The following is a 144179-nucleotide window of genomic DNA, read 5'->3' as shown; positions in this document are numbered from 1 at the left end:
TCCCCCTTTTCTTTTTGCCACTGACCAATCACCGCAAATGAATGAGACACATGATTGCTAATTAGGAAAGAGAGTGCAACGTCTGCTATACGTCTGCAAGCAGTGCCGGCTGCAACCTTAGAAGCTATTTGTGAAAGAGCCTGCCGGTGGTCATTTGGTAGTGTAATCTGCGGCTCTGCACTCCTGCCCCGCAATAAAGGTAGTAATATAGCTAAGTCGTCAGTAATCCGTACAATGTGGCAACCCCACTGAATATTATCCAGGAACATTTGTACATTTATCAATTTATGTAACACCATAGTTATATCACCTATCTGGGGACGAATAGTAGAGTCTGATATTCTCCATCCCAAGTATAGCCATGGCTGTTTCTGTTGAACCTTCTCTGGGGCTATCTTCAACCCTTTTGCTTCCAAAGTATCCCAAATAAACTTTAAATCTGAATCCTGGAAGCATTCTGGCCTACCAAACCAAATGTTATCCATATAATGGTAAATAATTACGTCACACCACGCTGTCCGAATTGGTTGTAGTGCCCAGGCCACATACAATTGACATAATGTAGGGGAATTCCTCATCCCCTGTAGAAGCACTAGCCATTCATAGTGCCTTGCCGGGGCCTGTTTGTTAATGGAGGGTACCGTAAAAGCAATTCATTGACAGACCTGCACCACCACATCTGGTTGCCTGGACTGATCGATAAATTTAGCATATGGTTCCCCAGGGGCATGTTCAGGGACTTGTGCAGCATCCCCTGCAAGCTTTGTCTTTTAGTTGTTCTTCAGCTTTCCCCGTCTCCTTAATCTCCTGGCCAGATATCAGAGACTTGCAGGATTCCTGGGCGGTAAGGTTTTCCCATTCAAGACATCTATGTAATTAACGCTATCCACTTACTCCACGTAGCATCAGTCGCATGGTGTGTAGTGGGAATTTTCTCTTTGAACATCCAATGTAACACAGGTAGCCGCGTTGCCAAGAGGAGCTGTGCTTCTGTACCCACAACTTCTGAAGCAGCTCGAACACCCTCATATGCCGTGAGTATCTCTTTTTCAGTTGGGGTGTAATTGGCTTCTGATCCTCGATAGCACAAGCTCCAGAACCCCAGGGTTGACCCCGAGTTTCTTCTGGGGTTTTCTGCCAGAGGCTCCAGGTGAGCCCAAGCTCCCCAGCTGCAGTGCAAAGTATGTTTTGCACAGCTGGTCCGGTACGGACGGGCCCAAGGGCTACTGCACAAGCTATTTCTTATTTGAGTTGTTCAAAGGCCTGTTGTTGCTCGGGGCCCCACTCGAAACAGTTTCTCTTTCGAGTCACTCGATATAGAGGACTCACAAGTTGACTATAGCCTGGCACATGCATTCTCCAGAACCCCACAAGGCCTAGGAAAGCTTGCGTTTCTTTTTTGCCAGTTGGCGGAGACATTGCCGTTATTTTGTTGATCACATCCACCGGAATATGGCTACGTCCATCCTGCCATTTTACCCCCGAGAACTGGATTTCCTATGCAGGCCCCTTGACCTTACTCTGTTTAATGGCAAAACCAGCTTTCAGGAGAATTTGGATTATTTTCTTCCCTTTCTCAAAAACTTCTGCTGCTGTGTTGCCCCACATGATGCTGTCTTCAATGTACTTCAGGTGTTCAGGAGCTCCCCCTTGTTCCAGTGCAGACTGGATCAATCCGTGGCAAATGGTAGTGCTGTGTTTCCACCCCTGGGGCAGTTGATTCCAGGTGTATTGGATGCCCCTCCAAGTGAAAGCAAACTGCGGCCTGCATGCTGCTGATAAAGGGATGGAGAAAAATGCATTAGCGATATCAATTGTGGCGTACCACCTGGCTGCCTTTGACTCTAGTTCGTACTGAAGTTCTAGCGTGTCTGGCACTGCAGCATTCAACGGTGGCGTGACTTCATTCAGGCCCCGATAGTCCACCATTAGCCTCCACTCACCATTAGACTTTCGCACTGGCCATATAGGACTATTAAAGGGTGAGCGAGTCTTGCTCATCACTCCTTGACTATCCAGACGGTGAACCAGCTCATGGATGGGAATCAGGGAGTCTCGGTTGGTGCGATATTGCCGTCGGTGCACAGTTGTGGTAGCGATTGGTACCTGCTGTTCTGCATGTTCTATCCATGGGCGCCGTCTTTGCCATCCTAGCCAGATTCACCCACTGATTCCCCCGCCTCACTGGATTCACCTTACATCAAACATGAGCAAAAGCCCACTTTGGAGTAATATTCACAGGGGTAAGCCTAACATTCTTCCCCCAGCACTTCCTAGGCCTAGCGGGAATGCCCCGACGATACTTGGACTACCCTGACGCTTACACACTATGAAACACCGTTTCCTCCATCGGCTCCCTAATCTCAATAGTAGCCATAATCATACTGATATTTATTATCTGAGAAGCCTTCTCAGCCAAACGAAAAGTTCTACAACCAGAGCTAACCGCCACAAACACTGAATGAATCCACGGCTGCCCTCCCCCATATCACACTTTTGAGGAACCAGCTTTTGTCCAAGTACAAGAAAGGAAGGAATCGAACCCTCATACACTGGTTTCAAGCCAACTGCATTAACCATTTATGCTTCTTTCTCATGAGACGTTAGTAAAACAATTACATAGCCTTGTCAAGGCTAAATCACAGGTGAAAACCCTGTACATCTCATGTAGCCAATCACTCCCAACTAGGATTCCAAGACACCTCATCACCAATCATAGAAGAACTTGTTGAATTTCACGACCACGTTCTGATTGTTGCCCTAGCCATCTGCAGCCTAGTCCTGTACCTTCTAGCCCACATACTAATAGAAAAACTGTCATCCAATGTCGTAGACGCCCAAGAAGTAAAACTAATCTGAACATTCCTACCTGCCATTGTTCTAGTACTCCTTGCCCTCCCATCCTTACAAATCCTGTACATAATAGACAAAATCGACAAACAAGAACTTACACTAAAAGCCATCGGCCACCAGTGGTACTGGAGCTACGAATACACAGACTTCAAGGACCTCTCATTCTATTCCTACATAATTCCAACCACAGACCTGCCAAATGGCCACTTCTGGCTCCTAGAAGTTGACCATCGCGTAGTTGTGCCGATAGAGTCACCAATCCGCATGATTATCACTGCTGGAGACGTACTCCACTCATGAGCAGTCCCAACACTCGGAGTCAAAACAGATGCAATCCCAGGCTGACTGAACCAAACCTCATTTATTACCACCTGGCCCGGGATTTTTTACGGCCAGTGCTCAGAAATTTGTGGGGCCAACCACAGCTACATGCCCATTGTAGTGGAATGCACTCCACTCACATATTTCTAGGCCTGATTGTCCCTCCTATCATCATCCTAATCATTAAGAAGCTATGCAACAGCACTAGCTTTTTAAACTAGCCAAAGAGGGATTTTTCCCCTCCTTAATGATATGCCACAACTCAACCCCGCACCATGATTCCTGATCATAGTCATAACCTGACTAACCCTCTCACTCTTAATCCAACCAAAATTACTGACCTTCACCACAACCAATCCTCCATCAAGGAAAACTTCACTTACTACTAAACCCACACTATGAGCCTGACCATGAACCTAAGCTTTTTTGACCAATTTTCAAGTCCCCACCTGCTCAGCATCCCGCTAATCCTGCTATCCTTGCTCTTCCCAGCCCTACTGTTCCTGTCTCCAAATAACCGATGAATCAACAACCAACTGTCCACCATCCAACTGTGACTCCTGCACTTGATTACAAAACAACTGATAATCCCGCTCAACAAAAACGGCCACAAATGAGCCCTAATACTGACATCGCTAATAGTTATACTTCTCACAATTAACCTACTAGGACTCCTCCCATATACATTCACCCCAACCACCCAGCTATCTATAAATATAGCCCTAGCCTTCCCACTATGACTCGCCACACTACTAACAGGCCTACAAAATAAACCATCAGCCTCCTTATCTCACCTGCTACCTGAAGGCACCCCAACACCTCTAATCCCTGCACTAATCCTAATCGAAACAACCAGCCTACTAATCCAACCATTAGCACTAGGAGTCCGCCTCACAGCCAACCTCACAGCAGGACACCTGTTTATTCAACTAATCTCTACAGCCTCCATTGCACTTGTACCTATCCTTCCCACAGTATCAGTCCTAACAACAATCATTCTGCTACTCCTCACTATCCTAGAAGTAGCAGTAGCTATAATCCAAGCCTACGTCTTCGTCCTCCTTCTAAGCCTATACTTACAGGAAAACATCTAATGGCACACCAAGCACACTCCTACCACATAGTTGACCCCAGCCCGTGACCAATCTTTGGGGCAGCCGCCGTCCCACTCACAACCTCAGGATTAATCATGTGATTCCACTATAACTCGTCCACCCTCCTAGCCATTGGCCTCCTGTCGATACTCCTAGTAATGCTTCAGTGATGACAAGACATTGTTCGGGAAAGCACCTTCCAGGGCCACCACACCCCCACAGTCCAAAAAGGTCTATGGTATGGCATGATCCTCTTCATCACATCCGAAGCAATCTTCTTCTTAGGATTTTTCTGAGCATTCTTCCACTCAAGCCTGGTCCCAACCCCAGAGCTAGGGGGCCAATGGCCCCCAACAGGCATCAAACCACTCAACCCCATAGAAGTCCCACTACTAAACACAGCCATCCTCCTAGCTTCAGGCGTAACCGTGATGTGGGCCCATCACAGCATCACAGAAGGAAACCGAAAACATGCTATCCATGCCCTAACCTTAACAATCCTCCTAGGATTCTACTTCACGGCCCTACAAGCAATAGAATACCACGAAGCCCCGTTCTCAATGGCCGACATGCTCCACCTTCTTCGTCGCCACCGGATTCCACGGACTCCACGTAATCATTGGGTCCTCCTTCCTAACTGTCTGCCTCCTCTGATTAATCAAATTCCACTTCACATCAGATCACCACTTTGGATTTGAAGCCGCAGCCTGATACTGACACTTCGTAGACGTTATCTGATTATTCCTCTACATAACCATCTACTGATGAGGATCTTGCTCTTCTAGTATATTAATTACAATTGACTTCCAATCTCTAAAATCTGGTGCAAGCCCAGAGAAGACCAATGAATATACTCACATTCATATTTTCCCTATCACTAGCCCTGAGCGCCATCCTAACTATACTAAACTTCTGACTCTCCCAAATAAACCCTGACTCAGAAAAACTCTCGCCATACGAATGCGGATTTGACCCACTTGGATCCGCTCGCCTGCCATTCTCAATCCGATTCTTCCTCAGTAGCCACCCTCTTCCTCCTGTTCGACCTAGAAATTGCCCTCCTACTTCCTCTACCATGAGCCATTCAACTACAATTGCCCCTACTAACCCTCGCTTGAACCACAGCTATCCTACTTCTCCTGACACTAGGACTAGCCTACGAATGAGGCCAAGGGGGTCTAGAGTGGGCAGAATAACAGAAAGTTAGTCTAATCAAAAGACAGCTGGTTTCGGCCCAGCAGACTACAGTCAACCATGTAACTTTCTTATGTCACCCTTACACCTAAGCTTCTACTCAGCCTTTGTCCTTAGCGGACTGGGATTAGCCTTCCACCGAATTCTCCTAGTATCCGCCCTACTATGCCTTGAAAGCATAATACTCTCAATGTTTGTGGGCCTAACAATGTGACCCATTGAAAACCAAACCCCTCATTTACCATAGTACCAATTATTATACTGACCTTCTCGGCATGTCAAGCAGGCACTGGCCTAGCCATCCCAGTAGCCTCCACACGCACTCACGGTTCTGACCACCTGCACAACCTAAACCTACTACAATGCTAAAAATTATTCTACCAACAGTCATGCTCCTCCCAACAGCTCTGCTATCGCCACCAAAATTCCTATGGACTAACACTACCATATATAGCCTATTAATCGCTGCCCTTAGCCTCCAGTGATTAATCTCAACCTACTACCCCTACAAATTCCTGTCCAACTGAACAGGAATTGACCAGATCTCATCCCCCCTCCTAGTACTATCCTGCTGGCTACTCCTGCTCATAATCATGGCAAGCCAAAACCACCTCCAACAAGTAACCCTATCACAAAAACGAACCTTCATCTCAACCTTGATCATAGTCCAACCATTCATCCTACTAGCTTTCTCTACCACAGAACTGGCACTATTTTATATCGCATTTGAGGCAACATTCATCCCGACCCTAATCCTAATCACACGATGAGGAAGCCAGCCTGAACGCCTCAGCGCCAGCACCTACCTGTTATTCTACACACTAGTAAGCTCTCTACCCCTTCTAATCACGACCATACACCTGTACGTAAAAATCGGCACTCTACACCTACCAACCCTAGAACTAACCCACCCAACCCTGTCCACCTCATGAACAGGAATACTATCAGGACTAGCACTGCTCATAGCATTCATAGTAAAAGCCCCACTATACGGCCTACACCTCTGACTGCCAAAAGCCCACGTAGAAGCACCCATCGTGGGCTCAATACTCCTCGCCGCCCTACTATTAAAACTAGGGGGATACGGAATCATACGAGTTACCCTACTGATAGGCCCACTATCCAACCTTCTCCACTACCCTTTCCTAACCCTAGCCCTATGAGGCGCTTTAATGACCAGCTCAATCTGCCTCCGACAAACAGACCTGAAATCACTGATCGCCTACTCATCCGTCAGTCACATAGGACTGGTCATCGCCGCAGGAATAATCCAAACCCACTGATCATTCTCAGGGGCAATAATCCTAATAATCTCTCACAGACTAACCTCCTCCATACTATTCTGCCTAGCCAACACAAACTACGAACACACACACAGATGAATTCTACTGCTCACACGAGGCCTATTACCGCTCATAGCCACCTGATGATTACTGGCTAACTTAACAAACATAGCCCTTCCCCCAACAACAAACCTCATAGCAGAGTTGACCATCATAATTACCCTGTTCAACTGATCTGCCTTCACAATTATCCTGACAGGAATTGCCACCCTTCTAACCACCTCATATACCTTATTCATGCTACTAATCACCCAACGAGGCTCGATCCCCTCCCATATTACATCTATGCAAAACTCAACTACACTAGAGCACCTACTTGTAACACTCCACATTATCCCCATATTCCTCCTAATCCTCAAACCCGAACTAATCTCTGGAGTCCCCTTATGCAAGCATAGTTTAAACCAAACATTAGATTCTGATTCTAAGAATAGAAGTTCAAATCTTCTTGCCTGCCGAGAGGGGTTAAACCAGCAAGAACTGCTAATTCTTGCATCTGGGCTTTAAACCCCAGCCCCCCTACTTTTAAAGGATAACAGCAATCCACTGGTTTTAGGAACCATCCATCTTGGTGCAACTCCAAGTAAAAGTAGTGAATCCAACACTACTCATTAGCTCCCTTACATTGCTCAAACTAGCAATCCTCCTAACCCCGATTATCCTCCCACTTCTCTTTAAAAGCTTTAAAAATACCCCCCTAACTATCACTCGCACTGTCAAAGCCGCATTCCTAACAAGCCTAGTCCCAACAACTACATTTGTTTACTCTGGAGTAGAGTCCATCACCTGCCACTGAGAATGAAAATTCATCATAAACTTCAAAATTCCACTTGTTAGAAATGGTTCATTCTTCGAAATAAGATTAAATAAAAAAATAGGATTTATTAAAAGAATAGAGGTAAGCAAACAGCGCTGGGTGCACCGGGAGTCTCCACTCCACCAGGACGCACACCAGTTACATCAAGTAGCTGATTTTTATGCTTCTAGACTAATACATATTCATTACTACTTCTAAAAAAAATAGATTATTATAATTAGCTTCCGGGGTCCAGTCCCTCCTACTGGAGCATGCGCATCAGTCTCCGGTGGTCCCTCTGGGGGTCTCTAGGGGTCTTTCATGCTGAAGGCTCGTAGTCTTCCTCTCCAAGTTTTTTTCTCGTCCTTCCCCTTTGTACTCCTTTGGCACCGTATCAAGTTTATAGAACATCCCCTGCAGGTCTTGTCTCCCAGCCGTCCTTCAGCTTCTTTATTTCTTCTTCTTAATCTCTTGGCCACCTGGCCAGATACCAGAGGCCTGCATAGTATCCCATAACAGTCACTAGTTGTTATCAGTTGTTCTGAAACCCCCAGACATCAAAGACTTCATACAAACACAAATTCTTATTGACACTTCACCAGTAATTAAAACATTCTTCACCAGCCATTCACAGGGACAGTCACACCTATAGCAGTGTTAAGTTAATCTTGAAGAAGACAGAAAAAAGGCTGTAACTGTTAGAAATAGAAGTCCGGAATAACAAAAGCAAACAGGTTCATAAATTTGAGGAGTATTTTCTGAAGACTTGATAAATTGACTAGAATGAGGGGGAGACTGGGACACACTGCATCTGTGGTTCAAGAATTAAATTGCCAGTGCAGGGCCCAGAGGCAGACAGGACTGTTCTTTATGGACACGATTTGTTAAAACATTCCTAACACACTAAGCCTAAAAATAGACCAGTACTCAATAACATTCCTCCCCATCGCCTTATTTGTAACATGATCCATCCTACAATTCGCCATATGGTACATGGCCTCAGAGCCATATATGACAAAATTTTTCACCTACTTACTGACATTCCTAATTGCTATACTACTTCTAACAACTACAAACAACATATTCCTCCTATTAATCAGCTGAGAGGGAGTGGGGATCATATCCTTCCTCCTCATTGGCTGATGACAGGGTCGAGCAGAAGCTAACACGGCCGCCTACAGGCCGTAATCTACAACCGAATTGGGGACATCGGACTAATCCTAAGCATAGCGTGGCTAGCCTCAACTTTCAACACCTGAGAAATTCAACAAGCCATACACCCTCACCAAACCCCTATCCTCCCCCTCATAGGACTGATCCTTGCAGCCGCAGGAAAATCTGCGCAATTTGGCCTACACCCATGACTGCCCGCAGCAATAGAAGGCCCCACCCCCGTATCAGCCCTATTACACTCCAGCACCATGGCAGTAGCTGGAATCTTCCTACTCATTCTCATGCACCCGCTACTAGCTACAAACCAAACAGCCCTAACCACCTGCCTATGCTTGGGTGCCCTATCAACCCTATTTGCTGCCACATGCGCCCTAACTCAAAACAACATTAAAAAAATCATCGCCTTCTCAACATCCAGCCAACACGGACTGATAATAGTCGCCATCGGACTAAATCTCCCACAACTAGCATTCCTACACATCTCAACCCACGCTTTCTTCAAAGCCATACTATTCTTATGCTCCGGATCTATCATCCACAGCCTAAACAGAGAACAAGACATATGAAAAATGGGCGGCCTACAAAAAACACTCCCAGTCACTACCTCCTGCCTAACTATCGGCAACCTGGCACTAATGGGAACCCCATTCCTGGCCGGATTCTACTCAAAAGACCTCATCATCGAAAGCCTAAATACATCCTACCTGAACACCTGAGCCCTTCTAGCCACAGCATTTACCGCAACCTACAGCATCTGCATAACCCTCCTAGTCCAAGCTGGACAAACCCATGTTCCTCCAATAACACCGATAAACGAAAACAACCCACTAATCACTCGCCCTAGGCAGCGAGACTCGACTCGCCCTAGGCAGCATCATGGCAGGAATATTAATCACCTCCTTCATCACACCAGCCAAAACACCCCCAATAACCATGCCCCTCATCACTAAAACCGCTGCCATCCTAGTGACAGTCTTAGGGGTCATCATCCTAGCCCTTGAACTCTCAAACATAACACACACTCTCACTCACCCTAAACCGAACCCCCTCATAAAATTCTCCTCTTTAATAGGATACTTCAACCCCCTAGTCCCCAGCGGGCAGGCTGGGGGTGCAGCAAGAGCTGGGAGGGGACAGACCCAGGAGAGCTGACCCAAACTGGCCAAAGGGGTATTCCATACCATCTGACGTCATGGTAAACAATATATGGGGGTGGTTATCCAGGGGGGGGCAGCTGCTCGGGAATAGGCTGGGCATCAGTGAGCGGGTGGTGAGCAATTGCATTGTGCATCACTTGTTTTGTACACATTATTATTATTATTACTATTATTATTATTATTATTATTATTATTCTGTCTTAACAAACTGTCTATATCTCAATTACTTTCTCAAAAGAAAGTAATCCAAATTCTCCTGAAAGCTGGTTTTGCCATTAAACAGAGTAAGGTCAAGATTACTTTCTTCCCTTTCTCAAAATGGAAGGGGAAAAGGAGAAAAACAAAACAAAACAAAACAAAACAAAACAAAACAAAAAGAACAAATAAAGGCTATGTGGAAGTGTAGAGGAAAGAAATTACTCTCTACTTCCCACAAATGAGCGATGCTTGACCACATCCTTGAAGCAAGGCCTCAACGCACGTAGCCAGTGTTCGGGAGGAGGGCTGATGTTTTCCCAACGAGAGCCCACCCCTCCCCTATTCTTCCTGTTTCCACCTTTTATTGCTGAGTGTGTCATCATATGGCATGGAATATCCCTTTGGTTGGTTTAGGTCAGCTGCCCTGGTGATGTTTCTCTTCTCGCTTTTTTGCCCACCCCCTAGGAGGGTTAGAGAGAGAACGACAGCTTGCAGCATTGTTCTGGGTCCTGGCTTACTCCTATCAAACACTGTTTAACATCATCCAGCACCTTGAAGAGAGGGAGGAAGTCTCTGAGTCTGATGACCAAGTAACACATGCTGTGGCTGACCCAGAGGACCAACCGACTATGGTATCAGTCGCCCCCATAGTCAAGTCAAAACAATGGAAACGGAAGTCAGCTCGTTTAGTAAGGGAAGAAGCCTCTCCTAAGAAGGAGGGAGAAGGGGAAATGGCAGGCACCTCTAAAGCAGAGCCATCACAAAAACGGCAGGAAGAAGAGATGAAAATCATAAAGGAATCAGAAACCACTCGATCCCTATCCCTGAGTGAGTTGCGAGAAATACAAAAGGATTATGGTCGATGCCCAGGTGAACACATCCTCACCTGGCTGCTCCGATGCTGGGATGCTGGGGCAATTAGGCAACAATTAGAAGGCAATGAAGCCAAGCAGCTGGGATCCCTCTCTAGAGAAATGGTAATTGACAAAGGAACTGGGAGAGGGGCACAGGTTCTCAGCCTCTGGAGGCGACTCCTGGCAGCTGTGAAAGAAAGATATCCCAAAAAGGAAGATATTGTATATCAAGTAGGCAAGTGAACCACTATGGATAAAGGTCTCCAGCATCTGCGGGAATTAGCTGATCCTTCAAGATCCCGATGAAGTTCAGTGCGCAACATCCATGTGGCGTAAATTTGTGCGGAGTGCACCATCAGCACATGCCAGCAATGCGATCAGGCTACCAAGGGACAGAACTCATCTGTATCTCTGGAGTGACAGGGGGATCCCAACAGCTAACTGTATTGGAAGCTGAAGTGAGTCTAACTGGGAATGAGTGGCAAAAACATTCCATCGTGACTGGCCCAGAGGCTCCGTGTATCCTTGGCATAGACTACCTCAAGAGAGGGTACTTCAAGGATCCAAAAGGATACCGGTGGGCTTTTGACATAGCTGCTTTGAGCACAGAGAAGATTAGGCTGCTGTCTACCCTGCCTGGACTTTCAGAAGACCCTTCCGTTGTAGGATTGCTGAAGGCACTGGCCGTAAAAAATCCCGGGCCAGGTGGTAATAAATGAGGTTTGGTTCAGTCAGCCTGGGATTGCATCTGTTTTGACTCCGAGTGTTGGGACTGCTCATGAGTGGAGTACGTCTCCAGCAGTGATAATCATGCGGATTGGTGACTCTATCGGCACAACTACGCGATGGTCAACTTCTAGGAGCCAGAAGTGGCCATTTGGCAGGTCTGTGGTTGGAATTATGTAGGAATAGAATGAGAGGTCCTTGAAGTCTGTGTATTCGTAGCTCCAGTACCACTGGTGGCCGATGGCTTTTAGTGTAAGTTCTTGTTTGTCGATTTTGTCTATTATGTACAGGATTTGTAAGGATGGGAGGGCAAGGAGTACTAGAACAATGGCAGGTAGGAATGTTCAGATTAGTTTTACTTCTTGGGCGTCTACGACATTGGATGACAGTTTTTCTATTAGTATGTGGGCTAGAAGGTACAGGACTAGGCTGCAGATGGCTAGGGCAACAATCAGAACGTGGTCGTGAAATTCAACAAGTTCTTCTATGATTGGTGATGAGGTGTCTTGGAATCCTAGTTGGGAGTGATTGGCTACATGAGATGTACAGGGTTTTCACCTGTGATTTAGCCTTGACAAGGCTATGTAATTGTTTTACTAACGTCTCATGAGAAAGAAGCATAAATGGTTAATGCAGTTGGCTTGAAACCAGTGTATGAGGGTTCGATTCCTTCCTTTCTTGTACTTGGACAAAAGCTGGTTCCTCAAAAGTGTGATATGGGGGAGGGCAGCCGTGGATTCATTCAGTGTTTGTGGCGGTTAGCTCTGGTTGTAGAACTTTTCGTTTGGCTGAGAAGGCTTCTCAGATAATAAATATCAGTATGATTATGGCTACTATTGAGATTAGGGAGCCGATGGAGGAAACGGTGTTTCATAGTGTGTAAGCGTCAGGGTAGTCCAAGTATCGTCGGGGCATTCCCGCTAGGCCTAGGAAGTGCTGGGGGAAGAATGTTAGGCTTACCCCTGTGAATATTACTCCAAAGTGGGCTTTTGCTCATGTTTGATGTAAGGTGAATCCAGTGAGGCGGGGGAATCAGTGGGTGAATCTGGCTAGGATGGCAAAGACGGCGCCCATGGATAGAACATGCAGAACAGCAGGTACCAATCGCTACCACAACTGTGCACCGACGGCAATATCGCACCAACCGAGACTCCCTGATTCCCATCCATGAGCTGGTTCACCGTCTGGATAGTCAAGGAGTGATGAGCAAGACTCGCTCACCCTTTAATAGTCCTATATGGCCAGTGCGAAAGTCTAATGGTGAGTGGAGGCTAATGGTGGACTATCGGGGCCTGAATGAAGTCACGCCACCGTTGAATGCTGCAGTGCCAGACACGCTAGAACTTCAGTACGAACTAGAGTCAAAGGCAGCCAGGTGGTACGCCACAATTGATATCGCTAATGCATTTTTCTCCATCCCTTTATCAGCAGCATGCAGGCCGCAGTTTGCTTTCACTTGGAGGGGCATCCAATACACCTGGAATCAACTGCCCCAGGGGTGGAAACACAGCACTACCATTTGCCACGGATTGATCCAGTCTGCACTGGAACAAGGGGGAGCTCCTGAACACCTGAAGTACATTGAAGACAGCATCATGTGGGGCAACACAGCAGCAGAAGTTTTTGAGAAAGGGAAGAAAATAATCCAAATTCTCCTGAAAGCTGGTTTTGCCATTAAACAGAGTAAGGTCAAGGGGCCTGCATAGGAAATCCAGTTCTCGGGGGTAAAATGGCAGGATGGACGTAGCCATATTCCGGTGGATGTGATCAACAAAATAACGGCAATGTCTCCGCCAACTGGCAAAAAAGAAACGCAAGCTTTCCTAGGCCTTGTGGGGTTCTGGAGAATGCATGTGCCAGGCTATAGTCAACTTGTGAGTCCTCTATATCGAGTGACTCGAAAGAGAAACTGTTTCGAGTGGGGCCCCGAGCAACAACAGGCCTTTGAACAACTCAAATAAGAAATAGCTTGTGCAGTAGCCCTTGGGCCCGTCCGTACCGGACCAGCTGTGCAAAACATACTTTGCACTGCAGCTGGGGAGCTTGGGCTCACCTGGAGCCTCTGGCAGAAAACCCCAGAAGAAACTCGGGGTCAACCCTGGGGTTCTGGAGCTTGTGCTATCGAGGATCAGAAGCCAATTACACCCCAACTGAAAAAGAGATACTCACGGCATATGAGGGTGTTCGAGCTGCTTCAGAAGTTGTGGGTACAGAAGCACAGCTCCTCTTGGCACCGCGGCTACCTGTGTTACATTGGATGTTCAAAGAGAAAATTCCCACTACACACCATGCGACTGATGCTACGTGGAGTAAGTGGATAGCGTTAATTACATAGATGTCTTGAATGGGAAAACCTTACCGCCCAGGAATCCTGCAAGTCTCTGATATCTGGCCAGGAGATTAAGGAGACGGGGAAAGCTGAAGAACAACTAAAAGACAAAGCTTGCAGGGGATGCTGCACAAGTCCCTGAACATGCCCCTGGGGAACCATATGCTAAATTTATCGATCAGTCCAGGCAACCAGATGTGGTGGTGCAGGTCTGTCAATGAATTGCTTTTACGGTACCCTCCATTAACAAACAGGCCCCGGCAAGGCACTATGAATGGCTAGTGCTTCTACAGGGGATGAGGAATTCCCCTACATTATGTCAATTGTATGTGGCCTGGGCACTACAACCAATTCGGACAGCGTGGTGTGACGTAATTATTTACCATTATATGGATAACATTTGGTTTGGTAGGCCAGAATGCTTCCAGGATTCAGATTTAAAGTTTATTTGGGATACTTTGGAAGCAAAAGGGTTGAAGATAGCCCCAGAGAAGGTTCAACAGAAACAGCCATGGCTATACTTGGGATGGAGAATATCAGACTCTACTATTCGTCCCCAGATAGGTGATATAACTATGGTGTTACATAAATTGATAAATGTACAAATGTTCCTGGATAATATTCAGTGGGGTTGCCACATTGTACGGATTACTGACGACTTAGCTATATTACTACCTTTATTGCGGGGCAGGAGTGCAGAGCCGCAGATTACACTACCAAATGACCACCGGCAGGCTCTTTCACAAATAGCTTCTAAGGTTGCAGCCGGCACTGCTTGCAGACGTATAGCAGACGTTGCACTCTCTTTCCTAATTAGCAATCATGTGTCTCATTCATTTGCGGTGATTGGTCAGTGGCAAAAAGAAAAGGGGGAGAGTAAGGGGTGACAAAGACAGAAACGGTATCAGGAGGATGCCACTGACACTAACAGCACAGGTAATAGGAGTAGTATAAGTGACACGGGTGATGGCAAGGGTGGAATGATAGGGCAGCATTTTCAAGTTCTGGAATGGATTTTCCTACAGATTCAGCCAAAAACGAGTGTTCCATATTCTCCCACGGGCTAAGTGATGGTTGAACGATCACACCAGGTTTTAAAGGAACAATTAGTGAGATTAAAAGAGATCAAGAGCATCGATGAGCGATTGTCCGCGGCAGTGGTTGTCTTGAATCACTTATGTTTGACTAGAGACCGAGAAGACCCTCCTGCGAGTATTCATTTTCAAACAATAAATAGAGCAGCACCAAATGTGTTACCACAAATAAGAATGAATTACCGAGATCCTGCTACAGGAACTTGGAAAGGGCCATACGGGTACAGAAATACAAATAACACCTGTGGTTACAATGACACTGCTAGGCAGGGTTTAGGGGCTTATGGCACGGCGACAAGGGGTAACAACTACAGCGTTTGGAACAATCGTACAGCTATGGCCTTACCTCCTGATGTTTTTCTGATTTGCGGGGATAGGGCCTGGCAAGGTATCCCTGCAAATGCTATCGGAGGTCCATGTTACTTAGATAAACTTACTATATTTGCTCCTAGCTTGTCACAGTTGCGTGAGATCACCAGACATAAATGGGCATTGCTCGCACCAGATTGCAATGATAATGTTGAATTGTGTGGGGTTGCAGCTAGAGCGGCATTGGCAACTTTAGTGCCTGGAGTGGCATCTGCGGCCGCACTTAACAACTTAGAAAAATTGGCATGCTGGGCCAAGAAGCAAGCCCATGCCGTGACAGATATACTTGAGGAGATGTTACCAGATCAAAATAGTCTGCGACATGCGCTCTTACAGGATCGAGCTGCTATTGACTTCTTGCTCTTGGCTCAAGGGCATGGGTGTGAGGACTTTGAGGGAATGTGCTGTTTAAACCTTTTTGATCATAATGAGTCAATTCACAAATCCATTACTTTCCTGAAAGAGCACACGAGAAAGATTCAATATGATATCAATCCTTTCAATCAATGGCTCACTGATTTGTTTGAAATGATGCATAGATGGTTACTGGGATTAATCAAAGAGGGATTAAGGATTCTGTTTGTTGTGGTGTTAATCATCATTGCGTGTTGTATTGTAATAAATGTGGTTAAAGGGTTACTTGCAAAACTGTTACATCGGGCTTGGTTTGCTCAAAAAGAAAAAGGGGGAATTGTTGAGGGATTTTTGAAACAGCAAAGATCCCATGGCTTGCTGCAGCTGAGCAAACCAAGCTACCAGGACAACTATGAGAAGTTCCCATGACAGTGTTCCCACATCGTCCAATTGAGGAATTCAGGAAAATATTGTTGCCATCAGCTAGCTTCAAGGACAAGGTCTACGTGACTGCTAATCACAAGGGGGTTGTTTTCTTGCAGGTGGGGTTGTTTTTGTGCAGTTGTTTGTCTGAGTACTTTTGACCAGTAATCTTGTGTGAGACACTATCTGCCCCTGTTAAGTTCACTATAAAAGCTAGGCTATTCGGGTAATAAAATGGAGCATGATCTGACCATATGCCGTGGTTCCGCTCGAGTGGGCAGCCGAGCTCCACCACAGCCACTCTCTCACTCCCCCTCCTCAAAGAGGAATGGGGAGAAAATATGTGAAAAGGGCTCAAGGGTTGAGATAAGGACGAGAAAATCACGCAATAATTATTGTAACGGGCAAAACAGACTCAGCATAAGAAGATAGTAAGATTTATTGCTCATTACTAACAAGCTAGAGAAGTGAGAAACAAAGGAAAGAAACCAAAAGCACCTTCCCCCCCCATCCACCCTCTTCCACCTCCTCCCCTCGAGCGGCGCAGGGGAATGGGGGAATGGGGGTTATGGTCAGTCTACAGCACTTCTTCTCTGCCGCTCCTTCTTGGTCACTCTCGTCCCATGTGCTGTGGGGTCCCACCCACGGGATGCAGTCCTTGATGAACTGATCCGGCATGGGCTTCCCACAGGCAGCAGCTCTTCCAGAACTGCTCCAGATATGGGTCCGTACCACGGGGTCCATTCCTCAGGAGAAAACTGCTCCAACCTGGCTCCCCCAGGGGCAGCAGTTCCTGCCAGGTCACCTGCTCCTGCGTGGGCTCCTCTCCACGGGCTACGGGTCCGGCCCGGAATCTGTTCCGGCAGGGGTCTTCCACAGGCGGCAGCCTCCATCGGTGCAGGGCCACCTGCTCCACCGTGGTCTCCTCCACGGGCTGCAGCGTGGAACCCTGCTCCACCGTGGTACTCCATGGGCTGCAGGGGGACATCCTGCTTCACCATGGTCCTCACCACAGGCCGCAGGGGACTTCTGCTCCGGCGTCTGGAGCACCTCTCCCCCTCCTTCTACACTGACCTTGATGCCTGCAAGGCCGTTTCTCACTCCCTTCACTCTCCCAGCTGCTGTGTGGCACAGCGTTTTTTTCCCTGTCTTAAATATGCTCTCACAGAGGCACAAAACAACATCGCTTATTGGCTCAGCTCTGGAAAACAAAGGGGCCCTTCCCAAACATGGGGCAGCTTCTAGATCTTTCTCGTAGAAACCACCCCTATGGCCCCCTGCTACCAAAACCTTGCCACGTAAACCCACTACACCATACTAGTGTCTGTCGTGCTTTCGGCCGTTCTTCCTGCAACATGGGAACAAATTGGTGTCAAGGTGTGGGACTCTGCAACTAAAAACGACAAGGTTGCAGTGGGATTGCTCAGCACCTGGCGAGCAGTCTCTGAGGCCTTAAAGAGCCATGTGGGACCACAGTCAGAAACGTGTCGTTTGCCAGACACTGAGGGAGCTGCGGGCTCCTTTACTGATCCGACTGCTACGCCATGGGCCCCTCTGCTGCTACAGCCATCGAAGGCTTTTGCTGTTACGTCCCCTGCTGACCTGGACGTGCCTTTTGACCCAGGCCCTATTGGCCTTGAAAACGAGATATGCTTTTCTTTGATCCGGGAAGAACGGGATACATAAGGCCCTAAGACTGAGTTGCTTGACAACTTAAAGCAAGACATATTGTTCAAAAGGAATGGAAAATTGAGACTTGTTTGTAATTAAGAAAAGGAATGGAAAATGGAGAATGTTAAGTCATGGAACTTAAAGGATTGTTTGTTACCATTTCTGATTGTATAGGCATACTTGTATTTAGTATGTAAAAGCAATGTTCTGTATATTTAGAATGTCTGATGTTCGTGTGTGCGTGTTGGTGGAGCGTAGACTCCCCGTACACCCAGCGCTGTTTAGTTGCCTTTTATACCTTTTATAAATATTTCTTTTATAAATATTACTAAATTCAGATTGTGTTGAAACTTAATTTATAACAAAATGAAAACCTGTGGGTTGAGATAAAGACAGGTTATTAGGACAGGAAAGAAAGGATAATAATAGTAATAGTAATACGAATAATAATGTGTACAAAACAAGTGATGCACAATGCAATTGCTCACCACCCACTGACCGATGCCCAGCCTATCCCCGAGCAGCCGGCCCCCCCACCCCGGCAAGCCACCCTTATTTATTGTCACCCCATATTATTTGTTTAGCATGACGTCAGATGGTATGGAATACCCCTTTGGCCAGTTTGGGTCAGCTCTCCTGGGTCTGTCCCCTCCCAGCTCTTGCTGCACCCCCAGCCTGCCCGCTGGCAGGACAGTGTGAGAAGCTGAAAAGTCCCTGGCTTAGTGTAAGCACTACTCTGCAACAACTAAAACATCATTTTGTTATCAACATTATTCTCATTCTAAATCCCAAACACAGCACCATACCAGCTACTAGGAGGAAAATTAATTCTATCCTAGCCAAAACCAGGACAGTTCTTTCTTGCCCTTCTTGAAAACTGACACACCATTTGCCAGCTTCCAATCTACCGGGACCTCTCCAGATTCCCAAGATCATTGAAAAATAATTGAGAGAGGTCCCGCGATGACATCAGCCAGCTCTTTAAGCACCCTGGGATGAATCCCATCCGGACCCATGGACTTGTATGAATCCATGTGGAGTAACAAATCCCACACACGTTCAGGGTTGGCTGGGAGTCTATCATTTTCCCCATCATGGTCCTCCAGCTCAGGGCACCCAGGGTCCCAAAGCCCATCATCAGCATTGAAGACAGAGACAAAAAACGTATCTGCTTTGCCTATGTCCTTGTTTGTGAGGTAACCATCCCCATCAAGTAGTGGACCTATGTTTTCTCTGGTCCTCCTTTTTCTGTTCACATATTAAACAAAAGGCCTTTTAATTGTCTCCCACAGACCTGGCCAGCTTCAACTCTAATTAGGCTTTGGCCACACAATTTTTCTCCCTACAAATGCAAACAGCATCCCTGTGGTCCTTCCATGCTGCCTGACCCTGCTTCCAGCAACCATACACTTCCTTTTTATGCCTAAGCTTCAGTAGAAGATCCTAGGTAAGCCAAGCCAGCCTTCGGCCTTGCCTGCTGGACTTTCATTTTGGAATTGCCTGATCTTGTGGATTACTCCAGGCAATCATAGAATCAGACATTCATAGAATGGCTCAGGTTGGAATGGACGGAATCACAGAATCACAGAATTGTAGGGGTTGGAAGGGACCTCAAGAGATCATCGGGTCCAACCCCCCTGCCAAAGCAGGTTCCCTAGAGCAGGCTGCCCAGGTAGGCGTCCAGACGGGCCTTGAATATCTCCAGAGAAGGAGACTCCACAACCTCCCTGGGCAGCCTGTTCCAGTGCTCCGTCACCCTCACCGTGAAGAAGTTCTTTCGCATGTCGGTGCGGAACTTCCTGTGCTCAGTTTTTTGACCGTTGCCCCTTGTCCTGTCCCCACAAACCACAGAAAAGAGGCTGGCCAAATCCCACTGTCTCCCACACTTAAGATATTTGTAAGCATTGATAGGATCCCCTCTCAGCCTTCTTTTCTCCAGGCTGAACAGACCCAGGTCTCTCAGCCTTTCTTCATAGGGAAGATGCTCCAGGCCCTGTATCATCTTTGTGGCCCTTCGCTGGACTCTTTCCAGGCGATCCCTGTCTTTTTTGTACTGGGGAGCCCCGAACTGGACACAGTACTCCAGGTGAGGCCTGCCCAGGGCAGAGTAGAGAGGGAGGATCACCTCCCTTGACCTGCTGGCCATGCTCCTTTTAATGCATGCCAGGATCCCATTGGCCCTCTTGGCCACCAGGACACACTGCTGGCTCATGGTCAACCTGTCGTCCACCAGGATCCCCAGGTCCTTCTCTGCAGAGCTCCTCTCCAGCAGGTCATCCCCCAGCCTGTATTGATGCATGCAGTTGTTCCTTCCCAGGTGCAGGACTCTACACTTGCTCTTGTTAAACCTCATTTGGTTACTTCCAGCCCAGCTCTCCAGCCCGCCCAGGTCTCGCTGAATGGCAGCACAGCCTTCTGGCATGTCGGCCACTCCTCCCAGCTTTGTATCATCGGCGTACTTGCTGAGGGTGGACATTATTCTCTCATCAAGGTCGTCAATGAAGATGTTGAACAAAGACCTTAAAGATCATCTAGTTGAACAAAGATCACCTTGTTGATGATCATTTAAAAGATCATCTTGTTGAACAACGGAAATTAAAGATAATGTGGTTCTAATGCAACTGCCATGGGCAGAGATGCCACCCACTAGATCAGGTTGGCCAAGGCCCCATCCAACCTGGTTTTGAACACCTACAGGGATGGGGCATCAACAACTTCTCTTAGTAACCTTTTCCAGTGCCTCACTACTCTTACAGTGAAGAATTTCATCCTAACGTCTAGACTAAATCTATCCTCTTTTAGTTTAAGACCATTCTCCCTTGTCCTATCATTATTTACCCAAGTAAAGAGTCCTTCTCCATCTTTTTTAGAAGACCCCTATTAGTACTGAAAAGACTCAGTGAGGTCACCCCAGAGACTTCTCTTCTGTAGGCCAAACAGCCCCAGCTCTTTCAGAGTGCACTTGATCCCACTGTGCCCTGAGGGTGCACTTGATCCAACTGTCTATGTCGTTGATGAAGATATTAAACCGTACTGGTCTGAGGACAGACCCCTGAGGGACACCATTCATCACTGGCCTCCACTTGGACATAGATCCATTGATCACCACTCCCTGGGTGCGACCTTCAAGCCAATTCTTAATCCACTGAATGATTCACCCACCAAATCCATATCACTCCAATTTGGGACCGGGATGTTATGTGGGGCCATGTCAAAGGCCTTGCCTAAGTCCAGGTAGATGACATCAGACGGTCTTTCCTTGTCGACCGATGCAGTCACTCCATCATAGAAGCCCACTAGGTTGGTCAGGCACAATTTGCCCTTGGTGAAGCCATGCTGGTTGTCTCAGATCACCTCCTTGTGGCTAGCGGATGGTCACTAGTGGGGTCCCTCAAGGCTCCATTTTAGGGCCAGTCCTCTTCAATGTCTTTATAAATGGTTTGGATGTAGGAATAGAAGGTGTTTTGAGAAAATTTGCTGATGATACTAATCTGGGAGGAGTTGTGGACTCTGTTGAGGGTGGAAAGGCCTTGCAGAGAGATCTGGACAGATTGGAGAGCTGGGCGATCACCAACCACATGAAGTTTAACAAAGGCAAGTGCCACGTCCTGTACCTGGGACAGGGCAACCCTGGCGATACATACTGACTGGACATCGAAACAATGGAGAGCAGCCCCGCAGAGAGGGATCTGGGGGTTGTGCTTGATAGCAAGTTGAATATGAGCCAGCAGTGTGCCCTGGCAGCCAGGAGGGCCAACCGTATCCTGGGATGCATCAAGCACAGCATCGCTAGTCGGTTGAGGGAGGTGATTGTCCCGCTCTACTCTGCGCTGGTCCGGCCTCACCTCGAGTACTGTGTGCAATTCTGGGCACCACAGTACAAGAAGGACATTAAACTGTTGGAGAGTGTCCAGAGGAGGGCGACGAAGATGGTGAAGGGCCTAGAGGGGAAGACGTATGAGGAGCGGCTGAGGGCACTGGGCCTGTTCAGCCTGGAGAAGAAGAGGCTGAGGGGGGACCTCATCGTGGTCTACAACTTCCAAGCGAGGGGGAATGGAGAGGCAGGTGACCTATTCTCTGTAAACACCAGTGATAGGACCCATGGGAATGGTGTTAAGCTGAGGCAGGGGAAGTTTAGGCTGGACATCAGGAAGAGGTTCTTCACCGAGAGGGTGGATGCACACTGGAACAGGCTCCCCAGGGACGTAGTCACTGCACCAAGCCTGTCTGAATTTAAAAAGTGATTGGACTGTGCACTTAGTCACATGGTCTAAACTTTTGGGCAGACCTGCCCAACTCCTGCCAGGAGTTGGACTTGATGCTCCTTATGGGTCCCTTCCAACTCGAGATATTCTATGATTCTATGATTCTATGATCTCTCCAGCCTGTCCAGGTCTCGCTGAATGGCAGCACAGCCTTCTGGCATGTCAGCCACTCCTCGCAACTTTATGTCATCAGCGTACTTGTGGAGGGTGGACACTATTCCCTCATCAAGGTCGTCGATGAAGATGTTGAACAAGACCTGTTCCAACACCTTTCCAGGGAGAGAGGTGAGACTGAATGGCCTGTAGTTTCCTGGATCCTCCTTCTTGAAGACCGGAGTGACATTGGCTATCCTCCAGTCTTCAGGAACCTCTCCTGTTCTCCAGAACCTTTCAAAGATGATAGAGAGCGGTTCAGCGATCACCTCCGCTAACTCCCTCAGCATACATGGATGCATCCCATCAGGACCCGCGGATTTGTGTGCATTGATCCCACTCAGACGCTCCCGAACCACTCTCTCGTCAACCAGGAGGGAGATATCCGCTTTCCAGACTCTTTCTCCTCCCTCCAGGGTCCAGGAGTACTGGGGGGGGGGTGTCTTTGAAGCAAAGACCAAAGCAAAGAAGGCATTCAGTATCTCTGCCTTCTCAGCGTCACCTGTTACCAGGACACCCCCCTCGTTCATCAGGGGACCACATTATCTCTAGTCTTTCTTTTACTGTTTACATACTTAAAACCACACACACACACACAAAAAAAACAACCAACCAAACAAAAAAAAACCTTCTTATTATCCTTTATCTCTTTTGCCAGTTTCACCTCCAGGCGGGCTTTAGCATTCCTGCAGGCCCTGACAACGCTCCTATACTGCTCCCAAGAGGACAGGCCCTTTTTCCACATTTCATAGGCCTTCCTCTTCCTTTTGATCTTGTTGATGAGGTCCTTGCTCAACCCCGTAGGTCTCCTGCCCCTCTTCCCCAGTTTCCTACTCTTCGGGATGCACCGATCCTGAGCTTGGAAGAAGTGCTGTTTAAGTGAATAGACTAACCCTCACCTCGCTACAGCCTCCTTTAAGGTACCTATAGAAAGCGATAAGGCCTCTCCCCTGAGCCTCTTCTTCTCCAGGCTGAACAATCCCAGCTCCCTCAGACGTTCCTCGTAAGACTTGTTCTCCAGACCCCTCACCAGCTTCCTTGCCCTTCTCTGGACTCGCTAGAGCACCTCTATGTCCTTTTTGTAGCGAGGGGCCCAAAACTGAACACAGTACTCGAGGTGCGGCCTCACCAGAGCCGAGTACAGGGGGACGATTACTTCCCTAGACCTGCTGGCCACACTGCTTCTTATGCAAGCCAGGATGCTGTTGGCCTTCTTGGCCACCTGAGCACACTGCTGGCTCATATTCAGCCGACTATCAACCAATACTCCCAGGTCCTTCTCTGCCAGGCAGCTTTCCAGACACTCATCTCCCAGCCTGTAGCGCTGCTTGGGGTTGTTGTGCCCCAGGTGCAGGACCCAGCATTTGGCCTTGTTGAACTTCATACAGTTGGCCTCAGCCCAGGAGATCAGGTTTGTCAAGCAGGACCTGCCTTTCATAAACCCATGCCGACTGGGCCTGATCACCTGGTTGCCCTGCAAGTGCCGCGTGATGACACTCAAGATAATCTGCTCCATGAGCTTCCCTGGCACTGAAGTCAAAAATAATAATATAATAAGATAACTGACAAAACTATAATTTTCTAACACGTTTCTTTGAGAACTGAGACTAATAGCTAAATTCCTGTGCTCCGCTTACTTCATTCCTAAATCAATACAAAATAACCTTTCAAAGCTTCAGCATGAGTTTCAAGTGCCTTTTTGACAGTTTCAGTTTTACTACAGATGCTTCACGCAAGCATCTCTGTGCGAAGATGTGGTGGTTTTACCGTGCTGGGCAGCTAAACCCCACAACCGCTCTCTCACTCCCCCTCCTTTAGATGAGGAGGGGGAGAAGTAAAGCAAAGAACAACTCACGGGTTGAGATAAGGATAATTTAATTAAAGGGAAATAATAATAATAATTAAATAAAGACTACCATGAACTAAACAATTTAATTAAGGGGAAATAAAAGGGAAAGGAAATAAAAGGGAGGAAAACAAACAAACAAAATAAATGAAAGCTATATGGAAGTGCAGAGGAAAGAAATTACTCTCTACTTCCCACAAATGAGCGATGATTGACCACGTCCTTGAAGCAAGGCCTCAACGCACGCAGCCGGTGTTCGAGAGGAGGACCGACGTCTTCTCAACGAGAGCCCACCCCTCCCCTCTTCTTCCTGTTTCCACCTTTTATTGCTGAGTGTGACACCACATGGTATGGAATATACCTTTGATTGGTTTAGGTCAGCTGCCCTAGTGATGTTTCTCTCCTCACTTTTTGCCCACCCCCTAGGAGGGTTAGAGAAAGGCCCAATGCTGTGCCACTGCTGCTCAGCAGTAGACACAACACTGGTGTGATAACACTGCTGTTCCAGCTACAAGTACAGAGTACGGTGTTGAGGGATTTCTTGAAACAGCAAAAATCCCATGGCTTGCTGTAGCTGAGCAAACCAAGCTACCAGGGCAACTATGAGAAGTTCCCATGACAGTGTTCCCACATCGCCCAATTGAGGAATTCAGGAAAATATTGTTACCAGTAGCTGGCCTCAAGGACAAGGTCTATGTGACTGCTAATCACAAGGGGGTTTTTTTCTTGCAGGTGGGGTTGTTTTCTTGTAGCTGTTTGTCTGAGTGCTTTTGACCAATAATCTTGTGTGAAACACTGTCCACCCCTGTTAAGTTCTCTATAAAAGTTAGGCTATTCGGGCAATAAAATGGAGCATGATCTGACTCTACTGGTGTCTGTCGTGCTTTCGGCCGTGCTTCCTGCAACATATGGCGCCCGAACAGGCTGAGACCCGAACAGGCTGAGGCCGGGACATCGGAGCGGCGCCGGGACATCGGAGCGGCGCCGTGAGATCCGAGGCACACGGCAAGCCGACCACCGCACAGAGAGAAGCATTGAAACACCCTACTAACCGACCTGGGCAACGGCCTCGGGGTGAGAAACGGGACGTGGAGAGACGCGGAAAAAGGAATCGCGGTGAGACGCAGAATCGCGGGGGGACGCGGAAAAAGGAATCGCGGTGAGACGCGGAAAAGGGAATCGCGGAGAGACGCGGAATCGCGGAGAGACGCGGAAAAAGGAATCGCGGTGAGACGCGGAATCGCGGAGAGACATGGAAAAGGGAATCGCGGAGAGACGCGGAATCGCGGAGAGACGCGGAAAAAGGAATCGCGGTGAGACGCGGAATCGCGGAGAGATGCGGAATCGCGGAGAGACGCGGAAAAGGGAATCGCGGAGAGACGCGGAATCGCGGTGAGACGCGGAATCGCGGAGAGACGCGGAAAAGGGAATCGCGGTGAGACGCGGAATCGCGGAGAGACGCGGAATCGCGGTGAGACGCGGAATCGCGAAGAGACGCGGAAAAGGGAATCGCGGAGAGACGCGGAATCGCGGAGAGACGCGGAATCGCGGGGGGACGCGGGAAATTTGAAGTAATCGCATGAAATTGAAGTAATCGCGGTGCGATACGGGCCATCCGAGATCGAGTTGCTACGGGAGACCAGAGGCGTCAGTGGACAATGGCGGCCGACCCTCACCATGTGGCGAGTCGGCACAGAGCAGAGGGGCGGAGATCAGGACCCTGCAGCCTGTCTGACGTAACCATGGAGACAGCGGCAGCAGCGGCTGTGCTGCTTCTCTCTGGCATTCTTTTTATAAGAAGTTATCTTGCAATGCAAAAAAAGACTATTCGTCCCCAGATCGGTGTTATAACTATGTTTCTGGATAACATTCCGTGGGGTTGCCACATTCTACAGACTATTAATGACGATTTAGCTCTATTGCAGGACAGGAGAGCAGAGACGCAGATTACACCGCCAAATGACCACCGTCAGTCAGGCTCGTTCACAAACAGCTTCTAGGGTTGCAGCTGGCACGGCCTGCAGCCGTATAGCAGACGTTACATTCTCTTTCCTAACTAGTAATCATGTGTCTCACCCATTTGTGGTGAATGGTCAGTGGTAAAAAAGAAAAGGGGGAGAGTAAGGGGCGACAAAGACAGAAACGGTACCAGGAGGATGCCACTGACACTAACAGCACGGGTAATAGGAGTAGTATAAGTGACACAGGTGCAGGGCGGCGGTGGGTGCTGCCGCGCTGCGGGGCACTCTGCCTGCTGCTCGCCCTCGCCGGCCTGTGCACTGCTGCCGACGGTGCTAGAGCAAAATGTGAAGACTGCTCAGATGGCAGTGATGAGAGTGCTTGTGTGAAGAAGACGTGTGCTGAATCTGACTTTGTGTGCAACAGTGGTCAGTGTGTGCCAAATAGATGGCAGTGTGATGGGGATCCGGACTGTGAAAATGGGTCTGATGAGAGTGCTGAGCTGTGTCATACGAGAACATGCCGGGTAAATGAAATCAGCTGTGGTTCTCAGTCAACCCAGTGTATCCCAGTGTCCTGGAAATGTGATGGTGAAAAGGACTGCGACAGTGGAGAAGATGAAGAGAATTGTGGCATTGTGACTTGTAGTGCAGCAGAATTCACATGCAGTAGTGGGCAATGTATTTCCAAAAGCTTTGTCTGCAATGTTCAAGATGACTGCAGTGATGGTAGCGATGAGCTGGAGTGTGCACCTCCTACCTGTGGTGTTCATGAGTTTCAGTGCAAGAGTTCTACCTGCATCCCTATCAGCTGGGTGTGTGTTGATGATGCTGACTGCTCCGACCACTCGGATGAATCTTTGGAGCAGTGTGGCCGCCAGCCTGCACCTCCAGTGAAGTGTTCTACGAGTGAGGTGCAGTGCGGCTCAGGTGAATGTATCCACAAGAAGTGGTGATGTGATGGAGATCCTGATTGCAAGGATGGAAGTGATGAAATTAACTGCCCTTCTCGGACCTGCAGGCCAGACCAGTTCAGATGTGAAGATGGGAACTGTGTCCATGGGAGTAGGCAGTGCAGTGGTGTGAGAGACTGTCTGGATGGCACTGATGAAGCAAACTGTAACAATGTTATTCAGTGCTCTGGACCTGGCAAATTCAAGTGCAGAAGTGGAGAATGCATAGATATCAATAAAGTGTGTAACCAGCAGAGAGACTGCAAGGACTGGGGTGATGAGCCCTTGGAGGAATGCATCATAAATGAATGTGACTGTCCAGCTGGGTTTGAGTTTATAGACAAGAGAAACTGTGGAGACATTGATGAATGTCAAAACCTTGGTATCTGTAGTCAAATGTGTATCAACCTGAAAGGTGGCTACAAAAGTGAATGTAGCCGTGGATATCAGATGATTCCTGCTACAGGAACCTGGAAAAGGCCATACTGGTACAAAGACACAAATAACACCTGTGATTGCAATGACGCTGCTAAGCAGGGTTTAGGGGTTTATAGCATGGAGACAAGGGGTAACAACTACAGTGTTTGGAACAATTGTACAGCTTTGGCCTTACCTCCTGATGTGCTTCTGATTTGTGGGGATGGGGCCTGGCAAGGTATCCCTGCAAATGCTATCAGATGTCCATGTTACAAAGATAAACTCTTTGTATTTGCTCCTAGCTTGTTACAGTTGCGTGAGATCACCAGACATAAATGGACATTGCTTGCATTGGATTGCAATGATAATGTTGAATTGTGTGGGGTTGCAGCTAGAGCGGCATTAGCAATTTCAGTGCCTGGAGTGGCATCTGCGGCCACACGTAACAACTTAGAAAAATTGGTATGCTGGGCCGAGAGGCAAGCCTATGCCACGACAGAGATACTTGAGGAGATGTTACCAGATCAAAATAGTCTGCGACATCTGCTTTTACAGGATCTTGCTTTTGGCTCAAAGGAATGGGTGTGAGGACTTTAAGGGAATGTACTGTTTAAACCTTTCTGATCATAATGAGTCAATTCACAAATCCATTACTTTCCTGAAAGAGCACATGAGAAAGATTCAATATGGTATCAATCCTTTCAATCAATGGTTCACTGACTTGTTTGAAACAAAGTGTAGATGGTTGCTGGGTTTAATCACAAGGGGATTAAGGATTTGGTTTATGGTGGTGGTAATCATCGTTGTGTGTTGTAAGTATAGCTAAAGAGTTACTTGTAAAACTGCTGTGTCAAGCTTGGTTTGCTCAAAAGAAGAAGGGGGAATTGTTGAGGGATTTCTTGAAACAGCAAAAATCCCATGGCTTGCTGTAGCTGAGCAAACCAAGCTACCAGGGCAACTATGAGAAGTTCCCATGACAGTGTTCCCACATCGCCCAATTGAGGAATTCAGGAAAATATCGTTACCAGTAGCTGGCCTCAAGGACAAGGTCTATGTGACTGCTAATCACAAGGGGGTTTTTTTCTTGCAGGTGGGGTTGTTTTCTTGTAGCTGTTTGTCTGAGTGCTTTTGACCAATAATCTTGTGTGAAACACTGTCCACCCCTGTTAAGTTCTCTATAAAAGTTAGGCTATTCGGGCAATAAAATGGAGCATGATCTGACTCTACTGGTGTCTGTCGTGCTTTCGGCCGTGCTTCCTGCAACAGTACGGCACTGTATGGGCTGCTGCCGGGAAAGTTAACATTCCAGCCAGACCCAGTACAGAAGATAAAAGGGGAGTTTTATCTTCTTTATCTAAGAAGAGACAAGAAAGAAAACATAACTTTATCCAGGATTTCTTCTTAAGTTGTTTTATGATACAGTGTCAGAATCAGCGTATATATAACCTTGGTTTACAGTGCATAAAATGGATATTCTGTTTTTATGTACAGTTCTTTTTGAGAGCAGCTAACCCAGTAAAATTGGATGTGCTCCATGTTTTCCTACTCAGCTTATTTTCTTTGAACATACTTGTTCACTTTTCAGACTGAAATACTGATTGTGCCATTGTCATTTATAATCTGTATTTGTAATAATGTAACATTGAACTTGCTAATAAAACACTGAGTTTACTGAGCAAAGGGGAATATTTCAAAAGCATTGTTTTGATAAAAAGCAAGGTACTCAGTGGTTCTCAGTATTCAATGCCTTATTTGCCTCAGTCTTTACCAGTAAAACTGGCCTTCAGGAATACCAGGCTTCTGAGACCAGAGGGAAAGTCTGGAGCAAGGAAGACTTACCCTCAGTGGAGGAGGTCTAGGTTAAGAAGCACTTAAACAAACTGGAAATATATGGGACTGTGGGGCCTGACACTTCACACCAAAAAGTGCTGAGGGAGCTGTCTGATATCATTGAGAGACCACTTTCAATTATCTTTCAACAGCCATGGCAATTGGGAGAGGTTCCTGAAGACTGGAAGGGAGAAAATGTCACTCCTATCTTCAAGAAGAGCAAGACCAGGGAACTACAGGCCAACAGCCTCACCTCAGGCCTTGGTAAGGTGATGGAGAAAATCCTCCTGAAAAGCATTTCCAAACACATGAAGGACAAGAAGGTAATTGATAGCAGTCAGCATGGGTTTAGGAAATCATGCTTGACCTATCTGATAGTCTTCTATAATGGGGCAACTAGCTTGGTGGATGGGGGGAGAGCAGTTGATGTTCTTTATCTTGACTTTACTAAAAACTTTGACACTGTCTCACTATCATCACAGACAAGCTGACAAAGTATGGGCTATATTAGTTGACGTTGAAGTGGATTGAAAACTGTCTGAATGGCCAGGCCCAGAGGGTGGTGATCAGTGGCACAAAGTCCAATTGGACACTAAGTCACTAGTGGTGTACCCCAGTGGTTGATATGGGGTTCAGTCCTGTTAAACATCTTCATTAATGGCTTGGATTCTGGGACCGAGTGCATCCTCAGCAAGTTTGGAGATAATACAAAATTGGGAGGACTGACATACACCAGAGGGTTGTGCTGTCATCCAGAGGGACCTGGACAGGCTGGATAGATGAGCTGACCAGGACCTCATGAAGCTCAACAAGGAGAAGGCTCCCATCAAGGACTGATGTTTGGCCACGTCCTAGGAAGCAGGGCCTCAATACACCTAGCGGTTGTTTGGGAGGGCAGATGTCTTCATAATGAGAGCCCCCCACACACACACTTCCCCTTTCCCACCTTTTATTGCTGAGTGTGACATCATATGGTATAGAGTATCCCTTTTGGTTGGTTTAGGTCAGCTGCCCTGGTGGTATTCCCTCCCCACTTCTTGCCCACCCCCAGCCTACTGGCTTTGGGGAGTTTGGAGAGAGTTTTGATGCTGTCTCAGCCCTTCTCAGCAATAGATAATACACTGGTGTGATATCAGGGCTGTTCTAGCTACAAGTGCAGAGCACAACACTATATGGGTCACTGCAGGGAAAGTTAGCTCCATCTCAAACGGACCCAGTACAGAGTCCAGCACAGGGCCATGAAGATGATTAAGGGACTGGAACATCTCTTCTATAAGGAAAGGATGAGAGAGCTGGGACCCTTCAGCCTGGAGAAGAGACAGCCCAGGGGAAATCTTATCACAGTCTATAAATACCTGAAGGGAGGTAATGGAGAAGAGCGAGCTATACTCTTCTCAGTAGTGCCTGGTGACAGAAGAAGAGGCAACAAGCACAAACTGAAACACAGTAAATTCCATAAGGAAACACTTTTTTACTGTGAGGGTGGTCAAACACTGGAACAGGTTGCCTATAGAGAGGTTTCCATCCTAAAAACCTGTAGTGGGTTTACGTGGCAAGGTTTTGGTAGCAGGAGGGCCATAGGGGTGGCGTCTGTGAGAAGAATCCAGAAACTGCTCCATGTTAGATAAGGGTCCTGCCACCGGCCAGAGCCGGGTCAATAAGCAATGTTGTTTGCACCTCTGTGAGAGCATATTTAAGAAAGGGGAAAAAAAACTGCTGGGGAACAGCAGCTGGGAGAGAGCGAGGAGTGAGAAACAACTTTGCACATGCCAAAGTCAATGAAGAAGGAGGGGGAGAGGTGCTCCAGGCAATGGAGCAAAAGTTCCCCTGCGGCCTGTGGTGAGGACCATGGTGAAGCAGGTTGTTCCCCTGAAGCCCATGGAGTACAATGATGGAGCCAGGTTCCACGCTGCAGCCCGTGGAGGAGACCACGGTGGAGCAGGTGGACCTGCACGGATGGAGGCTGCGGCCTGTGGAGGACCCCCGCTGGAGCAGATTCCGGGCCAAACCTATAGCACGTGGAGAGGAGACCACGCAGGAGCCGCTGACCTGGCAGGAGCTGCTGCCCGTGGGGGACCCATGTTGGAGCAGTGTGCTCCTGATGGTTGGACCACGTGGTACGGACCCATATCTGGAGCAGTTCTTGAACAGCTGCTGCCTTGTGGGAAGCCCACACAGGATCAGTTCGGGAAGGACTGCATCCCATGGGAGGGACCCCATGTTGGAGCAGGGGAAGAGAGTGACCGAGAAGGAGCGGCAGAGATAAGTGCTGTAGAATGACTGCAAACCCCATGGCCCCGTTCCCCTTTGCCGCTCGAGGGGAGGAGGTGGAAGAGGGTGGATGGGAGGAAGGTGTTTTTGGTTTCTTTCCTCTGTTTCTCACTTCTCTAGCTTGTTAGTAATAGGCAGTAAATCTTACCATCTCCCTACTCTGAGTCTGTTTTGCCCATCACGATAATTGTTGAGTGATCTCCCCGTCCTTATCTCAACCCTTGAGCCCTTTGTGTCATATTTTCTCCCCCTTTCCCTTTGAGGAGGGGGAGTGAGAGAGTGGCTGTGGTGGAAAAAAAATCCTTTCAATTTGGTCTCAAGGCACTAAAGTAAATGCTTAAAACTAAGCTTAAAGTTAATTACTGATTATTTAAAAAAATGCTAACAGGCTTTGCTAACTAGCACTGATGTTAAGCATAGGCTTGAAATGAAATCTGATCTGTAGATGGGAATCTAATGAGGGATTCAGTGTTGCAATCTTTATCCAGGCTTAAAATCATCAAATTAAAGCCTGATTTCACTAAAATCATTAGAAAAACTCTCTCCAAAAGGATAGCCAAAAGGATCAAGATTTCAGCCACTGGCCTTAGTAGGAGTTTTGCCTAAACGGGACTACATAATGGACCCAAAAGCTTTTTATGGGAAAGCTAATATGAAGGAACTCAGACATATGTAGACATGGAGTTGGGTGAAGTGCAAGATTTTCAACATGGCTGAAAAACAGTCTTTTCCTACCGAGAAGCAGAGATAACAATCCCTACCTCTCCAGTTGAGGGAACTATGCTAATGTTCAGCACTTTCTAATATCCCACCTCCAATATGGAGATATTTTAGGACTCAGCCTTTGGAGGAAATCCCTTGGTCAGGTACAATAATAAAACTCTTTCCTCTTTACCTGCAATGGTGCCTGCACTGGTTGTGAACCCCTGCCTAATCAGGCCACCCATGGAGTTGAAAAGAAATACTTCAAATGAGTACAACAAAACATAACAGGCAAACACACAAAGAATGTTATGTAACTTCAAACAGATTGATCCAATACCCACTTCTGTTTTCCTCTAACTCCAGCAGTCCCACAGTCATTAAATTGTAATGTTTAATGTTACATATGGAAGATATTCGACTTTCAAGGACAAACAAAATATGCCGTATCTAACCTTTTATTTCCATACTTCCACAGCATATGAAAAAATAATTATATTTGGAAGTTGTGTCTAGTGTTCATTCATTTGAAAACTATATTTAGTTCAGTATCAGTTTGAAAAACAAAGGCTTATACACAGGATCGTGAGAGACTGAAAGTTCCTGTAAGCGAACATAACTCGGAGACTGTAATACATATTTTTATAACATCATTTTAATTTTCTTAGCTTTTCGTAGACATTCACAACAAGGATTTTTAATACTTCTCTTTGTGTCTGGAGATGTCAAACGGTTCTTTGAACCCTGTGTACTTAAGGGCATTGATGTTCCTTCAGCCAGTCAGATTGAATGAGCCTAACCCCCCTTTATCTTGTTCAGAGGTTATCCCTCATCATCACCAGCATCTATTGGTTGCCAATAGACACAACAATTTGCACTGCAGTCTCTGGGTTCTGCTTTGGAAGCTTCTGGACCTTCTGGGGGCAAGGTCCAACATCATTGGGGAATGCCTGGGAACCCTCTGAGACACTTGAGGATTCCTGCTGTTGTCAGGTTAGGACAAGGTAAGGGGAGCTGGAAGACTGCGGGCCTCGGGAAGCTCTAGCAGGTTCTAACAAGTGTAATCAGCTGCCTTTGACCTAGGGTTCCTGGAGCTGCTGTTGTAGATGCCCGCTGATTTGGGAGGGTCAAGCACCCCTTTAGCTGGTGCTTGGGAGAGGCCTGGAACAAAGCCAACAAACACAGAAGTTTGTACAGCAGAATGCAAAGAGGGCCTCACTTGAATTTATGTCACTGTAACAGTCCCAGATATGGTGCTGACGCACCACAGAACCGTTTCCCCATCAGGTGCTGAAGCAGCTGTCCCTGCTAGGGTAGAGGCTTCAGTGCAGCCCTCCAAGACCTAGGCTGTAGAGAATGCCTGGAGCATCTATCTCTCTGATGCCAGAAGAGATGGCTTTCTGTATCTTAGGAGGCGTGATGTCTTGGAGGAACTGTGCTGTCAAGTGGAAGATTTAGGAAGTGAGCGGTCTGTGCAACAGAGATCAGAGAAGATGACTGGGAGATAGACAGGCTCTTGTCTGAGATGCAGCAGCTTGAAAAGCTTCAGAAACCAACTGAAGGAGAGAAGCAGGTAGTGTCAACCTCACTGTTAAGGTAAGTGTAACCTCTGGGGAAGGGAAAGGATGGAAGGTGTTGACTTCAGGCACCAAGAAGGAGGCTCCTGCCCTACCTTAAGGACTTCTACAAAACAGATTCACTGCCCTCAAAGTTGAAAAGGAGTCAGATGTGCCTACAAGCAAAGGATGCAGTCCACTTAACCCTAAATCCTAAAGAGAAGGCTGCCAGGAAGAAATTGCAAATTATTGTATTGGGTAACTCCCTGCTGCAGAGGCAGAGGCAGCCTGATTTACCAACTAGAGAGGTTTGCTGCCTGCTGGGGGCCTGGATCCAGCATGTTGTGGAGGGGCTGTCGAAGTTCGTCTGACCCTTTGACTACTACACTCTTCTGTTATTCCATATGGGCACAAATGATACTGCCAGGGAATACCTGGACAGTACCAAAATGACTACAAAACTCTGGGAGCAGTAGTCAAGGACATGGTGAGTAGTCAACTCTACTGGTGAAGGGGGAGCATACATGGAGGAGGGCTCTAATAGTACTAGCCAATAACTGGCTGTGGAACTGGTGTTGGCGACAGGATTTGGGGTTCAGTGACTGTGGGACCCTGCCTGCAGATCAGTAAGAAGTACCTTTTATTTGATAGTCTTCCAAACACTGTGTATGTCTCTCTCTCTCTCTCTATATATATATATAGTTATCAGCTTTTTAATCACTTCTGAGAATAAGGCACCCTAGAAATATATGATGCTCAAATACATTATTTTTGCTACTCACCTGTCTGTTGCATTCATCCATAATCCTTCTAATCTCAATCTTTTTTCACCCCATAGTCCCATTTTTTTCTCTCCTTCTTCATTAAAATTGATTTCCCCTCTTTCCTTTCTCTTTCTTGTTTCCTCAAAACAAGTCTTCTTCTTCAGCACTTGAACTACTCAGTTCACAGTCTCTTCTAACCTTTTCTGCTAAACACAGAAAGAAAATCAAACGTTACTATAAAATTACTATAAATAATAGTATGGGGAATTGATCAAGTGTCAACTTGTCATCTTTGAAAGGTCCTGGACAACAGGAGAGGTGCCTGAAGATTGGAGGATAGCCAATGTCACTCTGGTCTTCAAGAAGGGCAAGAAGGAGGATCCGGGAAACTACAGGCCAGTCAGTCTCACCTCTGTCCCTGGAAAGGTGTTGGAACAGCTTGTTCTGGATGCCATCTCCAAGCAATTGGAAGAGAAGGTTATGAGGAGTAGTCAGCATGGATTCACCAAGGGGAAATCATGCTCAACCAGCCCTGTAGCCTTCTATGATGGCATCACCAGCTTGGTAGATGAGGGGAGAGCAGTGGATGTCATCTACCTTGACTTTTGCAAGGCTTTTGATACTGTCTCCCATGACAGCCTGCTAGCAAAGCTGAGTAAGTGTGGGATAGACAAGTGAACAGTGTGAGAAAAATCTCAAATAATTTTCTTCAGACAGGATCTTCTGTGAAGCTATTTTATTCACAATTGCTTTGGCCTTTCTAATTTTCTCCCTGCACAGCCTCACAACATCCTTATAGTCCTCCCGAGTGACCCGCCCTCTTTTCCAAAGGTCATAAACCCTCTCTTTCTTCCTAAGCTCTAGCCCTTCCAACCCAAGCCATTCTATGATTCTATGAATCTATGAAATAGACTTATGATAGGCTATACTTATCAATAGTATATTTATGACAGATTATATACATACATATTCATGGAATTACCAGTACTGAATGAATCAAACAGATCCCAGAAGGGGAAAAAGGAAGGGGGTGGGGGGGTGTCAAAAAGAAGTCTCCAAAGAGAGTGACCACCAAAAGGGTTAAAAATAAAACTATCCCCAAAATGACTAACCACTGACAGGAATGGGCTCAGAAGGGGAATAAAGTAATGGACAGAGCCCCACTTCAGAGTTTATCCACTTCACCAGGTGTGGAGTGTTACGGAGTTTAGGAGTCAATGTCATCACGTCATGGAGTTAACCCAATGTTCCGGTGAAGCTTCATCCTGTTTAAGGGAGGGGGGAAGGATAAAAAACAATTGTACAACACAGAAAGTTCCTCAAAGACAGAAAATCCATCTTGGGTAAAAAGTGAGCCCTTTTTATGTCATTGAGATGTAAGAGGGCGTAGGACACCACCCACCACCGCTTAGGTAACCAACAGGTGCTGTTAATTTCAGTCTTCTTCCTGAGACAGCTAATAGATGTTTTTTGTTTTCCATTAATTTCCCTTGAACAAGAGTTTTATTTCTCACATTGATTTCCATTTTCTCAGGCGATAAGTTGTTCCTCTTTTTCTGGTTTTGTTCTTATCAATGGAGAGGTATCTTCATAGCTCCCATATGAGGTATTTAGACACACTTCAAGGATGTCCTTGGTTTCCAGGCTAAGTTACTAGGCTGAGGGCCAAGTTCTCAGGCCTGGATCTCAGGCTGAGTTTTCAGGCTGGCAGACTTTTTATTTTGTCTGTGTTTAGCAGTCATTTTATGTCAGAACTTTTCTTATTACACTCAGGTTACCTCCATAACTGCTCCAATCCGCTTCCCAGAGGAGGGGGGATGTTCATGGTTACGGTGTTTATCTTCTCAAGCAAACATTTTATATGTTGAGGCCCTGCTTTCCAGGAAGTGGCTGGAAATCTGCCTGCCAATGGGAAGGAGTGAATTGATTCCTCTTTTTGCTTTGTTTATATGCACAGCTTTTGCTTTTCTTATTAAAATGACCTTACCTTGATCCATGAATCTTTTCATTTTCCTTCTGTTTTCTCCCTGTGTTATGGGAGAGGGAAATGAGCAAGTGGTTATGCAGGTGTTTGGCTGCTGGTTGGGGTCAACTCACCACAATGTGCTATCAAGAAACTCCAGGCACAACTTTGGAGAGGGCTGACTTGGACTCCATAACTGCTAGGAAGGTGAAAAGAAGTGGAACATGATGATTTGTGACATTCAGAGGTGTGGGGGGGTGCGTATGGTGTCTGTGGGACTATGCAAAACTTAGGAAGGTATATTTAGGGGAAGGGGATGAGGGAAGAACAAAGAGGGGAACATGCAGAATGGGATATAAAAGGGGCCAGTCATGTAAAAAACAAGGCCTGCCAGCATGCTTATCTGACTGAGACCTGCACCTGATCACTGCAGTCTGTCCTTTCTTCTCATTAAATCCTTTCTTATATCTCTCCTTCTGCAATCTCAGTTTTCATCCTGTGCATGTGTGAGTGCTGTAAGGACTAGGTGCCAGCCACTGCAGGGAGTGGTATGAGTGGACTTGGTACCAGTGTCGTGGTTTAACCCGGCTGGCAGCTAAATACCACGCAGCCGTTCGCTCACCCTCCCCCCTCCCTCTCTGGGACGGGGGAGAGAAATGGAAAGTGAAGCCCGTGAGTTGAGATAAAGACAGTTTAATAAGACAGGAAAATAATAATAACAAAATAATAATAACAATAATAACAATAATGTTACAATGGTGATAATAGGAAAGTAATAATAATATGTACAAACAAGTGATGCACAATGCAATTGCTCACCACCCGCTGACCGATGCCCAGCTTAACCCCGAGCAGTCCGGCCCCCTCCCCCTGGCTAGCCACCCCTATATATTGTTTAGCATGACGTCAGATGGTATGGAATACCCCTTTGGCCAGTTTGGGTCACCTGTCCTGGGTCTGTCCCCTCCCAGCTCTTACTGCACCCCCAGCCTGCCTGTTGGCAGGACAGAGCAAAAGGCTGAGATGTCCTTGGCTTGGTATAAGCACTGCTCTGCAACAATTAAAACATCGGGGTGTTATCAGCACTCTTCTCATCCTAAGCCAAAACACAGCATTCCACCAGCTACTAGGAAGAAAATTAATTCTGTTCTAACTGAAACCAGGACAACCAGATACTGAAGTCGGACAGGGGGTGTATGCACCCCGCGTCTGTGGTGTCAGCAACTGGAGCAAGTGGTATTTCAGTGCCAGCTACTGGAATGAGTGAGGGTCTTGGTTCCAGTCATTGGGATGGGACCAGTGTGTGTCCCAGACAAAGCTACTGGGAGGACTAGTGTGAGTGAGGAGCTCTGTTTCTCTAGCCACAGCTCTCTGTTCAGCCAGGCCGGTCTTCTTCCGCGACGGCTTGTCTTTGGGCATGTGGGGATGGTCTGCTCCTTAGCCTTTAAGATTTCCTTCTTGAAGAGTGCCCAGCCTTCTGGGGCTCCTCTGCACTTCATGACTGCCTCCCAAGGCACTCTGCCAACCAGCGTCCTGAACAGCTCAAAGTCTGCCCTCTGGAAGTCCAAGACAGCAGTTTTACCGATCATCCTCCTGACTTCGCCAAGAATAGAGAACTGTAGCTTTTCGTGGGCACTCTGCCCAAGGCAGCTCCCGACCACCACATCTCCCACCAGTCCTTCTCTGTTTGTGAAGAGAAGGTCTAGCGGGGCACCTCCCCTCGTAGGCTCACTAACCAGCTGCATCAGGAAGCTATCTTCCACGCTCTCCAGAAACTTCCTAGACTGCTTCCTCTGAGCTGTATTGCATTTCCAGGATATGTCAGGGAAGTTGAAGTCCCCCACGAGAACAAGTGCTGGCGATTGCGCGACTTCTGCCAGCAGCCTGTAGAATTCCTCATCTGTCTCCTCATCCTGATTTGGAGGTCTATAACAGACCCCCCACCAGGATGCCTGCCCCGTTGGCCTTCCCGCTGATCCTAACCCATAAGGACTCAACCTTATCATTCCCAGTTTCTAGTTCCACAACATCAAAACACTCTCTAATATAGAGAGCCACACCACCACCCCTTCTGTGCTGCCTGTCCCTTCTGAAAAGCCTATGAAGACCCTATGAAGAGTCATTGCAGCACTCGAGTCGTGGGAGTGGTCCCACCACGTTTCCATGATGGCAACCAAGTCATAGCCTGCCTGCCGCACAATGGCTTCCAGCTCCTCCTGTTTGTTACCCATGCTGCATGCATTAGTGTAGATGCACTTCAGTTGGGCTTCTGGACTTCTCCCCCAGCCCTGACATTGTTCCCCCTGGCACACCTCTAATGAGCCCTACTTCATCCCCGTCCCCCTTCTTACCTAGTTTAGAGCCCCCTCAAGGAGCCCTGCCAGCTCCTGGTCTAGGATCCAGAACAATGGATCCTACAGAGCATGGATCCTAGAGAGGTCCTAGTTAAAGAGCAATGGAAGCAGAGGAACTAGCAGCACAGAGGCAAACCCATCTAGGCTGCTGCATTGTAGCAAGATATTGCTGCCCGGGTAGAGAAGCTGGTTGTAAAAGTATGCCATGTAGATGCCCAAGAATCGTACCCAAGATTCAAGATACTGAAGAACATCGAAACAACCAGCAGGTGGATCAGGCTGCTTAGATTGAAGTGGCTCAGGTGGATCTGCACTGGCAACATAAGGGTGAATTTGCTGAGGCGATCGGCTCCAGGGCAGACATGTTCTGCAGCGGAGAGGGGGATTGTGGGAGGCAGTGATGAGGTGGCAAAGAGAAGCCCAAGAGCGATCAAAAGGAACTTCAGGGCTTTGGGGCGACTGGTTGAAGGATCAGGTGCACAGGTAGTGTTTTCCTCCATCCTTCTAGTTGTGGGGTCAATACTGAGAGAAACAGGCAAACCCAGATGATCAATACGTTGCTCCGGGGCTGGTGCCACCGACACAATTTTGGGTTTCTTGATCATGGGAAGGTCTACATGACACTGAGCCTATTGACTTCTGATGGGGAGCACCTTTCTCTGAGGGGGAAAAGGATTTTTGCCTGGGAGTTAGCAGGGCTGATTGACAGGGCTTGAAACTAGATTTGAAGGGGGAAAGGGACAAAACCATGACCACCAGTGTTAAGCTATGGGACTGCACGCCAGTTTTTGAGGAACTGCATGCTGGGGAGCCCCTTCAGTCTGCCCCATGAGGGGATGAGTTGAATGAAAGACATCTCAAGTGATTCTATACATACACACGCAGCATGAGAGAGAAGCATTTCAGCTCCCTGAAATGGTATACTAATACATGTAGTATGGGAAACAATCGGGAAGAAATGGAAATCTGCGTGCGGTCCCAAGGCTATGATCTCTTTGCAGTCACAGAGACATGGTGGGATAGCTTGCATGAGTCAGCAATGTGCCCTTGTGGCCAAGAAGGCCAACGGTATCCTGGGGTGCATTTGGAAGAGTGTTGCCAGCAGGTCAAGGGAGGTGAGCCTCCCCCTCTACTCAGCCTCGGTGAGGCCACACCTGGAGTATTGTGTCCAGTTCTGTCCCCAGTACAACAGGGACATAGAACTACTGGAATGAGTTCAGAGGAGGGCTACTAAGATGATTAGAGGACTGGAGCACCTGTAATACAAGGACAGACTGAGAGAGCTGGGCCTGTTTAGCCAAGAAAAGAGAAGACCGAGGGGAGACCTCATTAATGTATATAAATATCTGAAGGGAGGATGTCGAGAGGATGGAGCCGGTCTCTTTTCAGTTGTGCCCAGTGAGAGGATATAATAAATGGCTAAGTCCCAAATAGGGTTACAATCAAAGTTTACAATGTATTAAACAAATAGAGGTAAGCAAACAGCGCTGGGTGCGCCGGGAGTCTCTGCTCCACCAGAACGCACACCAGTTACATCAAGCAGCTGATTTTTATGCTCCTAGGCTGATACATATTCATTACTACTTCTAGAAAAAACAGGGTTATTATAATTAGTTTCCGGAATCCAAACCCTCCTACTGGAGCATGCGTATCAGTCTCCGGTGGTCCCTCTGAGGGTCTCTCGTGCTGAAGGCTCATAGTCTTCCTCCCTCTTGTCCTTCTCCTTTGTCAAACTTGGCTGTATGTCAGAGACTTGTGCAGCATCCCCTGCAAGCTTTGTCTTTTAGTTGTTCTTCAGCTCTCCCCGTCTCCTTAATCTCCTGGTCAGATAGCAGAGACTTGCATAGTGTCCCATGCAATAGTCATAATAGTTAGCAGTTATTCTGAACCCCCCCCAGATATCAGAGACATCAAGGAAAAGCCTACAAATACATTTCCCTTCAAGCTTTCTATTGACATGAAATGCTAAAACATTCCTTTGCAAGATACAAGAATTATATACATTAACCACTCTGTTTTTCTTAGACTTGTGGTTATACAAGGGTATGTAAGACAGAAGGTCACATTCAGCATACCATGCGGCCCTAGCTTTGTTCCATACTGACACGAATCAGATGAACATATCTCACAATCACCCTCTTATCTTCTGGGCTAGTTACGATAGTTCTCCAAGATGTTGAATATCCTTGGGATACCCAGACCAGCATGGTCTTGTTGTTATGCCTTGAAAAGGAGATGGATATGCTTTGATCCGGGAAGGACAGGATACATAAGGCCTGAAGACCGAGTTGCTTGACAACTTAAAGCGAGACATATTGTTCAGAAGCAATGGAAAATGGAGACTTGTTAGTAATCAAGAAAAGGAATGGAAAATGGAGACTGTTAAGTCATGGAACTTAAAGGATTGTTTGTTACCTTTTCTGATTTTACATATGTATAGGCGTACTTGGGTTTAGTATGAAAAGCAATGTTCTGTATATATAGAATGTTTGATGTTCGTGTGTGCATGTTGGTGGAGCGTAGACTCCCCGCACACCCAGCGCTGTTTACTTGCCTTTTATAAATTTTATACCTTTTATACCTTTTATACTTTTTAGAAATATTTGTTTTATAAATATTACAAAATTCAGATTGACTTGAGACCTCATTTATTACACCTACCTTCTTCCTTTCCCCACTACTTCACGGATCCTGCCTCTTTAACCAGTCTCAGGCCCTCTGTCAGCTTTCCACAGAACCGCCACCATCGATGCAAAGGACCGCTGATATCAGCGGGGCATGCTGTCCTGCTTCTGCAGCGGTGGGGCTCACCAGTAGGTGACTGGATCCCAGACGAGCCCCCATATTGTGAGAAACACTCTGTAGCCAATAACTTAGGCTCAGGCAAGGATCTCGGTGAAGTAGTAATTTATTCGCGATTGCAATGGCAGGCGCCCCACAAGCAGGAGAGCGCATCTACTAGTTCCAAAACGCCGTTTATATACTTTTTGATGACAGGACCCTCCCCTGTTCCCCACTGAGTGGGTAATCCAGGTTCACAATCTATCTGATGCTTCACAAACAATGCATGGCCTTCAGTAGCCGGCCTGTCAAATTTCAATTTCCTTTTGCCATTTTTACTGTTTGAAGTGGTAATGTTTCTTCACTTATCTGACTTGACTTAACACCGTGATTTTCACCTAATTGTCCTAAGGAGTCTGGTTGTCTGCATTTTACAAGGTTACCTGCTTAAGCTTTCTTATCACTGTAAGCATATCTCAGTACCACATTCCTTCCTTCTAAACAATGTAACTCTGCAAAAACAACATTTCTATTCCTACAACCCCTAAAACAACCTGAGTTTATGAGTGAGCTCAGATTGCCAATGGGACCGCTCAGGGAACTGTTGACAATTGCATTCCCCTGACCGACCCCACACTGAGACTATAGTCACCCCGGAAATAATGAACGGTAAATACCAAAATCTGGTTAAATTGGGAATGGAGAATCAGTTCCAACAAGGTCCAAAAGAAACCCCTATGGAATTTTTGGACCGACTATGAAATGCAATGGAAAACAAAACAAAACAAACAAACAAAACTGGAGAAAATAGGGGCTAAATTAGAACAAGGAAAATGGACACTGCCAGACAGGCGAGAGATATTGCCAAAAGCTTACGCGAAGCAAATATTGGGACGTTTGCATGCACAAACACATTGGGGTACAAAGGCGTTAAGTGATCTTTTTTTTTACAAAAACAATTTAGTTGCATTGTATTTTTTTGAAATAACAAAACAAATTACACAACATTGCATAACTTATCAGAAGATAAATAAGAAAGTGTTTCAACAAGCAGCCACAGGAGGGAAAAAACAAACAAACAAACAAACAAACAAAAACCAGCTTATAGGCCTTTTGAGAAAGTACAAGTTGATTTCACTGAATTGCCCAAAGTAGAGAGGATAAAATATCTATTGGTAATAGTAGATCATTTAACACAATGGGTAGAAGCTTATCCCGTAGCACAAGCTACAGCACAAATGGTGGTAAAAATTCTATTAGAACACCTGATACCTAGATATGGGATAATCCAGTACATTGATTCTGACCAGGGCACACACTTTACTTCTAAAATAATAAAATTATTATGTCAATCATTAGGTATTCAGTGGGAATACCATACTCCGTGGCACCCACAAAGCTCAGGGAAAGTAGAAAGAATGAATCAAACAATAAAACAACAATTGGCTAAATTAATGATCGAGACACAAATGCCCTGAACGAAATGCTTACCATTGGCACTTTTAAACATAAGAACTAAACCACACAGTGAGACTGGATTATCACCATATGAAATGTTATATGATATGCCTTATTCTCAAGGGATGCCTCTAGGGAACAATGTAGTTGAGGGTCGTAGCATCCAGAAATATATAATTACTATTGGAAGGAGATTACAAGAGCTAAGAGAAATTGGAATGATGGCTCAAACACCACCTTTAGGATTTGCTATTCATAAGATACAACCAGGAGACAAGGTCTTAATAAATAAACCTGGAGGGAAGAATCACTGAACCCCCGATGTGAGGGAGGGAAGAATCACTGAACCCCCGATGTGAGGGACTGTACCTTGTTTTACTTATTACTGAAACAGCTGTGAGAACCGCAGAAAGGGGTTGGACCCATGCATCCAGAATAAAAGGACCAGTAACTACCGAAACTTGGAGGGTTGAGTCCGCTCCTGGGGAGCTGAAATTAAAGCTAAAGAAGAACTAATATTCTGGCAAGGAGGCTGAAAGAATTAAGGATGCCAAATAAGGGGGACAAGCCTGAAGGGAGGAAAGGGAGAAGGCAAGACCGGGGCAGGACCCTCCACTGCGGTGTGTATGGTCTACCGAGGGAGGCAACCCCTATGGGTATTGACTGCCGAGTGAGAGGGCCTCGACCGGACTTCTCCCACACTAAGGTCAGGTTGTCCCGAGAAAATAACATAAGAACCTCTTTTTTTTTTTAAACCTATATAAAATTGTGATTTGTTTTTCAGGAGCTGGATCACCCTGACAGGCTGAACGGTAACACAAGCCTGAATCCACCCTGAAAGCGGGCCCAACCCCTTGATTGAAGGCGTTTGCCTGTTATGATCCAGCTATGTGGGCAGAAGACAGATCCTGGGGCTATAGGACCCCAATATATATGCTAAATAGAATAATTAGGTTACAAGCTGTAATAGAAATAGTTATAAATAAAACCGGAGATGCACTTGGATTAATTGCAAAGCAAAATACCAAGATGAGAACTGAATTGTATCAAAATCGCTTAGCTTTGGATTATTTACTAGCACAAGAAGGAGAAGTCTGTGGAAAATTTAACCTTAGTAATTGCTGTTTTATAGAGTGGTGATGAAGGTGTTTCTTCCTAGTAGCTGGTAGAATGCTATGTTCTGGTTTAGGATGAGAAGAGTGCTAATAATATACTGATGTTTTAATTGTTGCAGAGCAGTGCTTACACCAAGCCAAGGACGTTTCAGCTTCTCACTCTGTCCTGCCAGTGGGCAGGCTGGGGGTGCAAGAGCTGGGAGGAGGGCCGGACTGCTCGGGGTTAGGCTGGGCATCGGACAGCAGGTGGTGAGCAATTGCATTGTGCATCACTTGTTTCGTACACATTATTACTAGTAGTACTATTATCATCATTATTGTCATTATTGTCATTATTATTATTATTATTATTATTATTATTATTATTATTATTTTCTTGTCTTTATCTCAACTCACAGGCTTCACTTTCCCATTTCTCTCTCCCATCCTAGAGAAGGAGGGGGGGAGGTGAGCGAGCAGCTGTGTGTTGTTTAGCTACCCACTGGGTTAAACCACAACAGAAGGAAAAGCTGTAAATGAACTTGTAAAGGAAATGAAGAAAATTGCACATGTCCCAGTTCAAATTTAGAATGGAATTGCTTTAAGAGGATTATGGAAGGGGGTTTATGGGTGGTGATCGGTTTGCTAAAATAAGGGTGGTTGTACTGGGGATATGTGGAGGATTGTTAATAATTCCATGTTTAATGCCTTGTATTACCAGACTAATACACTCAGTTATACAAGGAATGCAAATATCTGCGGTACCTGTTGACCCAGCACCAGGGAAAGAGAAAACCCATTAAAAAAACAAAGATCCAAAATTGGTATCAATTGGTATCAATTCGTCAAATACTGGCTTGATTAGAAAGGAAAACACGAATCAGTGCCATGAAAAAGGAGATGGGGGATTGTGAGATATGTTCATCTGATTCGTGTCAGTATGGAACAATGCTAGGGCCGCGTGGTATGCTGAATGTGACCTTCTGTCTTACATACCCTTGTATAACCACAAGTCTAAGAAAAACAGTGGTTAATGTATATAATTCTTGTATCTTGCAAAGGAATGTTTTAGCATTTCATGTCAATAGAAAGCTTGAAGGGAAATGTATTTGTAGGCTTTTCTTTGAAGTCTCTGATATCTGGGGGGGGTTCAGAATAACTGCTAACTATTATGACTATTGCATGGGACACTATGCAAGTCTCTGCTATCTGACCAGGAGATTAAGGAGATGGGGAGAGCTGAAGAACAACTAAAAGACAAAGCTTGCAGGGGATGCTGCACAAGTCTCTGACATACAGCCAAGTTTGACAAAGGAGAAGGACAAGAGGGAGGAAGACTACGAGAGACCCCCAGAGGGACCACCGGAGACTGATACGCATGCTCCAGTAGGAGGGTTTGGATTCCGGAAACTAATTATAATAACCCTGTTTTTTTTAGAAGTAGTAATGAATATGTATCAGCCTAGGAGCATAAAAATCAGCTGCTTGATGTAACTGGTGTGCGTTCTGGTGGAGCAGAGACTCCCGGCGCACCCAGCGCTGTTTGCTTACCTCTATTCCTTTAATAAATTGTAAACTTTGATTATAGTCCTATTTTGAAGACTGAGTCATTTATAACAACTTGGGGCTCGTCCGGGATGGCTTTGGTTCCTGAATTCTGATTTGATTTAGGAGAGGCGCCCCACCATTTGGTGGCTCCTGTTCGAGTCAGGTCGGGACTAATGGCATCTTGAACCTGAATAAAGGTAAGCAAATAATTTGATTTTGTTATGAGCTCCCTTGCCGGCTGCAGCACTGTATTTTGCCCGTAATTCTGCGCGCGAAGATCCGAACGAAGACAACGGAGTCGTAAGCATTTAAGGCGTATACCGTTCGGTTGGGTGGGATTCGGTTGCCTGTGTAAGAGTGTGACTGAGACGGAACTTAGTTCCGAAGCGAGTGTGGAGGTCTTCTAACCGTGGTTCCAGTCTTCCATGAGGGATTTGGCCGGTGAAGGACCGAAGCGATTCCTATAGGATTCGTGGGTGGGTGATAGGTCCTAAACCCCCTGCAAGACACTCTTACTAAGGTAACCAAGGGCTGTGGGAATTGCCATAGTAAAATTCCTAGATGGGTCAGACAGAACTGAAGACCAAGGACCAGAAGAAAGGGAGCAAATTACCAGAAAGTCCATTAGGACTAATGATTAGAAATTGGAACAATAGGGGCCCCAGAAAATGAAAGAGTAAATTTAAAAATGGTCCAGTATTATATGATAGAATGACCAAAAGAACCCTTAAGACCCCATGTATTTTGGCCGATATTTGGGTCCACGGAGGACGGGGTCTGTCAGGCTTTGAACATTAATGTTAATAGTAGAATACCCGTGGATCCGGAAGAGAGCAAGTATGCTGTAGCTGAAACATTGGAATTAGAAATTAGAGAGCAGTTGATTAAGAATGAATATGTGCTACATTTGTGATGTACTGTGCCTGTGCTGCACTTATACCTCCAGATAACAGGAGCCTCTCGGACCCCAAGAACCAGATCAAAACAACCTCATGGTTCAGACTTTAATCAAGGGGTCTGAGATAAGGAGGACTGTCCACAAAGGGACAGATTATGCATATGTATAGGAGTGTTGGGAAACTTCATGTATATGTAACTCTTTACTAGATATAACCAGAGCAAGCTGCCACGTTAGGCGTGCACAACTTTGGTGGGACTACCCCCCCCCCCCCCCCCGTGCCGCCCAGAACTGAGTAAACATACTTACTTTACAATCTTACTGATTGTGGAGTCAGCTTTCTGTGAGTCATTTTGGTGAGCCAGGCAGGAGACACTCTGCTCGGCTGTGGGATCAGCTGCAGAGCGGACACCCCTAGGTGCATCCTGAGTGTTTTGCTCAGAGGGGACTCCACTCTCAGCCACTCACCGCAGGAGCAGACAAAGATCTCCTGAAGCTGCAGACAAACGGTATGTTTTCAGCTGCTGGAGGGATGCTAACTGGAGTGTTAATCATTGTATGTGTTATTCTGAAACGTCCAGGTATTTTGTGTTGAAAGCACTTGTGTAAGTGAAAGGGTTTGAAACCAAGTGGAGTCACACCATGAAGAACACAGTCAGAGACAATACTTGTTTGGTTGGTTATCATTCTAAATTATATTCTTGTGCTATGAATGAGATGTGCTAGAGGCCTCTCTGTGTGACTGCGCGATTGTGCTGTGTGAGTGAGACGCAGCGTCGCTGCGAAGCGAGTGCGGAGTTCCAATCCATGGTTCCGTATTCTCCGCGAGGGGAGTGGGCGGAGACGAACGAAGTGCGTGACAGACCGAAAAGAAGTGCTGTTTTATCCAAGTTTTGAGTGGTGGTGCCTAATATATGGGCCTGGCAGTGTATCTTGTGATCCTATTTTTGCTCTTAAATGCTTTGAGTGTGACAAGAAAAAGGCGGGAGCATTATCTAAGTAACTAACAGTTTAGAAGCCTTGGTGTATTTGCTGTGGTGTGTGGTCAGTTTCCCAAGTACTGGGGGGAGGGGGCTGACTGATTATCAAAGCGGTAGAACGGAGAGAGAGTCATTTCTTTGGTGGTTCGGGCTTGAGCCCTGGGAATTTGGTAAGAAGGGGGAGAGCGAGTTTATTTAGGCGTCAATACCTTTTAAACCCCCATATTGACGGATACACAGGAGTGATTCCTTGTTTTGTATGGGCTTACTAACAAAGTGCATGAGAAAAATCGGCATTCAGCTTGAAATTCGGTCCTGTTGAAATGTAAATTTTTGTGGAAAAGGTGGTAACGTTTGTCTAGAAGACTGAAGGCTGCTTGCTTCAGCTGTTTTCCTGAAGTTCCGTGGATTTATGATTGAAACGGGGCTCGTTAATAATTTGAAATAGTAAAGTTTGTATGTGGGAAGAAGAGTTTAATCCCAGAGAATTGGGACATTTGGGAAGAAGATTAGGAAAAGATAGTAAAAACCCACAGTAAAAAGGTTTGCATGGAAATTGAAACAAAGGACAGTAACTAGTAAGGAATAGTAATAAATAAATAAATAAACAAATAAAAGGGAATGGGAAATCAAGGAAATGGGTAATATCCAAAACAAAGACGTTTTAAAGAAAGCCTCCTTGGGTGCATATTGGCACATTGGAAGGATATTGTTAGAACTGGGGGCACAGAAAGCAAGAGGACTTTCACTAAGTATTGCAATCAGTGGTGGCCACTACATAAGCTAAATGGCCACTTTATGGATCAGTCGACTGTAACACTATCTTGCAATTAATGTTGTTTTTGAGGAGAGAAGGAAAACAGGATGAAATGTATTATACTGATATGTTGTTTCAGCATCTTAGAGGGAAAAGGAGTGGAATTAGAGTTGGCCCCTGACTTAGCCTTTGGTGTTGGCATGAGAAAAGTACAGGCTGGAGAAAGATAAAAGGAAGTGTTAAATGAGTTGTGGACGGTGTTAAAGGTGTGGCATGTAGTATTTACCAGAGCTGTTTGAAGTTGAATGAGCAGGGGAAGAGGATGTAGGAATGTTAATAGTTCTGCCTCAACAGGAGGCTGTGATCTCAAAATCACCGGTGTGAGCCCTTTGGGGCAGAGGGACCATGACGGTTCGAGAGTTGTCACGGAAACAGAAAAACAGTTAACTCTTAAAACAACCTGAGTTTATGAGAGAGTTCAGATTGCCAATGGGACCGCTCAGGGAACTGTTGACGATTGCATTCCCCTGACCGACCCCACACTGAGACTATAGTCACCCCGGAAATAATGAACGGTAAATACCAAAATCTGGTTAAATTGGGAATGGAGAATCAGTTCCAACAAGGTCCAAAAGAAACCCCTATGGAATTTTTGGACCGACTATGAAATGCAATGGAAAACAAAACAAAACAAACAAACAAAACTGGAGAAAATAGGGGCTAAATTAGAACAAGGAAAATGGACACTGCCAGACAGGCGAGAGATATTGCCAAAAGCTTACGCGAAGCAAATATTGGGACGTTTGCATGCACAAACACATTGGGGTACAAAGGCGTTAAGTGATCATTTACTAAAACAATTTGGTTGCATTGTTGTTTTTTTTTTTTGAAAGAGCAAAGCAAATTACATAACCGTTGCTTAACTTGTCAGAAGATTAATAAGAAAGTGTTTCAACAAGCAGCCACGGGAGGCAGAAACAAAACAAAACAGCTTATAGGCCTTTTGAGAAAGTACAAGTTGATTTCACTGAATTGCCCAAAGTAGAGAGGATAAAATATCTATTGGTAATAGTAGATCATTTAACACAATGGGTAGAAGCTTATCCCGTAGCACAAGCTACAGCACAAATGGTGGTAAAAATTCTATTAGAACACCTGATACCTAGATATGGGATAATCCAGTACATTGATTCTGACCAGGGCACACACTTTACTTCTAAAATAATAAAATTATTATGTCAATCATTAGGTATTCAGTGGGAATACCATACTCCGTGGCACCCACAAAGCTCAGGGAAAGTAGAAAGAATGAATCAAACAATAATTAGAATAATTAGTAGAAAGAATCAATCAAAAAACAATTGGCTAAATTAATGATCGAGACACAAATGCCCTGAACGAAATGCTTACCATTGGCACTTTTAAACATAAGAACTAAACCACACAGTGAGACTGGATTATCACCATATGAAATGTTATATGATATGCCTTATTCTCAAGGGATGCCTCTAGGGAACAATGTAGTTGAGGGTCGTAGCATCCAGAAATATATAATTACTATTGGAAGGAGATTACAAGAGCTAAGAGAAATTGGAATGATGGCTCAAACACCACCTTTAGGATTTGCTATTCATAAGATACAACCAGGAGACAAGGTCTTAATAAATAAACCTGGAGGGAAGAATCACTGAACCCCCGATGTGAGGGAGGGAAGAATCACTGAACCCCCGATGTGAGGGACTGTACCTTGTTTTACTTATTACTGAAACAGCTGTGAGAACCGCAGAAAGGGGTTGGACCCACGCATCCAGAATAAAAGGACCAGTAACTACCGAAACTTGGAGGGTTGAGTCCGCTCCTGGGGAACTGAAACTCAAGCTAAGGAAGAACTAATATTCTGGCAAGGAGGCTCTGCATGAATTAAGGATGCCAAATAAAGGGGACAAGCCTGAAGGGAGGAAAGGGAGAAGGCAAGATACAGATGCAGGACCCTCCTCTGAGGTGTGTATGGTCTACCGAGGGAGGCAACCCCTATGGGTATTGACTGCCGAGTGAGAGGGCCTCGACCGGACTTCTCCCACACTAAGGTCAGGTTGTCCCGAGAAAATAACATAAGAACCTCTTTTTTTTTTTAAACCTATATAAAATTGTGATTTGTTTTTCAGGAGCTGGATCACCCTGACAGGCTGAACGGTAACACAAGCCTGAATCCACCCTGAAAGCGGGCCCAACCCCTTGATTGAAGGCGTTTGCCTGTTATGATCCAGCTATGTGGGCAGAAGACAGATCCTGGGGCTATAGGACCCCAATATATATGCTAAATAGAATAATTAGGTTACAAGCTGTAATAGAAATAGTTATAAATAAAACCGGAGATGCACTTGGATTAATTGCAAAGCAAAATACCAAGATGAGAACTGAATTGTATCAAAATCGCTTAGCTTTGGATTATTTACTAGCACAAGAAGGAGAAGTCTGTGGAAAATTTAACCTTAGTAATTGCTGTTTTATAGAGTGGTGATGAAGGTGTTTCTTCCTAGTAGCTGGTGGAATGCTGTGTTTTGGCTTAGGATGAGAAGAGTGCTGATAACACCCCGATGTTTTAATTGTTGCAGAGCAGTGCTTATACCAAGCCAAGGACATCTCAGCCTTTCGCTCTGTCCTGCCAACAGGCAGGCTGGGGGTGCAGTAAGAGCTGGGAGGGGACAGACCCAGGACAGGTGACCCAAACTAGCCAAAGGGGTATTCCATACCATCTGACGTCATGCTAAACAATATATAGGGGTGGCTAGCCGGGGGGAGGGGGCCGGACTGCTCGGATTTGGCTGGGCATCGGTCAGCGGGTGGTGAGCAATTGCATTGTGCATCACTTGTTTGTACATATTATTATTACTTTCCTATTATCACCATTGTATCATTATTATTATTATTATTATTATTTTGTTATTATTATTTTCCTGTCTTATTAAACTGTCTTTATCTCAACTCACGGGCTTCACTTTCCATTTCTCTCCCCTGTCCCAGAGAGGGAGGGGGGAGGGTGAGCGAACGGCTGCGTGGTGTTTAGCTGCCGGCCGGGTTAAACCACGACAGTCTTTTTGGCGCCCAACGTGGGGCTCAAAAGGTTGAGATAACGGCAGATCTGACCAGAGTGTGTTAAACTAAAATTGGTATAAGTATTAGACCTGCTTAATAGTCACTTGTCATTATGCTGATCGCTTTAATCTCAACTCTGCTGCGCCTGTTTTCCAAATTGAGTATTATAGTACATTATTTTCCGTATGTGCTCTCTGTCATGTTGTTTATCCTCTCCGGGCCCTGGTTTCAGATCATTATGGTACTGAGTGTTGTAGCAATGGCTTCTGAGACGATGAGATATCTGGTCATGACTCTAACTTGGTATTTGTACTCAGTAACATCGTCGACTCTGTATTTTGGAAACTGTATCTTGGAAACTATTAGCAATTATACCTATTTTTTTTTTCCATTAGGGAGTCAGTCTGTGGAGGGGAAAGGGGAAGATATTTTTTCTTACTTGATTACTCTCCCTTTCTCCTTCACCACCCCTATATCCTCCTGGATCACTATGCCTTCCTCCTTCACCACCCTCTTATCCTCCGAGCTTGTTACAATAGCTCTCCAAGATATTGAATATCCTTGGGATACTCAGACCAGCATAGTCTTGTTGTTCTGCCTCCTGAATGCGCTTCAGGTTCTGCTTAAAGTTAAACAACTACTTAGGAAGCTCATCCGGAGATCTGCCCGGAGGCAGTATAGTTGTGGGTGGCAGGGAGTATGGGAGGATATGGGCAGGCATCTAGAGCAGTTGGCACCCCCAGTGTTTTGGAAATTCACCCCTGAACAACTGCAAAATCCTCAAAAACTGGCAGAACGCTTGAGAAAAAGGTGTCATGATTCTGGCAGTTCCAGAGTAACACAAATCATTGTAACATGCTGGGGCCTGGCTCATGCCTATCGAGCTGCCATTGATACTGCTATCAACTTAGTGACAGACCCTGCGGCCACTCCAAGCCCTGTGACAGATCCAACGGCCACTGTGACCCCTACGGTGGACTCTGCAGCCGCTCCAGTCCCAGCTCCTGCAGCCACTCCAGTTCCAGCTCCTGCAGCCACTCCAGTCCCAGCTCCTGCAGCCTCTCCAGTCCCAGCTCCTGCAGCCGCTCCAGTTCCAGCTCCTGCAGCCGCTCCAGTTCCAGCTCCTGCAGCCGCTCCAGTCCCAGCTCCTGCAGCCGCTTCAGTCCCAGCTCCTGCAGCCGCTCCAGTCCCAGCTCCTGCAGCCGCTCCAGTTCCAGCTCCTACAACTGCTCCAGCTCCGGTTCCTGCAGCCGCTCCAGTTCCAGCTCCTGCTGCTACTCCAGTCCCAGCTCCTGCAACTGCTCCAACTCCAGTTCCTTCAGCCACTCCAGCTCCGGTTCCTGCAGCTGCTCCAGCTCCTGCAGCCACTCCAGCTCCTGTGGCTGGGTCAGAGAAACGAGCTGTAGCAGTGCAAGTTGACCCTGCAGAGGGTATTCCAACCCCTGTGGCAGACCCTGTAACGGGGTCAGAGAAACGAGCTGTAGCAGTGCAAGTTGACCCTGCAGAGGGTATTCCAACCTGTGTGGCAGACCCTGTAACAAGGTCAGAGAAACGAGCTGTAGCAGTGCAAGTTGACCCTGCAGAGGGTATTCCAACCTGTGTGGCAGACCCTGTAACAAGGTCAGAGAAACGAGCTGTAGCAGTGCAAGTTGACCCTGCAGAGGGTATTCCAACCTCTGTGGCAGACCCTGTAACAAGGTCAGAGAAACGAACAGTAGCAGTGCAAGCTGCCCCTGTAGAGAAGGTGAAAAAATGGTATAGAGATTCAGGTCGTTTAGAACGCAGAGAGTCTTCTGCCAAATCTAGGTATAGAGACAACGGAGACGACGACGACGCTGGGCCATCAAGGGTTCAGGAGGAGGAAGATGAGGATGCCGAAAAATCAACAGTAACTACTCGAAGCCTAAACGAGCGTGAGTTACGAGATGTGCGAAAAGATTTTGGTCGCTGTATAGGTGAGCAGCTTGTCACCTGGCTGCTCTGATGCTGGGACACTGGAGCCAATTGTGTGGAATTAGACGGCAGGGAAGCCAAGCGACTGGGATCCCTTGCTAGAGACACAGGCATTGACAAAGCGATTGCAAATGGAGCACAATCTCACAGCCTCTGGAGGCGTCTCCTCTCAGCTGTGAGGGAAAGGTATCCCTTCAAGGAAGAACTTTTATGTCTACCAGGCAAGTGGACCACTATGGAGAAGGGAATCCAGTACCTGAGGTAATTAGCCGTACGGGAAGTGATTTATGAGGATCCAGACCTCAGACAAACATCCAAAGATCCAGACGAAGTCAGGTGTACACGACCCATGTGGCGGAAGTTTGTACGGAGTGCACCATCATCATATGCCAGCTCATTGGCAATAATGTCCTGGAAAGAGGATGAGGAACCCACAGTGGATGAAGCGGCTAAACAACTCCGGCAGTACGAAGAAAGTCTCTTCTCTTCCTTACAGGCCTGCGTCTCAGCTGTGGAGAAACTTTCTGAAAAGGTTCACCAACTTGAAGAGAATCTATCATCCTCCCCACCTGAACCAACCAGTGTCCACCGACCAAAAGAGAACACTTGGGAGAAACTTTCTGAAAAGGTTCACCAACTTGAAGAGAGATTATTCTCCTCCGCACCTGTACAAAGCAGTGTCTCAGCTATCAGGGGTAGGCGTTCATCCACACAAGGAAGACGATATGGTGGGTACTCACCCCGTGCCACCCTGTGGTTTTACTTACGAGACCATGGAGAGGACATGAGAAAATGGGATGGAAAATCTACTGCGACCCTAGAGGCACGGGTACGTGAGTTGCAAAAGAAAACAATCAGGAAAAAGGGATTCTCTGAAAAGTTTGCTGCTCCAACTTCCAGCGGGCAGTCCTTCAAACACAGAAATGAAGAAGATTCTGACCAGGATTAGGGGGGCCCTGCCTCCAGCCAGGGGGAGGAAAGGGACAATCGAGTTTATTGGACTGTGTGGATTCGATGGCCTGGCACGTCAGAAGCACAGAAGTATAAGGCTTTAGTAGACACCGGTGCACAATGTACTCTAATGCCATCGAGATACAAAGGACCAGAGCCCATCTATATTTGTGGAGTGACAGGGGGATCTCAGCAGTTGACTGTATTGGAGTCTGAAGTGAGTCTGACTGGGAATGAGTGGGAAAAGCACCGCATTGTGACTGGCCCGGATGCTCCATGTATCCTTGGCATAGACTATCTTAGAAGAGGATATTGCAAGGACCCAAAAGGGTTCTGGTGGGCTTTTGGTATAGCTGCCTTAGAGACAGAGGTCATTAAACAATTATCTACCTTGCCTGGTCTCTCAGAGGACCCCTCTGTTGTGGGGTTGCTGAGGGTCGAAGAACAGCAAGTGCCAATCGCTACCACAACTGTGCACCGGCGGCAATATCGCACTAACCAAGACTCCCTGATTCCCATCCATAAGCTAATTCGTCAATTGGAGAGCCAAGGAGTGATCAGCAAGACTCATTCACCTTTCAATAGTCCCATATGGAGGTGCTTGAGCGGGTGCAGAGAAGGGCGACGAAGCTGGTGAGGGGCCTGGAGAACAAGTCCTACGAGGAGCGGCTGAGGGAGCTGGGCTTGTTCAGCCTGGAGAAGAGGAGGCTCAGGGGTGACCTTATCGCTCTCTATAGGTACCTCAAGGGAGGCTGTAGCGAGGTGGGGGTTGGCCTGTTCTCCCACGTGCCTGGTGACAGGACGAGGGGGAATGGGCTTAAGTTGAGCCAGGGGAGTTTTAGGTTAGATGTTAGGAAGAATTTCTTCACTGAAAGGGTTGTTAGACATTGGAACAGGCTGCCCAGGGAAGTGGTGGAGTCACCATCCCTGGAAGTCTTCAAAAGACGTTTAGATGTAGAGCTTAGGGATATGGTTTAGTGGAGGGCTGTTAGCGTTAGGTTGGAGGTTGGACTCGATGACCTTGAGGTCTCTTCCAACCTAGAAATTCTGTGATTCTGTGATATGGCCAGTGCGAAAGTCTAATGGCGAGTGGAGACTAACAGTGGACTATCGTGGCCTGAACGAAGTGACGCCACCACTGAGTGCTGCAGTGCCGGACATGCTGGAACTTCAGTATGAACTTGAATCGAAGGCAGCCAAGTGGTACGCCACAATTGATATCGCTAATGCATTTTTCTCCATCCCTCTAGCAGCAGAGTGCAGGCCACAATTTGCCTTCACTTGGAGGGGAGTCCAATATACTTGGAATCGGCTGCCCCAGGGGTGGAAACACAGCCCTACCATTTGCCATGGGCTGATCCAGTCTGCGCTAGAGCAGGGGGAAGCTCCTGAACACCTGCAGTACATCGATGACATTATTGTGTGGGGTGACACAGCAGAGGAAGTTTTTGAGAAAGGGAAGAAAATAGTCCAAATCCTTCTGAAAGCCGGTTTTGCCATAAAACAAAATAAAGTCAAAGGACCTGCACGAGAGATCCAGTTTTTAGGAATAAAATGGCAAGATGGACGTCGTCAAATCCCAATGGATGTGATCAACAAAATAACAGCTATGTCTCCACCAACTAACAAAAAAGAAACACAGACTTTCCCAGGTGTTGTGGGGTTTTGGAGAATGCACATCCCAAATTACAGTCTGATTGTAAACCCGCTCTACCAAGTAACCCGTAAGAAGAATGAGTTTGAATGGGGCCCTGAACAACGACAAGCCTTTGATCAAATCAAGCAGGAAATAGTCCATGCAGTAGCCCTTGGGCCAGTTCGAACAGGACCAGATGTAAAGAATGTGCTCTACACTGCAGCCGGGGAGAACGGCCCCACCTGGAGCCTCTGGCAGAAAGAACCTGGGGAAACTCGAGGTCGGCCCCTGGGGTTTTGGAGTCGGGGATACAGAGGATCTGAGGCCCGCTATACTCCAACTGAAAAGGAGATATTGGCAGCATATGAAGGAGCTCGATCTGCTTCGGAGGTGGTCGGTACTGAAGCGCAGCTCCTCCTAGCGCCCCGATTGCCGGTACTAGGCTGGATGTTCAAGGGAAGGGTCTCTTCTACGCCTCATGCAACTGATGCTACATGGAGCAAGTGGGTTGCACTGATCACTCAGCGGGCTCGAATAGGAAACCCCAGTCGCCCAGGAATATTGGAAGTGATTATGGACTGGCCAGAAGGCAAATACTTTGGGATATCATCAGAGGAGGAGGTGGGTCATGCTGAAGAAGCCCCACTGTACAACCAGTTACCAGAGAATGAAAAGAAATATGCCCTGTTCACTGATGGGTCCTGTCGTATTGTGGGGAAGCATCGGAGATGGAAGGCTGCTGTATGGAGTCCTACACGACGAGTTGCAGAAGCTGCTGAGGGAGAAGGTGAATCGAGTCAGTTTGCAGAAGTGAAAGCCATTCAGCTGGCTTTAGACATTGCTGAACGAGAAAAATGGCCAGCTCTCTATCTCTACACCGATTCATGGATGGTAGCAAATGCCCTGTGGGGATGGTTACAGCAATGGAAGCAAAACAACTGGCAGCACAGGGGCAAACCCATCTGGGCTGCTGCTTTGTGGCAAGACATTGCTGCTCGGGTAGAGAACCTGGCTGTGAAAGTACGTCACGTAGATGCTCATGTGCCCAAGAATCGGGCTACTGAAGAACATCAAAACAACCAGCAGGTGGATCAGGCTGCTAAGATTGAAGTAGCTCAGGTGGACCTGGATTGGCAGCATAAAGGTGAATTATTTATAGCCCGATGGGCCCATGACACCTCAGGCCATCAAGGTAGAGATGCAACATACAGATGGGCTCGTGATCGAGGGGTGGACCTGACCATGGATGCTATAGCACAGGTTATTCATGACTGTGAAACATGTGCTGCAATCAAGCAAGCCAAACGGTCAAAGCCTCTTTGGTATGGAGGACGATGGCTGAAATATAAATATGGAGAGGCCTGGCAGATTGATTACATCACACTCCCTCAAACTCGCAACGGCAAGCGCCACGTACTTACAATGGTAGAAGCAACCACCGGATGGCTGGAAACATATCCTGTGCCTCATGCCACCGCCCGGAACACTATCCTGGGCCTTGAAAAGCAAGTCCTATGACGACATGGCACCCCAGAAAGAATAGAGTCAGACAATGGGACTCATTTCCGAAACAACCTTATAGACACTTGGGCCAAAGAACATGGTATTGAGTGGGTGTATCACATCCCCTATCATGCACCAGCCTCCGGGAAAGTTGAACGATACAATGGACTGTTAAAGACTACATTGAAAGCAATGGGCGCTGGGACATTCAAAAATTGGGATACGCATTTGGCAAAGGCCACCTGGTTAGTCAATACTAGGGGATCTGCCAACCGAGCTGGACCTGCCCAATCAAACCTGTTACGTACTGTAGATGGGGATAAAGTCCCTGTAGTGCATGTAAGAAATATGCTGGGTAAAACAGTCTGGGCTACTCCTGCCTCAGGAAAAGGCAAACCTATTCGTGGAATTGTTTTCGCTCAGGGACCTGGATACACTTGGTGGGTGATGCAAAAGAACGGAGAGGTCCGGTGTGTACCGCAAGGAGATTTAATACTGGGTGAGAATAGCCCATGAACTGAATTGTACCATGTTAATTACTATATAATACTGTATGTTATCACTACTATGACTACTATAGTTGACTAAGTAGAATGTATGGAAAAGAGTGTAACCTGAGCATGACATAAATGGTATGGAATAAGGGGTGGATAGATGTCCTGGTTTCAGTTAGAACAGAATTAATTTTCTTCCTAGTAGCTGGTGGAATACTGTGTTTTGGCTTAGGATGAGAAGAGTGCTGATAACACCCCGATGTTTTAATTGTTGCAGAGCAGTGCTTATACCAAGCCAAGGACATCTCAGCCTTTTGCTCTGTCCTGCCAACAGGCAGGCTGGGGGTGCAGTAAGAGCTGGGAGGGGACAGACCCAGGACAGGTGACCCAAACTAGCCAAAGGGGTATTCCATACCATCTGACGTCATGCTAAACAATATATAGGGGTGGCTAGCCGGGGGGAGGGGGCCGGACTGCTCGGGGTTAGGCTGGGCATCGGTCAGCGGGTGGTGAGCAATTGCACTGTGCATCACTTGTTTGTACATATTATTATTACTTTCCTATTATCACCATTGTATCATTATTATTATTATTATTATTATTTTGTTATTATTATTTTCCTGTCTTATTAAACTGTCTTTATCTCAACTCACGGGCTTCACTTTCCATTTCTCTCCCCCGTCCCAGAGAGGGAGGGGGGAGGGTGAGCGAACGACTGCGTGGTGTTTAGCTGCCGGACGGGTTAAACCACGACAACCAGTAACTAACCCTGCCCTGTCTCCTCTGGCTTTTTTGTCTGGGAGATGGTTCCAACTGTTTTTGTAAGAAAAATCACCTTGCAAAAGATTTAGAAAACTGTAATCTGTGGTTTGAATATCTTAATTGGGGAATCATGTTGAAAGTTAAAAAGCAGAGTTAGCATTAACTCAGGACTGTCAGGAGCTGCTCTGTGTGGCTGTAATCCCAGATTCAAGAGGTCAAAAGCATCTCTTGCTTTTCTTCCCAGAATAAAGTCATTGCTGCATTCCAGATCCAGGAAGCATTCTCTCTTTAAGGAATCAGATTAGGCGTGAAATTCAGATGTCTGCTGATTTGTAATGATTTATTATATTTCTGAATTTGAACAAGAATATGAACAGTATTCTGTATATAGCATAAGATAGCGTGGTGTCCTAATAAGCAAGAATGCACAGACAAAATAGAGTGAAATCCCTGTCTCACTGAAGTAAAGCATAAAATTTCTAAAGACTTCACTAGGAAAATAATTTTATCTAAAGAATCCAAGTTATTCTAAAGGAATACTTGTAATTGCTTGTAATAAAGTAAAATAAGTCAGTCTGTATTTAAGATCCTACTTACAAAGAAATAGTTTGTATGACTCAATTGTAAATATGTGAACTTAGGGATTTCTTACTTTCAATCCTTTCAAGTTTTTTATAAATACAGATATTGAGACCCTGCCAGAGACAGTGAGACAGCATAACTAAATAAATTACTAAGTCACACAGAATCACAGAATCACAGAATCACAGAATTGTAGGGGTTGGAAGGGACCTCAAGAGATCATCGGGTCCAACCCCCCTGCCAAAGCAGGTTCCCTAGAGCAGGCTGCCCAGGTAGGCGTCCAGACGGGCCTTGAATATCTCCAGAGAAGGAGACTCCACAACCTCCCTGGGCAGCCTGTTCCAGTGCTCCGTCACCCTCACCGTGAAGAAGTTCTTTCGCATGTCGGTGCGGAACTTCCTGTGCTCAGTTTTTTGACCGTTGCCCCTTGTCCTGTCCCCACAAACCACAGAAAAGAGGCTGGCCAAATCCCACTGTCTCCCACACTTAAGATATTTGTAAGCATTGATAGGATCCCCTCTCAGCCTTCTTTTCTCCAGGCTGAACAGACCCAGGTCTCTCAGCCTTTCTTCATAGGGAAGATGCTCCAGGCCCTGTATCATCTTTGTGGCCCTTCGCTGGACTCTTTCCAGGCGATCCCTGTCTTTTTTGTACTGGGGAGCCCCGAACTGGACACAGTACTCCAGGTGAGGCCTGCCCAGGGCAGAGTAGAGGGGGAGGATCACCTCCCTTGACCTGCTGGCCACGCTTCTTTTAATGCACGCCAGGATCCCATTGGCCTTCTTGGCCACCAGGACACACTGCTGGCTCATGGTCAACCTGTCGTCCACCAGGATCCCCAGGTCCTTCTCTGCAGAGCTCCTCTCCAGCAGGTCATCCCCCAGCCTGTATTGATGCATGCAGTTGTTCCTTCCCAGGTGCAGGACTCTACACTTGCTCTTGTTAAACCTCATTTGGTTACTTCCAGCCCAGCTCTCCAGCCCGCCCAGGTCTCGCTGAATGGCAGCACAGCCTTCTGGCATGTCGGCCACTCCTCCCAGCTTTGTATCATCGGCGTACTTGCTGAGGGTGGACACTATTCCCTTGTCAAGGTCGTTGATGAAGATGTTGAAAAAGACCAGATCAGCACCGACCCCTGGGGAATACCGCTAGTCACAGGCCTCCATCCGGACTCTGCACCGCCAGTCACCACCCTCTGAGCTCGGCCAGTCAGCCAGTTCTCAACCCACCTTACTTTTGTGAAAAACTAATTTGTGTCTTTGCAGTAGAAAACTAACCTTCTGTATTCAAAGGTAGTTCTGTAGTCATAACAAGGAGAAATGCTAAGTAGATAAGTGGACAATAGAAGGCCTCAATGATCCTAAATAAGGTAGAAGACTGAGAAAAACAGGATGAGCAGTGTGGGAACTGTTAGCTCAAACTCCACCCTTGGAAGCCCTGATCCACCCATTCCGAGCAGGAGATTGGGATCTGCTGCGGACATGGAGAGAATCAAAGCTGCAACCTGAGTGGGATGGACTGTTCTAAGTGCTCCTGACTACTGAGATAACAGTAAGAACGGCTTAGAAAGGGTGGATGCTTTTACCTGGGTAAAAGCATCAGTTAACCCTGATACCTGAGAGACTGCATTAACAAAGACTTTTAAGGTTAAAACTGTTGAAACTTTCTATTCTAAACCTTTAACTTCTCCTTAGAAGAATTCTTAATGAATTAATGAGTAAAAGGGATTGAATTACACCGAATCGGAGTGTTTCCAGGGAACATTCCCTGGAAGTATTTCCAGGGAATTCCCTCCCCTTCCGGCCCCGCCTTCCCAGGTGCCCTTACACAACAGGTTTGAGGCCCTGGCGCTTGAGAGACCGGTGGGTGAGGAAGAGGTAGCAAGTGTACCCAGGAGGATGCCTAGGGCGAGGAGGTCGACTCCACGCCTCAGGACTGCCTCCACCAAGAAAGACAGAAGGGTTATTGTTGTGGGAGACTCCCTTCTCAGGGGAACAGAGGGCCCTATTTGTCGGCCTGACCCTACCCGTAGGGAAGTCTGCTGCCTCCCTAGGGCCAGGGTCAGGGACGTTGCCAGGAAGCTTCCCAACCTGGTTCACCCCTCTGACTATTATCCTCTTTTGATAGTCCAGGCAGGTAGTGATGACATTGAAGAGAGAAGCCTGAAGGCTATCAAACGAGACTAGGGGACTGGGACGGTTAGTGGATGGAGTGGGAGTGCAGGTGGTGTATTCCACAACCCCTGCAGTGGCAGGGAGGGGTACAGAGAGGACACGGAAAGCCCACCTGTTAAACACGTGGCTCAGGGGCTGGTGCCAACACAGAAATCTTGGGTTTTTCAACCATGGGGCACTTTACTCAGCACCCGGCCTGATGGCTGCAGACGGGTCCCTATCTTTTAGGGGAAAATGGATCCTGGGCCAGGAGCTGGCAGGGCTCATTGAGAGGGCTTTAAACTAGGTAAGAAGGGGGATGGGACTGAAGCAAGGATTGCTGGAGCTGTGCCAGGGGGAACAATAGCAAGGCCAGGGGATAAGGCAATGGCCCAGCTGAAGTGCATCTACACTAATGCACGCAGCATGGGTAACAAACAGGAGGAGCTGGAAGCCATCGTGCAGCAGGCAGGCTACTCTCATGACTGGAGTGCTGCAATGACTGGCTATAAGCTCTTCAGAAGGGACAGGCAGCACAGAAGGGGTGGTGGTGTGGCTCTCTATATTAAAGAGTCTTTCGATGTTGTAGAACTCAAGGCTGGGAATGACAAGGTCGAGTACCTTTGGGTTAGGATCAGTGGGGCCAACAAGGCTAGCATCCTGGTTGGGGTCTGTTATAGACCGCCGAACCAGGATGAGGAGACGGATGAGGAGTTCTACAGGCAGCTGACAGAAGTTGCGAAATCGTCGGCGCTTGTTCTCGTGGGGGACTTCAACTTCCCTGACATATCCTGGAAGCACAACACAGCCCAGAGAAAGCAGTCTAGGAGGTTTCTGGAGAGCGTGGAAGATAGCTTCCTGATGCAGCTGGTTAGTGAGCCTACGAGGGGTGGCGCCCCACTAGACCTTCTCTTCACAAACAGAGAAGGACTGGTGGAGGATGTGATTGTCGGGAGCTGTCCTGGGCAGAGTGACCACGAAATGGTGGAGTTCTCTATTCTTGGTGAGGCCAGGAAGGGGACCAGTAAAACCACTGTATTGGACTTCCGGAGGGCTGACTTTGTGCTTCTGAGGACACTGGTTGGTAGAGTCCCTTGGGAGGCGGTTCTGAAGGGCAGAGGAGTCCAGGAAGGCTGGGCGCTCTTCAAGAAGGAAATCTTAATGGCACAGGAGCGGTCTGTCCCCACGTGCCCAAAGACAAGCTGGCGGGGAAGAAGACCAGACTGGCTGAACAGAGAATTGTGGCTTGAGCTTAGGAGGAAAAAGAGGGTTTATAATCTTTGGACAAGTGGGCAGGCCACTAGGGAGGACTATAAGGATGTTGCGGGGCAGTGCAGGGACAAAATTAGAAAGGCCAAAGCTCATCTGGAGCTCAATCTGGCTACTGCCGTTAAAGATAACAAAAAACGTTTTTATAAATACATCAACACAAAAAGGAGGACTAAGGAGAATCTCCATCCTTTACTGGATGCGGGGGGAAACTTAGTTACAAGAGATGAGGAAAAGGCGGAGGTGCTCAATGCCTTCTTTGCCTCAGTCTTTAGCGGCAATACCGGTTGTTCTCTGGATACCCAGTACCCTGTGCTGGTGGAAGGGGATGGGGAGCAGGATGTGGCCCTCACTATCCACGAAGAAATGGTTGGTGACCTGGTACGGCACTTGGATGTACGCAAGTCGATGGGGCCGGATGGGTTCCACCCAAGGGTACTGAGAGAACTGGCAGAGGAGCTGGCCAAGCCACTATCCATCATTTATCAGCAGTCCTGGCTATCCGGGGAGGTCCCAGTTGACTAGCAGCTAGCAAATGTGACGCCCATCTACAAGAAGGGCCGGAGGGCAGACCAGGGAAACTACAGGCCTGTCAGTTTGACCTCAGTGCCAGGGAAGCTCATGGAGCAGATCCTCTTGAGAGTCATCACGCAGCACTTGTAGGGCAAGCAGGCGATCAGGCCCAGTCAGCATGGATTTATGAAAGGCAGATCCTGCTTGACGAACCTGATCTCCTTCTATGACAAAGTGACGCGCTGGGTGGATGAGGGAAAGGCTGTGGATGTGGTCTACCTTGACTTCAGCAAGGCTTTTGACACCGTCTCCCACAGCATTCTCCTCAAGAAACTGGCTGTTCGTGGCTTGGACTGGCGCACGCTTCGTTGGGTTAGAAACTGGCTGGATAGCCGGGCCCAAAGAGTCGTGGTGAATGGAGTCAAGTCCAGTTGGAGGCCAGTCACTAGTGGTGTTCCCCAGGGCTCGGTGCTGGGGCCGGTCCTCTTTAATATCTTCATCAATGATCTGGATGAGGGCATTGAGTGCACCCTCAGTAAGTTCGCAGATGACACCAAGTTAGGCGCGTGTGTCGATCTGCTCGAGGGTAGGAAGGCTCTGCAGGAGGATCTGGATAGGCTGGACCGATGGGCTGAGGTCAACTGCATGAAGTTCAACAAGGCCAAGTGCCAGGTCCTGCACCTGGGGCGCAATAACCCCAAGCAGAGCTACAGGCTGGGAGATGAGTGGTTGGAGAGCTGCCAGGCAGAGAAGGACCTGGGAGTGATGGTGGATAGTCATCTGAATATGAGCCAGCAGTGTGCTCAGGTGGCCAAGAAGGCCAACAGCATCCTGGCTTGCATAAGAAACAGTGTGGCCAGCAGGGCTAGGGAGGTGATCATCCCCCTGTACTCGGCTCTGGTGAGGCCGCACCTCGAGTACTGTGTTCAGTTTTGGGCCCCTCGCTACAAGAAGGACATCAAGGCGCTTGAGCGAGTCCAGAGAAGGGTGACGAAGCTGGTGACGGGTCTGGAGAACAAGTCCTACGAGGAGTGGCTGAGGGAGCTGGGCTTGTTCAGCCTGGAGAAGAGGAGGCTCAGGGGCGACCTTATCGCTCTTTATAAGTACATTAAAGGAGGCTGTAGTTAGGTGGGGGTTGGTCTGTTCTCCCATGTGCCTGGTGACAGGACGAGGGGGAATGGGCTAAAGTTGCGCCAGGGGAGTTTTAGGTTGGATGTTAGGAAAAACTTCTTTACCGAAAGGGTTGTTAGACATTGGAACAGGCTGCCCAGGGAAGTGGTGGAGTCACCATCCCTGGAAGTCTTTAAAAGACATTTAGATGTAGAGCTTAGGGATATGGTTTAGTGGGGACTGTTAGTGTTAAGTCAGAGGTTGGACTCGATGATCTTGAGGTCTCTTCCAACTTAGAAATTCTGTGATTCTGTGATTCTGTGAAGTAGGAAAAAAAAGAAAGAAGGGGGGTATATTAGTCCCCACCAGAAGAATCCTTATTATATTGTCCAATTTATTTGGGCAAGTTCTAGAACAAATTTTGGAGCAATTCCAACCTCCAAAGGAGGTATTACTGTTACAATATGTGGATGATGATCTTTTATTGTCAGGACAGGAGAAAACAGTTGTGAAGGAAGCCACTAACACGCTATTCGACTTTCTGGGAAAACAGGGCTTGAAAGTATGGGAAAATAAATTACATTACGTAGAACAAGAAGTCAAATATTTAGGGCACCTAGTGTCTGAGGGGGAACGAAGAATAAATCCGGAGGGGATTCAGGGAACTGTTGAGCTACCCCTACCCAAAACTAAAAAGAAGTAAAAAGTTTTAAGAGAAAGAGGTTTTTAAGGAATTAGAAGTCACAAAGTCCAAAGGAAAATACATACTCCCTGATGGAAGGAAAATGCTGAATAAAGTGCTAATGAGGGAAATATTAACTGTTTTGCATCAAGAGGGTCACTGGGGAATTCAAGCAATGTGTGATGCTGTGCTATGGAAATATGTATGTGTAGGAATATATATATACTCTAACCAAACAAGTATGCAGGACTTGTGTAGTATGTCAAAAGGTAAATAGGAAAATTATCTGCAGTCAGCCCAAAGGGGGGTGAGAACCAGGAATTCAATGCTTCCAAAATGTACAGGGAGATTTTACAGAACTCCTTAGAGTAGATAGATTTACATACTTATTAGTCTTGGTCGATCATTTGTCAGGGTGGGTGGAAGCTTTCCCTTCAGTATCTGCAAATGTGGTAGCTAAGGTAATTCTAGAACAAATAATTCACAGGTATGGAATTGTTGAAAATATTGACTTTGATCAAGGAAATCACTTTATGTCAGACATATTGCAAGGGCTAATGTGTCTCTAGGAATCAAGTGGAAATTTCACACTCCTTGGCATCCTTCCTCTTCTGGAAGGGATCAGACAATAAAGTTCTGGAAACTCAGCTCCCCCGAACAAAGTGCTCAGCTTTGGCACTTCTCCAAATTCAAACTGCACTAAGAAAAGATGTGGGAGTTTCACCATAAAAAATATTTGGATTGCTGTACCTGGACAAAGGGAATGAATTACCTCAATTTGAGATGAAAGATGCTTTTCTTAAGAACTATATATACTGGGGCTGTTGTCCTCTTTGTCATCTCTCAGGGCCCGTGGACTGTTAGCTCAAACCCCACCCTTGAAAGCCCTGATCCATCCATTCTGAGCAGGAGATTGGGATCTGCTGCGGACATGGAGAGAATCAAAGCTGCAACCTGAGTGGGATGGACTGTTATAAGTGCTCCTGATTACTGAGATGACAGTGAGAACGGCTTAGAAAGGGTGGACACAGACCTGGGTAAAAGCATCAGTTAACCCTGATACCTGAGAGACTGCATTAACAAAGACTTTTAAGGTTAAAACTGTTGAAACTTTCTATTCTAAACCTTTAACTTCTCCTTAGAAGAATTCTTAATGAATTAATGAGTAAAAGGGATTGAATTACACCGAATCGGAGTGTTTCCAGGGAACACTCCCTGGAATTGGGAAAAAAAAAGAAAGAAGGGGGGTATATTAATCCCCACCAGAAGAATCCTTATTAGTTTGTGATTTTTATTGTATTTTTTCTTCATTATTATTTATTAATTATTATAGAGGTATATATATTTAGAAATTATGTATTTTGAGTTTATTTTAGTAATATCTGTTCTCAATGGATGGAAGGAAAAACCAGCATTTCCAATTAATCCAGAACATCTCTTGAGTTCTCTCTCGAAATAATTGTTGGATTTGCACCCAGATGCCTAGAAAGACTGAAAAGGCCTTGTCCCTGATTGCTATTTCCAGCAGCAACTGAGTCTGGATTCTCTAGATTTCTAAAAATGACAGATCATACTCAGTCCCGGGAAGGAATAGATTTTGAAGTTGAGCTCCCTACACGTAGTCCTGGCTACAATATACTGTGTTATCAAAGGTGCCTTTTAAACAACAATGATAGAAAACTCAGGGGGCAATAGAACTGACCCTGGGTGTGGAAATATTATCCATGAAGTAGGGAATAATCCATACTGTACTGAATATGGTAGCTACAGGAATGCTAATATGCATAATGCACACCAGATACAACAGGAGAATCCTGTAACTGGATGGCTTGTCCCAAATGGCAAGGGGTGGTACTGGCTTTGTGGCCATGTGGTGGTTTTACTCAGGTGGGCAGCCGAGCTCCACCACAACCGCTCTCTCACTCCCCCACTCCTCAAAGAGGAAGGGGAAGAAAATACAACACAGAGAACTCGAGGTTTGAGATAAGAAAGGTTTAATTAAAGGGAAAGGGAATGGGGAGGAAAAAAAAAGAAACAAAAGAAACAATGAGTCCGCGCGGAAGCACAGAGAGAAAGGGAAAAAAAATTATTCTCTACTTCCCATCAACGAGCGATGTTCGGCCACATCCTGGGAAGCAGGGCCTCAAAACGCGTAGTGGTTGTTCAGGAGGAACAGCCCCCTCCCCCACGAGAGCCCCCCTTTTTATTGCTGAGTGCGACATCAGGTGTTATGGAATATCCCTTTGGTTGGTTTAGGTCAGCTGCCCCGGCAATGTCCCCTCCCCATCACTTGCCTGCTGGCTCTTGGGGGCTTGGAAGGAGTCCTGACGCTGTGCCAGCACTATGCAGCAATAGACACAACACTGGAGTGATATCAGTGCTGTTCCAGCTATGAGTGCAGAGCACAGCACTGTGTGGGCTGCTGCAGGGAAAAGGTGACTCCAGCTCAGACAGACCCAACACAGGCCATCAAGCCAGGAAGGTGTTGCCCCTAGGATGGAAGGGAGCTTGCACCCTGAGGGCAATAATTCCAAATGTAACTATTATTGAAGACCCACAAAGCCAAAGCCCCCTTGAGACCACATGCAGAATTAAGCAGGATTCCAGATAATCCTCTAGGAAAATTCTCTTGCATTTCACACGTGGTTTAGGGGTGAGTGAATTAGAAAAAGCTATTGTAAATATCTCAGTTATAATTGAAGATCTAGAAAGTAACGGTCTGGATGCAAGAAAAAGGAGCTAAGTTGGCAAAAAATAGTACTCTAGAATTGAATGGTATTAGATTTATTAATAACCTCATAAGGAGGAGTGTGCACTGTAATTATACTAGTTGCTCTATGTATGTAGATCAAATGGGACGAATTTGACTGATCTCAAAAATATATGGGGGAAAACAAAAACAAAAACAAGATCCTACATAGAGTAGCTCAAGATGCCACTTCCTGGGGATTTAGAAACATTTCTGAGAAAGTAACTTTGTGGTTACCTGAATAGAATTGGCTCAAACCACTATTTATTGGTATTGTAATAATAATGGCATTGTATATCTGTCATCCCCCGTGACATCTGAAGATTGTACCTTAATGTTGGAAAAACTCCAGAGTGCAGTATGTGAAGAGGTACAGAAACAACAATAGGAGTAAGAAAAGAAGAGGGGGGAACTGTGAGAAACTCAGTTGTGTTTTTGCAGTACAAAACTAACCTTCTGTATTCAAAGGTAGTTGTGTAGTCATAACAAGGACAAATGCTAAGTAGATAAGTGGACAGTAGAAGGCCTCACTGTTCCAAAATAAGGTAGAAGACTGAGAAAAACAGGATGAGCAGTATGGGAAGAGTAATAAAACAAAGATCACAAGTTCTCAAAACATAAGAAAGGAGAAAGAAAAAAAAAGGAAAAAGGAGAAATTAAAGGGTTGATCAAAAAAATTGTACATATATGGTATAGAGGTGCATCGAGTAGCTTGTGAACCTGTAGTACTCAGCCAATGAGGAAACAGGAGAGGTGATCAGGTGTCGGGTAATAGCAAATAAAAGGTTATTATATGTTTACTATGATGCACTCCTAATTGGCTGGACGCCCGCCATTGCAATCGCAAATAAAATAGCTTCACAGAATACCCTGTCTGAAGAAAATTATTGAGATTTTTCTCACAATTTGGGGGCTCATCCGGGATCTTGTCTCCTACTGAAGGGTTCTTGCCACCACAGACAGGAAGGTGCACCCCGCTGATTTCAGCAGTCCCGTCGGGGGTGGTGGGTTCTCTTGGTACATGTATGGCCAGCAAATGACCAAGACTGTTAATCTGAAGACAGGCTCTGAGAAGCTCTGGGGAGAAGGTAGGCCAGCACTGACATACCACAGACACAGCACAGACACAGCACAGACACAGACAGGCACAGGGATTACTGCTGATAACCTAGACTGGGAAGCCGTGCACGGACCGAGGTAAGGGAAACTTTACCATATCTTGCCCCGGGGTGGGTTCAGGGAGACTCTTGTGTGGAGTGTGAATGAGACGCACTTATAGTGTGAAGCAAGTGTGGAGTCCCAATCAGTGAGGTTCTGTAGTCCTGCGAGGGAACAAACGAATTCCCCTCAGCCAGAGGCAGACGAAGCAAAAGATAGACGAGCAAAAGAGAGTCTCGGGAGTTTGGGCCCTTAGGTGTACGGTACCCTGAGCATGGTGAAGTGAGGTGCTCGGCAGTACACCCCACCTCTGTCCTAATCCTAGGTGAAGGCATGTGGTACCCTGTGGGTGGTAGCTACAGGAATGCTAATATACATAATGCACACCAGATACAACAGGAGAATTTTGTAACCGGATGGCCTGTCCCAAATGGCAAGGGGTAGTATTGAAATTTTTCTCACAGTTATGTACTGTGAGCAAGATATTTGTGTATTGATTGATAATGTGGTGGTTTCACACTGATGTGCAGCTCAGCTCCACCACACCGCTCTCTCACTCCCCCTCCTCAAAAGGACAGAGGGACAAAATACAATGAAAAAAAGGTTCAAGGGTTGAGATCACTCACCAATTACTCTCACGGGCAAAACATGCGCGGGCAGATTCATGTAATTTACTGCCTATTTCTCCTGGTTTTGGCTGGGATAGAATTAATTTTCTGCAGAGTAGCTGATATGGTGTTGTTTTGGATAATGGTGATAACACACTGATATTTTAGTTGTTGCAGAGCAGTGATTACACAGAGTTAAGGATGTTTCAGCTTCTCATACTGCCCTGCCAGTGAGGAGGCTGGGGGTGTACAAGGAGCTGGGAAGGGACAGAACCAGAGCAGATGACCCAAAGTGGCCAAAGGGATATTCCATATCATGTGATGTCATGTTGAACAGTTAATATGGGGTGTCTGGCTGGGGTGGGGGCACCGCTTGGGGACTATCCAGGCATCAGTCAGCAGGTGGTGAACAACTGCATTGGGCATCACTTGCTTTGTATATTTTATTATTATTGTTGTTCTTGTTGTTATCATTTTCTCCCTTCCTTTTCTGTCTTATTAAATTGTCTTTATCTCAACTCATGAGTTTTTACCATTTTTTCTCCCGATTCTTTCCCCATCCCACAGTGGGGAGGTGTGAGTGACCGTCTGTTTTGTGCTTAGCTGCCTACTAGGTTAAACCACAACATTATTGCTAACAACAGACTAGAGCAGTGAGAACTAAAAGCATACTAAAAACACCTTCCTCTCATCCACCCTCTTCTTACTCCACCCCCTGAGCAGCGCAGGGGAATGTGGGTTATGGTTCCAAAGACCTTCATCTCTGCCAATCCTTCATCTTCACTCTTTTCCCCTACTCAGTTTAGGGACCCTTTCACAGGATGCAGTCCTTCATGAACTGGTCTTATTTCGGCTTCCCATAGACATTAGTTCTTCAAGAACTGCTCCAACATGGGTCCATATCATGGGATGCAGTCCTTCAGGAACAGACTGATGAAGAATGGGAAAGGTTGGGCATCGGTCAGCAGGTGGTGAGCAATTGCGTTGTGCATCACTTGTTTTGTACACGTTATTATTAGTAGTAATATTATCATTATTATTATTATTTTCCCTTCTTTTCTGTCCTAATGAACCATCTTTATCTCAACCCACAGTCTTCATTTTCCTGATTCTCTCCCCCATCCCAGAGAGGGAGGGGGGAGGGTGAGCGAACGGCTGTGTGGTGCTTAGCTGCCGGCCGGGTTAAACCACAACTGTCCTTTTTTGTGCCCAACGAGGAGCTCAAAGGGTTGAGATAACGACAGATCTGACCAGAGTGTGTTAAACCAAAATTGTTGTAAGCATTAGATCTTCTTAATAGTTGCTAGTCACAATGTTGATTGCTTTGATCTCAGGTCTGCTGTGCCTGTTTTCCAAATTGAGTTATATAGCACGTTACTTACTGTATGTATTCCCTGTCATGCTGTTTATCCTTTCTGGGGGCTGGTTCAAGATCATTATTTTACTGTGTGGTGTAACAATGGCTTATGATATGATAAAATTTCTGGTCATGAGACTAATCTGGTATTTGTACTCAGCACTGCTGTCGACTCTATACTTTGGAAACCATATCTCAGAAACTATTAACAATTACACCTATTGCCTTTTTTCTTCAGGGAAACAATCTGTGGAGGGGACAGGGGAAGATATTTTCTCCTACTTGTTCACTCTCCCTTTCTCCTTCACTGCCCTCTTATCCTCCGGGCTAGTTATGAGAGCTCTTCAAGATGTTGAATATCCCTGGGATGTTCAGACCAGCATGTTCTTATTGTTATGTCTCCTGAATGTGCTTCAGGCTTTGTTTAAGGTTAAACAACTACTTAGGAATGCCACCCAGAGATGTGTCCTGAGGCAGGGTAGTTATTAATGCCAGGATAAGTGGGAGGATATGGGCAGGCATCTAGAGCAGTGGGCACCTCTAGTGCTTTGGAAATTCACCCCTGAACAAGTGCAAAATCCTAAAAAACTGGTTGAGTGTTAGAAAAAGGTGTGTCATCACCCTGGCAATACCAGAGATACACAAATCACTGCAACATGTTGGGGCTTGACCTATGCTTACCGAGCTGCAATCAATGCCACTTCCACCTCCGAGACAGGCCCAGTGGCCACTCCAAGCCCTGTGACAGGCCTGAAGGCTGAGCCAGGGAAACAGACTGTACCAGTGTCAGCTGCACCTGTATCCAAGATGAAACAATGGATGACAAAGTCAGGTCATTTAGAATGCAGATGAACTCCTACTCATACTAGGGATGAAGAAGAAGAAAAGGCAGGCTACTCCAAAGTCGCTGGGCCATCAGAGGAACAGAAAGACGAAGAGGAAGATATCACATAAGAACATCAATAACTACCCAAGTCTTATCCCAGCATGAGCTGTAGGATATGCGAAAAGATTTCAGTCATTGTCCAGTTGAACACCTTGTCACTGGCTGCTCTGGTGCTGGGACAGTGGAGCCAATAGTCTAGAATTAGAGGGCAGGGAAGCCAGGCAGCTGGGATCCCCTGCTAGGGACGCAGGCATTGACAAAGCAACTGGAAAAGGAGTACAAGGCTTCAGCCTCTGGAGCTCCTGTCACCTGTGAAGGAAAGGTATCCCTTCAAGGAAGAACTTGTATGTCTACCAGGCAAGTGGACCACTATGGAGAAGGGAATCCAGTACCTGAGGGAATTAGCCGTACAGGAGGTGATTTATAGGGACTTAAACAACGAACAAATACCCACAGATCCAGATGAAGTCAAGTGTACATGACCCATGTGACAGAAGTTTGTACTGAGTGCACCATCATCACGTGACAACTCATTGGCAGTAATGACCTGGAAAGACCATGAGGAACCCATGGTGGATGAATTGGCTAAACAACTCCGGCAGTACAAAGAAAGTTTCTCCTCTTCCCCACAGTTCAGTGTTTCGCCTGTGGAAAAACATTCTCAAGAGTTCCACCAACTAAAAGAGAATACTTTAGAGAAACTTTCTGAAGAGGTCCACTAACTTAAAGAGAGTTTATCTCCCTCCCCACCTGTACAAACCAGTGCCTCAGCTGTCAGGAGTAAGCATCCTTCCATGCACGAAAGAAGATATAGCGGTCCACACCCTGTGCCACCTTGTGGTTTTACTGACGTGACCATGGAGAGGACATGAGAAAATGGGATGGAAAATCTACCTCGACCCTAGAGGCATGGGTGCATGAGTTGCAAGGAAAAACAGTCACAAAATGGGGGTTCTCTAAGAAGCTTGCTGCTCCAACTTCCAGCAGGCATTCCTCCAGACACAGACATGAATATTGTGACCAGGGGCCCTGCCTCCAGCCAGGGGGAGAAAAGAGAAAAGCGGGTTTATTGGACTGTGTGGATTTGATGGCCTGGTACGTCAGACAGACAGAAGTATAAGGCTTTAGTAGACACCGGTGCACAGTGTACTGGAATGCCATCAATCTATAAAGGGACAGAACCCATCTGTATTTGTATTGTGACTGGCCTGGATGCTCCGTGCATCCTTGGCATAGACTGTCTCAGGAGAGGATCTTCAAAGGACTGAAAAAGGTACTGGTGGGCTTTCAGTATAGCTGCCTTAGAGATAGAGGACATTAAACAGTTGTCTACCTTGCCCAGTCTCTCGGAGGACGCTTCTGTTGAGGGGTTGCTGAGGGTCGAAGAACAGTAAGTACCAATCACTTCCACAACTGTGCAGTGGCAGCAATATTGCGCCACTCACCCTTTAATATTCCCAAATGGCCAGTGCAAAAGTCTCATGGTGAGTGGACACTAACAGTGGACTATCGTGGCCTGAATGAAGTCACACCACTGCTGAATGTTGCAGTGCTGGACATGCTAGAACTCCAGTACAAACCAGAATCAAAGGCAGCCAAGTGGTACACCACAATTGATATCGCTAATGCATTTTTCTCTATCCCTCTAGCAGCAGAGTGCAGGCCACAGTTCGCTTTTCCTTGGAGGGGTGTCCAATATACTTGGAATCAGCTGCCCCAGGGGTGCAAACACTGCTCTACCTTTTGCCATGGACTGATCCAGTCTGTGCTGGAACGGGGGGGAAGCTCCTGAACACCTGCAGTACATTGATGACATTATTGTGTGGGATGACACAGCAGAGCAAGTTTTTGAGAAAGGGAAGAAAATAGTCCAAATCCTTCTGAAGGCTGTTTTTGCCATAAAACATCATCAAGTCAAAGGACCTTCACAAGGGATCCAGTTTTTAGGAATAAAATGGCAAGATGGACATCATCAAATCCCAATGGATGTGATCAACAAAATAACAGCTATGTCTCCACCAACTAGCAAAAAAGAAACACAATCTTTCCTAGGTGTCATGTGGTTTAGGAGAATGCACATTCCAAATTACAGTCTGATTGTAAACCCACTTAATCAAGTAACCCGTAAAAAGAATGATTTCAAATGGAGCCCCTAGCAACGACTAGCCTTTGAACAAATTAAATGGAAGATAGTTCATGCAGTAGCCCTTGGGCCTGTCCAAGCAGGACCAGATGTAAAGAATGTGTTCTACACCGCAGCTGGGGAGAATGGCCCCACCTGGAGCCTCTGGCAGAAAGAGCGCTGGGAAACTCAAGGATGACCCCTTGGGTTTTGGATTCAGTGATACAGAGGATCCTTTTTCTTTTCCTTCTCCTCTCGTGACTAGAGGGCCCATGATTTTTGTTTTTACTAATTTCCTAGTGCTCATCCTGTTTTTCTTAACTATCCTTATTTTGGGACTGTGGGACCTTCCCCTTATCTGCTTAACATACTCCCCACTGCTATGCCGCACAATCACTTTTGAATAGGCAAGGTTAGTGGAATTTTCCACTGCACAAACACCTTCTATTGCAAAAACACAACTTTGTTTCTCACATTTTGAAATGAGTAATTTCCTATGAAAGCATCATGCTTTCCGTGACCAAAAATTGATGCTTTGCTGTGGAAACTATTTGATTTTATATATGATCTTTCTGGTCTTTCCAGCTTCAGAACAAGGTTGATGCTAACTACTAATAGCAGAACAGTGGCCATTAGAAAGTTCAGCGTTCTTCCTGTGATCATTTGTTTTTCTGAATGTATATCAGGTGTGTGATTGAAGCTAGTCAGGACTTTTTCACCAAGATCTTGATTTTTTGTAGAACCAGAATTAATTTTCATTTCTAGAAAGGCATACATTACTTCCACTAACAACCTTCTTTGTACTAATCAAAGTACCAAGAACAGTTCTGAAGTTTCTATTTTTCTGTGTAATCCTAAATTTTTTAGAATGTGATATTATTCAGGACAACTTAGCTAACAAATTTTATATCAGTCTGAGACAATATAATGAAGAAACTTCTGTATGATTAATCAATAAGAAATTGAAGGACAGTGTTGCAGTTAGTGCCATTTCACATAGTTTTATGGAAAATGGTTTTAATCAAGCAAATATTCATTTTTATGAGATAACTGGATTGATAAGAGTAACTGCATAGTACTACAATGTGCTGTTTGATTTAGCAATGCATGACATTCAGACTACAGATTATCAGGATATCAGTAAAGTACACATTATTATGGGTTAAGAACTGGCTGACTGGTAAACCTCAAAAAATAGGTATCAATTATCATATAAGTGCATTTCTAACAAGATTCTTATTGACTAATTAATGACTTTTTTTCAACATTTTATTAACTACCTAAAAGTAAATATAAAATCACAACTGGTATTATTTTCTCATGATATAAACTTTGGATGTAAGAGAAATAATGATGGCTGTATAGCAGTCATACAGCATATCCTAGATTTGTAGCTAATTTGGGTCAGTCAAAATATTTCATAATATGTGCAAGTTAAATGCAAATTCATGCATCTAGGGACAAATATTGTACACCATACATATGAAATGGTGGTTATTTTGGAAAGCGCTAATCCTGTAGAGGTTCAAAATGTACAAGCAACTCAACATTGTCTCATCTTGAGACTGATGAAAAAAGACTAAACTTTTCTAGAAGGAATTAGTCAATGTGTACAGGAAGACCATTTTGCTTTTATGTACAACTCTACTGGGTCTGGCTGGGATGGAGTTACATTTCTTCATAGCAGCCCATATGTTACTGTGTTTTGGATTTGTGGCTCAGACAGGGTTGATAACTGCACTGCACTGGGATGGGGCAGGGGGAGAGAGAGAGAGAGAGAGAGAAAGAGAAGGTTCAGGGTTCTTTCTGGATCTCAGTAAGAAAGGTCTGAGAACAAATGGTCCTGTTTTCAGATGGGATAGAGTTAATTTCTTCCTAGTAGCTGGCATGGTGCTGTGTTTTTGATTCAGGATGAGAATAATGATGATAACACACTGCTGAGCAGTACTTGCACTAAGTCAAGGACTTTTTCTGCTTCTCATACTGCCCTGCCAGTGAGGAGGCTGAGGGCACACAAGAAGCTGGGAGAGGACACAACCAGAACAGGTGACCCAAAGTGGCCAAAGGAATATTCTGTACCATATGACTTCACGCTCACTCATAAAACTGGGGGGAGGTAGCCAGGGGGGCTACCTGGCTGCTCAGGGACTGGTTGGGCACTGATTAGCTGATGGTGAGCAATTGCATTGTGCATCACTTGTTTGTTTCATATTTTTTTTGCTTGTTTGTTTGTTTGCTTCTTTCTTTCTTATTAAACTGTCCTCCTTTTTCTATTCTCTGTCCCATCCCACTGCAAGGGGGAGTGAGCAAATGGCTGCATGGTGCTTAGCTGCCTACCAGGTTAAACTACAACATGTACCCATATGTGTGGAGGAAGAAGAGTTTAGTTGAGAAAATGATCTTGATTGCAGCAATACTTCAGCAAATGAAAGATTTGTTTTTCAGTAATTTAGAGCTTCCTTTTTATTTTGTCTTCTCAATTTCAGTTGCTAAATACAAGAAAAAATGTTTTTCATAGTTTAAAGTTATGAAGAAAAGTCATTTCTACTGAAAATGTAGAAAAAAAAAAGAATATATATATTTATTAAGAAAAAAAAAATATTCCCATCTTTTGGAATTAGTAATCACAAGGAAAGAGGTAGAATGGTGGTGTGGGAGGCAGGGACCTGGCAGCAGAAACAAGATCCCTGATACATAATCATAATAATAATGAAGAACAACTTCATATGCCATCTGAAGTAGCTGCTGCTTTTTGCTAATATCACAAACTGGTTTATTCTCAATAGAAGTAAAACTGTCACTGAGGGGCCTGCTATGTTTTGTATAGTTAAACTCAGCCCATTAGTATATATGGATTTCACATAAAGGGAAATGATTAGTTTTCCTTGTGTTTTCTGATCAAATTAGGAGTAGATGGCCAGTGACAAAAGCAATGGGTGAAAGGAATTTACCCAGGAAGTTTTGTTTAAAGAGCTACATTCTGGAAAATCAATGACCAAAGATTAAAAACTATACCTCTCTAATATATTGAGAGCTGAATCTTCAAAGTCTCACCTCTCTGTTTGGAGAGCACTGGGTCTAGGGATTTAAGTAGCAATTTTTTATTGTGAAACATCTCCTGGCATTGTTTTTCCAAACCTTGGTCCTCCCTACCTCAAACGGGTGAAAAATTGGGTGGGGAGTATTGCTTCATAAATTAAGGTTGCAATAAAGCCTTGTGCTTGGAAGTTGTATGGGGTTGTTGCGTTAAGGGGTGTAGCTGATTAACCGTTATGGGACTGGTCGGATTCAGGGTACTGAACCAGTTGGACATTCACCAAAAACGCATTAACCATCTGGGGGTCTGGTTGGATTCAGAACACTGAACTATCACGAATAACCACCCTTACCCTAGTTGCACTTAATGAGAGCTATCACAATGCAATCAAGTATGGTTTATTACAGCAACAGATAACCAGGTTCTTTTGGATTGCCGGCGATAGTGACTGTCTGCAAAAGCAAGCTAGTATGCATGAAATACACAGGTGTTATAGGTGTTACAGATGTTACAGGTGTTACAGGTGTTACAGGTGTTACAGGTGCGCAGCCTAGAAATAAACACGTTAAAAGGATCAAAGACTCTACAGAGATTTATAAGCAAGTATTCAGATCTCACCCAAAGGTGTCCCAATGGGGGTGGAAGAGAGGCTCAGCCTGTTGACTGATCCCAGGAGTCAGGAGGTCCTAAGGATGTTGTATATCCTCGGGATGGTATCTCCCCTGATGGTGGTATCTTCCCTAACATCCCCTCTTTCTTGGGCCAATTTATATTATTTTCTATCTTTTAGGTGGAGCTTGAGTGGCTCTAGTCAAGCATATCTTAGTTATGATTGGTGAAAAGTTCTCCCGTCTCCGTTTAAAGTAATAGGCTCCAAGAAATTCAGGGCGCATGCTCAGTGAGGGGTGGTCGCACCTCGGAGGCGGGTAGCTTTTGGGATGGAGGTGTGTTTTGGCATTATAATGATATTATAATGAGCAAAAAGTACACTAGGGTACAGCATTTGTCAAAACATGACAGGTCTTTGGCTCAGGGTGGCAAAAAGTGCAGCTTTGTGCACAAGAACAATAGAGTCCCCACCTGGTTACAGAGCCTAGCCGTGGTGTCTCCACTCCACTCTACGCTCCGTGCTGTTCCTTAGGGCTAGCACACCAAGTTTCCCCAGCGCGATAGCATCTAAGGTTGGGAGTCTAGGGAATGCTCAGGTAATGCAGTTATGCCCTACCCTGAAAGCCTCTTCAGTGCTGTACCTTTTCCTTAAAAATGTGAATGTTAGTTTTATTTTCCTAGTTACTTCAGGCAATTACACCACAGGGGTGCTACAGAATTTATGGGATTATAGAGCAGACTAGATTAAATTGACATTTTGAGTTGTTAGCAATTACATTTGAAGATCTTCCTAGTCAAGGCATTCAACTTTTCTTTTGAGTCCCACTTTTTCAAATTGCTGTACAAATTTTTGAGAGCTATATTCAATTAGTTTCTTAACCTCATTTTTTTCACAAAAATTTCAACAAAATGTGCACTGCCATTGCAACAAATCCTGCCCTGGCTGTAAGCAGGCACTAGTTTATGAAGGCATTCTCTGGGATGAGCTAACTCTTTGGAAACCTGTCGCTTGTGAAACAGAGTGCATACGGCAAGGCTTGAGAAACTCAAGCAAATAGTACCCACGTGGATTCCCCCTTTTGGCTGGGGCTGGATCCCAGCGCAGGGTGGTGATGGAGAAGGGGGCTGATGGCAGATGATCTTCCGCAGGCTCGGCCAAGAGCTCCCTCACTTTGGCTGTCCCCAGCTGCCTGCATGAAATCTTATCTGGCCACCGTGTCAGAGCAGAGTACGCCAAGAGGGAGAAGAACCCAGAGCTCCAAGCAAAAAGGTGTGAGGCTGGCTGGGAGCAAAAGATCCCCAGCCCTCCCGAGGACTACCGACACAAGCAAATGCTTGAGGAAAATATAAATTCCGGTCCTTGTCCACGTTAAAATTCAATCCTAGCACAGCTGCCTTCTAAGTGTAGGGTTATTTGATCCCGCACAGCCTTTCTGGCAGGCAAGGCTCCGGCAGTGCCTGCTGTCCAGACCGGCAATAGGACCCGGGGAGCCCCGACCTCAGGGCCCTGTTCTGCGGGACATTGCCCGTGTCCGCGTTAAAAGCTGCCGGTCTCACTTCTCTGAATCAGCGCGCACATAAACTCCTGTGCCAACAGTTCACGATATCCTAATATCATTTGTCCTGTGGGAGGGGAAATAAAAACAAGTTGCGCCGCAATAGTACACCCACAGGAAGACAGGCAGGCAGGCAGACCCAGCCGCCCTCCGCGCGCCGCCCAGCTCCGCGGCCTTCCGCGCCCTGCCCCGGGCAGAGAGACCGTCCCCTTCTTTGCTTCCTGTAGTTCAGTGCAAGTTTGTTTTATCTACTGAAGACCGACAGCTTGTCCTGGTTTCAGTTAGGACAGAGTTAATTTTCCTCCTAGGAGCTGATAGGGTGCTATGTTTTGGTTTAGGATGAGAAGAGTGCTGATAACACCCCGATATTTTAATTGTTGCAGAGCAGTGCTTACACTAAGCCAAGGACGTTTCAGCTTCTCACTCTGTCCTGCCAGCGAGCAGGCCGGGGGTGCAGTAAGAGCTGGGAGGGGACAGACCCAGGACAGGTGACCCAAACTAGCCAAAGGGGTATTCCATACCATCTGACGTCATGCTAAACAATATATAGGGCTAATATATATATGGCTAGCTGGGGTGGGGGGGCAGGCTGCTCGGGGATAGGCTGGGCATCGGTCAGTGGGTGGTGAGCAATTGCATTGTGCATCACTTGTTTCGTACACATTATTAGTAGTAGTACTATTATCATAATTATTGTTATTATTATTATTGTTATTATTATTTTCCTGTCTTAATAAACTGTCTTTATCTCAACTCACAGGCTTCACTTTCCCGTTTCTCTCCCCCATCCCAGAGAGGGAGGGGGGAGGGTGAGCGAACGGCTGTGTGGTGTTTAGCTGCCGGCCGGGTTAAACCACAACACAGATGCAGAGGAAATGCAGCAGATATTGTTCAGAACCTATAGGTATGGGAGCCCGGGGAGCTGTGTGCTGCAGCGCACGACGGGAGCTGTAAGAGCATCGGTTGGCAGTTCCCTCGCCTTGCTCTGTCCCGCAGAAAGTCCGCGACGTCACCCTGGACCTCCGCGAAACTTCCTGGGGCATAGGTGCATGGTAAATCTCTGCTCCAATTGATGGAAACTGCTTGCGTTGAACAGAAAATAAAATTCAACAAAGCAGCTGGCGCTGCGGGCCGCCGCTGGCAGCTCGGCCAAGGATGTGGGTGGATCCCCTGAAAAGGCAGCCACAGATCTCAGCAGTGAAAACAAGAAACTCAATAAATCCCAGCAGCTGAAAAAAGTTTTCAAAGAATGTGGTGCTGTAGGGGTTTTCATTCTACACTGGAATTTCATCAGTATCTCTAGGAATCTCCTACCTGGCTTTGTCAAGTAGTGTGGATATGACTGCAGTTCTCTTCAAATTTGGTTTCAGTGAATCATCGCTGCAATCTAAAAGGGCTGCTGATACAGGCACATTTGTGTTGGCATATGCTATTCACAAATTGTTTGCTCCGGTACGACTCAGCATTACTATAGTTTCTGTACCATTTATTGTCCGATACTGCCAGAAGATTGATTTCTTCAAACCTCCTACCCAAAAAAAAAAAATCAACAACAACAAAAAAAAGAAAGAAAAAGAAAAAGAAAAAGAAAAAGAAAAAGAAAAAGAAAAAGAAAAAGAAAAAGAAAAAGAAAAAGAAAAAGAAAAAGAAAAAGAAAAGGAAAAAGAAAAAGAAAAAGAAAAAGGAAAAAAAAAAGAAAAAAGAAAAAAGAAAAAAAGAAAACACAAAAAGAACAGTACCTTTGAATATTGTATCAGACTCGCAATATGCTGTAGGTGTCGCTCAGCAAATTGAGAGGGCACATTTAAGACATATCCCAAAGGAAAACTTGTTTCTAAAATTTAAAGAGCTGTTATTTTTGGTAGAGCAGCGAGTGCACCCATATTGTATTATTCACATGCGAAGCCACATCATGTTACCCGGTATTTTTACTGAGGGTAATGCAAGCACTGACCAGCTAACTAATATGACCCTGACTTCCCCAGTGCCTAAGGTGCTGGAGCAAGCATGGTTATCCCATGCCTTTTTCCATCAGTATGCCAAAGTCTTGGCGAAACAATTCACTATATCAATCACTGACACCAAATTGATTTCCAAACATGTCCTGACTGTCAATAGCATGTTTCGACCCTGTCTTTAACGGTAAACCCTAGAGGTCTACGGTCCTTACAGTTATGGCAGATCGACATAATGCATATTCCAGAATTTGGTTGCTTTACCAATATGTTCACGTATCAGTAGATACTTTCTCTCATGCTATTTGGGCGACAGCTACAGTGGGTGAAACCAGTCACCATGTCCAGGTTCACTTCTGTGTCACTTTCGCAGCTCTAGCCATCCCAAAGGAAATAAAAACTGACAATGGCCCCACCTATGGTAGTCACTCCCTTCAAACCTTTTTTCGAACTTGTGGTATCTGACACATCACAGGAATTCCTCATTCCCCCAAGGGTCAAGCCATTGTTGAGCGCACACATCACACCTTGAAAGCACTGCTAAATAAACAAAAACGGGGAGACACCCAGGAAACACCACAGAAAAGGTTGGGAAAGGCACTTCACGTAATGAATCACCTATCATTACCCTTTCCTCACAAAGAGATACCGCCCATAATAAAACATTACGAAAGTATGAATTCCACGCTGTCACGGGTGCCACAATCAGAGCAGGCCATAGTAATATTAAAAAAATTAAATACAGGTCTTTGGGAGGGACCTCAGCCTCTAATAACTTGGGGTCGAGGGTATGCTTGTGTCTCCACATGTCACAGACCAAGATGGGTACCAGCAAGGGGGGTAAGGCCATGGTTGGCCTCCTCCTCACCGACATCGCCGCTGTCGTCAGTTATTGCCAACCCTGGGTCTCCATCCAACCGCATTGCAACATCTGGGTCACCCTCGCCAACATGACAGGACAAGAAGCGATGTGCCTGTCCCTGGCTAGTGCTAACAACACATTAATGATATGTCTGGTGGGGAACCCGGCAGATAACAAAGACTGGATTGTCTACTTGCTGCAAGCACCCCTAGAGCCACAGGAATTCTATATCCTGGGAAGTGTAACAGCAACAGCATGTGTAAGGTTCAATTGCTTGGGCAAAAACCAAACCATGAAACAAATGGTCAACGCCACACTTTCTCCTTATCACAATGCATCTCTTTGGTGTCATTATACAAAACTATAATAGCATCATTCCTTGTGCCAGGAGCCGCTCTGCTCGGCTGTGGGATCGACTGTGGAGCAGACACCCCTAGGTGCACCCCGAGCATTTTCCTCGGAGGAGTCTCCACTCTCAGCCGCTCACCGCAGGAGTAGACAAGGACCTCCTGAAGCAGCCAACAAATTAATTTAAGTGATATTTTCCTGTGGTATGAATGAGAAGTGCAAGAGGCCTCTTTGCGTGATTGTGTGATTGTGCTGTGCGAGTGAGAAGCAGCATCACTGCGAAGCAACATCCCTAGCGCTTAGTGGCTTGTTGACATGTAGATTCTAGTAGGCACGCTACTTTTACAGAGGGTAACGCAAGCACTGACCAGCTAACTAATATGACCCTGACTTCCCCGGTGCCTAAGGTGCAAGTAATTCTACTTGTGATTTTCACCCTGTTGCTTATTGTACCTTGCTTATTGCAATGTCTGCGGTGATTGATAGAAAAATCTATAGAAAGCGTTTGATTGGTTGAAAATAAAAAAGGGGGAATTGTGGGAAAGGAATTCGCAGGTGGCTTTGCGCTGTTTCACATGCCCCTGAATTAGAGATAATGAGGAAATAAGTGGTAGAAACAAAAACTTGAGCAAGGTCGAGATAAATTAACATGGCTACAGTGTTAAAGATGAGCTTTGGGCAGTGGCCAAGTGCTGGCTGGCTTGAGGCACGTGTCTGAAGGTCTCTAACCAATTGTATGACAGATTTAGGTGCGTTGTCAGCGCATGGGGCTATGGGGAAAATACATGTAGTGGTGAAAAATGGCAATAAAGGCCTTCTGTTCAAGAGCCATCAGAAGTCTGTGTCTTGCATCCCTTCACTACGACACCAAAAGCAGTGGGGAAAAAAATTGTAAAAAATCCAGAGACAAATCTGGGCAATGTTAAATATTTAGAAAGAGATGGTAAGTAGGCTTAGCTTTAAACGAACTACAAATTTTGACTGTGTCCCACAGCTGCTTGATACTTACCTTTGTAAAACAACTTGAATAAAGGCAAAAGGAGAAAGATGCCGTTTTGCTTACATGTCCAAAGAACCATTAATACAAGCCTCTTATGGTTTCCTTTTTGTAGACATTTCTCTAGTCCTGTATAGGTCCCAGGACACCCTGGCAGCCACTGGACGTCTCCTGGCCCCACGGGGAGGAAGTGGGGGCCTCAGCTCCCCTCTGCAAAGGACTCGGGAGTAGCCGTACCCCCTCATGGACACACGAACGTCCTGGACTGACCCGGGCCAGTCTGAAGGCGGGGGCTGAAAGCCGCCCCTGCCCTTAGCACCATCCCCACACCGCGGGGTTCAGGCCAGAAGCTTAGAGCAGAAATTACTTTGACTGGTGTTGTGGGCTGAGGGCCCCACGCGCTAGTCCATGGGGGTTGCGCAGCTCAAGTTGTCCATCGCAGGGCTCTGCAGGTTGCTTATCCCCTTGCACAGCGCGTCGACAGACTGCAGCCAGTACAGCGGGGCTCTGCGGGTGCGGGGCAGGTCCTGCATGGCATGTCATGGCACGGCACAGCCGGGCATGGCATGGCAAAGCTCCACCAGGGGACAGCAGCACCGCAATAACCCTCTTCCCCCCCCCCCCCCCCCCCCGGCAGCCCCCTACCCTTCCATCTGCGCGCTCACTGCCTCTAGCTCAAATTAGCATGACTGCAATTAACGCCGCGACCGTTCTTGGGTTTATGTAACTTGGTTGGTTCCAGTGTGTGTACATCCACAGACTCCACGGTCTACAGCCCGTCATACCCTGTAAACTGGGAGGCGCACACTTGAGCGACCGGGGCAAGGTACAGTGTTGTGGCTTGCCTATGGCTCCTCACGGCTACTGCGCGGGTATTCGCCCAGGCCCCGGCCCTGGCAGGGGAGCTTGCCCTTCCTGCCTTCCAGGCGCCGTGCAGAGTCCCCGCGGCTCGGCGTGGTGCTCAGAACCCTCCAGGGGCGACGGTGGGACAGGCCAGGCTGGCGGAACAGCAAAGGACAGTGATCACAGTTCTCTGCATGCCTGCGTACGGTACAGTGGATATATGCCTGAATTTGCGGAATTCTTGAGCTCCTGCGGGTTTGGAAGAGGTTTGATCCGTTTGTTCTCGGGGTGCTCCCTCAGCCAGCTGTCCAAAAAGCGTCTTAAAGTTGGTCTGGACTACCTTGTGCGTAGGGGCCATGTGAGTAGAGGAAACGGTAACAAGCTGCTACCTGGGATGACAGTCCCAGACTGGTGCCGCTTCAAACACCCGGTCAGGTCATTTTGTGCCATTTCTCCTTCTCGGGAACGGCCCGTACTTCAGGGTCAGCAAAGAGGCTCAGTACAGGGCAGATTCACAACTGAGCGTGGAGAGTCATGTTTTGTTGTTGTTGTTTTTTCTTTCCATTTCTTTAACCTTATTCCTTTCACTCTGCTAAAGTTTCCAAAGCGAAGTCTAACTGATACCTCTACCTCTCAGGTTTGGAGGCAATGAGATAGAGGTATAAACATGTAGGTATAAACGGTTTAACAATAGCACCTGAGGCTCTTTGCAGCATGTGTGTATGGAGATGTATGTACCATATATGCACGGGTAATTTGGTTAAATGGTGTTTTCTTCATATCAGGTCTGCCTTGTAGACCCAACACATCCAAGTGAAAGTCAGTCATGAAAGGAGCTGGCCACTCTCTTGCACAGATGCCTGCTCTGGAAGGCGCTGTCTCCTGGATAGTCCACTCCTAGCTCTTACCAAACGAAACAAATGATACCACCAACCCTGGAAGTTATGTACCTCATTTTCAGCAGTATGTTCTGCGATCCTTCCCATCAGAGTTTCTTGGGAACAAGTATACAAGATAAACGGCCTTTTCTTGGCCCAGGAGAAAATAAGCAAGTTCTCCTGACTTCTGATATAGTGTATCTCAAGAGAAGCACACAGTGCAGAATGTACAGGTTTCCTTACGTAGCAGGAACTTCCTTACAGAAGTGTCTCGAGTCCTTTCTCAATACAGTTGTGCTTTTTATAATCTAGGTGCTCAGTTTTTATTATGTATTTTCATGTTTTTATAATAGCGTATACATATTATATATAATCACAGAGATTATATGCATATTACATGTTATATGGGTATCTGTAGATCTACAGACACACAAAATTCATGCAGCATCATATAAAATCTAAATGTGGGTTTGCAGGCTCAACCCTACAAATTGTTGATCGCATCCTCCAGGTATCTCATTGCCCTCAGGTCCAAGTGCAATACACCCGAAGGCTTTAAATATTCTTTAAGATTAAGTCTAGTTGTTCATTTGGGGAATGTCATGGTTTAACCCGGCCGGCAGCTAAACACCACACAGCCATTCACTCACCCTCCCCCCTCCCTCTCTGGGATGGGGGAGAGAAATGGAAAGTGAAGCCCGTGAGTTGAGATAAAGACAGTTTAATAAGACAGGAAAATAACAATAACAATAACAATAACAATAACAATAACAATAACAATAACAATAACAATAACAATAACAATAACAATACAATGGTGATAATAGTACTACTACTAATAATGTGTACAAAACAAGTGATGCACAATGCAATTGCTCACCACCCGCTGACCAATGCCCAGCCTAACCCCGAGAAGTCCGGCCCCCCTCCCCCAGCTAGCCACCCCTATATATTGTTTAGCATGACGTCAGATGGTATGGAATACCCCTTTGGCCAGTTTGGGTCACCTGTCCTGGGTCTGTCCCCTCCCAGCTCTTACTGCACCCCCAGCCTGCCCGTTGGCAGGACAGAACAAGAAGCTGAGATGTCCTTGGCTTGGTATAAGCACTGCTCTGCAACAATTAAAACATCAGCATGTTATCAGCACTCTTCTCATCCTAAGCCAAAACATAGCATTCTACCAGCTACTAGGAGGAAAATTAACTCTGTTCTAACTGAAACCAGGACAGGGAAGAAAAAAAAAGTAGGAAAACAGCAGGCTATCTTTTGAAAATTAATCCTGTCGTTTCTGCACCACTTGGGGAAAACAATCCCCTTTAAACATGCCTGGAAAGGCATGTTCCAGTACACCCTGGAAAAAAAAATAAATAAGTAACTTCATATAACTGTTCGTTTTCCTCCTATATGAATAACAATCTCGGCTAAAATAAGACAGTGATGAAGCTCATGAAATAATCGTTTGATTCTTCTTGCATTTTTTATTAGAATGAATTGTTTGATACAATTTTAGTTGGAAAAACACGCTAATTTTTGAAGCTAGTCAAGCTCATTACTTCTTCGTTCATACAGAAAAAAATAAAGATAACATAACATCCTTTCATCCTTTCTGCTGTGGAGATCCCACATGACTCAGTACACATATCAGAGTCCTGGCTTTCAGGTGTGACTCGGAGAGATACACAAATGATATCCAAATTGTGTCTGTGTATAAACAAAAGCAATTTAAGTGTCCTTCTTACTATCATGGAAAACAATAGGATTTTACATCAGTGGCAACAGAATCTTAACTTACTTAATTTTGCAGAGTTTAAGAAAATCAAACATGTACAGTCAAGGCATGCTCAAAAGATCTTATTTTATTACTTAAATACCTTTTTAATAATAATGTCACGTTCAAACTTAAGAAAAAATAAAAGAAAAAAAACACCTCCGAAGAACATGCTAAACTTTCTATCTTGGTTTTTGAGACTATTCTATTTCTTGTGAGTATGAATTGCAGGGCTGAAGTCTTTCTTATTTTTTTCAAATAACTAATTCTTAAACACTATATCTTACGCTTCAAGTACTTCAAGTGGTTTAGTCTTATGAAGAGATGGAAAATTGTGTCTTTTTTTTTTTTTTTTCTTTAAGCTGAATTCTCCAGTGGCTTCCATAGGGAGTCCTGAAGACACATTGTTCCTGTGGCAAGGCATGTACTGACTGAGGACTGTGATTCTGGGTTTGGTACTTTCGCTGCTTGGCCAGATTATTTTCAGTGTGGCCTACTTTCTGCTCACAAATTCAGGTATATTATTTGCAGGGAGAGTTCTAAGGAGAGAAAGTCAATAAAGAAAAGATAGAAATGGCATTAAAGCATTACACATTGCCAGAATAATTAAACAGTATTTAATTTGTTTAATCTCCATTTGTTTTTCCAGTAGTAGAAATTGTATAAAATATTCAGAAGAAAAAGTATTGCCAAGAGGTTGATGCTATACAGTCCAATGAATTTGAGGAGTAAACAAATTTAAATTCAGCATTTTTCCCTCCTTAAATTCCTGTGAAAACTCTACTGAATAGTTTGCCTTCACCTTTATATATAAAGCCTGTAAGTTTAACAAGAGATGGACTTGAAAACTACATTTTTATACCAATAGCTATAAACCCTTATAACCTGATCAACTGGGCCAAATCCTGCTTCTTGGAAATCAATTCCACTGATTTTAATGGCTTTAGAACCAATTTGGTGATTATTCCATACTTTTTAATACATTTTTCCCACTTGAATTATTAGAGCTTGACAGCAAATCCTGCCTAATATCACTAGAACTCACTTGTCCAGAGTTGTTTTTTGAAAGCAAAGTTGAAAGTTGAAAAAGTTGAAAGCAATTTTTGTGTAAGTTATATGTATGTTGACGTTATGTATGGTTGAGTCACCATCCCTGGAGGTCTTTAAAAGACGTTTAGACGTAGAGCTTAGTGATATGGTTTAGTGGAGGACTTGTTAGTGTTAGGTCAGAGGTTGGACTAGGTGATCTTTGAGGTCTCTTCCAACCTAGACAATTCTGTGATTCTGTTATCATATATCTAGTAACTGCTTTAAAGAAGAACAAACCTGAATGTGATTACACTCTGAAAGATGTAGACACCACATAATGGATGGTCCATACAAGAAAGTGAGTACATGTAATCATGTAGCAATGTTTATAGACAGTATAAGAAAACAAAATGCAAATTCCAGAACTTGCATATTTGTATTTATGTGTTTCAGGTAATGCCATGTTATAGAATTATGCGGACAATTGCTCTAATATTAAGTATTCTGATTTGAAAGGAAATCAGTTACATGTTTTAATGCATCTTGAAAATAAATAAATTAGAAATATTTCCATGCTCAGTAGAATGGAAAACATTGATTTTATTTTGATAATTTAAATAACAACTGTCTACTTAGTTTGACGCAACTGTTTCTATTTATTTTACTAATCATTTTATATAACACCAAAAATTGATACAACATTAAAGATAACTTTATGTTTCTAAAAAAAATACAGGATTTTTACAGTATATTTGGGGGAGGAGGCTGTTTATCCTAAAGCATCAAAGACATGTTTATTTTAGTGCAATCCATTTTAAAAATATAATTTAATTCTTACTTATTCATTTTACTTCAATACCATTAACATGGTCTCTCATTACAATATTTTGGTTTTTAGGATATTACTTTACTCTGCTCCGACTAGTTATATGGCAAATCATATTTTGCCATCATTTACATTACATAAGAAAGGAAGCTTAAAACTATGTCATCTCTGGTGTGCAAATTGCTAACCAGTTGTGGTATATGTAAAAAATACAAATGCGGGGATTTGATTTCAGACGATGTATACTCGGGAATTTTTAAGCTGCATCATCTCCGGCAGATATAAATGCAAACACGTTTTCCTGTGTCGATGAATCTTTTGGGAAAATATGCAATTTGACAAATAAATCTTTTACAAAAGAAATCGGCAAGACAAATATGTCTGCAATATTGAAACTTCTGACTAAGTAGACATAGGCGTGCTGCAAGTATGTCTGTGAAAGAGGGAGGGAAAACAATTCATAAACCTTCCTGTATAATTAACCATGAGGCCCTGCGTTATCGTATTTATACGGGAACTGACGGAGTCACTGTGTTGGTAAGCAGACAGCCTTTTAAGCGGCTCCACCAAATTATTAGAGCGGGTTTTTGTCGTGCAAAGACTACTTTTGACGAAGTGAAAAGTCTCCATTCCCTGTGAAGACACTTTCTAGTGTCTTAATCTATTGTTTAAAACTGCTACTCTTGCTCCTCAGCACCTACCTTCAGTTTGCATTTGCAAAGACGTTTTAAATTAATTATTAGTATCATTAGGAATAATAATTATATGAATAACAACGACAGGAAGGAGGGAAGGCGGTGTCCATCGGAGCCGGCAGCCTACTTGTGTTCTGGGCAGTAGCCTCGAAACGGGGCTCTGCACGCCTGAAGTGTGGCGTGGGACCCACAGTTGGGCGGATTCCTCGATCTCGAGGTCTCTCCAGTCCTTTCCTCCCTCTTTTTTCCCCTAGGTGCTGCATCTCACAGGCAAAGTCCTCGGGGCGCTGCGGCAAGATCAAGGGGCAGCACCGGCTCCCCGGTGCGGAAGGAGCGCTCCCGCCGGAGCCCCAGCGGTCAGCGTGAAGCCGACGTGTCGATGTCCCCCCCTGCGGCTTTCTTATTTTGAGCGGGAGGAAGGAGGTAAGTAGGTGGAAAATGCCAGGACGAAAGCAAAGGGGAAGCCACGGTGCAGCTCAGTAGGCACAACTCCCCTCCCACCTTTCTTACATCCGGCTGCTGCCTTATGATTCCTCGGACCCCTCGTTGACTTCTTACGGCACTTTAGTCTCCCGAAAGTTTAGTGCTCAGCCGAGTAGGTTTCGACGGACGCAGTAACTTCAAACGGCAGCAGAGCAAACTGACGAGACCATGTCTCCGGAGCAAGAAGGGGATTTCCCCCCCCAGCTTTTGCCCGCCTGCCTGCCCCCCCCCCCTTTTTTTTTTTTTTTACTGTTAATGACATATTTTATTTAACCGAACAAAAACTTATTGATTTGCAAGCCTGATCAGCTGATAGAGATTTACCTATTGATTTGTTAAACACACATCTATCGGGGGCTTCATTGAGCAAGAAGCAGCAACATCTGTAGGGAAATTTGTATTCATGTAGATTCAAGCAGAGCTGGTACAGCAATATGTACACACACATTCGCTCCACATCACATTTGTGTGCGTGTGAGAGAGTGAGCGAGCGAGCAATCAGATGCGAGCATATTGTCAAGTTCCCAGCTGTGTGTCTTTCGACAAAAAAATCTAAATAAATAAGGGCTTGCTGCTGCTTAGGATGAGGTAGGAGGGTTTGTTTTGTTGATTGTTCTGGGTGTATAAGACTGACAATTGTTTTTCTGTCCCATAGTTAGAAAACATGGAAATGCTATTGGGCAAATAGTACAGTCCATGTGAGGGAGGCAGGTAGAAGGAAATAAATAAAAGACCTGTTTAGTTAGGTTGGCAGGGTAGGTTAGCTTCAGAAAGTATTTTATATTGAATATGCAGGTTTTAAAATCCATAGATGTACTTCTTTCTATTCTTGCTGAGTTTAATTTGGGGGCACGCCCTGGAAAGGTAAGTGACCTTCCTTTATCCCACTCTATGAGTCTATTAGTTGGCTACAAACTGCACTCCTTTGCTAGCCATTCCCAGGGTTTCTGCAGTATGCCTACTGCTGTGGGCTGCTGTTTCAGCCAGCACAACGTGACGATTGAAGACGATAGGTTTGCATGTCCTGATTCTGATTCTTTCTTATTTGAATATGCTGCCCTATGTATCAGCAGCTCTAGTTCTTAATTCATTAATTGTTACTGAAAAGCTGGGAAAGAAAACGGGGCGGCGGGGGGGGGGGGGGGGGGGGGGGGCGGGGCTTGGAGGTCAAGGGACTATAATGATTTTGTGCATTTGGGCTGTCTAATGCCCTGTGGTGTTTTGTTAAATAAGTAGTCTTTGTGTTAGCAGACACAAGAGAGAAATATATCAGGAGATGTCTGAAACTTTTTGCCAAATAGGTATGTGCATGAGTCTCAACAAAATGACAAGGGTTTAATGAAGGTCCTGCAATTCTCTCTCAAGTGATTCTCCTAGAGCGTAAGAACGTGTCTAAGTAGCAGTGTTAGTCAGCTACAGGGCCGCCCCTATGTCCTGCCGGCACGGCACGGAGGTGCGCGTCCGCTAGCTCGGCCCACTGCTATCTCTGGCGTTTGGAGATGCGGCGGGGTGGGATGGAATGGGAGGACGTCGGCGTGTCAAGGGAAAAACGAGAGACCTATTACTATTATTTTAATGTCAAAATCATCATCACCAAGTCCTGGAGTTACTAAAACAAAAGAACAATACCTTTCAAAGAAAATGAGACAGAAAATGTTAGTGCTGTGTCTTATTCTCGATATTGGACTAGGTGTGATTAACCAGTACTTCAGAGAATATTTCAGTACTTGAGGATGCAAGCTGATTTTTAATTTTTAAATACTTTTTTTTTTCCTTCACTCTAAGCGAGATCGTTGTTCAGATGTTATATTGTCTTCTTTTAATAGACGTGCATTTTCTAAGAAGGAATCTTGGACTTGTGATGCTATTAGTGATGAACTCATTCATTTTCAGAAATCGATTATCAAAGCACACCTGGATAATAAACTACTAAAATAACAACAACAGAAAGTGGTGGTTAATCCAATCAAATGAAGCCTCCAATTTGGTTGTCTTCCTCCTAAAAATTTAACATTAATGCTATTCGCTGCCATTTGTACTTTTAAAAACTGCCTTTCTGTAACATAAATCTGGCCCTTTCATTTCAGTAATAAATAAAAATAGAAATTAAAAAGAGGAAAGGAGAATAGGGATAAGTTAAAGAGTAATAAGATCAGCTCGGAAGTGTTCTGAAGAAAAAGTTCTTTCCACACAGTATCAATACAAAATTAAATAAAGAAGGGAGCCATTCTTTAGGGACAAATATTAAAATTATACTTAGTGCTTACAATGTTATTGTCGTCCTCTCTTCCATTATTTGTAAACCATTCTTTTCTTCAACCAGGAATCCACAAAGTGAGCCTGTATTTTAATTCCGGCGATTAAAATGCAAAGCGCGGAGGATGAGGCAATTATTCCTGCTGAAATGCGTTTATGGAATATTGCCTCCTGGTGTATAAGACAATACAGCTAAGGGGAGAGAGTCTGGAGTGAGACGCCAGCGACAGAGAAAGTGCACAGGTGCTGCTCTTTGCTCTCAGCGCAAAGCATATCCTTCACCAGTTTATTTGGGAAAACTTTGTCCGCAGTGAGGCGTTTATCATTATTGTGGTCATGACTCTAATTTTTGTGAAATACAGCCCAGATCTGAAGGCGAGAGCGTGTGCGTACCTGGCGGGGTGGGGGAGAGCAGGATTTCGGTCTCTGTAGCTGGGGACTATCGTCCCAATGAGGTGGCAAGGACATCAGTCCCACTTATTTCGGAAGGTGCGTTGCAATGAGTAAAAATCGCACTTGGTTTTGAGAGGAATTTTGCTAATTCGGGACAGCGAAGCACAGTGCGGCCCTTCCTCGCGCCCTAGCCCCGCCGATCGCCCGCCGGGACCATACGGGACACCGGTAGGTGACGCTGTCTCTCTGCCGGACGCGAGCACCGCAGAAGTTGGAACACTGCAACGTCGGGGGCACCCTGGCCAGGTTCAGGCCGCTTGGACAGCAAGCAGGCTGTCGACCTCGAGTGGCGGCACCACTACCCTGATCTCACCGTAGCGCAAAGCTTCCGTGGAGCCGCCACAGAACAGTACCAAGGGGGCACTTTGGGTCGGAAACACCCTTTCGAGGAGTCATGGAGCTAAAGGACGCCCATGCCCTGCCAACCTTTTCTATTTGATCCATTTGATCTCCAGGAGATCAGGAGTGGGCTCTGGAGAGCCAAGCTAATGTAAAGGGTAAAAAGAATCCAAACAGAAAAAACGATAGGTTTAGTCCTCCCCGTGAGCCAGCGTTATGGAAACCAGCATAATAGCGGTTCGTTTCAAGCCTCAGTTTACTGATAGGTTATTTTATGCTAAGGTACAATTTGTTTATGAAAACAAAACAGCAGAAAAGTCATCGGGATAATTTGGCTATTTCCGTCAGTGCTAAAAGCCATAAATGTCTCTTGTATGGAAACTCAACGGCACTGGCTACTTATCCTACACTGATGCTGAATATAATGTATTGAATGCTCACTAAAACGTTTCTATCAGAGTGCATTACCCCCTCGTTCTCCTACCTAGAAATAATTTAGCAATTATTTTAAATATTTTTCAAATTCCTGAATATTAAAATTCTAGCCCCTTCTTTCCCCGATGCTCCTCTTAGTTTCTACATTTATACCTCGAATCAGTGTAGACATTATTAATCAGGGATTGGTGTGCCTTCGATTTTTTTTTTTCCTCAAAGAATGTGCATTATGAGGTGTATTTACACTGGAAACTGTTGTTTAAGGAAGTCCAAAATATGATTTTTGTGAAGGCAAAAACCACTGAATTCAGCCTTTTCCTTACAAATATATATACATATATATTTCTTATTTCAAGTTTCGGTTATTCTACCTAAAAATATATGGTTTCGTTCAAGGGTTTAAGTCTTGCGAGGGGGAAAAAAAATGTTTTTCTGTACCTGCATCTTCCTTCTTCTAAAATAGTATGTAATGCCAAAACATTTATGTTCACACTAGAGAATATCGGTGCAGATCTGATTATTTATGGCTTGATTAAATCGTAGATAAAGAGGGAAAAATCTAAGTGTAACATGTTGAATACTTAGATGATTCTATTAAAAGCGTTAGGAAAAAAAATACACGAGGGAGGGGATCTATTTCCTGTATTTATTTTCAACCCGACGCCCTATCTTATTTCCCTGGTTGTAACGATTACCCCGAATCTAAGTATTATTAATGTGTTTTGCTTTTTTTTAAAAAAAAAAAAATCCGTGAAATCGTGACTTCAGTGGAATTTTAAAAACACGTGAGCTGTGCAGATGTGCAGCGAGATATACGCGCCTGTATTTTAGCTTTAAAAGGCTGAGTATTAAGTAATGAGTTTGGAGAGGTGGGGAGGTATTTATTGTTAATATTCTATTCGGCAAGTTAGTGTTGAAGTAATTGAGATAAGACACCTGTCCCCACGCTGCTTGCAGCACAGAGCGGGGGAGGGGCGGGCGGGCGGGCGGGCGGTCGGTCTTCGGAAGCGGTCCGAGCAGAGCATTGCCACTGCAGGAGCCGGTGCTAATGCCGGCTGCGAGGTTTATTCAAATGCCGCCCGCTGCCGCTGTGATTCGCGAGGACTCGGCCTCCGTATGGTAATACAGAGCGAGTAGGCAGGTGCATGGCTGTGGCGGCGGGGGAAGAGGCGGAGGGGAGCTGGGGGGGTGCTCAGGCACTGCTCCTGAGGCAGCCCAGCTGGGGCAGAGCGCACCGGCAGCGGCGCTTCCTGTCCCGCCGGGTGCTCTCCCGCCGGGTGCGGTGCTGTTGGGGATAGCGGCGGTGCGCAGCGAGGCAGCGGTGGGGGTAAGCAGCAGCAGCACGGGGAGGGGAGGGGCGTGGGGTCATCGCCCTGCGCCACCGAGGGAGCCGGGGGCAGGAAGGCGGCCGGTGGACAGGAGGTGCGGCCAGGTCTACGCTGCCACGAGAGACAGACACGTGTGGTGTGCCGCGGGGAGAGGGGCATTATATAACACATTCATATACCCCTGTTCACCAACACCTACGATACTCACATACATCACTCCCTCTGTGCCGTCTGCTAACTTGCGCACACACCCGAAACTGGTCTAGGTACTCACCTCTGTGCGTTTCTCCACATTTTAAGAAAAAATGTGTATGTGTGGGTATTGTTTTTGTGGAATAACATTACTAGTTTTAAAATATTATATTTCTAGAATATAGAAAGTGAATAATCGTCTGTTTTTAATCAGATTTTAACTACCCTTTCTTGTATAAGAATTTCCCCGTTAAGGTAAATCGAAATAAGCTAACATTGCTTTTCATGTAATTTAGGTCTATGGATTTTTAGATAAAGTAACTGTATTGATAACGGCATTGTTTTAAATAACCTCTAAAATGCCTTTTCAGTAAAGAATTGGGTAGTCAATTTAAAATTACAACTTAAAATGAAATTTAATACATTTTATAATGTAGCAGTTAAGAGAGAACCTACAAAATGTCTTCCTTAAAGAAAGCTCTCCATACCTGGGTCTATGCATTTTGAGAGAATATTATGAAATAAAAGATTCCTGAAGTCAATAGAGTTATAAGTGCATTTGTAAGGTCGTAATTCTGCAATGAAATATAAATCCTTTGGAACAGTCCCTATTACACGCATCACCTATGTTGCCTTATACCTTAAAACGATATTTTTTCCTAAAATTAAGGTAATTAAGAGACCAAATTTCCAGTTTCAACTTATTGGTATTAGAACTGAATATGGCAATGATGTATATGCCTCTCCTCTTAAGAACCAATAAACATGTTGTGCACCTTTATTTGTATTATTAGCACTGTGCATATTTGGTAACCTTATACAAACAGAAGCAGTGAGGAAACTATGCAAAACACATATACAGCATAGTCTTGCCAAAAGGGGCGGGGCGGGGAGAAAAGTTGGGGGGATAAAGGAAGGAAAGATCAGAGAAAATGCGATAGCTTCTAACTTTCAGTAAATTTAAAAACGCAAATATAGCTTTACATATGCATCAATATTAAAAATAACACATGGTGGAACCAACAGGAAGAAGAGGAATAGAGAAGAATGGCGCAGCGGTGAAGCTCTGATTATGCGTAGGAAGCCTGCTCTGAGTCGGGTTCTTTTCCATGCCGCGTCACAGCCGACGCAGAGCCGGTTCGCCGCAGACTTCCCGTGCCTAACTGATATTTATTATTTCGTGGTGTGTGTTTTTTTTTTTGTTTTGTTTTTTTTTACTTTGTTGTTGTTATTGTTAATGCTGGGGGGAGGCCGGAGTATTTGTTCCATTAATTACAATCTTCAATAATAGGGGCGATCGTTCCAGGAATTTACAATCTTTTCTCCAATAAGAAGAATTTGCATATTTTTAAATGCCCTCATTTCCTTGATGTATGTAAATACAGTTGGACGTACAGTAAACCTCGAGCTGACGTCAATGGACGTGACCTCGTTGTTAAACCTTGAACGTGAAGCGAGGATGGGGGACACGGAGGCGCAGCGCCGGAGCCACTCTGCACCGAGCTGGGCCAGACCGCCGGCAGGCACCGTCCACACCTGTGTTGGCTGTTTTATGCCCAATAAAATAAACATTAACGCTGTTCACCCGCCCTCTCTCCCTTCAGGGCGGCAAAACAAAGTCCACTCACTCCCGCCAAATGCAGGTAAATCATCATTTCAAATGACTCTATCGATCCAGTGTTAGAGGTTTGATATAAAGGATTCGCTGGTTTGAAGAAAAAAAATGCCGATTTGAGGAAGTAAAGACAGAGAATGGAAAAATCACTAGGCTGTAGTCGAAAACCTTACAAACCCAGCTGGTCGTTCCTCCAGCTGCTCTGATCTGCAGCTCAAAACCACTCCTGTCTTTGTACTGATTTCTCCCATTTGGAAAGTAAAGCAGTATTAAAGGGTTCTCGGATATGTGATTGTGGAAAGATGTATTTCATTGTTGGTACCGAGGTAGAAAAGCGTAAATGTGAGCAGTTTTCTAAAGTTTCCCAGTAGTCGTTGGCGGGCAATCCGTGCCACTGCAGACTGCTTCCCCTCTCCCTTGATCCGTACTCCGAACGGGCCATCCAGATGACATATATATATATATGCGGCATACAAATATGACATATATAGATATACATTTTTTTATTATTATGTATAATAACACCCGCTTACAGTCTTCGCAACCCCCCCTCTCTCCAGACACACTTCACACATATACTCCTTGATACTTGCCCACATAGCACCCTATGGAAAACACCATGTGCGGACGTCGTGCAAAGTCGCCCCAGACAGGAGCAGGATGGCTGGCAGACCCCATAACCGAACCACCTCCGGGGCTCATCCGCTGGCGCTGCTTCCCTGCAGCCACCCCAAACGGCGATCCCCCCCATCCGCTGCGTCCTCTCGGGCAAGGGCACATACCAAAGAGCCGTCCTGCCTCCCTACCTTGCCGTGAACCACCTCCCCCCCGTGCCCAGGCACACACCCAAATGCTCCATGAAATTATTCCCGATTCCTGCGCCCTAAATAAAACGAGCTAGCGTCGTCATGGATGAAATGTTTCTGTGCCACTGTTTTTGAACCTGAAGTGTTGAATAAGGAAAAGAAGGACGCTACCAAGCTTTAAGAAAAACAGCGATCACTGTTGATGAGAAGTCGCGCTATGAGTCTGCATGATAACAGAAATTGGAAGAGATTCTTTTTATCAGTATTATTATTGATGTTGTTAACCGGTTGATTAATTTTGACAAAATGTACACAAAATGGTAGTGCCTCCCAAAAGGAGGAATCAGAAGAAACTCTCCTTCAGAAGTTAGTTGAAGGAAAACAGCTTAGAAAATTCAACAACCTGGTGCATTTCTAAGTTTCCAAAGGAATAAGCGCTTTCCTTCTCTATGAAAATGCAGTCAATGCTCTTTACACTAGGCATTTCTATTTGTTCTGTCTGTCAAAATGGAACTAAGAGGTTTTGGCGCAAAATCATTATCTCTAGCAACGCATATTGTATAGTAGAAACTGAAAAAGCTCGTGGCAATGGATGAACAATAGAGCTTCAGTTCCTCAGCAATAAAAGCACTGGGAAAATTGGTTGAATTTCAGAGCACGTCCTCCTCAGCAGAGAGGGTTGGACTAGACCTTGACCACCACCCCCTTTAAGAAAAACAAACAAACAAACAAACAAAAAAAAACTTGCAAAGCCTCACATACAACACTTCGTTTTCTACTCTGGGGCTTAGCATGCAATATGGAAAAAGTTTTTTTCTTTTTAAAGGCACCATTTTGTCTCTCTTCAACCCCCCCCCCCCCCCCCCCGCCTTTTTTGGGTGGTGGTGGAAGCTTTCCTTCTATTTTAAAACCAATCGTACAATAATTACACCATAGAACTAAGCGGCACTTTAAAATAGAGATGACGAAGGAAAAGATTTGAATTTTTGAAGATATGAAAAAACTCACTTTCTGTGCTTTAAAGGGGGCTTGACCGTGGTGGGGAATCTTTGTTTTCTACTGGAGATTCATCTAAACATTTAGATTTGTGGGCAAATGTATCTTTATATAAAGAATAAATGTAAGCATCTCGAGGAGCATATACAGAACCTGAAGCCCTTATAAAAAGGAGAGAGCTGAACTTTGTGTTTTCTGATTGAGAGAGTGGGTGCGTGTGAATCTGAGTTCAGTTAGAGGCTCTGTGTCAGATTCAGGAGTAGGGGCTGCCTCGCCGTGTCAGCCAGAACAGGTTGTCTTGGTAGGGTTCCAAGAACTTCCACGGGAGACCGCAATTTGATTGATAAGGCAAGGTTTTATGACTTAACACGGCGGCTTATACTGTTAGATGATTTTGTATGTTTGATGCTAAACTTCTTAGTCTTGCGGGTGGTTAGGCGTGGGAACTGTTAATTACGCAGATTTATTTATTTATTTATTTATTTATTACGTAAAAGCAGTGATAACGTTTAAGTACGCAGAGAGGAAAATTTATCGGTGCCTAGGTACCCATATAGACATAGAAACAACGTTTTTCACCTGGTTTTAAATTATCATATGAAACTAACTCCTCTTGACTCTACATTTTCGAGCTGTGGAAAGGAAAGGAGCGTAAAGGAAAGGAGCGGAAAGGAGCGGAAAGGAAAAAGCCAAGCTTTTTTTTTTTTTTTTTTTTTTTTTTTCTCTCTCTTTGAGATCGACAACGTTTATACGTCGCGGTTAATAAATCTGTCTGTCTTTTTGCTTAGTGGGTCACTTCAAGCAAACAACCATCATTTCTTGGATTGTGAAAAATGCAGATAGATATCCCTTTGGGTGGGGGTGTTTTATACGTTTCATAATTTGTAATTATTCTCATCTTGGCTGAGGCGGCAGGGGCAGCTGCGATGTATCTGGCGTAGGCTCAGCCCGACTCAAATGCAGTTTTATTATTATTATTTATTTATTTATTTATTGGCGGGGGAGGGCTACGCCACGCCGCGACTCTAGGTGCTGCTGCCTCCGGAACCCGGAAAGGGCCGCTGCGGCGCGGCATGGCATAGTCCTGGTCGCCGCGGGGACTATCTCTATCCCTAGCACGAGCCTGCCCCTCCAGGGCGCCGGTAGACAGAAAGCATAATTGAAGCGAGGGATTTATGGAATAATGCTTATATTGTAGTCTTCTCTCTCACTCACCCGCCTAATAAGTAGCGTACTCTTGTAGTTCTCTACAAGAGAGACTTTAGCCCAGGATTCGTGAAATGGGAGAAATAACTTATCATACAGTAGAACACAGTTACATTGTAAGAAATAGTATGCTTTTTAACTAATGCTGATATAATCGGTGTGATGCAAAGAAAGTGAGTAGATTATATTTATTTTCACATACAATTCTTTATATAGTAACAGCTTTGTAAATATAGGCCATGTCTTCCTAATTTCAGAACATGTGTGATTTGAAAGACTCAGAAATTCTATCGGGCAAATACTATCTTAACGTTTTACAAGTATTGCACTGAATACTAGGTAGAGCCTCCATCCTTTATTAGGTAAATTGTGGTTTATAGTATGCAAACGTTACATCTGCCTCTAGCTTTCTGACTCTCTATTCGGCATCCTTAAATATTTTTGGGTTTTATCATAAATCTCCAGAAGTAATTATGGAATTTGTTTTTTAGTATTCATATTATGTTCTGTAAGTATTAATTACTACATTTAACCCTGCAGCTGCTGGAATATTACACTTATATGTGGTTTATATCATTAGATCACATGCAAGAAATGAGGCTAGTTATTTCCCTGGTTAATCTGGAATACATAATTTTATTAATTTATTGAATATACTTCAAATGCCCATATACACAGGAGCTTCTGAATACATACATTTATATATTCACATAGTAACAGAAATAAAACAGTGAAAGTTTAAATTATCATGCTTTGCTTTTTTTTGTGGCTATTTTTCAGCTTCGGTCAATGCAAGAATACCACGGGAAATTACAATCATGACAAGAAATGGTAATTTTTTATTTACTTTTGTTTAATAATAAAAGCCAGATAATAGAATATTTTCTTTAACAGCACACAGTGCTTCCATGTGAAATTACTGTTTTCTTTTTTTTCCTCCCCTCCTCAAGATATTCAACACTCGATAGTCTGCCTTTACTTATTTAGTAATTTGGATTTCTATTAGATAACCTTTTGTATACCATATGTTCAACATTGAACTATAATCTTCAGTTGCCTGTAAAATTAAAATTAAATTGTAGCTACAACAGAAATAACACCTTTATTATAAGACAAGCCAGTCAAATGACTTACCTGGCTGTAAAGAAATTGATATTATGCAGGAAATACTTGCTTGGATTGTATTGCCATTACATGTTTTACATCTATGCAAATTCTATTCTAATTTAGTATGAAAAGAGGATTCATATAATGTTATACTATACATTTCATAGTAGTTTAAATAAGGTTCCTGTGTGTATTTCGTACAAAAGATAGGGATACTGGTACTAGAACAAGTCTCTGTAGTAATTATACAATCATAAGCATTCCTCTTTTAAAGGGAGGATAATTTACATTATCTAATACATTAATAATTTACATTATCTACATATACTAATTTAAAGGCCATTAATATGAACTCATTAGGGAGTTAGGATGAAAGAATAAATGTTTGGATTATGTATCTTTTCCGTACACATTGTTTTAACTTTTCACATGCCAGACAACACTAAAGTCCTGGAAATATATATATATGCATCAGTTGTCATATATTTTTTGTGATATTCACAATAAGAAAATATATTTGTGTAGTTTTACTGGATACCTGCTTGTTTCAAGGCCCTACTAGATGACAGTTATAAAAATAAATTGGTAATATGGCTAATGAACAGCTAGATTATAATTGTCACATTGGCTCTTGACTTTCTGGTGCTCTAATGATTAATCCACAAAATGTGACAAGTGTATTGCAGTTACTTCTTAACCCAGTCTGTAAGTAAGATGGTCTTAAAAACAAAGCTTGATGTTTTAAAGGCATACTTGGGATTTTTGAAACATAATAATTTACAATAAAATGCCTTGCTTTAATTACAAATTCTTTAATACAACATACTTTACCTGCATACACCCATGCCTATGTCTGTGTTTGTATTGTATAGATAACTATAGACCTACACACATACACAAGGAATATCTGAATTTTCATGCCTTCGAATGTAATGCATAAGCTCACAGTCCTGTTGTATGTAACACATGCCTAACCACTACTACTGCTGCCTCTAGTTATTGCAAGAAAAAAAATCTTCCTATCTGCCAGTTCAGAGATGCTCAGTAGAATTTGACATAATACTAAAATTGTCATGTGCATTTAAATGTATCAGATGACCATTTGTCATCCCTGTTGTGTTTGAAAATCCTGAGAGGTAATGAAGAAGTATAGTTACTAATAATAGTGTTATAAGAATTCTAACCATTTTATGAGAGTCTGTATAATCCGCAAAGAGCACTGGCACAAGTAGCTCGTATGTCTCATATACCAAGCACTGGTAGGAAACTGCAGTGTTTCCTTATACCAGAAGTATCTAACATGCATTAAAAAATTAAAATGGCAATTTCAGAGGCTGATAAGCTGAAAGCACAAATGATTGACCTCATTAATAATAATCACTACTGAATTCAGAGTTTGGCACATGGGTCATGTTTGTGGTACTTCTTGGTGGCAGTATTAATTTTGGGCCTTCTCTAATAAGTGATATTACTTTCACAGTTTTATACTTTTGTAATAGTAACTTATAAAAAATTGACTGGTTTATATAGTTGCAATTTTACAGTGTAACCATATATATAATTAAATGCAAATATCTACACACACAACTCTAGACCTACACATATATACATGGTTCCCCTATGTACACACAAGCACACATATGCTTTATTATGGGAGCAGGCTATATAGTCAGCATAGAACAAAAATAATTTCAATTTAACTCCATACATTTAAATATTTCCCCTTAAATATTACTATATGCAAACAGTGTAAATTTACAAACAAATATATTTAAATGCAGTGAGATGTATTCCCTATAACTGTATAGGAACATAAAGCATGATATATTCAATCATAATTCCTTTAGAAGTGCAGAGCAGTCCATTTCTGTGCTGATTTTTTCAATATGCATCTTATACCAACCACAGTGTGTATGAACTGCTGAAGTGTATTTATTAATTTCAACAATAAATATTGTATATCTCACTCTGAAGATTCGTTGTATCACATATAGTCGAGAGACCTTTATTGTTTACACCTCAGAGTTAGAAAAATTCTATACAAATCAGTTTTAAAATAATTTATAGTATAATGTGGGAGAGGGGGAATTGAAAGACTTAAATCTTAAAACTGTACACAATGCATGGTAACAATTTAGAAAGACTCACTTTCATCAATTTCTTGATTAATGTAAGCATGTATTTTTTCACTGTAACTACGAAGTTAATAAAAAATAATACATTAATGTGTTTATTAAAGCATTTAGCCATTTGTTGCGGTGTTTATTCACCTACGTTGCATTCTAACACACAAACTCCACCCCACCCACGCTGGGAAAAAAGGAGGGAACGGGGGGGGGGAGAAAGCATAGGTGCCATAAAATACATTGGAGCCAAGCCAGAGCCTGCTGATTGCAGCATTCCGAATAAACATATATAGGAAAGTGCACAATCCTCCCGGTGTAAATACCTGTAAATCACTATAGACACTGAACGTGACCTAGATGCGAAGCCATTAAAAACATCATAGCAGAGCAAATTGTCAGTATAATTGCACATCGACTCACTGCATATCACGCACCTGATTCTCAGTCTCAGAAAGTAAAACCCGGGTTTAAGATACAGCAAAGTGTCTCACATCTCATTGCATGAGCAGTCTGCCAAAAGAGAAATGCAGGCAAAGACATTCCCCAGACCTTTTATTTATCCTTAGAGAGATATTTCTTCCAGTCTTTGGATATTAGAGCCATCTGTACTATCAAGAAGGTAGGCAATGGGGGGATTTTCCTGCAGCCAGGAGTGCTAGAGGAAGTGATGTTGTAAGCAATATTGGGCTTGGTCCTGGGCTGGCGGCAGAGGCAGATCGCTGGTCTACTCATGCATATTAATAACCGTGCGTACTTGAAATTTCTCATGACATCATCATCTTCCCGCAGTCCAGGACCTCTGACCTTGCCGGGCTGGTCCACATTTTGGTATTGAAAGCCCTCCAATGATGGCCCTTTTCGTCTTCTTTCAGACCGGAGGCAGCAACAGGCTAGACAGACCAACGCTTCTTCTCGGCACTGAGAAATCGAGGATCTTCCCCCTAAAACACACACACATGCAAAATATTTGCAGTCAAGCTGCCACCATTTGGTAAAAAGCTCTATACCATGCATAATCTAAAAGAATCAAGAATCGGATCCTCGAATCATGTGACTTTCTGCTGAAATGGATTTTTTTTTCCTCCTTATACTACACTAGAAATTGTCGATGGCTTTACAAATATGTAGTCTAAAGAGTCTTTCGTGAGAATGAAGCAATTTACAATGCAAATGGAAGCTTGTGAAGGGGTGGATTCTTTTCAGTCATCACAGCTTGATGCACCTTAATGCTGATTTTATTTTCTTATATTAACAGATGAATTGTTGGCTATCGCTGCCGGAAATTGCTGGCTGAAAGAAAAAGTTCGGAATAAACTTTGAAGGCAACAGATCTCTTTTTGATGTTATTAGCTGTGCGCGCACACACAAATCAGATTACAATTACATAAAAGGATGAATATTTTAAAGCAGTACTAATACTCTTGAAGGACACTACAAGTCTGTTTATCAGAAAAATCTGGATTCTAGCAAGCAAAAAAGAAACAGCTTTGACCGAAGCGAGTTGTTATCTTTGGTTATCTAGCTGTATGAGTGTTTTGGTCTTCATAAAGCTAAGATAACCGAAAGTAAAAACTCCTTCAAGATCATCGTACAGCGTGTGATAATGAAAGACTGCTACAAGAGACAGTGAAAAACGAGAAAGGTCAGAAAAAAGCTTATTAAATCTACAGTTTTTTACAGGTAAAGGTGGGAGTGGAGGGAATTAAATGACATACTTATTATAAAATATGAAGTTATCAGATACCACAGAATGAATAGCTAAATGTTGCAATTAGGAAATGGTTCTGATGATAAACAATACATGTGCGACTATTACTGTTAAATAAATAAAGAGAAACCCAGATCACTTAATGTGTAACCAGGCTTAGACGATTTTTGGAAACCTATTTTGAAATGCTGTTTCATTTTGCAAAATGTTTCATTGCAATGAAATGGCCTTAAAAATAAATTTCTTATTTGGTTATGATGAAAATGATGGTTGATGGTGGTGGTAATGATGATACAGTGTGGACTGAACTGAAAAAAAAATCAGTCTGTGTTCATCTTAGAAAAGCTTGGTGGTATTTCAAACAATACGAAGATAGTATTTCAAAAAAAAAAAAAGTTTACACTGAAGTGTAGGCAAGCTTAACAATTAATATCTACTGAGAACTCGGTGGAGCTGCACAAAGATGAAAATAAAATGATGATTAATTTTTATTCTTCTATTGAAAACGCGAGCACAGATGCTTCTCCGTTCCGAGAAGGTTTCCTTGAGGAAGCTATTGAAGCAGAAAGACATGATGGAGACGAGATCGCTTCCCCCCTTGTCAAGGTGTTAACAATGTTTTGTCTTACTCTGCACATAGCATTGGAAATGAAAGTGACATTTACTCCAAATCCACGTGTGCGCCTCCTCTCTTTTTGTTTAAGGATGATCAGATCTATCCAGGAAACAGCTCTGGCTTCCCAAACTGAAATAATTAGGACGTATATAGACCTGGCAGAAATGGAAAGGGGGTGGGGATGCTGACGGTCTGTCTTGCCTAATTGATTCCGTTAAACAGCTTGCAGGACATGTGAACGGCTGGGCGCTCCCATTCCCACGCTCGGGGCAATTGGCAATGCCATGCCCCGGCAGCCCATGACAGACAGTCCTGCTGGGGGCTGGAGGATGAAAAAAAAAACATCAAGTGCACTACACCATAACCGTATTCATTGCCTTCGTAAGTGGAGGCGTTTTCCACCCACAGCCATCTCCTAAATGAGAACACCAACTGCTCTGGCTGCACACTGTCGCTTTCTGTTAATTCTGCAAGCTCCCCGGGAGCAAGTTTCGTCTTTTATTTATTTATTTATTTATTTATTTATTTATTTATTTATTTATTTTATTATTATTTTATTATTATTTTTTTTCCGCGACTCAAGTCTCGCAGATGATTTAGGAGAGGCGAGACAGAGGGGAGATGCAGCTATAGAGACTGTACATCTCCTACCTGATGGAAAAAAAATAGCAGACATTATGTTTTGGCCTTGCAAACATTTCACGTTTTTTAATAAACACTTTTTTAGGTGTTGTCCATGTTTATAATGATTGCAGTTTAGGCACCTTTTACAGTGAAATTGAGCAGGATTAATTTTTAAGGGTAACATTTTCCTTTGGACTTGACCTAAACATCTTCCCAGAGGCACACTAGTGTATAATACTATCTTAGAAATCGAACATTTCCAAGGTAGATTAAAATAAGATCAGAGATAAAGGAACAGTTCTCAGCGTTCTTCATAAATTGAGGGGCTAACCTTGTACAGGCTGATTTTTATTTTTTAATATTAGATTTTAACTTCGGAATTGGACGGCTCACAAAATATTGTTTGGAGGTTTATAATGGAAATATTTACCTTTTTGTTACATACTTTGAGAGGAAGGGAGCAGAGAACCAGCAAACAGGTCCTAGAAACAGCACAAGCGTTGTTGATTTAAAATAAAGAATTAGCTTCCAAAGTCATCTCATCTTCCACGTAGTTGCAAAATATTGTACAGAATTTTCAGTCTAAAGGGCTTACTTTACTTTTGGCTTTTTACTGAGATTCATCTAGTACCCCAGCCAGACTGCATTTACATAAATTTCCACTTTGGCTGCTGTACACGTGCCAAAGTTTTACTACTGTAGTGACCGATGAGAAGACCCTTGTTTATTTACATTTGAACCACCGTGCGACCAGTCTTTCATTGTTGAGTGCCTGCATGCCTTTCATTTACTGCGTGTCCAGGAGTGCTATTTACCTAGAGACAGTGTTTACTACAATTAACATTTACATTACAAAGTATGTGGTTTTCTTTCTCGAAGACCTTCAATTAAGGCAATAAGCTGTTTTCTGGGGAAACCTATTGTTTACTTCGGCATTCAATGGAGACAATTTACTTAAACTTTTGCTTGTGTCTTGGTCTTTTATGCAAATTTGTTAAGAAAAACACCGAAGAAATATATCAATAATATAATAATAACCGATGTTACATGGCTATCAATCAATTAAATACATTTTATGTTATTATTATTCCTTCATAGCTTAGAAGCAAAATTTCCTATTTCTTCCCCCTTTTGTCCTGTACATATGGCTTGGGAAAAGAGAGTATGTTAAAATGTCCTCCGAGTTTATGCTTTAAGAGACTCACATACCAAAAATAATGTTCTATGAAATTATCGACCTGTAAGATAGATGCTGTTTCCTTAAAACTTGAAAAAAATAAAACAATATATAGCTTTAAGTAAAAAGAAGTGTAAATATCAGTTGAACAGTCCTTTGAAGGCTAGTTTTAGCACTGGGAGAGATGAGATCAAGTTTATTTAGCATACCACTCCATTGTAAAACAGCTGGAGTGAAGTTGCAGGTTGCGTGAGCATGCATGTTAACTAGTAGGAATCCAGGCTTATTCTTTGTGAAAAGGGAGCAGCAGATTGCTGTGCAAGGCCAATGTTAAAAAGGCAGCTGAATTTAACACCATCGGGAAGAAAAGATCCCTTCACAACTTTCTCACACCATCAGACAAAACTATTGTCTCTTGTTCTGAGCCCTTGTCTATGCAACCATACGATACTGAGTCATTATACTTTTGCTGAGAGAAAATTTGAGAACACAGTATGAGTAATCAGTGAATGACCAAGTTTCATTGTGCCTGCTTAAGTCAATTGAAATCTATGTCTAGAGCCATGAATGGCAGTATTGTTTTCCTCACTGGGGCTGTAGTAAATGTCAGCACAGTGTAAAGAAAAACTTGAAATCTGCAAATAACTTACCAGACCTCAATTATAATATTTTCCCACACTAGAACTAATATCATTGCTAGGGTATACAATGCTCAAAATACAGATAAAAGATTCAGATAAAAATTAGTTCATTTACAAGTTATTTTAGTCAGATAAACATTTTAATTTTCTTATGGGAACTTGAATTCAGCATATAAAACTGGCTAATCATTTCCTGAGAAGTTCAAGTTACAAACCTTCTTACGTGATTAAGAAAATAAACTGTGTAAACAAGCTTGTATCCTGCAACTATTACAACTCTCTAGCTTGAGACTGATAAAACGTTAATAAGCATACTCCATATTATGTGGGTTGCTTTTGTGTTGAGCCTAGGGAAAGATCTCTCTTTGAATATTCAGAAGAAATCAGGCTGAAGCCGATAAACAAAATGAAGTGGGAAATATATTTCTCCAGGTGTTTGTGAAATCTATAATACATCTCAGTGTAGACCCAGGTACCGGAAATGTTTCCAGTTCTCTCAGTTTTTATTACCTTTTCTTTTTAACTTCATAATAGGTTATATTATAAATGCGGTTCAATTTAGTCCTCTAGCATTCATATATCAATTGGCAGTGTACACAATGCAGACTAAGAAAAAGAAACAGTCCAAATACGTTACAAGGAGTTAGTTTTATATTTTAGTAGAATGTCTGTTTTAAATTTAATTGTGATTTTGTTAGTGTTTCGTAAAGTGTCATACAGTTCTTAGCATGAAACTGAAAAAAAAAAAGAGTACTCTTCTGTTAAATAATACATCTGTGCCAACCACATTACCTGGTATATTTCTAAGGAGGAATGTTATGTGCAACATTTCACATTAGTAATTTTATTTTGTAATACTGACAGAGAGACCACTCAGAGCGTCTTGTGAAAAGCTAATGTTAGAAAAAATGTATTTTCTTAATTTCTTATGTAGCAACTTGTAAATTAAGAACAATAATAGCAATTAGAATAATCCAAGCTTGAAGTACAAAGAGCAGAATGACATGAGGACACATTTAAATTCTATTCATGACAGGTAGGAAGAAAATGGGGCTGTTGCATTGCTGGTTGTATAAATGGAAATACATGTACATATAGTAGGAGAAAGGGAGGGGAGTGAGGTGGTCAGTCTGTCATTAAAGCTAATGCAATTCCCCCCCCCCCCCCCCCCCCCCCCATTTGATATGAGTAAAACTAAGCTATTAATGAGCCAAATCTTGCAGTTTTTGATCATAGAACTGCCACCGAAAGAAAGCTTGGACTTGTCATCCACTCCTGTTTCTGTTGAAGACAGTGTGATTTGATCTTTGGAACAGAAGGAGAACAGGTCAATAAAATAACTATAATTAGTCTTTATAGATTTGGGTCTTGATCTTGTGTCATATTTGACAATTTTAATTGGAGAAATCTATTATTAAAGTGTAGCTTGCCAAGGAAGGGGCTCTAGACCTGTCCCCCCAATCTGTTGTCCGCAGTAGACAAACACATGGAGCAGGAGACAAGAAAGCTTCTTTGGGATCCTAACGAAGGAAAAGCCCTGTGCTTTGGCCCTGTAGAGTCTATGTGTGAGAGTTCCCTTCTGAAAAATGAGGAATCTGCGGGCCACATGGGGCCCAGCCACCCTCAGTGAGTTTGAGGGTTACCCAGGCTGCAGGCCATCCAGGGATGGGGCACCTCATCCTTAACAGCTTTACCAACTGAATTAAACCAGAAACGAGCTGAAGCTGCGTCACTGTAACTCACTTGTCGCCCTGGTCGCCTCTGCCTGTGGCAAGGGACATGCGGGAAGCACTCGCCCAGGACCAAAGACAACCCTACAACCTCTCACTGCCAAGCTCTGCTGCTCTATTGAGATGGCAGACCGCTACTGGTGGAGCTGGAGCGTGGCGCACCACCCACAGACAGGGTGCTGATTAGCGTTTCCTGGGAGACTTGTGGTCACAGCCAGGCTCTCTCAGGTGCTGCCGGGCCATATTAGTTGTGCTGGGGCTTTCCTCACACCCCCATGGCTGCAGAGCTTCTTCCTGCCATAGTCTTATATATAGTTACATGCATATATATTTAGCTTATATACTTTATATACTCTTGCAATTAATCATGTAGGTTCCTCCATCTGTTGGGCTACAAACTGTGCATCATTAATTACAACTATTAATTATAAGTGATTATTAATTAGCACTTCTATTACTAAGAGGCAGTCATTCGTGTCTGCCAGCTCACATGAACAACCTATAAAAGCAGCAAGCCCCCTTATATAAGGTATCATATTGCAAAGTAATTGAGTAATTATTACTACTGATTTGTCAGTAGTAATGTCAGTGCTTGTCATTTGCACGTGAAAAAACATGAAACTCCTTCTGTGGATGAAGTGAAAACCCATCCACGAAGACCTTGAGAACAGTGTGCCAAGGGAGACACTAAAGACCGTTAATTGCTCTGGTGTGCCTTTGTAAAAGTTTGCATCATCCCTGCGTGTGGCATTGGGTGGGGGGGCTAGGAGCCCTCCTCCCACTCTCGCACTTCATGGGAGCCTACTGGGCTGTGGAGAGCTGCTTCCTGACCAGTGTGTTGTAAAAAGGCTGAGCAAGTCCCTCTCAGTAGAAATAAGGTGTCTAGAGGTTGCTTCATTATTATTATTATTATTTTTTTTAAAGGGTCTCGAGTGCTTACTAAAGCTAGTTAATAACATCATGCATGGACATTTAAACTTGTAAGTTCCAGAAAGGATAAGAGAGAAATCATGCTGTGCCCAGCTAATGATACCATCTTAACTCATTAACTCTTTAAGGTGGAGCTAAATCCACCTTTGTATGCCACACAGCCACCTGCCTTCTTGCCTGCACGGAGCAAGGATCAAGATCATTGATCCCCAGGATCAAGACACTGCTATGTTTTTTCTTTCATAGATAAAAACAGCAGCAGTTCCAACAGGTTTCAGAATTGTTCTTTTTTAAGGGTTCTGTGATAGGCTGATAGTGAGGGTTAATTTTTCTGTGCTAGTGTTTCACTTTAATTAACCCTGCAGCAATATTTGATACAATGGAAATGCTGCTGGTCCTTCACTGCATCAACAGTAGACTTCCAGCATCTTATAAGAAGTAGCATTTTTGAAAGCAACTTTTTGCTACCCCAACACTTTGTAACGTTGTTCAATTTTATATTTGTAACCTCTTGCCTTTGAACTTTTTTTTTTTTTTTTTTTTCTTTTTAAATCTGGGCTACATCTAATCACAGAATCACAGAATAGTTGAGGTTGGAATGGACCTCTGAAGATCATCTAGTCCAACCTCCCTCCCAACCAGGGTCACCTAGTGTGCATTGCACAGGATTGCATCCAGGCATGTTTTGAATATCTCCCAAGAAGGAGATTCTACAACCTCTCTGGGCAACATTTTCCAGTGCTCTGTCACCCTTACAGTAATGTTTCCTCGTATGCAGCCGGAACTTCCCATGTTTCAGTTTGTGCCCCTTGCCTCTTGTCCTGTCTCCGGGCACCACCGAAAAGAGTCCAGCCCCATCCTCTTGACACCTTCCCTTCAGATATTTGTATACGTTGATAAGATCCCCTCTCAGTTTTTTCTTCTCCAGGCTAAACAGGCCCAGCTCTCTCAGCCTCTCCTCATGTGAGAGATGCTCCAGTCCCCTAATCATCTTCATAGCCCCCCTCTGAACTCGCTTCAGGAACTCCATATCCCTCTTGTACTGGGGAGCCCAGAACTGGACACAGTACTCCAGGTGAGGCCTCACCAAGGCTGAGTAGAGGGGCAGGATCACCTCCCTTGATCTGCTGGCAACACTCTTCCAAATGCACCCCAGGATACCGTTGGCCTTCTTGGACACAAGGGCACATTGCTGACTCATGGTCAGCCTGCTGTCCACCAGTACTCCCAGGTCCTTCTCTACAGGACTGCTTTCCAGCAGGTCAGCTCCCAACCTGTCCTGGTGCATGGGGTTATTCCGCCCTAGGTGCAAGACCGTGCATTTGCCTTTGTTGAGTTTCATGAGGTTTCTCACTGCCCAACCCTCCAGCCTGTCGAGGTCTTTCTGAATGGCAGCACAGCCCTCTGGGGTACCAGCCACTCCTCACAGTTTTCTGTCATCTGTAAAGTTGCTGAGGGTGCACTCCATTCCATCATCCAGATTGTTGATGAATAAATTGAACAAGACTGGACCCAGTACTGACCCCTGGGGGACACTGCTAGCTACAGGCCACCAACTAGATTCCACACTACTAAGCACAACCCTCTGAGCTCTGCCATGCAACCAGTTCTCAATCCACCTCACTGTCAGTTTATCCATCTCACACTTCCTGAGCTTGACTACGAGGATGTTATGGGAGATAGAGGTAAATAGAGGTATTTGTAAAATAATTTATAATAGAATGGTAAACATATTTAATGTAGAAATAATCATGGGATGCATAGAGTTCAGGGCAAGATTGAGGTTATTAATCCAGATATAGGTGGTTTCTTGTCTGTTGTGCATCTTTTTCATTTCCTTGAGCTTTTACGAAAATCTGAGGCATGTAACATTGGAAGGTAATGATGAAGGTAATTTATTCACTCATCCTAAACACTGATTATTTAAATATATGTGGTGGTTTTACTAGGGTGGGAAGCTGAGTTCCACCACGGCTGCTCTCTCACTTCCCCTCGACAAAGGGAAAGGGGGAGAAAATATGATGAAAAGGGCTCAAGGTTGAGATAAGGATGGGGAAATTGCTCAACAATTATTGTGACGGGCAAAACAGACTCAGACTAGGGAGATAGTAAGATTTATTGCCTATTACTAACAAGCTAGAGAAGTGAGAAACAAAGGAAAGACACCAAAAACGCCTTCCCCCCATCCACCTACAGGCAGCAGCTCTTCAAGAACTGCTCCAGATATGGGTCCGTACCACAGGGTCCATCCCTCAGGAGCAAACTGCTCCAAGCTGGGTACCCATGGGCAGCAGCTCCTGCCAGGTCACCTGCTCCAGTGTGGTCTCTACTCCACTGGCTACAGGTCCAACCATGAAGGAGTGGTGGAGACAAAGCATTATGGACTTACTGCAGCCCCCATTCCCCATTCCCCTGCACTGCTCAGGGGGAGGATGTAGAAGAGGGAGGAGGAGGGGGAAGGTGTTTTGAGTTTCTCCCTGCACTTGCTTGGTAGTAATAAGTAATAAATTATATAAATCTCCCTCTGCTGAGTCTGTTTTGCCCGTGATGATAACTGTCCTTATCTCAACCCCTGAGCCCACCACAACCTGTTTACAGAAAAGTCTAATTCAGTTACTGTCTGACAAGAAATGATGAAAAAGGCAAAGGCATTAGATATCTCTCTGTCAAATAAATGGAACCTGTGTGCCTTTATATAATTATAACTTTGGGATCTTCAGCATAAGTCTGTGTATCATGAGCCAACCATTTTAATTTCTGATTTTTAAATTTATATTTCAAGCCAATGTTTGTATTCCTATTACTTCCATCATGATACCTGGGCATCAAGTACTATCACAATAGGTCTCTATCATATATGTTTCTCAAAACCAGTGTGCAAATGAATTATCAAGATTTATCTTTAGAAAACATTTTATCAAATTTTCTCAGCTTTAGTCTGTGGTGGGTCCATTGCTAAGTCCGCTGGAATCATCTGTATTTGGCACAGGACAGCCCCGACCACTTCCCACAGAGGACATCCCTGAACCCCCCCACTGCCAAAACCTTGCCACATATACCCAGTACACCTTTGAATCTCATCCATTTGACTCATTACAGATTTTTGAACTACATGCTGTATTCTTGGTATTGTCATGCATATATTGTCATGTAATGTCATATAGAGATTATCAATTCCCAGTATGGTGCCTTCATACAAACTATTGCTGCTATTTTTTTAACAAATCATGTTTAACCTTGTATCTAATTTTCTGCCCACTTTCACCCTTAGGTCTCTTGCTATTACTTAGCATCTATTTCCATTGAATATTTGTGTTTCAGATATTTTTTCCCTAGGCATCCATTACCTTGTAGCTTTTTCCGTATCAATTCTTACATTTTGATTCACAGAAAATATTAGTAACCTGTTTTATTTTAGATTTTTTTGAATTTTCTCTCTTTTTTTTTCTCACAAGTATCTACAGCATTTCCAAATACAGTAACTTGAGCTATTTCATTTGCACTCTCCAAATTATTAGATTATAAATTCAGTATTCATAAACAAATAAAAAAACTCCCCTAAAAAAACTCCCCTAAAATCATTAGTGTGTATAATTATACAAGCATTTTTGGAAAAAAAAACCATGATATTGTTCATTTGTAAATATATTAGAACATTAAAATTGGATATATATTTGTTCAGTTTTAGGTGAACTGGTCATATTACACCTGAGACTTCAAATATCGTCTGGTCTTTAACATTCTGTGCAATTAATGGATAGTTAAATACAGGCTTGGGCTTGATTTGAAGTAACAAAACCACAGGGATGAAGACACAGAAAGAAAATGTCAAAAGCAGTTTGAAAATGCAGCATACAAACTTATATCCATGAATGAGCAATTTTAATTTGCTGTATGATAGGTCCAAACTAGGCCTCTATTTGTTTTAGTAGTTCTTATTTATAGAAGCAGCCATATTTAAACCAGGGAAACACTTCATGTAAATAATGACTACCTGAAAAACTGGGAGTTTACGGGATTGGGCTCTATACATAAGTAATGTCTTTTGATTTGGCAGGTATGTTGGACCACATTCCTATGGATACTTTATATTGTTTGTAAAAACACTAGTTAAATACACCAAAGCTAAGTTTTTCTTAGATCAGTGTGGAATAATATTGTAAACTAAATGTAACAAATTCAACATGTGTTAAATATTCTATCTTATGTTTATCATGTGTATAGCAAGCATGTTTGTCTTTATACTGTACATTATTAGCAAAATGTGCTCAAATGGCTGAATTTCTTTTACATTAACTGGCATTCACTTTTTTCCTTCAGTGATATTCTTTTCTGTGCAAATGTTGAGCGGCATGAACAAAGCTAATTAATATTTCTAAGCAAAATGCTTCACAAATGTGTTCCATTTATGTTCAGAATATACTATTTCACTGGGGGAGTTTTTATTTCAGCATTATCTATCAACAGTTTTTAGAATAAGAGTAGTATCTTTCAAATGCACCATTTACAGGTCACCATTTGTCAGTAATTGTAACTGTAAGTTGAAGAGGTTTGTAATAATATCTTTTAATTAAACTGAGGACTGTTAGAGGATTTCTGTTGCCCTTTGAGGTTCTTAATTATTAGTATCCAGCTTTTATGGCAACCTTAAGGTTAAACTGCATAATTAAAATAAATCACTAAGAGAAATATAAAGACTTTGCATGTTTTAATTAAATTTCTGAATATCAAGGTTTTTAAAATAATAACGTATTTTGATTTTCTTATGATGGCACACTAGAATGCTACATATATTAAACAAAATATTGGTAGCTTTTTATTGGCGTAACCACTAAGCATGATGCATGTAAATGAAGTATTTTCTATGTATGGCTAGTTAAAGTGCTAATTAAACAGTTGGTATTCAAATATATGCTCATCCATTTAGTGACATACAAATCTAGTGATATGTGTTAGCAGACATTTTAAGTTGAATGTTTTCTCCTCTATGTTGTCATGAAATGGTGGCACCATGATAAGAACACTAGTGTAAACAAAACACTGAAAAATGCTTTAATGATGTTTAACCATGTAGGAACACTAGTCTAGTTTTCAATTTTTTTAATTTCTTTCCTCTTATAAGGATGCTATGAGTTATCAGTGATGCATATTAAATCATATACATTATTTATTTTCTCACTAAATTTGCATAAAATGGATAAATGCTAATGGATCAAATGGGGTTTACTATATCTGATACAATAAATATGCCCTTTCTGCAATCAGTATCAGCATCATGATTTCTACATGATGATTGTGTTATAAATGAAGTCTCAACTCAATCTGAATTTAGTAATATTTATACTTATAAAAGGTATAAAAGGCTATAAAAGGTATAAAAGGCATGTAAACAGCGCTGGGTGTGCGGGGAGTCTACGCTCCACCAACATGCACACACGAACATCAAACATTGTAAATATATAGATCATTGCTTTGCATACTAAACCCGAGTATGCCTATACATACGTACAATCAGAAAAGGTAACAAACAATCCTTTAAGTTCCATGACTTAACAGTGTGAGAAACACTCTGTAGCCAATAACTTAGGCTCAGGCAAAGATCTCAGTGAAGTAGTAATTTATTCGCGATTGCAATGGCGGGTGCCCCACAAGCAGGAGAGCGCATCTACTAGTTCCAAAACACAGTTTATATGCTTTTTGATGACAGGACCCTCCCCTGTTTCCCCACTGAGTGGGTAATCCAGGTTCACAATCTATCTGATGTGACAACTGCCATATTTCAAAGAGGTTCTCCTGTTTTCTTTCCTGCTTTCTCCTTGAGTTTCTCCTTGAGTTTCTCTCTTTCTCTGATGGCAAGAGAGTATCGTTCCCTTACAGCTATTCTCAGTCTGGCTGTTGGGTCTCGCCCAGTTACATCTGCTCCAAGACCATAAGTACGATTTGTAAGGTAGTCAGCCTGATTAACTGTTATAGTTATTGGATTACATTGTAGATGCTGACAGTTGGGCTGAACCGTTCCTTTAAATATGTTAATTTGTTTCTTTAATCTCATAAAGTAGACAGATGAGGTAGGTGTATATGACCATCCTTTATGATTGGTCGTCCACCATACATCAGCCCATTCCGGGCAAGGGGGTCCTTCAAACATACTGCTAGTCTTAGGTTCAGGGCAGAGATATTTGTGTTCTTTGCTTAATCGTCGTTGAGCATTTAAATCTTCACAAGTTAACACCTCACAAGCATCAAACGTGACAGATTGTGGTTCATAACTCTCTGTCACATTCACCCATAATTTGACAGGATACCCTGTCTTTGCTATCATCTGGTCAAATCTTTTCCAAGTTTCCACTTGACCAAGGCCTCCTCTGAGGCCTATAATTACCAGAAACAAAATTAATAATTGATTTTTCCCTATCATCGTTTTTAAACCTTAGGCTTCCAAATAATTATTAATACAAAGAATAAGATGTACACTACTACTATAATAAACTCCTCTTGGGAGCACTTCAATTTGTTATAGGTCTGTCCTTTTTAGTTAACTGTGAAAATAAAGGGTTAGTTTACAACTGTAAGCTTTTATCCTGCTCAGAGTCTATTACGAGATTTTTCTTTTTGATTTTAACGTTCAACAAGTCTTCTGTAGGAACAACTTCCCAGGCGCTAGGGTCGGTAGATGCTTTCACTCGAGTATAGTGAGTCCAACCTTTTTCCGCAGTTCTTACGGCTGTTTCAGTGGTTAGTAATTGTCCTTCCCATTCAGGCCGGAGTTGACTCTTTCCAGGTCCGAATCAGGACCCGGTTTCCTGGGTGATGGTGGTGAATGGGGAATTCCAAAGGTGGGGTTTGAGCCGACAACCCACAGGTCCTGAGAGATGACAAAGAAGAGGACAACCCCAGAATACAGTTCTTAAGAAAACTCTCTTGTTTTAAATTGTGGTATCTCATCCCTTCTGCCCAGATAGGGCAACCTGAACAGCATCTCATATGGTGAAATTTCTATATCCTTTCTTGGTGCTGTTTGAACCTGTAGGAGTAAGCATTTTATCCAAGGAAGTTGGGTTTCTAACACTAATTTAGTTAATTGCTTCTTTAATGCCTGGTTCGTTCGCTCCACCTTCCCAGAAGAGGAGGGGTGCCAGGGGCTGTGAAAATCCCACTCAATCTCTAAGGCCTGCTTTAACCCTTGCAGTAAAGCTTTACACCCATCCAGTCACGTGGTCAATTAGGACAAACAAGTAACTCAGTAAAGTCTACCTGTATACTTTGGAAAGGTCAAATCCCTGGCTCCCGTCCCCCTCTAGATCATAGAATCATAGAATCATAGAATATCCTGAGTTGGAAGGGACCCTTAAGGATCATCAAGTCCAACTCTTGACACTGCACAGGTCTACCCAAAAGTTCATGGATGGGTTACAGAAGACCTTTTTATTTACCTTTTGACATATGGTACATCCTCTGCATATGTGCTTCGCTAAAGTGTATATTCCTACACAGACATACTTTCTTAGCACAACATCACACATTGCTTGCACCTCCCAATGACTCTTTTGATGTAAAACAGTTAATATTTGCCTCATTATCACTTTATTCAGCATTTCTCTCCCATCAGGGAGTATCCATTTTCCTTCAGACTTCATGGCTCCTGATTCCTTAAAAGATCTTTCTTTTAAAACTTTTTAGTTCTTTCTTAATTTTCAACAATTCCCTGAATCCTCTCTGCATTTATTCTTTGTTTTCCTTCAGACATTAGATGCCTTAAATACCTGACTTCTCTTTCTCCATATTGTAATTTATTTTTCAATACTCCCAAGCCCTGCTTTCCCAGAAAGTTGGATAGCTTGTTAGTAGCTTCCTTCACAACTGTTTTCTCCTGTCCTGACAATAAAAGATCATCCACATATTTGTAACAGTAACACCTCCTCGGGAGGTTGGAATTGCTCCAAAATCTGTTCTAGAACTTGCCCAAATAAATAGGTGGCCCTGTAAACCCCTGAGGTAAAACCGTCCATCTGTATTGTTGCTTCCGCCCCCATTTCAGGGTCTTTCCAGTCAGAGGTGAGTATATCTTTGCTCTCAGGGCCTGAGAGCACTCCATTAATAATTACTCCATTAACTGTTATTCCAGCCTAACAATTTACTAGTTGAATGCCCAATTTCATCATCAAATCCCTTCCCAACAAGTTAATCCCTGCCTTGGGTACATGCAATAATTGCCCAGTGATCATTTTATCCCCTAGTCTCAGCTTGGTATCCCCCAAAGGTGGCACTGTTATCCCAGCCCCTTCTACCCCCATCACTTTTTAGGGTTTCATTAGTTAATTTAATCCCTGATGCTTTACAAGTCAGTAATGACTTAGCTGTTCCCCAGTGTATTGGGTTTGATGGCAAGGTTCGCGGGGCAGGGTGGGGGGGGGGGGAAGAGAAGATTCTTCTTCACGAGAAGAATTCAGAAGCCTCCCCGTGGCAGATAAGGGACAATTTCATCCTGCCCCAAAGGGGCCCACCGCTGCCCAGAGCCAAGCCATGAGCAAAACAGTCGGTGCCTCTGTGAGAGCACATCCATGAAGACGAACAAACAAAGAAACAAACAAAAACCTGCTGCTCAACAGCAGCTGGGAGAGCAAGGAGCGAGAAACCTCCCCGCAGAAATCAAAGTCAGCGCAGAAGGAGAGGGAGGAGGCGCTCCAGGCGCTGGAGCCGAAGCCCCCCTGCGGCCTGTGGCTCCTGGTGGAGCAGGCTGTCCCCCCCGTCCCCCTCCCCGATACTTGGGAAACTGACCAAACACCACAGCAAATATACCAAAACTTCTAGACTGTTACTTAGATAATGCCTACATCCCCTTTCCCTGCTCATTCAACTTCAAACAGCTCTGTCAAACATTACATAACACACTTTTTAACACCTTCAGTAACTTTTTTTTTTTTTTAAACACTTCTTTCTATCTTTCTTTCTACAGCCTGTACTTTCATCAAAGTCTCAGTCAAGGGCTAACTTAATTCTATACCTTTCTCCCTCCAGGATGCTGAAACAACATAGCAGTATACCATATTTCATCCCATTTTCCTTCTTTCCTCCTTCTTCCACTCCGGATATTCCTATTCGAAGTGGCCAGCCTGGCCCCACTTAAAACATCTTATCAAAGCCTGTCCCTGCTAGGATTCAGGCCACAACACAGGCAGCCTTCTTTGCCTGCCATTCCTTCATCTCTCTTCCTCTCCTTTCCATCCTGGCCCTGACTCCCCCTGAAGATTTTCTTCCTCTTTCTCCAACCCTTTGCCTCACTACCCGCTGCACTGTCAATACCATTAGTTTCGCTCTCTGCTTTTCCTTCTCATCTCCCCTCCGGACACACACCTCCAGGGCCTCCCGCAGGAGGGTCCCCCAGTGACTGTTCACTACATCCCCCCACCTTCTGGAGCATTTTCTGCATATCTTGCCAGGCTTTAATCACACAATGAACTTTCAAGAGCCCTTGGGATACCGGGTCCTCGGGACTCATCCCCGAGTACTTTCTCATTCTGACCCCAAGTCTCTCATATGATTTCTGTGTTGCACACTATTATTATTCCAGCCAGGACTGGCAAGTGGGTATTTCTGCTCTGCCGGTATTACCCCTGGTCCTGGAGGATGAGCTCTTTCCCATTCTTGTATAGCAGCTCTCCTCCTGATCATTCCCATCGCTTTCCCTGTAAACAACATACTTATAGGCATAATTCCCTCCCCCAAGAGTATAAGTCAGGTCGTAGGAACTGGTCTAATTGTTCAGCTAGGCTGTTGGGGTCCTCGAATAAAGACTTCCTCTCCTTCTTAAAAGTCCTAACCTCTCCGCTGCTAAGGAGGGGGGGTAGTTCACCTAAGAGGATACACGGTTAGTGCTAGTACTGTTAGTATCAGGGAAGGCAAAATTCTCAACATATCTTCTACCTTGTTCTAATTCTTGCCAGAGCCTAGAGTACGATCCTTCTTTAGGGACAGTGTTAATTACAGTCCCTGTCTCCCTTCCTGGAGTGACTGCTGCTGCCATGGATACAATATTAGGATTATAGGGAGCATAACTTGGCTCCTTCTCCGAAAAAGGAATCTTATTGTCTACACATAAATTTAAAGCCTGAATTTTCATCAGACCCGTATTTTGGCCAAAATACTGCTGTTTCCTTAATTGGTTCTTTTGTCCAGACTGATACACAATATTTAACTTTTTTTTTTCTTTTACAATCTCCTCTAATTTTGGGATTATGTTTCCAAATTCTTATCATTCTTCAGGAAGAACTGTTGGTAGGCACTCCCCCAGGGATATCTCCCTGTCCCCTGGAACTCATATTTCCCATTTTTCCTAGCCCTTGTCAGTGTGCTGCTACAGAAATTTCCCTCCTGCAGGGTACCTCACACTAACGTTCCGATTCTGGAAAATGGGGGCGTACTGCCAAACACTTCCCCGTGCAAGGGTTACCGCACACCTATGAGTTTAACATATTCCCTGGTGTGAGATATGTTCATCTGATTCGTGTCAGTATGGAACAATGCTAGGGCCGCATGGTATGCTGAATGTGACCTTCCGTCTTACATACCCTTGTATAACCACAAGTCTAAGAAAAACAGAGTGGTTAATGTATATAATTCTTGTATCTTGCAAAGGAATGTTTTAGCAATTTGTGTCAACAGAGAGCTTGAAGGGAAATGTATTTGTAGGCTTTTCCTTGGAGTCTCTGATATCTGGGGGGGGTTCAGAATAACTGCTAACTATTATGACTATTGCATGGGACACTATGCAAGTCTCTGCTATCTGGCCAGGAGATTAAGGAGACGGGGAGAGCTGAAAAACAACTAAAAGACAAAGCTTTCAGGGGATGTTGCACAAGTCTCTGACATACAGCCAAGTTGGACAAAGGAGAAGGACAAGAGGGAGGAAGACTATGAGCCTTCAGCACGAGAGACCCCCAGAGGGACCACTGGAAACTGATACGCATGCTCCAGTAGGAGGGTTTGGATTCCAGAAACTAATTATAATAACCCTGTTTTTTCTAGAAGTAGTAATGAATATGTATCAGCCTAGGAGCATAAAAATCAGCTGCTTGATGTAACTGGTGTGCGTTCTGGTGGAGCAGAGACTCCCGGCGCACCCAGCGCTGTTTGCTTACCTCTATTCCTTTAATAAATTGTAAACTTTTATTATAATCCTATTTTGAAGACTGAGCCATTTATTACACTGGTGTACTTTCAAGCACTTCCCTGTGCGAGGGCTTGCCAAATTTCCTGAGACTCTTCCTTTCTCTCCTTTATCTCATGCTTCGTCCGTCTCCGGCCATGCCCTTCGCGGAGCTACGGAACTGCGGATCAGGACTCCACACTCGCTTCGTACACAAGTACATCTCACTCACACATCACGCAGAGTCTCACCCGACCCCCAAGGCAATACTTAATATTTCTTACCTTGGTCTGTGCACAGAGTTACTGGATCAATTCTTAAATACTTGGACTGCCTACCTTCTTCCCTTCCCCACTACTTCACGGATCCTGCCTCTTTAATCAGTCTCGGGCCCTCTTCCAGCTTTCCGCAGAACCGCCACCGTTGATGCACATGACCGTTGAAATCAGTGGGGCATGCCTTCCTGCCGCTGTGGTGGTGGGGCTCCCCGGTAGGTGACTGGATCCTGGATGAGCCCCCAAGTTGTGAGAAACACTCTGTAGCCAATAACTTAGGCTCAGGCAAGGATCTCAGTGAAGTAGTAATTTATTTGCGATTGCAATGGTGGGTGCCCCACAAGCAGGAGAGCGCATCTACTAGTTCCAAAACACAGTTTATATGCTTTTTGATGACAGGACCCTCCCCTGTTTCCCCACTGAGTGGGTAATCCAGGTTCACAATCACAGAATCACAGAATCACAGAATCACAGAATCACAGAATTTCTAGGTTGGAAGAGACCTCAAGATCATCGAGTCCAAACTCTGACCTAACGCTAACAGGCCCCACTAAACCATATCCCTAAGCTCTACATCTAAACGTCTTTTAAAGACGTCCAGGGATGGTGACTCCACCACTTCCCTGGGCAGCCTGTTCCAATGTCTAACAACCCTTTCGGTAAAGAAGTTCTTCCTAAGATCCAACCTAAAACTCCCCTGGTGTGGTGGTTTTACTCAGGTGGGCAGCCGAGCTCCACCACAACCGCTCTCTCGCTCCCCCTCTCCTCAAAGAGGAAGGGGGAGAAAATACAACACAGAGAACTCGAGGTTTGAGATAAGAAAGGTTTAATTAAAGGGAAAGGGAATGGGAGGAAAAAAAACAGAGACAAAAGAAGCAATCAGTCCGCGCGGAAGCACAGAGAGAGGAAAAATTATTCTCTACTTCCCATCAGCGAGCAGTGTTCGGCCACGTCCTGGGAAGCAGGGCCTCAAACGCGTAGTGGTTGTTCAGGAGGAACAGCCCCCTCCCCCACGAGAGCCCCCCCTTTTATTGCTGAGTGTGACATCAGGTGTTAAGGATCAAGGGACGAACAAATAAAGGGGATGTCGTTGTGGGAGTCTATTACAGACCACCTGGCCAGGACGATAGCGCCGATAAATTATTCTTTACAGAACTAAGAGAGGCCTCGAGATTAACTCCCCTTGTCCTTATGGGGGACTTCAACTTGCCGGACGTTAACTGGGAGTGCCACACGGCTGACACGAGCAAGTCCAGGAGGTTCATGAAGCACCTAGATGATAACTTCTTGGTGCAGGTGCTAACGGAGCCAACTAGGAAAGGTGCCCTCCTAGACCTGTTGCTAGAAAACAGAGAGGGTCTGGTGGGAGATGTGGTGATTGGTGGCCGCCTCGGTCATAGCGACCATGAAGTGGTTGAGTTCAAAATTTACGGTGACAGAAGGAAAAGTGCCACCAAAACCTCATCCCTAGATATGGGGAAAGCGGACTTCAGGCTGCTCAGGGAACTAGTCAGCAAGGTCCCCTGGGAAACTGCTCTTGAAGGCCTCGATGTCCACCAGTGCTGGTCACTCTTTAAGCGATGCCTCCTAGAAGCACAAGATAAGGCAATTCCAAAATATCGCAAGTCAGGCAGGCGGGGAAGGAGGCCGGCGTGGCTGACCAGGAATGTTCTAATGGAGATTAGGCGGAAACAGAGAGTGTTTCGCTACTGGAAGGAGGGCCAGGTGTCATGGAAAGAATACAGGGATGCTGTTCGTGTTTGTAGGGAGAAAGTTCGAGTGGCCAAAGCACAGCTAGAGTTGAAGCTGGCTGTGTCTGTGAGAGAAAATAAAAAGGGTTTTTTTAGATATGTGAATGGAAAAAGGAGAGCTAAAGAATACATAGGGCCGCTCCTTGATAGGGAAGGTCTCCTCACAGACGATGACGTAGGCAAAGCAGAGACGCTTAACGCCTTCTTTGCCTCTGTCTTCAATGCCGATGATGGGCTTCGGGACCCAGGGTGTCCTGAGCTGGAGGGCCGGGACGGTGGAGATGACAAACTCCCAACTGACCCTGAACGTGTGCGGGATTTGCTACTCCACCTGGATCCCTACAAGTCCATGGGTCCGGATGGGATTCATCCCCGGGTGCTGAAAGAGCTGGCGGATGTCATCGCGGAACCTCTTTCAATTATTTTTCAACGATCCTGGGAATTTGGAGAGGTCCCGGTAGACTGGAAGCTGGCAAATGTTGTGCCAATTTTCAAGAAGGGTCAGAAAGAAGACCCTAGCAATTACAGGCCTGTCAGTCTCACGTCAGTGCCTGGTAAAGTCATGGAGAAGTTGGTTCTCGGTCTTATTGAGGCGCACCTGGGGGACAAAGCAGTCATTGGTCCCAGCCAGCATGGGTTTGTGAAGGGTAGGTCCTGCCTAACTAACCTGATTTCCTTTTATGATAAGATCACCCGTATGGTGGACCAAGGGAAACCAGCTGATGTGATTTTTTTGGACTTCAGCAAGGCTTTTGACACGGTTTCCCATAGGATCCTACCGGACAAAATGTCCACCATACAGCTAAATAAAAACATCATACGATGGGTGAGCAATTGGCTAACGGGCAGGGCCCAAAGGGTTATGGTAAATGGGGCTGCGTCAGGCTGGCGGGCAGTCACCAGTGGGGTCCCTCAAGGCTCCATTTTAGGGCCGGTACTTTTCAATATTTTTATAAACGATCTGGATGTAGGAATAGAGGGTATTTTGAGCAAGTTTGCTGATGACACCAAACTTGGAGGAGTTGTGGACTCAAATGAGGGCGTAAAGGCCTTACAGAGGGATCTGGACAGGTTGGAGAGCTGGGCGATCACCAACCGCATGAAGTTCAATAAGAGCAAGTGCCGGGTCCTGCACCTGGGACGGGGAAACCCTGGCTGCATGTACAGACTGGGCGATGAGACGCTGGAGAGCAGCCTAGAAGAGAGGGATCTGGGGGTCGTGGTAGACAGCAAGTTGAATATGAGCCAGCAATGTGCCCTGGCAGCCAGGAGGGCCAATCGTGTCCTGGGGTGCATCAAGCACGGCATCGCTAGTAGGTCAAGGGAGGTGATTGTCCCGCTCTACTCTGCGCTGGTGCGGCCTCACCTCGAGTACTGTGTGCAGTTCTGGGCACCACAGTATAAAAAGGACATGAAACTGTTGGAAAGTGTCCAGAGGAGGGCTACGAAGATGGTGAAAGGCCTGGAGGGGAAGACGTACGAGGAACGGCTGAGGTCACTGGGCCTGTTCAGTCTGGAGAAGAGGAGGCTGAGGGGAGACCTCATCACAGTCTACAACTTCCTCGTAAGGGGGTGTCGAGAGGCAGGAGACCTTTTCTCCATTAACACTAGTGACAGGACCCGCGGGAACGGGGTTAAGCTGAGGCAGGGGAAATTTAGGCTGGACGTCAGGAGGGGGTTCTTCACAGAGAGGGTGGTTGCACACTGGAACAGGCTCCCCAGGGAAGTGGTCACTGCACCGAGCCTGTCTGAATTTAAGAAGAGATTGGACTGTGAACTTAGGCACATGGTCTGAACTTTTGGGTAGACCTGTGCGGTGTCAAGAGTTGGACTTGATGATCCTTAAGGGTCCCTTCCAACTCAGGATATTCTATGATTCTATGATTCTATGAATATCCCTTTGGTTGGTTTAGGTCAGCTGCCCCAGCAATGTCCCCTCCCCATCACTTGCCCACCCCCAGTCTGCTGGCTCTTGGGGGCTTGGAAGGAGTCTTGATGCTGTGCCAGCACTATGCAGCAATAGACACAACACTGGAGTGATATCAGTGCTGTTCCAGCTACGAGTGCAGAGTACAGCACTGTGTGGGCTGCTGCAGGGAAAAGGTGACTCCAGCTCAGACAGACCTAACACACCTGGCGCAACTTTAGCCTATTCCACCTCATCCTGTCACCAGGCACGTGGGAGAACAGACCAACCCCCACCTCACTACAGCCTCCTTTAAGGTATCTGTAGAGAGCGATAAGGTCACCCCTGAGCCTCCTTTTCTCCAGGCTGAACAAGCCCAGCTCCCTCAGCCGCTCCTCGTAGGACTTGTTCTCCAGGCCCCTCACCAGCTTCGTCGCCCTTCTCTGGACCCGCTCAAGCACCTCGATGTCCTTCTTGTAGTGAGGGGCCCAAAACTGAACACAGTACTCGAGGTGCAGCCTCACCAGAGCCGAGTACAGGGGGACGATCACCTCCCTAGCCCTGCCGGTCACACTGTTTCTTATGCAAGCCAGGATGCTGTTGGCCTTCTTGGCCACCTGAGCACACTGCTGGCTCATATTCAGCCGACTATCAACCATCACTCCCAGGTCCTTCTCTGCCTGGCAACTCTCCAACCACTCATCTCCCAGCCTGTAGCTCTGCTTGGGGTTATTGCGACCCAAGTGCAGGACCCGGCACTTGGCCTTGTTGAACTTCATGCAGTTGACCTCAGCCCATCGGTCCAGCCTATCCAGATCCTCCTGCAGAGCCTTCCTACCCTCGAGCAGATCGACACATGCGCATAGCTTGGTGTCATCTGCGAACTTACTGAGGGTGCACTCAATGCCCTCGTCCAGATCATTGATGAAGATATTAAAGAGGACCGGCCCCAGCACCGAGCCCTGGGGGACGCCACTAGTGACTGGCCTCCAACTGGACTTGGCTCCATTCACCACGACTCTTTGGGCCCGGCTATCCAGCCAGTTTCTAACCCAACGAAGCGTGCGCCAGTCCAAGCCAAGAGCAGCCAGTTTCTTGAGGAGAATGCTGTGGGAGACGGTGTCAAAAGCCTTGCTGAAGTCAAGGTAGACCACATCCACAGCCTTTCCCTCATCCACCCAGCGCGTCACTTTGTCATAGAAGGAGATTAGGTACGTCAAGCAGGACCTGCCTTTCATAAACCCATGCTGACTGGGCCTGATCGCCTGCTTGCCCTGCAAGTGCATCTATCTGATGCTTCACAAACAATGCATGGCCTTCAGTTGCCGGCCTGTCAAATTTCACATTTCTTTTGACATTTTTACTGATTGAAGTGGTAATGTTTCTTCACTTATCTGACTTGACTTAACACCGTGATTTTCACCTAATTGTCCTAAGGAGTCTGTTTGTCTGCATTTTACAAGGTCGCCTGCTAAGCTTTCTTATCACTGTAAGCATATCTCAGTACCACATTCCTTCCTTCTAAACAATGCAACTCTGCAAAAACAACATTTCTATTCCCACAACAGTCTCCATTTTCCCTTCCTTTTGAGCAGTATGCCTTGCTTTAAGTTATCAAGCAACTCGGCCTTCGGGCCTTATGTATCCCGTTCTTCCCAGATCAAAGAAAATCATATCCATCTCCTTTTCAAGGTCAATAAGGCCTGGGTCAAAAGGCATGTCCAGGTCAGCAGGGGGCATAACAGCAAAGGCCTTCGATGACTGTAGCAGCAGAGGGGCCACTGTCTGGCAAGCCACATGTTTGTGATTGTGGCTCCACATGGCTCTTTAAGGCCTCAGAGACTGCTCGTCAGGTGCCGAGCAATCCCACTGCAACCTTGTCGTTTTTAGTTGCAGAGTCCCACACCCTGACCTCAGTTTGGTCCCATGTTTCAGGCTCATAAACTGTCTGATTGTTAATAAGGAGAATAAGCTGTAAGGTTACCAGGACGGTCTTTGTTCCTAAGGATGTTTGATTCCCCATAATGCGCAACTGCTTACCAGTGAGAGGCAGTTGTGTGCACAGGTCCGCTTCTCTCAGCTTGAGCTTCTTTCCAGCTCCAGTGCCGCCTATTTCCAGCGACTTTCAGTACGAGATTTTTTGAGCGGTTTGCTGAGTTTGGCCGAACTCATCTTTATGAGGCAATCAATGCACCTGTTCCCGTCCTGGTCTCCGTTCCGCTAGCCTGCTCCTTTTCATTCCTTCTTTCTGCTTCTTTATTGATGATATAACTTCATTACATCGCATTGCCTTTTTTTTCTCTTGAGTGCAGGCTCCCCTCTTATACCCTTCTCTCCACAGCAGTTCTTTTCAAAACAACTTTTCATTGGTCAAACAACTTTGCATAAAACAACAACAGCAAACACCCAGAAACTTCCATGCCTTAACTGCTGGAGAACAAGCAACCCAGCTGGAGAACAAGCGACCCAAGACTGCATGGAGTCTCCTGAATCACCCTTCTTTGTTCCCTCTAAACTCTTTTACATTCCTGATGGCCTCATCGTTAAGTCTGATGTTATCATCAGCCACGGAGCTTTCCAACCCCCGTGGCCACACTCTCAAATTTCCTCCTTCTTTATTAATATCAACCATTTTCTCGACACGAATTACCACTCCATATATAACAATTGGCTTTGGTGTTATCAGCACTCTTCTCATCCTAAGCCAAAACACAGCATTCCACCAGCTACTAGGAAGAAAATTAATTCTGTTCTAACTGAAACCAGGACATCTATCCACCCCTTATTCCATACCATTTATGTCATGCTCAGGTTACACTCTTTTCCATACATTCTACTTAGTCACCTATAGTAGTCATGGTAGTGATAACATACAGTATAATATACTAATTAACATGGTACAATTCAGTTCATGGGCTATTCTCACCCAGTATTAAATCTCCTTGAGGTATACACCGGACCTCTCCGTTCTTTTGCATCACCCACCAAGTGTATCCAGGTCCCTGAGCAAAAACAATTCCACGAATGGGTTTGCCTTTTCCTGAGGCAGGAGTAGCCCAGACTGTTTTACCCAGCATATTTCTTACATGCACTACAGGAACTTTATCCCCATCTACAGTACGTAACAGGTTTGATTGGGCAGGTCCAGCTCGGTTGGCAGATCCCCTAGTATTGACTAACCAGGTGGCCTTTGCCAAATGCGTATCCCAATTTTTGAATGTCCCAGCGCCCATTGCTTTCAATGTAGTCTTTAACAGTCCATTGTATCGTTCAACTTTCCCGGAGGCTGGTGCATGATAGGGGATGTGATACACCCACTCAATACCATGCTCTTTGGCCCAAGTGTCTATAAGGTTGTTTCGGAAATGAGTTCCATTGTCTGACTCTATTCTTTCTGGGGTACCATGTCGCCATAGGACTTGCTTTTCAAGGCCCAGGATAGTGTTCCGGGCGGTGGCATGAGGCACAGGATATGTTTCCAGCCATCCGGTGGTTGCTTCCACCATTGTAAGTACGTGGCGCTTGCCATTGCGAGTTTGAGGGAGTGTGATGTAATCAATCTGCCAGGCCTCTCCATATTTATATTTCAGCCATCGTCCTCCATACCAAAGAGGCTTTGACCGTTTGGCTTGCTTGATTGCAGCACATGTTTCACAGTCATGAATTAGAAAGTCTAGAATTAGAAATTACACAAGATTAAAATAAAGTTATTTCTTTGACAAGTACAGTTAAATGGCCTCCCTGAAAGCACTCGAGTATAGCTAATAACCACCAGTAGGTTCACTGAGACTCCACATTTAGCATTGGATGCTACATTTAAAATACACATAGCCCATTAATTTAATTTTGCAATGTTTTATATCTCTCTGATTCTTATTGCTAAATCTATAGTCACACAAAATCTTGCCAGCCCCTCACTATTTCTCAGTGCAAGTCAAAAATGTCATTGCACTTGCCGAGGCAATCGGCTCCGGGGCAGACGCGTTCTGCAGCGGAGCGGGGGATCGGACTGGCAGGGCTAATTTTTCCGGCATCGAGCCCACTTGTGGAAGCCGCCAGGACCCGGTAGCCCTCACGAGGGAGGCGAACGAGGCGTAGGCGGAGCCAGCAGCGCCCATATCCTGGCCATTCAAAAGCTGCCCCTAGGGAGCGCGAGTGACCAGGAGCGCGGCGAACAGGGTGGGCAAACAGTGCGTGGCGCGTCAGTAGGCAGTTAGCGCAGGCAGGGCGAGCAGGAAGGGCAGAGAGTCTCCCCCCCCGCCCATACGAACAACTCCTCTAACGGCGGTCTACCCGTAGCTCAGCTGCAATGGTGTACACCAGGCACAGTGCTCTCTCTAGGGAGTCTGCACACACCCAGGCTGCCCGCTCAAAAATGCGGCAGTTCAGGTCTCCAGATGCAGGGAGTGCCTGAGCCTGTTGCTACCACCTGTGGGGGGCAGAGAGACTGTGTGCATGAGGTGCGAGCATGTGGATGACCTGGTCCGCCTGGTAGCAGAACTCAAGGAGGAGGTCGAGAGGTTGAGGGATATCAGGGAGTGTGAGCGGGAGATAGACTTGTGGAGCAAGTCCCTGCAGGGCCTGAAGGACAGGTACCAGGGTGAGACACCCCAGATGGGGGTGGACCCCCTGCCCTGTTGCTGTCAGGCAGAGGGAGGAGACCTAGGAGTTGAGGAGGAATGGAAACAGGTCCCTGCTCGACATCGCAAGCGATGCCCCCCCCCCCCCCCCCCACCTGCCCCACCTTCCCAGGTGCCCTTACGCAACAGGTTTGAGGCCCTGGTGCTTGAGAGACCGGTAGCTGAGGAAGAGGTAGAAAGTCTACCCAGGATGCCTAGGGTGAGGAAGTCGACTCCACGCCTCAGGACTGCCTCCACCAAGACAGAAAGAAGGGTGATTGTTATGGGCGACTCCCTTCTCAGGGGAACAGAGGGCCCTATTTGTCGGCCTGACCCTACCCGTAGGGAAGTCTGCTGCCTCCCTAGGGCCAAGGTCAGGGACATTGCCAGAAAGCTTCCCAACCTGGCTCACCCCTCTGACTATTATCCTCTTTTGATAGTCCAGGCGGGCAGTGATGACATTGAAGAGAGAAGCCTGAAGACTATAAAACGGGACTTTAGGGAACTGGGACGGTTAGTGGATGGAGCGGGAGTACAGGTGGTGTTTTTGTCTATCCCTACGGTGGCAGGGAGGGGTACAAAGAGGACACGGAAAGCCCACCTGATAGACACTTGACTCAGAGGCTGGTGCAAACACAGAAATTTTGTGTTTTTTTTTTGACAATGGGGCACTTTACTCACCACCCGGCCTGATGGCCACAGATGGGTCCCTATCCCTAAGGGGGAAAACGGATCCTAGGCCAGGAGCTGGCGGGGCTCATTGAGAGGGCTTTAAACTAGGTAAGAAGGGGGATGGGACTGAAGCAAGGCTTGTTAGAGCTGAGCCAGGTGTCACAATGGCAAGGCTGGGAGAGAAGGCAATGGCCCAGCTGAAGTGCATCTACACTAATGCACGCAGCATGGGTAACAAACAGGAGGAGCTGGAAGCCATCGTGCGACAGGCAGGCTACGATTTGGTTGCCATCACGGAAACGTGGTGGGACCACTGTCATGACTGGAGTGCTGCAATGTCTGGCTACAGGCTCTTCAGAAGGGACAGGCAGCATGGAAGGGGTGATGGTGTGGCTCTCTGTATCAGAGAGAGTTTTGATGTCATGGAACTTGAGGCTGGGAATGATAAGGTTGAGTCCCTACGGGTTAGGATCTGCAGGAAGGCCAACAAGGGAAGCATCCTGGTCGGGGTCTGTTATAGACCGCCGAATCAGGATGAGGAGGCAGATGAGGAGTTCTATAGGCAGCTGACAAAAGTTGCAAAATCATCAGCAATTCTTGTGGGGGACTTTAACTTCCCTGACATGTGCTTCCTGGAAGCACAACACAGCCCAGAGAAAGCAGTCTAGCAGGTTTCTGGAGAGCGTAGAAGATAGCTTCCTGATGCAGCTGGTTAGTGAGCCTACCAGGGGAGGTTCCCTGCTAGACCTTCTCTTCACAAACAGAGAAGGACTGGTGGGAGATGTGGTGGTTGGAAACTGTCTTGGGCAGAGTGACCATTAAATGGTAGAATTCTCCATTCTTGGAGAAGCCAGGAAGGGGACCAGTAAAACCGCTTTACTGGATTTCCGGAGGGCCGACTTTGAACTTTTCAGGACAGTGGTTGGTAGAGTCCCTTGGGAGGTGGTTCTGAAGGGCAGAGGAGTCCAGGAAGGCTGGGCACTCTTCAAGAAGGAAATCTTAATGGTGCAGGAGCGGTCTGTCCCCGCGTGCCCAAAGACGAGCTGACGTGGAAGAAGAGTGGCCTGGCTGAACAGAGAATTGTGGCTTGAGCTTAGGAGAAAAAAGAGGGTTTACAGTCTTTGGAAAAGAGGGCGGGCCACTTGGGAGGACTATAAGGATGTTGCGAGGCAGTGCAGGGACAAAATTAGAAAGGCCAAAGCTCATCTGGAGCTCAATCTGGCTACTGCCGTTAAAGACAACAAAAAATGTTTTTACAAATACATCAGTGCAAAACGGAGGACTAACGAAAATCTCCATCCTTTCCTGCATGAGGGGGGGAACTTAGTTGCAAAAGATGAGGAAAAGGTGGAGGTGCTTATGCCTTCTTTGCCTCAGTCTTTAGCGGCAAGACCAGTTGTTCTCTGGATACCCAGTACCCTGAGCTGGCGGAAGGGGATGGGGAGCAGAATGTGGCCCTAGCTATCCATGAGGAAATGGTTGGCGACCTGCTACGGCACTTGGATGTACGCAAGTTGATGGGGCCAGATGGGATCCACCTGAGGGTATTGAGAGAAATGGCAGAGGAGCTGGCCAAGCCGCTTTCCATCATTTATCAACAGTCCTGGCTATCAGGAGGGGTCCCAGTTGACTGGTGGCTAGCAAATGTGACGCCCATCTACAAGAAGGGCCGGAGGGTAGACCCAGGAAACTACAGGCCTGTCAGTTTGACCTCAGTGCCAGGGAAGCTCATGGAGCAGATTATCTTGAGTGTCATCACGTGGTGTCCTGGTTTCAGTTAGAACAGAATTAATTTTCTTCCTAGTAGCTGGTGGAATGCTGTGTTTTGGCTTAGGATGAGAAGAGTGCTGATAACACCCCGATGTTTTAATTGTTGCAGAGCAGTGCTTATACCAAGCCAAGGACATCTCAGCCTTTCGCTCTGTCCTGCCAACAGGCAGGCTGGAGGTGCAGTAAGAGCTGGGAGGGGACAGACCCAGGACAGGTGACCCAAACTGGCCAAAGGGGTATTCCATACCATCTGACGTCATGCTAAACAATATATAGGGGTGGCTAGCCGGGGGGAGGGGGCCGGACTGCTCGGGGTTAGGCTGGGCATCGGTCAGCGGGTGGTGAGCAATTGCATTGTGCATCACTTGTTTGTACATATTATTATTATTTTCCTATTATCACCATTGTATCATTATTATTATTATTGTTATTATTATTTTGTTATTATTATTTTCCTGTCTTATTAAACTGTCTTTATCTCAACTCAGGGGCTTCACTTTCCATTTCTCTCCCCCGTCCCAGAGAGGGAGGGGGGAGGGTGAGCGAACGGCTGCGTGGTGTTTAGCTGCCGGCCGGGTTAAACCACGACAGTCTTTTTGGCGCCCAACGTGGGGCTCGAAAGGTTGAGATAACGGCAGATCTGACCAGAGTGTGTTAAACTAAAATTGGTGTAAGTATTAGACCTGCTTAATAGTCACTTGTCATTATGCTGATCGCTTTAATCTCAACTCTGCTGCGCCTGTTTTCCAAATTGAGTATTATAGTACATTATTTTCCGTATGTGCTCTCTGTCATGTTGTTTATCCTCTCCGGGCCCTGGTTTCAGATCATTATGGTACTGAGTGTTGTAGCAATGGCTTATGAGACGATGAGATATCTGGTCATGACTCTAACTTGGTATTTGTACTCAGTAACATCGTCGACTCTGTATTTTGGAAACTGTATCTTGGAAACTATTAGCAATTATACCTATTGTTTTTTTCCATTAGGGAGTCAATCTGTGGAGGGGAAAGGGGAAGATATTTTTTCTTACTTGATTACTCTCCCTTTCTCCTTCACCACCCCTGTATCCTCCTGGATCACTCTGCCTTCCTCCTTCACCACCCTCTTACCCTCCGAGCTTGCTACAATATCTCTCCAAGATATTGAATATCCTTGGGATACTCAGACCAGCATAGTCTTGTTGTTCTGCCTCCTGAATGCACTTCAGGTTCTGTTTAAAGTTAAACAACTACTTAGGAAGCTCATACAGAGATCTGCCCCGAGGCAGTATAGTTGTGGGTGGCAGGGAGTATGGGAGGATATGGGCAGGCATCTAGAGCAGTTGGCACCCCCAGTGTTTTGGAAATTCACCCCTGAACAACTGCAAAATCCTCAAAAACTGGCAGAACGCTTGAGAAAAAGGTGTCATGATTCTGGCAGTTCCAAAGTAACACAAATCATTGTAACATGCTGGGGCCTGGCTCATGCCTATCGAGCTGCCATTGATACTGCTATCAACTTAGTGACAGACCCTGCGGCCACTCCAAGCCCTGTGACAGATCCAACGGCCACTGTGACCCCTACGGTGGACTCTGCAGCCGCTCCAGTCCCGGCTCCTGCAGCCGCTCCAGTCCCAGCTCCTGCAGCCACTCCAGTTCCAGCTCCTGCAGCCGCTCCAGTTCCAGCTCCTGTAGCTGCTCCAGCTCCAGCTCCTGCGGCCGCTTCAGTCCCAGCTCCTGCAGCCACTCCAGTTCCAGCTCCTGCAGCTGCTCCAGTTCCGGTTCCTGCAGCCGCTCCAGTTCCAGCTCCTGCCGCTACTCCAGTCCCAGCTCCTGCAACTGCTCCAACTCCAGTTCCTGCAGCCACTCCAGCTCCGGTTCCTGCAGCTGCTCCAGCTCCTGCAGCCGCTCCAGCTCCTGTGGCTGGGTCAGAGAAACGAGCTGTAGCAGTGCAAGTTGACCCTGCAGAGGGTATTCCAACCCCTGTGGCAGACCCTGTAACGGGGTCAGAGAAACGAGCTGTAGCAGTGCAAGTTGACCCTGCAGAGGGTATTCCAACCTCTGTGGCAGACCCTGTAACAAGGTCAGAGAAACGAGCTGTAGCAGTGCAAGTTGACCCCGCAGAGGGTATTCCAACCTCTGTGGCAGACCCTGTAACAAGGTCAGAGAAACGAGCAGTAGCAGTGCAAGCTGCCCCTGTAGAGAAGGTGAAAAAATGGTATAGAGATTCAGGTCGTTTAGAACGCAGAGAGTCTTCTGCCAAATCTAGGTATAGAGACAACGGAGACGATGACGACGCTGGGCCATCAAGGATTCAGGAGGAGGAAGATGAGGATGCTGAAAAATCAACAGTAACTACCCAAAGCCTAAACGAGCGTGAGTTACGAGATGTGCGAAAAGATTTTGGTCGCTGTATAGGTGAGCAGCTTGTCACCTGGCTGCTCCGATGCTGGGACACTGGAGCCAATTGTGTGGAATTAGACAGCAGGGAAGCCAAGCGACTGGGATCCCTTGCTAGAGACGCAGGCATTGACAAAGCAATTGCAGATGGAGCACAATCTCACAGCCTCTGGAGGCGTCTCCTCTCAGCTGTGAGGGAAAGGTATCCCTTCAAGGAAGAACTTTTATGTCTACCAGGCAAGTGGACCACTATGGAGAAGGGAATCCAGTACCTGAGGGAATTAGCTGTACGGGAAGTGATTTATGAGGATCCAGACCTCAGACAAACATCCAAAGATCCAGACGAAGTCAGGTGTACACGACCCATGTGGCGGAAGTTTGTACAGAGTGCACCATCATCATATGCCAGCTCATTGGCAATAATGGCCTGGAAAGAGGATGAGGAACCCACAGTGGATGAAGCGGCTAAACAACTCCGGCAGTACGAAGAAAGTCTCTCCTCTTCCTTACAGGCCTGCGTCTCAGCTGTGGAGAAACTTTCTGAAAAGGTTTACCAACTTGAAGAGAATCTATCGTCCTCCCCACCTGAACCAACCAGTGTCCACCGACCAAAAGAGAACACTTGGGAGAAACTTTCTGAAAAGGTTCACCAACTTGAAGAGAGATTATTCTCCTCCGCACCTGTACAAAGCAGTGTCTCAGCTATCAGGGGTAAGCCTTCATCCACACAAGGAAGACGATATGGTGGGTACTCACCCCGTGCCACCCTGTGGTTTTACTTACGAGACCATGGAGAGGACATGAGAAAATGGGATGGAAAATCTACCGTGACCCTAGAGGCACGGGTACGTGAGTTGCAAAAGAAAACAATCAAGAAAAAGGGATTCTCTGAAAAGTTTGCTGCTCCAACTTCCAGCAGACAGTCCTTCAAACACAGAAATGAAGAAGATTCTGACCAGGATTAGGGGGGCCCTGCCTCCAGCCAGGGGGAGGAAAGGGACAATCAAGTTTATTGGACTGTGTGGATTCGATGGCCTGGCACGTCAGACGCACAGAAGTATAAGGCTTTAGTAGACACCGGTGCACAATGTACTATAATGCCATCGAGCTATAAAGGACCAGAGCCCATCTGTATTTGTGGAGTGACAGGGGGATCTCAGCAGTTGACTGTATTGGAGGCTGAAGTGAGTCTGACTGGGAATGAGTGGGAAAAGCACCGCATTGTGACTGGCCCGGATGCTCCATGTATCCTTGGCATAGACTATCTTAGAAGAGGATATTGCAAGGACCCAAAAGGGTTCCGGTGGGCTTTTGGTATAGCTGCCTTAGAGACAGAGGTCATTAAACAATTATCTACCTTGCCTGGTCTCTCAGAGGACCCCTCTGTTGTGGGGTTGCTGAGGGTCGAAGAACAGCAAGTGCCAATCGCTACCACAACTGTGCACCGGCGGCAATATCGCACTAACCAAGACTCCCTGATTCCCATCCATAAGCTAATTCGTCAATTGGAGAGCCAAGGAGTGATCAGCAAGACTCATTCACCTTTCAATAGTCCCATATGGCCAGTGCGAAAGTCTAATGGTGAGTGGAGACTAACAGTGGACTATCGTGGCCTGAACGAAGTGACGCCACCACTGAGTGCTGCAGTGCCGGACATGCTGGAACTTCAGTACGAACTTGAATCGAAGGCAGCCAAGTGGTACGCCACAATTGATATCACTAATGCATTTTTCTCCATCCCTCTAGCAGCAGAGTGCAGGCCACAATTTGCCTTCACTTGGAGGGGAGTCCAATATACTTGGAATCGGCTGCCCCAGGGGTGGAAACACAGCCCTACCATTTGCCATGGGCTGATCCAGTCTGCACTAGAGCAGGGGGAAGCTCCTGAACACCTGCAGTACATCGATGACATTATTGTGTGGGGTGACACAGCAGAGGAAGTTTTTGAGAAAGGGAAGAAAATAGTCCAAATCCTTCTGAAAGCCGGTTTTGCCATAAAACAAAATAAAGTCAAAGGACCTGCACGAGAGATCCAGTTTTTAGGAATAAAATGGCAAGATGGACGTCGTCAAATCCCAATGGATGTGATCAACAAAATAACAGCTATGTCTCCACCAACTAACAAAAAAGAAACACAGACTTTCCCAGGTGTTGTGGGGTTTTGGAGAATGCACATCCCAAATTACAGTCTGATTGTAAACCCGCTCTACCAAGTAACCCGTAAGAAGAATGAGTTTGAATGGGGCCCTGAACAACGACAAGCCTTTGAACAAATCAAGCAGGAAATAGTCCATGCAGTAGCCCTTGGGCCAGTTCGAACAGGACCAGATGTAAAGAATGTGCTCTACACTGCAGCCGGGGAGAACGGCCCCACCTGGAGCCTCTGGCAGAAAGAACCTGGGGAAACTCGAGGTCGGCCCCTGGGGTTTTGGAGCCGGGGATGCAGAGGATCTGAGGCCCGCTATACTCCAACTGAAAAGGAGATATTGGCAGCATATGAAGGAGTTCGATCTGCTTCGGAGGTGGTCGGTACTGAAGCGCAGCTCCTCCTAGCACCCCGATTGCCGGTACTAGGCTGGATGTTCAAGGGAAGGGTCTCTTCTACGCATCATGCAACTGATGCTACATGGAGCAAGTGGGTTGCACTGATTACTCAGCGGGCTCGAATAGGAAACCCCAGTCGCCCAGGAATATTGGAAGTGATTATGGACTGGCCAGAAGGCAAATACTTTGGGATATCATCAGAGGAGGAGGTGGGTCATGCTGAAGAAGCCCCACTGTACAACCAGTTACCAGAGAATGAAAAGAAATATGCCCTGTTCACTGATGGGTCCTGTCGTATTGTGGGGAAGCATCGGAGATGGAAGGCTGCTGTATGGAGTCCTACACGACGAGTTGCAGAAGCTGCTGAGGGAGAAGGTGAATCGAGTCAGTTTGCAGAAGTGAAAGCCATTCAGCTGGCTTTAGACATTGCTGAACGAGAAAAATGGCCAGCTCTCTATCTCTACACCGATTCATGGATGGTAGCAAATGCCCTGTGGGGATGGTTACAGCAATGGAAGCAAAACAACTGGCAGCGTAGGGGCAAACCCATCTGGGCTGCTGCATTGTGGCAAGATATTGCTGCTCGGGTAGAGATGTGCACAATGTGATGCACAATGCAATTGCTCACCACCCGCTGACCGATGCCCAGCATAACCCCGAGCAGTCCGGCCCCCTTCCCCCGGCTAGCCACCCCTATATATTGTTTAGCATTACGTCAGATGGTATGGAATACCCCTTTGGCTAGTTTGGGTCACCTGTCCTGGGTCTGTCCCCTCCCAGCTCTTACTGCACCCCCACTTGGCAAAGGCCACCTGGTTAGTCAATACTAGGGGATCTGCCAACCGAGCTGGACCTGCCCAATCAAACCTGTTACGTACTGTAGATGGGGATAAAGTTCCTGTAGTGCATGTAAGAAATATGCTGGGTAAAACAGTCTGGGCTACTCCTGCCTCAGGAAAAGGCAAACCCATTCGTGGAATTGTTTTTGCTCAGGGACCTGGATACACTTGGTGGGTGATGCAAAAGAACGGAGAGGTCCGGTGTATACCTCAAGGAGATTTAATACTGGGTGAGAATAGCCCATGAACTGAATTGTACCATGTTAATTAGTATATTATACTGTATGTTATCACTACCATGACTACTATAGGTGACTAAGTAGAATGTATGGAAAAGAGTGTAACCTGAGCATGACATAAATGGTATGGAATAAGGGGTGGATAGATGTCCTGGTTTCAGTTAGAACAGAATTAATTTTCTTCCTAGTAGCTGGTGGAATGCTGTGTTTTGGCTTAGGATGAGAAGAGTGCTGATAACACCAAAGCCAATTGTTATATATGGAGTGGTAATTCGTGTCGAGAAAATGGTTGATATTAATAAAGAAGGAGGAAATTTGAGAGTGTGGCCACGGGGGTTGGAAAGCTCCGTGGCTGATGATAACATCAGACTTAACGATGAGGCCATCAGGAATGTAAAAGAGTTTAGAGGGAACAAAGAAGGGTGATTCAGGAGACTCCATGCAGTCTTGGGTCGCTTGTTCTCCAGCTGGGTTGCTTGTTCTCCAGCAGTTAAGGCATGGAAGTTTCTGGGTGTTTGCTGTTGTTGTTTTATGCAAAGTTGTTTGACCAATGAAAAGTTGTTTTGAAAAGAACTGCTGTGGAGAGAAGGGTATAAGAGGGGAGCCTGCACTCAAGAGAAAAAAAAGGCAATGCGATGTAATGAAGTTATATCATCAATAAAGAAGCAGAAAGAAGGAATGAAAAGGAGCAGGCTAGCGGAACGGAGACCAGGACGGGAACAGGTGCATTGATTGCCTCATAAAGATGAGTTCGGCCAAACTCAGCAAACCGCTCAAAAAATCTCGTACTGAAAGTCGCTGGAAATAGGCGGCACTGGAGCTGGAAAGAAGCTCAAGCTGAGAGAAGCGGACCTGTGCACACAACTGCCTCTCACTGGTAAGCAGTTGCGCATTATGGGGAATCAAACATCCTTAGGAACAAAGACCGTCCTGGTAACCTTACAGCTTATTCTCCTTATTAACAATCAGACAGTTTATGAGCCTGAAACATGGGACCAAACTGAGGTCAGGGTGTGGGACTCTGCAACTAAAAACGACAAGGTTGCAGTGGGATTGCTCGGCACCTGACGAGCAGTCTCTGAGGCCTTAAAGAGCCATGTGGAGCCACAATCACAAACATGTGGCTTGCCAGACAGTGGCCCCTCTGCTGCTACAGTCATCGAAGGCCTTTGCTGTTATGCCCCCTGCTGACCTGGACATGCCTTTTGACCCAGGCCTTATTGACCTTGAAAAGGAGATGGATATGATTTTCTTTGATCTGGGAAGAACGGGATACATAAGGCCCGAAGGCCGAGTTGCTTGATAACTTAAAGCAAGGCATACTGCTCAAAAGGAAGGGAAAATGGAGACTGTTGTGGGAATAGAAATGTTGTTTTTGCAGAGTTGCATTGTTTAGAAGGAAGGAATGTGGTACTGAGATATGCTTACAGTGATAAGAAAGCTTAGCAGGCGACCTTGTAAAATGCAGACAAACAGACTCCTTAGGACAATTAGGTGAAAATCACGGTGTTAAGTCAAGTCAGATAAGTGAAGAAACATTACCACTTCAATCAGTAAAAATGTCAAAAGAAATGTGAAATTTGACAGGCCGGCAACTGAAGGCCATGCATTGTTTGTGAAGCATCAGATAGATGCACTTGCAGGGCAAGCAGGCGATCAGGCCCAGTCAGCATGGGTTTATGAAAGGCAGGTCCTGCTTGACGTACCTAATCTCCTTCTATGACAAAGTGACGCGCTGGGTGGATGAGGGAAAGGCTGTGGATGTGGTCTACCTTGACTTCAGCAAGGCTTTTGACACCGTCTCCCACAGCATTCTCCTCAAGAAACTGGCTGCTCTTGGCTTGGACTGGCGCACGCTTCGTTGGGTTAGAAACTGGCTGGATAGCCGGGCCCAAAGAGTCGTGGTGAATGGAGCCAAGTCCAGTTGGAGGCCAGTCACTAGTGGCGTCCCCCAGGGCTCGGTGCTGGGGCCGGTCCTCTTTAATATCTTCATCAATGATCTGGACGAGGGCATTGAGTGCACCCTCAGTAAGTTCGCAGATGACACCAAGCTATGCGCATGTGTCGATCTGCTCGAGGGTAGGAAGGCTCTGCAGGAGGATCTGGATAGGCTGGACCGATGGGCTGAGGTCAACTGCATGAAGTTCAACAAGGCCAAGTGCCGGGTCCTGCACTTGGGTCGCAATAACCCCAAGCAGAGCTACAGGCTGGGAGATGAGTGGTTGGAGAGTTGCCAGGCAGAGAAGGACCTGGGAGTGATGGTTGATAGTCGGCTGAATATGAGCCAGCAGTGTGCTCAGGTGGCCAAGAAGGCCAACAGCATCCTGGCTTGCATAAGAAACAGTGTGACCGGCAGGGCTAGGGAGGTGATCGTCCCCCTGTACTCGGCTCTGGTGAGGCTGCACCTCGAGTACTGTGTTCAGTTTTGGGCCCCTCACTACAAGAAGGACATCGAGGTGCTTGAGCGGGTCCAGAGAAGGGCGACGAAGCTGGTGAGGGGCCTGGAGAACAAGTCCTACGAGGAGCGGCTGAGGGAGCTGGGCTTGTTCAGCCTGGAGAAAAGGAGGCTCAGGGGTGACCTTATCGCTCTCTACAGATACCTTAAAGGAGGCTGTAGTGAGGTGGGGGTTGGCCTGTTCTCCCACGTGCCTGGTGACAGGATGAGGTGGAATAGGCTAAAGTTGCGCCAGGTATGTTGGGTCTGTCTGAGCTGGAGTCACCTTTTCCCTGCAGCAGCCCACACAGTGCTGTACTCTGCACTCGTAGCTGGAACAGCACTGATATCACTCCAGTGTTGTGTCTATTGCTGCATAGTGCTGGCACAGCATCAAGACTCCTTCCAAGCCCCCAAGAGCCAGCAGACTGGGGGTGGGCAAGTGATGGGGAGGGGACATTGCTGGGGCAGCTGACCTAAACCAACCAAAGGGATATTCATAGAATCATAGAATCATAGAATATCCTGAGTTGGAAGGGACCCTTAAGGATCATCAAGTCCAACTCTTGACACCGCACAGGTCTACCCAAAAGTTCAGACCATGTGCCTAAGTTCACAGTCCAATCTCTTCTTAAATTCAGACAGGCTCGGTGCAGTGACCACTTCCCTGGGGAGCCTGTTCCAGTGTGCAACCACCCTCTCTGGAGGAGAGCTGGAGGGAGCTGGGACCACTTCCCTGGGGAGCCTGTTCCAGTGTGCAACCACCCTCTCTGGAGGGAGCTGGGTTTGTTTAGCCTGGAGAAGAGGAGGCTCAGGGGCGACCTTATCGCTCTTTATAAGTACATTAAAGGAGGCTGTAGTTAGTTGGGGGTTGGTCTATTCTCCCATGTGTTTGGTGACAGGACGAGTGGAAATGGGCTAAAGTTGTGCCAGGGGTGTTTTAGGTTGGATATAAGGAAGAACTTCTTTACTGAGAGGGTTGTGAGGCATTGGAACAGGCTGCCCAGGGAAGTGGTGGAGTCACCATCCCTGGAGGTCTTTAAAAGACGTTTAGATGTTGAACTTAGTGATATGGTTTAGTGGAGGACTTAGTGTTAGGTCAGAGGTTGGACTCGATGATCTTGAGGTCTCTTCCAACCTAGACGATTCTGTGATTCTGTGATTCTGTGATTCTGTGGTTCTGTTATATACACTCACTTTTCACCCACGTTAATTGTTCCCTTCTTGTAATCCTGTTAATATAAGTTGTATATATTGACTGACATTGATTACATGGTCACAATATAATAGCATCACTGTAACAATATTAATAATCCAAATATAAGTCTTGTATTTAATAAAGGAAACTTTGATCTCTCGCTCTTTTTTTTTTTTTGCCGTCTGGAACATTTTTGTATCTGTTGCAAAAAAAGTCTATTTAAGAAGTGCTTTGCACTACAGAAATTTTGAGTTAGTCTTGATAAATAAGTAATTCATAATATATTACTTAGATGCAATGGTCTTAAATTTTTTTTTAGTAGTATTTCAACTACAATTATAGTAATTTATTTATCAGTGAAAAATTTACATAAACACACTTCAAAATCCAGTGGACTGGAGAAATAAAAGAAAGACATCCAGGAATGAGCGCAATGACTCTGGACATTTGTGGTGGTTTTACTCAGCTGCACAGCAGAGCTCCACTACAAACACTCTCACTCCCCCTCCTCAAAGGGAAAGGGGGAGGAAATACGGAAAGGGCTCAAGGGTTGAGATAAGGACAGGGAGATCACTCAAGAATTATTGTCACGAGCAAAACAGACTCAGCAGAGGGAGATTTATGTAATTTATTACCTATTACTAACAAGTAAGTGCAGTGAGAAACTCAAAACAAACTAAAAACATCTTCCCCCCCCATCCCCCCTCTTCTACGTCCTCTCCCTGAGCAGTGCAGGGGAATGGGGAATGGGGGCTGCAGTAAGTCCATAATGCTTTGTCTCCACCACTCCTTCATGGTCACTCTCTTCCCCTGCTGCAACCTGGGGTCCTTCCCATGGGATGCCATCCTTCTCAAACCTACGTGGAACTTCCCACAGGCAGCAGCTCTTCAAGAACTGCTCCAACCTGGGTCCCCCATAGGCAGCGGCTCCTGCCAGGTCACCTGCTCCCATATGGGTTCCTCTCCATGGGCTACAGGTCCAGTCTGGAGTCTTCTCCAGCAGGGGCTCTCCATAGGCCACAGCCTCCTTCAGGTCAGATCCACCTGCTCTACGATGGTCTCCTCCATGGGATGCAGCATGGAAATCTGCTCTAATGTGGTACACCATAGGCTGCAGGGGGACAACCTGTTCCATCATGGTCCTCTCCACAGGCCGCAGGGGAACTTCTGCTCTGGCACCTGGAGCATCTCCTCCTGCTCCTTCTTCACTGACCTTGCTGTCTGCAAGGCTGTTTCTCACTCCTCCCTCTCCCAGCTGCTGTTGTGTGGTGGGTCCTTTTGGAGTTGGCTGAAACTGGCTCTTATCTAACATGGGACAGCCTCTGGACTCTTCTCACAGAGGCCACCCTTGCCACATAAATCCAATACACAGGTGAATTACAAATATATCACGTTACGCGTTATTATATTATAGCAAATGTTGTGGTTTAACTCAGCAGGCAGCCGTTTGCTCACCCCCACCCAGATCCCCTAGTATTGACTAACCAGGTGGCCTTTGCCAAGTGCGTATCCCAATTTTTGAATGTCCCAGCGCCCATTGCTTTCAATGTAGTCTTTAACAGTCCGTTGTATCGTTCAACTTTCCCGGAGGCTGGTGCATGATAGGGGATGTGATACACCCACTCAATACCATGTTCTTTGGCCCAAGTGTCTATAAGGTTGTTTCGGAAATGAGTCCCATTGTCTGACTCTATTCTTTCTGGGGTACCATGTCGCCATAGGACTTGCTTTTCAAGGCCCAGGATAGTGTTCCGGGCGGTGGCATGAGGCACAGGATATGTTTCCAGCCATCCGGTGGTTGCTTCCACCATTGTAAGTACGTGGCGCTTGCCATTGCGAGTTTGAGGGAGTGTGATGTAATCAATCTGCCAGGCCTCTCCATATTTATATTTCAGCCATCGTCCTCCATACCAAAGAGGCTTTGACCGTTTGGCTTGCTTGATTGCAGCACATGTTTCACAGTCATGAATAACCTGTGCTATAGCGTCCATGGTCAGGTCCACCCCTCGATCACGAGCCCATCTATATGTTGCATCTCTACCTTGATGGCCTGAGGTGTCATGGGCCCATCGGGCTATAAATAATTCACCTTTATGCTGCCAATCCAAGTCCACCTGAGCTACTTCAATCTTAGCAGCCTGATCCACCTGCTG

General features: G+C 45.3%; 1 pseudogene across 1 annotated transcript; it reads left to right on the top strand.

Annotated features, from left to right (window-relative positions):
• The first annotated feature begins 25549 nt into the window (after positions 1-25549).
• On the top strand, positions 25550-89850 carry LOC311220861 (very low-density lipoprotein receptor-like; annotated as a pseudogene). Its single transcript has 3 exons — positions 25550-25605; positions 26512-27612; positions 89739-89850. The product of its transcript is annotated as a very low-density lipoprotein receptor-like (transcript).
• The last annotated feature ends 54329 nt before the right edge of the window (positions 89851-144179 follow it).

This window comes from Netta rufina (assembly GCF_964035555.1).
Source record: "Netta rufina genome assembly, chromosome: W".
NCBI lineage: Eukaryota > Metazoa > Chordata > Aves > Anseriformes > Anatidae > Netta > Netta rufina.
The sequence above is the reverse complement of the archived record's forward strand: the minus strand, read 5'-3'. Positions and strand labels throughout refer to the sequence as shown.